This window comes from Hypomesus nipponensis, chromosome 18 (genome assembly GCF_054491055.1).
Source record: "Hypomesus nipponensis isolate SF chromosome 18, ASM5449105v1, whole genome shotgun sequence".
In the NCBI taxonomy this organism is placed as follows: domain Eukaryota; kingdom Metazoa; phylum Chordata; class Actinopteri; order Osmeriformes; family Osmeridae; genus Hypomesus; species Hypomesus nipponensis.
In genome coordinates this window covers 8,005,802-8,147,139 of record NC_140378.1, presented here as the reverse complement: position 1 = coordinate 8,147,139, position 141,338 = coordinate 8,005,802, and the positions used below count along the sequence as shown (strand labels likewise).

General features: G+C 44.9%; 10 protein-coding genes across 21 annotated transcripts; 3 read left to right on the top strand and 7 right to left on the bottom strand.

Annotated features, from left to right (window-relative positions):
• The first annotated feature begins 398 nt into the window (after positions 1-398).
• Positions 399-4,837, top strand: LOC146251873 (tyrosine-protein kinase STYK1). Of its 6 annotated transcripts, none has more exons than XM_084679918.1 (9): positions 399-1,520; positions 1,809-1,936; positions 2,113-2,268; positions 2,425-2,625; positions 2,765-2,946; positions 3,035-3,118; positions 3,220-3,437; positions 3,568-3,795; positions 3,889-4,837. In XM_084679918.1, exons 2-9 carry the CDS (start codon positions 1,888-1,890, stop codon positions 4,058-4,060), a joined length of 1,290 nt encoding a protein of 429 aa, XP_084536044.1. In that variant the 5' UTR covers positions 399-1,520; positions 1,809-1,887; the 3' UTR covers positions 4,061-4,837. The 6 variants fall into 6 exon arrangements, with proteins under 6 accessions (XP_084536044.1, XP_084536046.1, XP_084536043.1 ...); XM_084679920.1 differs by having other exon boundaries at positions 399-1,936; positions 3,568-3,608; positions 3,699-3,795; XM_084679919.1 differs by having other exon boundaries at positions 424-441; positions 1,860-1,936.
• Positions 4,779-15,310, bottom strand: tmem269 (transmembrane protein 269). 2 transcript variants are annotated; one of them, XM_084679924.1, is made up of 8 exons: positions 15,068-15,243; positions 14,423-14,479; positions 13,087-13,151; positions 11,537-11,684; positions 11,064-11,161; positions 7,420-7,563; positions 7,041-7,241; positions 4,779-6,884 (listed from the first exon to the last, which is right to left on the bottom strand). In XM_084679924.1, exons 4-8 carry the CDS (start codon positions 11,581-11,583, stop codon positions 6,775-6,777), a joined length of 600 nt encoding a protein of 199 aa, XP_084536050.1. In that variant the 5' UTR covers positions 11,584-11,684; positions 13,087-13,151; positions 14,423-14,479; positions 15,068-15,243; the 3' UTR covers positions 4,779-6,774. The 2 variants fall into 2 exon arrangements, with proteins under 2 accessions (XP_084536050.1, XP_084536049.1); XM_084679923.1 differs by lacking the exon at positions 13,087-13,151 and having other exon boundaries at positions 15,068-15,310.
• Positions 15,311-16,440: 1,130 nt separating this feature from the next.
• muc5.7 (mucin5.7) lies at positions 16,441-19,330 on the bottom strand. Its single transcript, XM_084681391.1, is given in 10 exon segments — positions 16,441-16,567; positions 16,743-16,836; positions 17,028-17,105; positions 17,364-17,467; positions 17,642-17,825; positions 18,071-18,352; positions 18,564-18,627; positions 18,629-18,670; positions 18,850-19,046; positions 19,288-19,330. Coding segments are annotated over 10 exon segments (1,215 nt in total).
• A 4,959-nt stretch (positions 19,331-24,289) lies between these two features.
• hspg2 (heparan sulfate proteoglycan 2) lies at positions 24,290-101,077 on the bottom strand. 6 transcript variants are annotated; one of them, XM_084681346.1, is made up of 90 exons: positions 100,651-101,077; positions 80,316-80,445; positions 79,884-79,946; positions 73,964-74,029; positions 70,916-71,025; positions 70,627-70,685; positions 70,347-70,519; positions 70,133-70,171; positions 69,452-69,577; positions 69,100-69,297; positions 68,803-68,922; positions 68,527-68,658; positions 67,886-68,030; positions 66,894-67,051; positions 66,439-66,579; positions 65,925-66,088; positions 65,086-65,265; positions 64,491-64,687; positions 64,160-64,307; positions 63,934-64,061; positions 63,584-63,670; positions 63,430-63,488; positions 63,077-63,138; positions 62,654-62,794; positions 62,290-62,463; positions 61,828-62,007; positions 61,471-61,589; positions 61,252-61,363; positions 60,976-61,089; positions 60,535-60,662; positions 60,327-60,413; positions 55,654-55,718; positions 55,203-55,270; positions 54,978-55,118; positions 54,623-54,814; positions 54,183-54,221; positions 53,532-53,627; positions 52,619-52,873; positions 52,433-52,501; positions 51,616-51,699; positions 50,879-50,977; positions 50,682-50,771; positions 50,333-50,563; positions 49,953-50,066; positions 49,669-49,796; positions 49,410-49,496; positions 49,229-49,290; positions 48,936-49,100; positions 48,681-48,791; positions 48,468-48,568; positions 47,979-48,159; positions 44,702-44,761; positions 42,739-42,861; positions 42,458-42,628; positions 42,231-42,373; positions 41,898-41,975; positions 40,025-40,160; positions 39,658-39,809; positions 39,326-39,470; positions 38,570-38,713; positions 38,213-38,347; positions 37,882-38,063; positions 37,370-37,565; positions 37,019-37,198; positions 36,562-36,822; positions 36,307-36,469; positions 36,121-36,218; positions 35,740-36,006; positions 35,493-35,605; positions 35,230-35,380; positions 35,002-35,118; positions 34,756-34,773; positions 33,409-33,493; positions 33,003-33,147; positions 32,678-32,780; positions 32,436-32,545; positions 32,144-32,252; positions 31,762-31,860; positions 31,347-31,568; positions 30,969-31,213; positions 30,695-30,866; positions 30,411-30,533; positions 29,919-29,975; positions 28,852-28,927; positions 28,646-28,724; positions 28,230-28,277; positions 27,620-27,690; positions 27,382-27,465; positions 27,192-27,295; positions 24,290-27,056 (listed from the first exon to the last, which is right to left on the bottom strand). In XM_084681346.1, exons 1-90 carry the CDS (start codon positions 100,717-100,719, stop codon positions 26,884-26,886), a joined length of 11,325 nt encoding a protein of 3,774 aa, XP_084537472.1. In that variant the 5' UTR covers positions 100,720-101,077; the 3' UTR covers positions 24,290-26,883. The 6 variants fall into 6 exon arrangements, with proteins under 6 accessions (XP_084537472.1, XP_084537470.1, XP_084537469.1 ...); XM_084681344.1 differs by lacking the exons at positions 70,133-70,171; positions 73,964-74,029 and having other exon boundaries at positions 100,651-101,076; XM_084681343.1 differs by lacking the exons at positions 53,532-53,627; positions 69,452-69,577 and having other exon boundaries at positions 100,651-101,075.
• A 712-nt stretch (positions 101,078-101,789) lies between these two features.
• casp9 (caspase 9, apoptosis-related cysteine peptidase) lies at positions 101,790-104,996 on the bottom strand. Its single transcript, XM_084679347.1, has 11 exons — positions 104,857-104,996; positions 104,526-104,672; positions 104,202-104,409; positions 104,001-104,087; positions 103,850-103,911; positions 103,536-103,712; positions 103,328-103,417; positions 103,086-103,233; positions 102,793-102,984; positions 102,542-102,651; positions 101,790-102,299 (listed from the first exon to the last, which is right to left on the bottom strand). Exons 2-11 carry the CDS (start codon positions 104,655-104,657, stop codon positions 102,183-102,185), a joined length of 1,323 nt encoding a protein of 440 aa, XP_084535473.1. The 5' UTR covers positions 104,658-104,672; positions 104,857-104,996; the 3' UTR covers positions 101,790-102,182.
• Positions 104,997-105,186: 190 nt separating this feature from the next.
• dnajc16 (DnaJ (Hsp40) homolog, subfamily C, member 16) lies at positions 105,187-111,121 on the top strand. Its single transcript, XM_084679345.1, has 15 exons — positions 105,187-105,584; positions 105,696-105,873; positions 105,989-106,055; positions 106,163-106,484; positions 106,629-106,813; positions 106,905-107,009; positions 107,108-107,266; positions 107,465-107,595; positions 107,714-107,891; positions 108,000-108,182; positions 108,414-108,490; positions 108,625-108,705; positions 108,815-108,895; positions 109,039-109,209; positions 109,377-111,121. The coding sequence occupies exons 2-15, from the start codon at positions 105,701-105,703 to the stop codon at positions 109,819-109,821; spliced, it is 2,358 nt and encodes a 785-aa protein (XP_084535471.1). The 5' UTR covers positions 105,187-105,584; positions 105,696-105,700; the 3' UTR covers positions 109,822-111,121.
• agmat (agmatinase (putative)) lies at positions 110,859-113,808 on the bottom strand. Its single transcript, XM_084679348.1, has 7 exons — positions 113,298-113,808; positions 112,675-112,877; positions 112,230-112,278; positions 111,946-112,141; positions 111,605-111,784; positions 111,373-111,457; positions 110,859-111,285 (listed from the first exon to the last, which is right to left on the bottom strand). The coding sequence occupies exons 1-7, from the start codon at positions 113,606-113,608 to the stop codon at positions 111,209-111,211; spliced, it is 1,101 nt and encodes a 366-aa protein (XP_084535474.1). The 5' UTR covers positions 113,609-113,808; the 3' UTR covers positions 110,859-111,208.
• A 65-nt stretch (positions 113,809-113,873) lies between these two features.
• pink1 (PTEN induced kinase 1) lies at positions 113,874-117,431 on the bottom strand. The gene is made up of 8 exons (XM_084679346.1): positions 116,963-117,431; positions 116,534-116,806; positions 116,276-116,379; positions 115,975-116,157; positions 115,699-115,862; positions 115,384-115,511; positions 114,925-115,155; positions 113,874-114,791 (listed from the first exon to the last, which is right to left on the bottom strand). The coding sequence occupies exons 1-8, from the start codon at positions 117,314-117,316 to the stop codon at positions 114,507-114,509; spliced, it is 1,722 nt and encodes a 573-aa protein (XP_084535472.1). The 5' UTR covers positions 117,317-117,431; the 3' UTR covers positions 113,874-114,506.
• Positions 117,432-118,441: 1,010 nt separating this feature from the next.
• LOC146251865 (trypsin) lies at positions 118,442-121,312 on the bottom strand. The gene is made up of 6 exons (XM_084680328.1): positions 121,277-121,312; positions 120,921-120,986; positions 120,242-120,395; positions 119,894-120,032; positions 119,414-119,671; positions 118,442-119,053 (listed from the first exon to the last, which is right to left on the bottom strand). The coding sequence occupies exons 2-6, from the start codon at positions 120,973-120,975 to the stop codon at positions 118,895-118,897; spliced, it is 765 nt and encodes a 254-aa protein (XP_084536454.1). The 5' UTR covers positions 120,976-120,986; positions 121,277-121,312; the 3' UTR covers positions 118,442-118,894.
• Positions 121,313-123,622: 2,310 nt separating this feature from the next.
• LOC146251864 (trypsin-3) lies at positions 123,623-127,768 on the top strand. Its single transcript, XM_084680329.1, has 5 exons — positions 123,623-123,677; positions 124,512-124,668; positions 126,403-126,544; positions 126,733-126,996; positions 127,284-127,768. The coding sequence occupies exons 1-5, from the start codon at positions 123,623-123,625 to the stop codon at positions 127,452-127,454; spliced, it is 789 nt and encodes a 262-aa protein (XP_084536455.1). The 3' UTR covers positions 127,455-127,768.
• The last annotated feature ends 13,570 nt before the right edge of the window (positions 127,769-141,338 follow it).

The window sequence follows — 141,338 nt, the reverse complement described above, 5'->3', positions numbered from 1 at the left end:
CGCAAACAAGCCTTTCCCGAATGTCGAATAGAAAACTAACTTCACCACGGTAAAAATGTCTGTACTTTGTGGTGAAGGACACTGGCGCATTGAAGTCTCGCTGACCAATTTGTCAAATACCTCCATGTGCTGTCAAAACATGTGGCTGTCCTGAGACAGAAATTTCACTGGCCTTGTTTTCCACTTTTATATCCCCCATGATAATGTAACGGGTTAAGATTTAGTTTACATTAAACAGACACCCCCTCCTATTTTTTTTATTCATAAAACTATTCTAATTTTCTATTATAGCGTGTTTGTACACGCCCTGCCGTTAGATGGCGCTGAAGCGCTCCGGTGAATCACGGGAGACCATAGCTTCCTCCGAGCCTGCTACGCAGTATTAAACTGGCGTGGGTCTGAGCAAGACGATAACTCTTGTGTGTCTACGTGTTTTCACAGGTATAATAAACCATATTCCAAATTAGTTTATGGCTATTAAAATATGAATATGATATCAATGTGATCTTCAATAGTGTGTTGGTAGCGTTGTGAGTTGTGTAGATATAAGTAATAGATTGTCTAACATTGTTGAGGATCGCCATTGACTGGCTAATAGTATGCTAGCTAACCCGTTCCAATACTGATGATAAACTACGTTTAACCTTAAGTACAGTACTGAAATGTTGGTAACATGCTGTATTGAAAATATGTTTAACGGATCAACAGTATTGAGTTATAATTAGCAGATGCTGTTCTGCACTGTTATGTTCTGCGTTTTTATGTATTTTGCTGCTGCAAGTTAACTTGCGCATGCGTGAGACTACGCATGTGAAATGAGCCTGTATAGCGCATAAAGGTTGTGTGGGTGAACAGACACTAGTGGTTGTTAAATCCCTGTTTCATGTGTGGAAATGCATTGATGTTAAATTCTTTTGGATGTTTATATGTTTTACTTTTGGATGATATGCGGGTATAGGTATCTACATGTAGATATAGAGATGCAAAGTATCATATATGTGACGTGTCAGTACTACACTATGCTATTATATATTCAAGTATATTTGATTGTTTGCATTTTCTCAAGATAATATGTATAATGTGATATATTGGTTCTATATTGCATTGCAAGATTATTATGTACGCAGTATTAAACTGGCGTGGGTCTGAGCAAGACGATAACTCTAGTGTGTCTCCGTGTTTTCACAGTTTAATCCAAGATACACAGTACTGTTCAGCCTGTGTGTCACTTGCTGCCGGTCCAGATATCCCCTAGGTCTGGAGCCGGTAACAATAACACGCGAGTCATATGCATGTACAATGTAGGCTAATGTCTCAAAATAATAAACAGTAAAAGACATTTGAAATGTTATGTAGCCTAACAAACTTCAAATGTCCCCCGTTGTTAATGATTAACTACTCTGTCAACTTGACAGCCTCCACACTCGCCCGTTCAGCCAGACATTTTTGCAAAGCAGTTGATTGCTCGATGTCACTGAAAGAAATATTGAAACTCTTTATTGACTTGTGACATCTGTCTGGTAAGGACACCCGTTTACCTTAACTTTTTTTCCGTGGTTGATAAGTAGGCTACCCTGAAGAGCATATAAGATGATTCAATAGATTAATTAGATAATCATTAACAGGTCAGCAGGTGTTTTTTCCAGGGTGACAACCTTTAATGCATTACGCATTGGAACTTCTACGAAGTTAGTTTAGCCTTCACATCAGATCAAATTTGAACTATAATTAAGGCTTATACTTGAATGTGAGACAAGGCCTAACTTTCCATGCTGTAAAAATGTTTCACCGTTCAATAAAATCTACAGATATCCAGTGGCATGATCCTCTGATAGCTTCCCTCTCCCTTTTTATGTGAGACATGCTGAGACGCAGCAGCTGTCTTCTATGGATGTGCAGATGGCTTCATGCAATAACACCTCAGATCCTCTCTGCTGTAAGTCTGTAAGTTTTAATATAGTCTTTGAGACAAAATAGTAACTAGGGCCTATATCCTGATTTCAAGAAATTATAGTCACAGTATGTAGCGTGTTCTTAGCCTGGTAAGCATGTGCCTGAATACATCAAAGTGAGTTGAATCTTTCTTCTCTTGACTCTGCATGTTTGTTCTAGATGCAGAGAGTTCAGGTCTGCTGGCTGTAATCGTCATACCAGCCCTGCTGTCTCTCAGCACTGTTGGAGTTGTTGTTCTGATCCTGATCAATCTCCTCCGGAAGACACCTTCACCAGGCAGTAGGCCGACTTCCAGCCCTGGCCATGATGTCAATAGTAAGAAATGTAACAATGTTGTCATCATTGTTTTAAATATCTCCAGGAAACACACTCGAGAGAGATGCCCCTGCTGTTGTTTTTTGATCAAATGAATTTATCTTTACATTAAACATTCTTTCCACATGCCAACTGATGGACTAGTGTGTTTTACAGATCAGGAATGTCTTTCTATAAACGGGACAATGGTGAGGCCTCCTCTGAGTTCTCAGGATGCAGTGTGTCTGTGGGAGATCCCTGGAGATAGTACTCTAGAGGGGCTGGAGTTCTGGCAGTCTGGCCGCTATGGACCCATCTGTCGAGCGTTCCTGAGGAGGGAAGCCATCTCCACCCCTGTGGTGGTGAAGACACTCAGAGGTGCATTACAGAACTCAATTTTTACTCACATACAGTTGCAGTTACAAGTTCCAGACTTTTCTCAGGTCTGGACACTCAAAGGCGTGACACAAATGAGGATATTTTTTTCTAAATCTATAATTCAAATCATGCTCTCTAGATGGTTCCAACCAGGGTGAAGCCAGACAGTTTGTGGAGTGGGTCCGGTTCCATGCCACAGTATGTAAGCATGACAACGTGGTCCGGATGCTGTTCTGCCAACGGCTTCGTCTGCCCATGTACATGGTCCTGGAGGCATGCAGTCCAGGAAACCTGCTGCACTTCCTCTGGGCGATTAGGAACGTAAGAGAGATACATGTACTGGATCAGATACAAAGATAGTGTCTGTTTTTTCTGTCTGATATGGAATTAACCATATCATGCTCTCCAGAGGGATTCTGAAGCGGGGGATAGCTTGCAACATTTCTCTGAGAAATCAGTGTTTCTGATCGCAAAACAAGTCGCAACTGGCCTGGTAGGTGATTACAATAGAGGCGTTTGGATTGATGATCTAATACATACAGTGGCAGAGTACAGTTAGGACAACCACATGTCTCACCCAATGTCATCTTCTAGGACTATCTGCTATCAGAGCATAGGCTGGTTCACGGTGATGTCGCTGCCAGAAACATTCTTATTGGCCCAGGGCTCTCTGCGAGGGTGTCTGGGTTGGGCTCGGCATTCAGCAGCCGTCAGAAGGACACCATGACAAAGCAGCAGGCAGAGAAGGTGCCTCTGAAGTGGCAAGCCCCTGAGAGGATTCTGAAGCTGCCCACCACCGACAGGAGTGACGTGTACGCTGGGATGTGAACTAGAAGCTAGAAATTGACTTAAAAAACATAAAGCTAATCAGACAAAGTATAAACCTCCTTTTTTGTCACATTTTGATCTGTCATTTTGTCATTTTTTTCTGCTTCTCTTCAGATGGTCCTTTGGAATTTTGCTGTATGAAATGATCACCTTGGGTACTGTATCGTCCCCAACTCATGTCAGTCACAACAGTCAGCATTTGCGTGACTATGACCAGAGCTGTGTTATTTCTCCTCCTCTGACAGGCTCTGCGCCCTTCGCTGAGCTGGAGCCTCTCGCCGTGCTCCCTCAGCTCCAGAAACACTACAGAATGAAAAGGCCAGAATCATGTGGAGTACCTCTGTAAGTACATGATAGACTTTACAACAATACAAAGCACATGCCCAAATGTGCAGTGTCCCAGTTCTATACACATCCTGTTAAAATGGATTTCAGGTATGACCTTATGAAGTACTGCTGGATGTGGAACTTCAAGGACCGCCCTGCATTCTCTGCCATCATAAAACTACTCGAGTCCTACACTTACCTGGCTGGGACCAAGGCCCTTCACTCAACAGAGGGCTTAGACATCTTTGAGTACAGGAAGAAGGCAGGCAATTTCTCATGAGTATCGAGCCCCTGGCAGCATGCAGTGTGATGATTTTTACAGTAGTAAACGGATACATGCTTGTAAACTGACTAAGTGTGACTGTCAGAAATATTAATCTATCAAGCATTGCACAGTCAGTCAATGAACAAGTTTAAGAAAGTTTATTGCTTGCGGCCGGCCCACAAGGAGACAAAAACATCACACGCCATTGTGCTACAAAGTTTGTCTGCTAGCATGTTGGGCTAGCTAGCTATTTAAGCAGAACCGCTCTTTACAGTCATTGGTTAAGACAAAGGCATGCAAATGTTCCATTGCTCTTCTTCATTGGCTCCTTGCAGACCTGGCGCGCGTGTGTGCGTGCGTGTTAGAGTGCGTGCGGGTTTACGACATCAACCCTGATTGAAACACAACAGGATCTCTTGATGTCGTAAAAGCTCCTTCACATAAGTGTCAACAAATGGTCTCCAGACCTTGCACCCCATCTTAGTCCTTGTCAAACAGCATCTCCTTAAAACAAACAAACCCCCAACATCTTCTAGTCTGAACAAATGCTCACCCTTCCCCCAGGGTGATAAGACAGCCTAGAATCTAGTTTGGGGGGCTCTGTTATCTGCTGACAAACTACTAAGCATCTGTGTTATTCAGTATAAAACATCACATTCTTAATTTCTCCGACAGTGACTAAATCAATTTAGTCAATGTAGTTCAAACAATGGAATCACACAATGGTACACAATTGTTTCACCTCTTTTTTAATGTCAAAACATTCAGAATAAAAAATACAGGTGGTCTTCAGACGTGTTTGATATTGGGTGTGTATAGTTCTGTTGCATTTCTAATACACCGACAATAGGCATGCATTACTGTGGCTATGATGGGGAATAGAAGAACCAGATGCAGAAACTCTGGAAAGCATTGCTTTAGTACAATATGCAAAACTGGCCTTTAGTCAGTGCCCAAACTTAACTGTTTTTTCTCATTACACTGGATGTGATGTCAACAAACCTTTATCTGGAAAGGTGAAGCCAGACACAGATACAGCCATACTGTTTGTCACCACAACTCACAGGTCCAGAGACATTCTTAGAAAAAGAAGAACACAAGTTCCTTGAAAGAATGTTTCATTAACTATCTAAATACCTAGAGGTGGAAGGGAGGTACCATCATTACTCTGAACATGCCCCTTCATGCTGAAGTGATGAAAGTTTGTTTAACCAAATTGGTCAAAAACAATCATTTCCTCAGACAAAGATGATGTTAAGGTTAGATGTCATGTACTGTTACACTTCTACCATTCAGATGTAAACTGCCCACACTGCATCACTTGAAACAAAATGGTCTTAGGATGTGAATATGACATACAAACATTTCTTAAGGAATGTGCAAAGTCTCTTAAAACAGAAGCAAAGTGCACACCGACAAAAATAAGATATCATGGACAGAAAATGCATCCAACCCCAGTCTCAATTGTTAGTCAAAATAAATGTTAGAAGAAGACCGTTAGATTCAAACCTGACCACGTTTTAGATGGAGTGGATGAGAATACTGAGAGACAGGTGTCCATGTCAGTTCCTCTGTGATCACTCACATTCATCTCTCAAACATCAATGCCCATGTTCTCATCCGCATGTTACCAACACACGTAGATACCAACCATAGTTCTGACTGATTTGAAAGCTCTTCCTTCTAAATAGGGATAGTGTTTCAATTAATGGTGCAATGCCAGATGCCAGTTACAATGCCATATTTAGGGGATACACAAACCTTTCAAATTTTGGAAAATACTCAAAAGTAGCTCAATCTAAAATCTTCCCACAAAATCATATCATATTTAGAATGACTGTGTAAGAGTTTTGTTTATATGGACTTTATATGAAAAACGTTGTCCAGTTATAAGATTCGGCTCACCATACCTTACAAATTCCAACATTGATATAAATGAGTCAAAAGAAATGCCAGCCAATTAAAGCATGAAAAAACAAAGGTTTCTGAAACCATGTGACTGTAGGTGCAGGAGAGCAGACGTGTCCTGTCCAGAACTGCCTTCATTTCAAAAACAAGGATCTGTTCTGTTCTACACAATGTATTTGTTCCCATATAAACATTGTGCTCTCTTGAGAAAGACCAGGTTTTGTGAGAGTGCCACTGATACACTGGAAAACTTGCCTATTTTTAGCTGTGGATACAGGTTTGAGTAGGTTTCTCAATGGCAATCTAATACTGGACACAAACCAATAAACCATAATCCAATCTCCAAAAAAATAAAACAAAACATTATGAAAAAAAAATATCAACCACAATCAGTAGACTGTTTAGGCACAGCCCGACTCCCAATGACAGTATTAGGTGTAGATTGGATGAAAATTAAAAACAGTACGCATTCATTACAAATACAGTTTTTGATGAACATTTACCAAATTTAAATTCGGTAGTAACCCATATAGCCCCAAAGAGTTCCTAAATCAACGTTTCATTAAGGTGAATAATGCTTACAAACATTAAAATAAAATGTATTAATGATCCTTCTCACTAACTAATCAATTCATACAGATTTTACTCATCACCTCAAAACAAACAAGGTGAAATACAGCAGTGGTCTGCTATTGGGGTGAGCTGAGCGCATTCGGTTTGGATCCTTCGTGGCAGTAGGCAGCCTGTCTGGAAGCTTTAGTTCACCCGGACGGGCCGTGAGGGAGCCTACTGTGAGTCTGGAATGTGTCCACACAATCCACCTACACCTTGTGGCTCCACAGAGATGTTGGAAACAAAATGTAGGACACTGACCACAGCAGGTAGTAGACACAGGCAGGGGGGAAGGAGGAGCAGAAAACCATGACAATCCCTACAAAGAAAGAAAACAAGATAAGAAAACCCTTTGAATCTTATATTCTTATGCATGGCTTTCAGAAACATTCATTTATAAAATGTAACTTCAAACATAGGAAACAATCTGGTTATAAACATATATTTCTAAACCACAGGTGCCAGTGCCAGTTACCTCCAGCATAGATGGCCTTCTTCCAGGCCTGGGATTCCAGCACCCTGTCATGAGGGTAGAAGTTCTGGCTGACCATGAAGATAATCATGGGAATTGCTGTTAGTCTGAGCACGGCCATGTTCCCTCCAGTCAGCAGGGAAAGGCAGGCCAACATGGCAGAGGAGTAGATACAGGGCAGGCCGCGGTACATGAAGGGAATCCCTGTACACCAACATGAACACACACACCCCACACACACAAACACACACACGTACACACACACACAACACACACACAGGGACGCTTAATAAGGGCTGTTAAATGAATCTCCAGCTAGGAAACCTTATTTTATGTATTTACAGCAAAAGCTATACGTAAATGCAGTATTCCCTGATCTTACCACTGCTGAAGAAGCAGATGCGGACAAACACAGACAAGACGTAGCACATAGACAGGATGTTGTCCATCAGGGCAGGGGTTCTCAGGAGCAATGAGGTGGCAATGCCAAACGTGGTGAAATCAGCAAAATCATCCAGTTTAGCACCTGAGCAAACAGGTAAAAACAGTGATTATACAGTATAGAAAAATGTGGGTCTGAATTACATTCAAATCAAGTTTTATATACTTATGACTAGGAATATCTGTGGTTGTCTTGAGCCAGAACGCAGGCAAAATGCCTTGAGTATTTTGCTCTTGATGCCATTTCCAATTGTTCAGGAATTTTTATAAAAGTACAAAAGCAAAACCTGAGATTGAACCCATATTCCATCTCATTCAGAATGTCCTGCAGATGAAAATAACGTTAGATGAGAATAACGTTAGATGAGAATAACGTCAGATGAGAATAACGTTAGATGAGAAAAACGTTAGATGAGAAAAACGTTAGATGAGAATAACGTTAGATGAGAATAACGTTAGAGGTCGAGTCTGATCTCCACACACTTAACTTTAGAAAAAAGCAGGATGCCAGGGGGTAAGCCAAACAATAAATGCACTGTTAATATTTGACATCTATTATTCCTAACCTTAACACTTATCCTCCATGAATTAGTCTTCTGTTTTTTTTTCTTGTTGAAACAGCCAAATATTTATCAACTGCATTTATGCTTCTCCTGCCTTGTTTAGCACATGCCTGTAGGCTTTAACGTTACAACAAATCAATGGATAAACAGTCAATTTGCAAGAGCTTCTCCTTTTGTTTTCTTACGCTCATATAAATTCATTTATGTTCCATGAATATACATGTATTATGAGTGTATAACTATATCATTTACATTTAGCAGACGCTCTTATCCAGAGTGACTTACAGTAAGTACAGGGACATTCCCCCGAGGCAAGTAAGGTAAAGTGCCTTGCCCAAGGACACAACGTCATTTGGCTCAGTCGGGAATTGAACTGGCGATCTTCTGACTACTAGCCCGATTCCCTAACCGCTCAGCCACCTGACTCCTCCTATATCATTGACATATTTTCATGCATAGAAAGAAGTCTATACAGCCTACACTTACATTCAAGTGAACCATTTGTATGATCTTTTTTATGTTTGTTTAGTATTCCTATGTTGGACAAAATTACACATTTTTGACCCAGTTTGCAGTTCAACAGTCATAAAAATTCTCTAGTATGATGACTTCAGGCCCAAGATTGTAGAGAAATGGCAAGTGCTCCACCCACATGTCCCAAACACATCCCTCTCAGAACGTGCTTGTCGCCTGGTCACTGATTCATTTCTGAAGTCCAGAAAGAAACAACTCTATGTATGCAAATTTACTTCCACTTGTTTCCAAACACTTTTCCCTTACAGGTGAGATCTTATCCATGGACTGTGGAATAAACAATTTGAATACTGCTGTAAGGTTTTAGCATGTGAAACTGCATATCTAGTGGGCCATGGGGTAGCTATCCTTTACCTGAACTGCATTCCCAATACGAATGAATTCTAGTTGAATTGCATTCTACCTGGACACTCTGAGGAAGAACACCGAGAGAATAGTGGCACAGAGACGTGCTGGTCCTTTCAACATATTCTGGGGTGTGGCGAGGCCTTTTCCGCTATATACTTGCAGCCAGCCATAGTCTCAACCAAGATTTTCAGGATTAATCTTCAGGGTACTGTTGTACAAACTGGTGACCTTTGGTCAGACTGATTTAGGCAAATTCATCCAATGTCATGCTCCAATTTTTGGGGGGCGTAATTTAATGTATTTAATGGTATTTCACAGCTGTCATGAGTGTTACATGATAGTGGTGTTAAAGAAGCTTCCCAGTCACATATGATGTTGTGTTTGTGGGTGGGTATGTGTGAGCTTACACCTAAATGGGATGTCTGCAGTAAAACATTTCTGTGTCAGCTTAACAGGTTGACAGTTTCCCCTGTAAACAACATTCCAAATAGCTGTGTTCTCTTTATCTCCCTAGAAAAGGGAGCATGTTTTCAGCCAGTCATGAGCATGAGGCCATTCTGACCACAGCTCAAATGAACAAGATGGAATTCCACCGCTCAGGGTCAACAATTTTAGAAATGTCAGATATGCTGGGACCCCAGAGCATCAGGATAAAACAGACAATTGGAGCCTGATCCCTGGAATTAGAATGCTTAATCAGAAAGTGTTCACAATTGACAAAAACGAGGGGGTACAACACCCTCCACCTGCAAAGTCATGCAGAAAAACCCTGTCGGAGCACAAAGCCCTGAAGCATCCGGGTGACAAGGCATTGTGGGGGAACCTAAAAGCTATTTCAGGCAGCTGAGCTTGATGGACTTTCTGCACGTACAGATAGTGCCACCTGTGCCTTTCTTCTGTCGAGGATGTCTTTTTGAAAACATGCTTTGGTGGCACACATTTTCCGTATCTGCTTCATGCACTCATTCTGTGTTGTACAGTATATAGAGTTCTGTGTTGTATACTGTACCACACCTTCTGTGTTGTATACTATATACTGTAGGTATACATTTTCCACATGATCACAAACCTGGTCCATGCAAGGCCCTCAGAGGAAGCACTTTTTACATTATTCTTTATATCGTACAAGTTTGTATATAGTATATACTGTATGTATATACATATATGTATATACTATACATACATATGTATAGTGAAGAGGTCTGTCATTAACCACAGAACAAGTAACAAATGAGAATAAAGTAAATAATTATTACTATATTACTTGTATACTGTTTTGAATGTTCTGAATATAATAAACAATGTTGGATCTACACCCTGTTATATTAATTCATTTAGGAGAGAAATGTGCCCATCTGTGAATTATGTTGCTTGTCATTGATGAACATTGATGTCATTATGCTGTCTGCTAAAGCTTGCTTATGGCTGCATAGCCATAAGTTAGTTCTTTGTAACATTTGACTAGGACATTTCTGTGACACTAGTGTAGGAAAAAGGTCAAAATGTTACCAAAGTGTATAATACCATGCAACTTTAAACAAGGAAAATAGGAGGAAGGTCAAAGCCATTTTCTAGGAGCTAGCACCTTAAATGCGTTGTCTTCTCCTTGTGCTAGCGAAGGTTATGTTGATTATCCCCCCCTTATGTTTCTAGTGAGAGAAGCACCTCCCATATTGTGATGCTATTTAACTGCCCTTCAGTCCTGTATTGTTTGTCCAGTCTTTAGAGAAGCTCAGTTTGAGTGTATCAGACACCTGCACCTTACAGATCTGTAATAAATACTTTGATTTTGTCTTGAACTTTTATTTGGCAACCGAGTTCATTGGTACTTCCACAGCAATATGGTACATAAGGGACTTCTTCAATATATATATATATATATATATATATATATATATATATATATATATATATATATATATATATATATATATATATATATATATATATATATACACATACATACATACATACATACATACATAATAAAATGCATATATACATATATACACACACAAAAATGCATATATAAGTATATACACACACACACACAGTCCATCTGACCACTCCACAGCTGGAGTTAGTATTGAGCAGTTTGCAGTACTATCATTAGTTTGTCTGGGGGCTCTGACACACTCACCCAGGGCAGAACATGCATCTAGTCGCCTGGCAACGGCTCCGTCTGCCAAATCCAGCAGGTAGCCAATCAGAACCAGCCAACATGCAGCGTAATGGTGGCTGGAAAAAACAAAGGCAATGTTTGTGCTTGTGGCAAATCATTTACTGTCAGCATTCAGAGAAAAAAAAACGTTTTCATAACAAATTCCTACATGGTCTACTGAATTTGAACTGTGATATACTAAGGACACGATTTGATGGCTGAGGAGTGGGGTTCAAAAGTTAAAATCGAGCATTATCCCTTTTTTCCTCGACCTAATCGATCTTTTTGGTAGAATGTCTGTGTACTGTATGTCAACTTGCAATATACCGCAAAAATGTATTGGCTTGAATGAATGCAACAAATCAGCCATCTGCAGGACACACAACTACAACTATGCAAAAATGGGATTTGCAACTACTTGCGCCTACATGCATGTGATTGAGTTCACTCACCCATTCAAACTGCAAAGGATAGAGCTCATGCCCATAAGCATGTTCATCACCGAAAGAGCATTGGCTGCATTTTTACGAGCAAACTCCTTGATCTTGATCCCTCTGGCCCGCTCAGTCAGGAAGAGCTTGTTGACACGCTGGGAAAAACCTGAGACCAGACGACGGGAGCTATTAGGTAGTGGTCTATGGTGGTCTTCTAACCTGCTGGTCTGAGGTGGTTTGCAGAAACACTAGGCCTAGGATCTGAGGGCCGAACTGGAGCTGGTCATCTGCAGCTTCACTGACTTCTTCAGCTGACTGTGCCGGAGTTACCATTGCTATGTATGTGTCTTCTCAAGATGCTTAAGTGATATGAACAGCAAAGCAAGTGAAAGACAGACAAAATGAAATAGAAGCCCTACTTTTTACAGTAACTGCTGCATTCAGTGTATATATAAGAGTAAAATGCTAAGCAACCAAATTGGTTCATTTAGCTGATAAAAAGTAGCAACACTTACCAACCAGTGTACTTGTGGACCCACCTTACGAAAAAGCTTATGATCCAAGTATCCGATTAAAACTGGGCAATTTAATATACATTTGTTACTATAAGTCATGAGTAATGGATAACGGTCGACCCTGGCATGATTCAATTCAGTTATCATGACCTTTGAAATGGACCAAACAGTAACGGATACAGATGTGTATTTATACAGTTCTATGGATGCTGTATATTTGGACATATATATCTAAATGGTGTGCTTTAAATCAATGTGTATTGATCAAATGTGCATTCATCAAGGGTCAACCATAGGCAACAAATTAATTATCTACAGGAAAAACTTAACTTTCAACATTGAATATGGGTATTGTTTGTCTAACACAAGCAGACAGTGTCATGCCGTAAACTACTAGGCTGTTGAACCATCTGGCCTTTGGGCTGACTTAACCCATTGGCCTGTAATAGAAATGAGGGACGTGACAGCAACCATCATGTCTTGTTGTTGAAAATAATAAATGAGACTTACTCTACCATCCTCCTTTACAACACAGATACTCAATTTCTGAACTATAACCAATATTTTTCAGAACTGTCTTGGCATGCTTGTTCAGTGTGAATTGTTAAGTGATGTTTCATGCAACTACATCCTAATTACATTCCTGTAATAAAAGAGTAACTAATATCCGTAAGAGAATAACAATTCGACATATCATATTGATTGAGATAGAGTTTGGATATCTGTGCCATAGAACCAAGGCCTCATAGCTTCATAGGGCATCTTACTCAGCAAGATTGAGTGTCTCATCAAAGCCCCTGCAAACCGTAAACCTGTAAGGGCTTCCAAAGATGAGAAATAAAGTCTTGTTTGTGTTTTGTGTCTCCTCTAGTAAGTGTAAAATGTATAAGTATAAAATACAATTAAAGTAACCAACAGTGTCACAGTGTCTCAGAAAACAACAGACACATACATCAAAGATAACATTTAAATCTGTTCTCCAATTCTACAATAGTAACCCCTTTTTAACTCACTAACACCTATGTGTGAAAAGGGTTAAAGTCATGTTCCTACTATTCTGTTTTGCACACTGAACTTCCTGTGAATCCAAAGCCAGGCGAGTTCAAGAGACTCTTCATCTGAAAGAAAACAGTGTATGAGACACAGCACAAAGCCAACAATAACTTATTGATATACTTTACTAGATAGCATGCTGTTAATTCTTGATTTACATTTTACATAAACTATGACCTGGACTTTGACAAGCTAACCTAAACAATCTCTTAAAAAAAACATGCGATTATCTCATTCTGTTCTCAACCTTGACTGTGTTTAGAAACACAGAGCCACTGCCTTACTGTCTAACCTCTATTGTCACATTACAAATGGTGGACACAAATTGATATTTTGGAGGCAGAATTTACCCAGATGTCAGCTGAATGGAATATTTCAATGATTTGGGGAAAGTGCACTGTTCCCATGATAAATCATTTTGCTAAATAACCAAGCGCAAAGAAATCTCATGTCGTAGCTTTCAATGATGCGGACTGTGGGAGACAAGAGCCTCAGCAAGACCAAGACGGAGCTGTCTGTAGTTTGCGATCAAAACATTTTAAAATACTAAGATTAAATCATTGACTTTCAAAGATTTATATTAAACACTAACAGTGGTGTGGCAGAAATAATCCTAAACAATCTATTGCTCCAGGCAATCCTGTCTTACTACACAACAAAGACAGGTGAGGGAGGAATCCTGACTCCTCATGATCCCATCTCTAAGCCTGTCTCATTCTCTAGACTACTGCGCACTGAGAGTGATGCATGATTGGAACCCTGCTTGTGTAACACTATTACATTGTAACAGTCTTGAAGATAAAAAAAAAAAAAACATTTCACAACTGCAAAGTTATGGGTAGTGGACTTTGGACCGTTACTATCAGAGCAGACTGAATGCAGGACTGTGTTCAGTTTCTGACTTCATTCTTTTTGGGGGTGGAATTGGGAGCAGGAAGTGGTGTGAAAGTTACTATGATGACAACATTTGAAGAAACATCAGAATAAAACATCTATTACACATGATGGCTGATAACCAGTTATATATTTTGGGGGGGATTAGTGATTGAATATATGTATGTGTGTTTTACAACAAGGTTGTCTATTAGTAACTTATGATGCTAGTGACTCAGAGCTGTCCTCAACACATGTTTCCCATTCCCTACTTCATAACTGCTACTTAAATAAATCCTAATGGTTGGCTTTGTCTGAAACTTCTGGATTGTCCCCCACCCCTACCTCCTAAACTGTGATGCACAGCCCAGACAACACAAATAGAATATGACTCTGATAAGCCACCGTTGTGTGTGAGCTTTTCTCAGCATCAGATACAGGGACAGAAGTAAGCAGGACCTACCAGAAGAGGGAGTCAGCATTATCATGATTGTCTTGGGTCTATCCACAGCACCAAAACCTGAAACACAACCAATGATTGCTTTATTTTAGTTTCACTTAAATTAAACATTTATCGTTACAATCGATTTAACTGAATTTCAAAAATGTTTTGGAATTATCATAAATGCAGTATAGTATGTCCACCATACTGGGATTTTGAATATTATAATTTAAATGCTTTCACTCACTAGTTGTCATCACTAATAACCCACTTATAACCCATCAAAACATCCAATGTAAGATGAATCTGTGTTTATTATGTGAATGGCGAATTTACGGTTCATCAAATGCGCACTATCAATTCCTTCGGAGTCATACGCGACTACGCACTGGATGTCAGACTTTAACAGCCTAAATGAGACACCCACAACTTCCACATTGTCATATAGCATTGCCAATTGTTGGAGCAAATCCACAGACTAACATTGTGACGATGTAAGACCATTTTACATAAGAAAATAAAAAATATTTTAAGTGCGTCACATGTGGTTTTTTTCTCAAGTGGATGCAAAACAAATATCACAATAGGAATGATCACGTTAGCACGACAAATTGTGATTTTCCGTCTTATTATAGGCATAGTAAATATCAACCTTGAGTGACTTACCTTGAAGGAACTGTTAAGTGATGCTGAATTGTGTGAATGATTGAAAGTTCTAGATTGCAACTTTGCAACAAACAAAGTGTATATGCCACTCCTTCTTTTAATTTAACTTTTTAAAATTAATGTACAATGTACCAATTCGCTTTTGTTTTGGTTACTTGTCAGTCAATTGGTCAGTTGAATGCCAAAACGATTCACCGCTTCGCTTTTTAAAGCCTGGGATAGATCCGCTGACTGGAACATTCCACCGGAAATGACGCTCTGACGAATGTTCGAGGTAATCGCATTTTTTTTGAAGAGGATGTAAATTATGAGAGTTAAGTATAATAGTAAGTAAAATACACTCAAAACTGCTGCATAATTGCTGCAGATTGATATGAACGTAACATTTGCATTTAAATTATTCAAACCGACGAACTGCTCAGTTAGGGACCTGGGTGAAACTGTTAATAGTGTCAGATTGTTTTGACATTTGCATTCATTGTTCTATGCAAATGTTACATCTTCAACCAAATATGGGCATTGCAGACCATAGTTCCACCTCTTACATCGCAAAGCACCTCTATTCTGCAAAGGAGTGATTCAAACCCATCACTTTTACTACTGTAAAAATAAATATACTATGTCTCGGCAAACTGTCACTTGGGTGAAATTGTTGGTAGTGTTAGATGTATTATTATTATTCTGTAATGGTAGAGACAAATTACCAAATGTAAAGAGTCTTTAAGCTTGTTGAAGCAACCCTTTTTAAATAAACAACTTAATGTTTGTTTTCCAAACTGCAGTTGTCTAGGAAAACATTGCTGCAGCACATTGTATGCTTATGCTGAAGGCTAATATAATTAATACAGAGTTATTCATGATTCAGAGTTAATTTATAAAATAAATCTAAGAAAGCTAGCCAAGACCCAGCAAGGTCTTTGTTAACCTCTTTGTGAAGTTGAGATCCTTAGAAAAGAGCAGTTTTTCAGCCTGTATTCGGCTAAATAGGAAAATCACTAACATAAGTGTTGTATTTTAAATAGTGAAGGCTAGACCAACACAGTTATAACCAATCACTTGAAATAGATGATTTGTACATAAATCATTGAGGTCTAACTATCCTAGTCAACAGGACATACATGTAGGTAGGCAACACATTGCCATGGGCCTCGTCTACCAAAGGGGCCTTGTGAATTTCTGTTTCCTTTATTAATGAATTCAAACATACAAATCATACATTAAACACAGAAAGTTGAATGTATCGAACTGGACACAAAATCTAGTAAATGTTTTTCACTTCACAAATCTAGGGTCCAGGTACATTTAGATCCTTTATGTACAAACTAACCACAGGGAATTCTGAATAAATGTGTGCTTCGATGCATAAACAGGCCTTATGTTGACGTGTTGTTTACTGAACAGAAGTTAAGAGGACAGGTAAAGCGGACCTTGTAGTCTTGACAGCGTCTGCCTCCTGGCTGCTCCGCATTGACACAGGCAAACCCATAGGTAGCGTCATACCTGAAAGAAACAGATGATTAAGTATTCATTTAGCAGATATTTGACTCCAAACCATTATGTTATTTCTGACACTTATTTCTACACATATTTTGAGCTGTTTCTCTGTCTGGGGTGCCAGCATTTCTGGGGAGTAGAGATTGTCAGTGAACATGGAACTCAGCCATGTTGGACTTACACTTGTAGTACGTCCCCGCTCTGCAGGGCAGGGGCACCCGACACGGTCAGGACCTCGATGGCCAGGGGCTGCGGACACACCTCTTAAGGGTACACCGCTCAGATGGCTGAGCGGTTAGGGAATCCGGCTGTTATTCAGAAGGTTGCTGGTTTGATTCCTGGCTGAGCCAAATGACGTTGTGTCCTTGGCCAGGGCTCTTCACCCTACCTCGGGCGGAATGTCCCTGTACTTACTGTATGTCGCTCTGGATAAGACCGTCATGTAAATGTAATGTAAATGTGTACAACAACTGCAGCTGGAGAAGGGATTCGTAATCCCCCCTCCGAGACGGTTCGTCCAGGACAAGCCAGGTGGTTAGGCATCCTGTCACAAAAATGTGGCCATCCCCCATACACTAAATACATATGGTGTGGAGGAATTGTAGCCAATATTTCAGAGGGGCTTTGTGGTGATCTGGAGATGTTTAATGACAGAAACTACTTTTAAATGTTCCTTAGAAAATTGTTTTAGTCTTATGAATGCATGTTTTGCAATATGCTATGTCAGGCATAACTCGTATGTAAGACTACAGCATACAAACCCATTTCTCCATGTGTGCATGTTTGTGAGATGCTACAGCACCTTGGCAAAACTCTGAGGGACAGGTCAGCGTCACACGATGGTCCTGGCACTGTCCAGTTCTCTGAGCAGAGTTGATTCAGACAAACCCAAATTCCACATTATAGCTAAGGGACATCAAAATAGACACATTTCTTTAAGAAAGGACCGTATGCCCCTCTGTTATTACCCAATTGAACTAATACATATTGCACTGCCAGATATGAAGTATATCTCTGTGTGATTACACTAGGTAACAGTCTGGGGCTGATTACTATCTAGTGTACACACCTTTACTGTACTTACAAGAGGAAGGTTCGCCAGTGTGCTTAGCAGAGATGCCATAGGTGGCCTGGGCCTAAAGACTGACGGGATTCTGACACACCTGTCCAGGGAAGGTCTTCAGCAGCTGGGGAATGGACTCCACATCGCCCTCTTTAGATGGGCCATCAGCGCTCAGCCACCTGGTCTTTCATTCCTGAGATACTGGTGAAACTATAAAGTAACCTGACCTTAGGGACAGTTGCTATCATCAACACCAGTGTATATTTATAGAAAACAACTTTGTTTTCAAAACAGTATCTTTAAGTCTTCAGAAGTGGGGCCATACAGTAATTGGGATTTTGATGTTGTCACAGATGTGAAAGTGTTAAAGCAGGTCTAAGTCAAGTATGTGTTTGCTATGCACATGAGGTCTGTTCAGGATGTTGAGGACACAGAAGTGGACACACCTTGGCAGAACTCTGTCAGGCATGTAAAACTAACAATATAGTCCTGGCAGTGTCTGTTTCCCTGGTCTGCATTTACATCGGCAAACCCATAGGTGGCATCCTAACTGCGGCAGAGTTAGCGGTCTGAAGTGCCGGAGGCTGGGTCTCCATACACTGTCTGGGCGTCAATGGCTATTGGACAATGACATATATCCCTGGGGTACATTCTGAGGAGCACACTCAGCCCCTCATAGTCTCCATTACCTGTGGGGTCATCGTGGTCAAACCAGCGCGTTCTACACTCTGTCCAAAACAAGACAGTCTGCCTGACATCATACACAATATATTATGTAATACCTCCCCTTGTGGCATTCTAATTCAATGGCAAAACCATTTAGCAAATTCTTATTACAACATGCAGGAAAATGGAAGTATCACTGTGAATGTCAATGACAGCCAGAACCCTCTGGTCCAGCAGTTCTCATGCATCTGGGTCATGTTTTTGGCTCCTTACCCGTACAGAACGATCCTGAGAAGGTGAACATGACTTTGTAATCCTCACATGACCACCGATTATATCTGTTCTGAGTTTAAACACGCAAAACCCTCTGAGGCACTGTACTTGCAATGGACCAACTCATAATGTTTCAAAGGTTGTTTTACACATGATTCGCCTGGCTAAGGCTGCTACATTTTTTGTGTGACTTTTGAGATAATATTACACAGACCCACATCAAGATTTGTATTTCAAGTTCACATTACTCTTTCTGTATGCTAATATTAAGTGAGAGTGTGATTGCTGTATAATATTGTCAGCTGTTACCTGTGGAAGAAGGTATTAAGGTGTATAGTAACTTACTGCCAGACACGGTTTGGGCCTCCATGTCAATGGGGCTGGCACACACTCCCTCCCAGTGCCTCCTTTTCAGGTCTGTGAACAGCTCAGAGTCCCCCTGGCTGGTCACGTTTCCGTCATCAAACCAGGCTGTCCTGCAGACTGACCAGGAGGAAGTAACAGGACAGCCCTGAGAGGAGCTGACAGCTAAGTCTTATGGAACCCTCTATCTTGAATGGCACATTCAATTATATTTACATAATAAGAGAGGACACTCACTCTCCAGTGCTGCAGTGAAGGTAAACACATCTTAAGGATGACATTTCAAAATGCATGAATGTTATTCATATATTTTTGGAAACTAATGTCTTTAAAAAATATATAGAATCTTAGTGGCCTTTACCTGCAGTTAGAACGGTGCTAATTGCAAAGATCTGAGTTAACATGATGATAAATGGTAATTTTGCAGCAAGAGAAAACTGCTATTAGGAAGGCACAGAGGTTATGTCATTAGGTTGAAAAGTCACAACAACAACAAAAATGGCAGATCATGAACGATAAGAATAAAACATCTGTCTATTACCATCTATCACGGCCTAAGTTCAACCATGACCCCTCAATGTGGTCTTCTCAGGAAGTTCAGGTTTCTTCACACTAATCCACACTCTTTTTCTCTCTCTGCACACCCTGAGTTGACATTTGACTGTTCTCCTTAAGAGTCCCGTCCAACAAAGGATTTGTTAGAACTAGATTGAAATAACAATGCTCTGCATTGTTTTGTCTCTGTTAGGATAGAAATCAGGTCATCTCTGCCCCATGCAAAATAGCTGACTTCTAGAAGATCAGTAGGATGAGTGGGTCTCATCCATTAGATGGGTTGGTGTGGTCATTTAAATTTCCTGTTTTTTGAGGATTTCACAAGCCATCTTACCACAATTATTTGTAATTACAATGTAGGGGGACAGTATTATTATATTCAGTAAAATCCTCTGATGTCCACCGATAGAAAAACAATAAGACTAGAGCGCTTGTATCCCATTTGGTGTCAAAATATCAACATAGTGAAATTATAATTAAAAGTATAAACACGTCTTTAAGGAGAACAGTCAAATGTCAACTCAGGGTGTGCAGAGAGAGAAAAAGGGTGTGGATTAGTGTGAAGAAACCTGATCTTCCTGAGAAGACCACATTGAGAGGGGTTAGGAACAGGATGGGAGGAGGATGGAATGAGACACACTCACACATAGGTACAGGTAATAGAAGGCATCTTCTACTTTGATGTTGTGATCTGAATGTACTATTGTAAAGGAACATCAGGCTGGTGTATTGGTTAAATTCACTCCTCAGTGGAAATGCTGGCACCCATGCCAAAGAAGAGCACGTTTTTTGGTGGTATAACCAGTTCACACATTTTTACAGAGGATGTAGTCGTGGTTGTAGTGTCACTACCAGAGGGCTGGAGTTTGTATCTGGGTCTAAGAGGAATCAGGAGGATGCAATGCTGACTGCCCTGTTACCCTGGTTATTCATTTAAAATACGTTCTTGGGTGGTGTGATGTGTGCATAATGACTGAATTACATAACAGGATGGTTAAAATATGCTCCACATTTTCAAATATTATGTATTTTAAGAGTCCCGTCCAACAAAGGATTTGTTATAACTAGATTGAAATAACAATGCTCTGCATTGTTTTATCTCTGTAAGGATAGAAATCAGGTAATCTCTGCCCCATGCAAAATAGCTGACTTCTAGAAGATCAGTAGGATGAGTGGGTCTCATCCATTAGATGGGTTGGTGTGGTCATTTAAATGTCCTGTTTTTTGAGGATTTCACAAGCCATCTTACCACAATTATTTGTAATTACAATGTAGGGGGACAGTATTATTATATTCAGTAAAATCCTCTGATGTCCACCAATAGGAAAACAATAAGACTAGAGAGCTTGTATCCCATTTGGTGTCAAAATATCAACATAGTGAAATTATAATTAAAAGTATAAACGCGTCTTTAAAATACAGAATATTTGAAAATGTGGAGCATATTTTAACCATCCTGTTATGTAATTCAGTCATTATGCACACATCACACCACCCAAGAACGTATTTTAAATGAATAACCAGGGTAACAGGGCAGTCAGCATTGCGTCCTCCTGATTCCTCTTAGACCCAGATACAAACTCCAGCCCTCTGGTAGTGACACTACAACCACGACTACATCCTCTGTAAAAATGTGTGAACTGGTTATACCACCAAAAAACGTGCTCTTCTTTGGCATGGGTGCCAGCATTTCCACTGAGGAGTGAATTTAACCAATACACCGGCCTGATGTTCCTTTACAATAGTAATAAATTGCACTTGTTCTGGGAGTACAACGGTACTTAGGAATGGTTTGCTGAACCCAATGCTAGTTTCCTTAAGGATCACAATACCTCTTGCTTAGAGACGTGTTGCTCTTGTTGGTTAGTGGCAACTGATTCAAACTGTTGTATTCGCTGCAAAATATTCTATTTTAGTTCATCTTATTTTTATTTTTACTGCTGCTGCTTTTTCTACAGGTACACTGGCACTTAGAGATTCATCTTGTTTAAATTGTAACTCGCTTAACTACATGCTCTTATGGTTCTTCCCTTTGGCACTTATTTTTTGGTTGTTAACAATGTGTGCTTCTTGTTTTGGCTACCCGCAATGCTTTGGGGCTATGTTGTTGTTATTATCAGTGACCTGAGCACTTTGTAAGTTCTCCCTCCCAAAAATCCCTCCACCTACTGTTTTGGGGTGGGAGAAGAACCTATCCTGATCACCAGATGGGTTTTTACACATAACCATCTAGGATGTCATCTTTAGAAACTGTTTGAAAGAGGGCAGGCGCTTTAGAAAAATGGCAGATCATGAATGATAAGAATGAACATCTGTCTATTACCATCTATCACGGCCTAAGTTCAACCATGCCCGCAGCTACCAGTAGTTTCTAATAGGACGTTGATTGGTCCGAAACACTGTGGTTTGGGCACAAACAAATAACTTAGAGATTGGCAATATGGATTCTTGCATGATTGGGCTCTTGCAAATCCAACTGTCTCGCAAGGTTAGGAAGAACCTGGCACCATGTTTCAATAATAATAATTTGTTATATATAATTGTATGTATATATTTATATATATATATATATATATATATATATATATATATATATATATATATAGCTACAAGTGTTAAACTATGTGGACTGCTTATGACTTGCATCCTGTGTAGTAACATGTCCATCCTGTGTAGGCCTATCCGACTTGTAGCAGGGAAGACTTCATATTGGACGAGGCAACTCACCTGTTGGCGTGACAACTGACATTTTCCAATGAAAACAATAAGGGTGGCTGACAATCTGAGGGTCCTAAGGGTTGTGGGGTGAATGCCTCTAACAACTATTTATTCTAAAATAACCAGCATAATATGGCTAGAGTAACTGTTATTTGCTTACACAGTGGAATTATACACAACAGCCTGAAAAAGACAATCTCAGTGTTACTGTGTGATTGATTTCCTGAAAGGAAATGGCCCCCCAGGCTCAGCTAAATGTCACCACTCAGTAGCAGACAGTTCCTCTTAAAGGCACAGGACGGTAACAGGTGAGTTATCCTGGCATAACTAATTTAACCCATTACTATTTTATAGAGATGTAATCCATATATCACTGGATTCAATACATATACTCTGCACAAATCTGTGCCACAAATATGGTAAGTGAATACAATTCTGTATCAACTGAGGGTTTAGTTTTTGTAACAATAAGAGGAATTAAATCATAGTGGCTCAGACATACAGTCCAACAGAGGAGGAACCAACAGCTGGAGCTCGTTTTACACTGATGTGAGTGTGTATGAGACCATGTGTCACACATTTCCTGTGTAGGAACAGAGTGATGATTCTGTTTCATAGAACAACTTCATTTTTGACTGTGAACAAACACCAGTGCATAATACTGTGTATGTCTCAATCAGGAATGCTTTTGTGTCTAAACCCAACAATAGGCAGTAGTGTGAAGTGATTGAGCCCAGATCTTGCAAATCACCCAATGGTTAGTTCTCTGTTTTTTTACTGTACTTTGAGGCCATGCAGTTATTACCATTGAATACAAAAGGCCAATGGATACAACTCCTTTCCATATGCTGAACATGGCAAATTAAACCCCTCCCAAAAAAATGACACCTTACCACAGGTATAATTTAACATATCCTCCACTTCCTGACCTTCCCTGCTTGGCTCGGTCTTATCTTGTCTGTCTCAAGATACTCTCTCATCATCACTCTCCGAAACTAGAAGCATGGATTTAATTAGCTGGTCTCTCAATGCAATTTACACCAGCTTCTCGAAGAGCAACTCGGGTTTGGGGGAACCCAACTGTCCTGACGGGACGTTCGCAGCTGGCTACACAGTGGGCGAATTGGCGTGTTGTGTGTCTTGCAGAGCTTTACGCGGAGGACGTTGAAGACATCTCCATATTCGGAACCGGGATGACAGGCTTTCTGCTGTTTGGCATAGGCGGTGGCTTTTTATATCCGAAAATCAAGGAAACGGCTGCGGCCATCAAAAGCCCTGTTGGGCTGCCCGATGATTGATGCGTTGGGCAGAGCTGTTGGAGCTCAGACTGTGAACTTACAACGCAGTATAGATTACAACAGGGAGAAGTTTGCGGCTCTGCAAAGGAATATGGAGGAGATAGACACCTTCCTGAAGGGTGGACGTGAAAATTGAGTCACGGCTACTCGACAAAACAACTACACCAATCTTATCTACTTTCGGCCCCGTAACCAGTACAAGCCTTGACCAAGGCCGTTGTTGAAAAACAATTCCCCTGGAGAGCGCTGAAGTGAGACTATCTTGCTCTTCCCTTCCCCCCCATCCGTCCTCATGTTATGCTGTAACTTTTCTAGTTGGCGCCAAAAATGTCTGCCTAGGTAGGCTCTCCTGCCAAAGTAAATTCCTTGTCTGTGCAAACTTTTATGGCGAATAAACACCAATTCTGATTCTGATTCTGATATTGTGAGATGAGATTAAAATAAACTCTGGACTCGTTCCAACAAAAATATGAGTCCCCATTCTACAGTCAGATAAAGATGATAGATAGTAGGTGTAGGACTTTGGTTTCGGGTCTGCACATTCAGAAATCGGATTAAGGTATAACTTCCACAGAGGGACAGTGGACCTTGACATTTTCAATTATCCCTGTAATAGAGGAATCTTCACATCACATTCTCTCATCCTTAGGGTCAAAAAGGCATAGGCCTGCCTGCCAAAGAGAATGAGGAGACAATGGGGACATTGAGTCAAAATGTTGGGTTATTCATTGGGACGTCCTGACAGCCTGTGTAGATAACAAAGTCAGCAAAATAACACAAGTCACAAAATAATAAATAGCACATGAATTTTGTTTTATTTAAGAAACACTGAGGGAGGGGGAGAGTTCACCCAACTCTGGAAATGGTACAGTCAAAAACAATAGTGGATCATCATTTCATTTAGTGTTGTAGCTAAGCATCACTGACTCAACTCTGACAGTCCATCTTTACATTTTGCCTTTTGTCATACATACACCATATTAACAATTTCAAAAATGTGTACTTTCCATCATTTATAAGATAGCTCCATAAACAAACTTGAATAACTCAGATTTTAGAGCATCTTAAATGCTTTCAGTATTTTGAACACTTTTTGATCATTTTTTTGTATTTCTACTTTCTCTAGCGTAGTTGTTGATGACTCCGAACTAGCTGGGCTATACACGTCGCAACAATCCCAGTGTTACCTGTCCTCATGAATAAGGTCAGTCAAAGCATTGTTTGTACAATCTAGGCCTTGGAAAATCTCCACTGTACAAGTCTACAGATGGAACCTTCCAGTCAGCTTGGGTACCACATTTGTCCCATAGACATTCCCCTGACATCAGGGAACATGGGAACTCCCAAAAGGCGTCTCAGAGGCTCTCTGGGGAGGGGGGGGGGGGGGGGGCAAGGGGGCGTTTTACTAATCCAACATAGGGGGATGAATTATACAGGCAGGGAGTATGGGAGGCAAAACACAATAACCAAAGATAAAAGGGAAGCTTTTAGGTAAGGTAAGCCTGAAAACAACTGCAGTGGAAAAAAAAAACTTTAAAAATAAATAAAAATGAAGCAACTTTAAGTGAAATGATAGTGCTCATTTTTAGAATATTAATAAACATACAGAATCTTAAGCGTACAAAAAGTGAAAAGGTTTGTGAGCCCCGTAGTGAACTTGCCATTATGGTTTTGTTGTGTGGTCAACCATCGTGGGCGAGCATGCTTATAGGAGTTACACTGCTGGTCACAGCACCTGCAGGAGGCTTCTACTGCACTCTACTGAACTCTTCTGAGGTCTACTGTGTGTCTAGTGTGTCTACTGCTTACTGCACATGCATCAACCTCAAGATATACTATTACAGCCATTTCCTCAGGTGGAAAACATATATCCGGAGGTTTCTATGGCTACAGAACCTGAAAATGAGGAACATTATGAGGCAGTTCTGCTGAGGATTTGGCTTGACCCTCCTTTAGGGCTTTTGATGACATACACACGATGAACACACATACTGTGTTTTAACACACTAACACAGACACATATAACACATAAACACTGCTACACACTTTCTGACTTCACTAAGAGTTTGAAAGAAAATCAAGAGTGGGGTTAGAGTCTAAAGGAGCAATACTGCACATACACAGCCTACCAACACATACCCTATACCAACACAAACACACAATGTGTCTGACTGGCAGATGTCTTGTATTTTGGGGAAACTCTTTTCCACAGTCGATCATAATAAAAACAGGAACTACACTTCCACCCATTATCGGCACCTCAGTAATGTCGCTTGAGATCTACTCAATCTAACTAGGAGGACTATGGAGGAGACAGGAGACAGAAAAAGACATCAAATTTGGAAGAAATATTTATGCTAAAACCTACGTCAAATCTCATGCGCAACAGAAATTGTTTTCCCCCTGGCAACACATATGTAACTTCTGTTTAAATGCCTTACAGCCACTTATCCTACTATATGTCTATCCCCAAAACCTTTCTGCTAAACATGAATAAAATGAGACAGACAAATGATCATGTGTTCATGTGATGTATTTGTGTGTCTGACATTAGCACCAATATTTTGTATAAAAACAAATACAGACATGAAACAGGCAACCATGCACGGAAGGCAAGTGATTTGAGCTTTAAAAATGGCTTGGAACAGAATAAAGAATCAGCAATCCTAACAGTTGCTGCTGTAGTTTAGTATTGTTTTGAATCCTGTCTTCACCTGAGCAGTGACTCGATGCTGCATGGCCATGACCTGGTGAACTCCCTCTCCCAAAGGTTTGCTAGACTGTGAGCATGCCCGCCCCTACGGCTACACAACAGAGGTGAAGAAAGAAGGCCTTCGCTTCTTCAAGTATCAACACAGTTAGGCTCAAAAGCCTGAGACACACAATATTAGAACCTAGAATCAACTCTAGGAAAATAGAAGAGCAGTTATGGTTAGTTCGCATGTTTTCCCCCACAAATATATAATATATATGTATATGTATATAAATTAAAATTCAGTGCTGTAAAAACATTTCCATCTCCATAGGATCTGACCCATCGTAGAAGGCCTAGCGTTTTACTCTCTTGTCAAAGCTAAATCTACTGCAGGGAGTATGTAAACTGTTGTGGATCTCCTGTGTTAATAGTCCTTCATCGAAAATACAACAGAGGAAGAGAAGACTTGTTAATATCAATTCATTTTTCTCTCTTTTTTTGGTTTAATGCACTCAGAGTATCCTTTTGTTTTGTGATTATCTTTTGGTAGCAGCAAAGCACCAATTTCAGTCAGGCCGCGTGTGTGTCGGAGAGTGGCTGGTTGGGTGTGTGAATGTGTCTGTGTGTGATGGTATCATATCTCCATAGTCACTGGGTAGGTGTATGTGTGTGTGTGTGTGAAGGCTGCTGTCTATGAGGAGCAGTGCTTGACGTTTTTGCCGGTGGTGGCGTGGAGCTGCAGGTCCACTGTCCTGCCGGGCTGCTGTCCTGGTTGTCCGTTCATCAGAGACAGGTTCCTCACACACCCTGACATCCCAAAGGAGAACTTTCCTCCTGTCAGAACTGCCATGTTTGGGGCTCCCCCTGTTACACACACACACACACACACACACACACACACACACAATCCAGGACCAATTGAAAAACAGCCTCATTTCCCAGCACTGAACATGTTTCCCTGTCCACCCAGTCTTTCACAGGTGCAGATGTGTCCCTTACCCAGGTATATGCTGCCTTTGGTGTTCACCATAAGGCTCCTGCCTTTTGACTGTCCGGGTCTAATGTCTCCTCCATCTACCCGGATGTAGCCATCTTTACCAGTTCTGTCAGAAGAGGAGAGAAAGCCCTTGTCACACATTCTGAGCTCTGCAGACAGGGGTGGTAGGTTGGTACTGGGGCTGTACTGTACCTGACTGCTGTGATCTTGTGCCACTTTCCATCGTTGATGACCTCCTTGGAGATGATCTCTGCCTCCCCACTGCCCAGCTGGTAGCTGTGGGCAGCACACACATTCACACAGCCTCTTTCAGACTAGGGCCTACCAGCAATGGTGCAGATACACACTGTATCTACGCAGCGGGCTTTATGGTGGCGGTATTACATTGTATAGATGCAAGCGTCACATAATGCTGACAGTGATGATTCACCTGAAGACGAGGTGTCCGTTCTGCAGACCGAGGCTAATGAAGTCCTTGCCCTTTCCTTGCTCTCCCAGTTCCTGGAAACAAAATTGTTTCGATGACAAAGCTGAGCAGAAGGTGCAGGATATCCCTGTACTATACAGGGCTATATCGGATTAGACATGGCTTAGTGAGCCTGTTGCCCCCTTCAAGCTGTGAACTATGATTATTTTACAACTTCTCACAGTCCGAGGCAGATGGCTCCAGGTTTGTAAATGCTTTCTAATGAGCATTTCACACAAATGGAACATATTCAAAATGCTCACTAATGAGCATATTACACATATTACACATATTCAAACTGTGAATTCTGACCTGATCCAAACGTTTCCGTGGAGACGTGTAGCACAAAACAGGCGATCACATAACCAGCGGTGGAGCCGTTATGTACACCATGCATTTCAAGATACCACATCTAACAAACACTTGTACATTTCAAAACAAGCTGTTCTCACTTACAGCAAAGTACGGTACAAAGTACCATTTCGAAGCACCATACAGCACAGTATCTAGTGAATGCAGGGAGCACACCGTTTTAAGAGGTTCGTTAGCACAGGTGTTTAGGGGTGGTGGATACCTTTTTACTAGCATGCATCCTGCGAACATGGCGAGGGCCATTGGTCTCCTGAGGAAGATGGAGGGGGAGTTAGGGTGACAAAGCACAACCAGGCAGCATGCAGTGGTGGAGTCAATACCATGCCTTATCAACACAGGGCTGGCAGTTAGACAACATGCTTAACAATCGCACAAGCTGCAGAGACGAAAGCTGAATATTAGGAGTCAGACAGGGTGTCCATGTGATACATGTGGGTGAATGTGAGAGCACGGATGAAATACAGTGTTTTACGAAACTTTACCAAGTTATTACACATGGATTAGGCAAAGAGCTGGTGGTGTGTGTTAGAGGGGCGGGGCAGGTGGGCTGGGGGCAGTGAAGGAAGTGAGACCAGATCCAAGACCTGGACCAGGACCCAGACTTGGACCAGGACCTACCACTCCATGCCACAGGATCAGGCCCTCTGGGGAGGTGGTGTGGACCTCCAGCTGAATAGTCTCTGGAGAGTCATGGGAGCTGGAACAGAGAGCAACGACGATCACATCGGAGACACTGACCGACTGGAGATCACACTCCCAGGTAGGGAGCCGTGGTACCTCCACTTCCAACAGCTATGGGAGTGGAGCCGGGAGAGATGACTTACCTTCTGGGGAAAACAGACCTAGGAAGATCCAGGTAGCCGTTGCCTTGGAAACCAGCTGCATACGGAGAGGGGGCATCTACCAAAACATAGTGATTGACATGTGATTGGTCTGTGAGCTGTGACCTGTTAGCTTCTGTGTTATAGCGCCCTCCGATGGCAGTGGACGTAGATGTCACCTTAGACAAACAATCTCAGTGAGATACGACAACATCAATGTTAAAAATAAATGACAAATGTCATAGTGCAATAAGGTAAGTAGATGTTATGTTACAAAATGCTCCTGTCAGACACATTTTCCTCAAAACTGGGAACTATTGTGATTCAAGATTCCATTGTTCCAACAAACAGAGCACAATCAGACCACATTCCCATCAGTCCAAGTCATTCCTCATTCCTCATACACTGTGTCTATCCCGCCACGAGACACAGGCATCTGAAAGCTGACCAAACCACGGCTCCATGCAAGTATCACCATGTACCCAGTACTGCAGACCAACTCATAAGAGAGTTCAACCCAGCTATCACATAACAAAGTACTTTCTGAAGAAACACTTGTACTGGTTAGTAACGGACAACATCCCTGCTCGTGTTCCCTTCGTCTCAGTTCATAGCCTAAACACAAGGCCAAAGACGCTATCTTTCTCTTTTTTGTGACAAGTAGATTCGAAGGCAAGAAATGAGAGTTTGTGTTGCAGTGAGTAAGTACGACAGAAACTGGACAAGACGCTGACGGATATTCAAAAAGGGGAATTCTACATTTATACTGTCACACAGAGCGACTGTACTGTATGTCCATGACCAGACCGGTGTCTGACCTGCAAGGCAGTAATATCTTAATCCATTCTACATTAGCCTGGAATATAGAATTCCCCTCTCCCAACATTCCACAGGATAGAGAACCCGTCACCAGTTAAATACAGGTGCAGCGTTTGATCTGTTTGTGTTAGGAGGACGGTGGGCGGCGGATAGGGGTGGGTCTGGGGGGGGGACGGGGGCCCCCGGGGGCAGACAGCCGGTCCTCTGTTAGTCACGGTGTGGTCAGGCATTCGGAGGTGATGATACTGTACCATTGGCCCCGCTACCCTCCAAACTCCACAGGGCCTCGGAGAAGCTGCCCACCTGCCCTGTGTGTGTGGGACACATCCATGGAGTGAGACACACTTCATCACATGCACGCTACACACAGCGCCCTGCTGGAGGCTCATTCTCTAGCTGTCTGATGCTGCTGGCTGGGGAGAATCCATCTGCTACGGATCAGTTCCAGGCCGCGGCAGGTCTGGAGAGGCTCCCGGCTGATGAAACGGCCCCCTGGGCCAAGCAGGCATGTCTACAGCTCTGTCAGCAAGACCCAGAAGGACCGTCCGGAGACTCTAACACATGTCTACTTCTGTCCAGAGCAAGACTGGGATCCTTCACAGAACATCTGTATCCCCCCGATTATGACGCAACACCACCATCAATACAATTCCTCAACCAACATGCCCCTACAAAAGACAAACGCTGTAGATGAGTTATTTGGATGGAAGTATGGCCACAGGAAGGAAGAGGACAGCACTTACTTTCCACACAGAGGGGTCCCTTGAAGTTGGTAGCACATTCACACTGGCCTCCGACACACTTGCCACCGTTCAGACACTGAGAGTCTCGCTGACACACGTCCCTGACTACCTCACAGCGCTCACCTGGAGCGGTACACACACACACACAGGTTCAGGGGTGAAAGGTGAGGGGTTATACATAGATCATATAGCAGGCTGGTGACCAGAAATAACAGCAATGACAACACTCATTCCAAAAATCCATCCCCATAGGATCCTTCCTCATGGGACAGTATGGTGCTCACCCTCAAAGCCGTCCCTACAGAGACACTGGTACTCGTACTCTTGGCTGGACAGGCAACTGCCTCCGTTCAGACATGGCCGCCGCTCACACGGGCTGGCGTCCACACACTGGCTGATGGCTTGGCTCTCTGTGAAGCTGTAGGACAGGTCCACCTTCTTACCATTGATAGACACCTGGACAGGGCAGAGGGGGTCAAAGTGTCAATGTGCTGGGGTGAGCAATATTTGACTTGTTATGAAGCAATTGTTGTGGTTTTCCTGCGTCCTTGCTCTGACCTCTCCTATGCAACCATCAAACAGCATGCTGACATTGGCCGGCTTGGGCAGGATGTCCATGCTGGGGACCCCTCCCAGGAACATGGGGGTGTGGACGTTGAGGCCCTGGGCCTTCCCTGGGGAGGTGCGTCTCTGCTCAGGACCCTGGTCCACCTTCAGGTAACCTTCCTTCTTAATACGCTCTGCTGTCACGCGGTGCCACTGGCCCAGGGAAACAGGCTCCAAGCTACGCATGATGGCTTGCCCTGGAGGACAAAACAAACCCACCACACGCCTTTAATGACAGGCCACATGTCTGATTCACTGCACATGATGATGGACTGATAAGGATAGTTTGTTAGCAGCACAGTATAGTTGACCAACGACAATGGGACCGACCTGTGCCCAGCTCGTAGCGGAACTCCACATGTCCGTCCACCATGGAAACAGCCACAAAGTCTTCCACCTTCATCTTCCTGTCTCCACTGAAGAACATCAGGCCGTCCAGGTCCAGGGGCTTGAACTCCAGCACGATGCGCAGGTCGTCGTGGACGTTGGTCAGGGGAGGATAGGCGATGTACGACTTATCACCGTCAAACAGAGGCGTTGTCACCAGCTCTCCTGCGGGACACCAGAGGGAACACCTACTGTGAGCAGATGAGCTGTGTTTGAGAGGCCATAGGTCTGTCTGCACTACCAGACCTGACAGGGCCGGCTCCAGGCCCAGACCTGTCTCTGGTCATCCATGAAGAACAGAGGCCACAGAAGAGGGTACATCTGGGGGGGGAGTACTAGAAACATGTATTTTTCTTACCATCCATGCATTTGTTCCCAGACTTGCCCAGGTGACAGCGGCAGTCATAGCCCATCCCAGAGGGCCGGGTGATGCAGGTGGCATCGGGTCCACAGGCCTCTGTAACAGTCACAGAACAGACACAAACACCATCAGTAACCCTCATGCTCCCACTGTCCTCAGGCTACCCCGACACTCGGTGGTTTGTGTGTATGGACTGGGTGAGCTGCAAATGAAATGCCCTTATTGTGATAAAACTGTCTGACCTGAACTGAACCACTCTGAAGTTAAAAAGGACATGCAGTCACCCTGACATTGGAGGAGACTAGCCCTGACAGAAATAGCAGCCTGGTTTACGGGTAAACAGGAGAAGCACCAGAGGAAGGACCCAGACCGTGTTTACCTGCGTGGCAGTGGACGGAGGTGTGGTGCTGGCAGTTGCTGCCTGTGAAGGATCTGGGACATTTACACTGGTACAGGCTGGCCTCTGAGTCCACACACACACCAGCGTTCTGGAGCAGCAAAAAGAAAATACTGCTTCAGTTCTGGGACCAGGAGCCACATCATATGAATTGACAAGGAAAACTTCAGAGCCCTAGTTCTACATTCAAAGCCTAGAGTTTCTCCAGGTCCTGTTTTGGATCGGAACAGCGTAGTGTCATGGTCGTGTAAACGTGGTCTCTGTGTGTGCTGACCTGACAGGGCCGGTCCTTGCAGGTGGGACAGTTGGACACGCCTGTGGAGCTTCGATCCAGGTCTTTGAAGATGACCTCCTCCCCCTGGATGATCAGCTGGCGAATACAGCCTGCACACCAGCACAGAACATCAGAGGGTTAGTCCACACCCACACATAGACAGACGGGGGCCTGGCCCAGTAGCAAAGCAGTGCAGTCCCAGTGCTTGAATGGTACTGTGGGAACATGGGCAGGTCTCTCACCAACGAAGCCAGTCTTGATGTCAGCAGTCTTGGCCAACTGGGTGTAGTTGGGGTACCCGCCCACATGCAGCTCCTCATTCAGGTCCAGACCCTGGAACTTGCCCTGCAGCATCACACAGGAAACAAGAGTGAATTCATCCAAAAACGGAAAAGAATGAATTTGATTGATTCACTCTGTATACCGTATTGTATTTTCGGGTGAGCGAGACAAATAATGCGCTATTCCTGTCTGCATGGGACACTTGCAAGACATGTTCAAAGATGTTATTTGAGTGAAATCTCAAATTTAACCAGGTGTGTGTGTGCGTGTGTGTGTGTGGGCTACCTGGGAGCTGCCGTTGACAGGTGTGCCTCCGTCCACTATGATGCTTCCCTGGGTAAGGTTCCGGTACAGCTCCACTGTGTGGAACTCTCCCAGCTTGATAGGGGTGGGGTAGCGGATAGTGGCCATGCCTGAGCCCACATCAAACCTGAGGACACATGTTCATGTTACACGATCGTCATCATCATACAGAACAGCCTACACCTTATCATTAGTATCCTTATCATCATCATCATCATTAGCATCATCATTAGCATCATCATTAGCATCACCATTAGCATCATCATTAGCAACATCCTCATCCTAATCATCAAAAGACATCATCATTTTCGTCCCCTTCCTAATCCTCAGTAACATCATCATCATCTGCCTCCTTTTCATCATCCTCGTCAAGGTGTCCTCAGCTCACCTGAACTCTGGCCGCCCTCCCACCAGACCCAGAGAGATGAAGTCTGCTCCTGTGGTCCTCCTCTGGCCGTTATAGATGATCATCCCTAGCAGAGTACAGGAGCCTTCGTTAGCATGGTGCACACACACTGCCGCACACGCTCAGAGGAATCACATGAGAATCAGATGTCATTCATTCTGAAAGCTAATATATGGTAAAGCAACATGCTACAGGCCAAGGCCAGGCCAAGCAGGGAGCAGCCAGGGTCCCTGTGCTGCCACCCCTGGACATGTCTGGGCGTGACACTGCATCTCACACTGCCACTGTCATAGGTCACCAACCTCACACACGCTGCATGCCAAGCACATGCTAACCGATCAAGCCACTCCGTATTATCATGTAGTCAACCATGCATCCTCTTATAGTTTGCACTGCATGTTTGTAAAGTATGTATTCTACACTGTCCTTTCATCTTTGATCCTGGAATTGAGGGGACCAGGAATAAGAGTTTAGGGGGCTAGAATGAGCCTCAAGTCTGGTTTGTTGAGAACAACCACAGATACAAACCTGGGAGTCAGTAATGTTTGATTTAGCAAAGGTCTCTAACTCTGTTTCTGGAGAGACACCTGCCTGTAGGGTTGTGTTCCAACCCCAGTTGGGAACTAACATAATTCAACAAATAAAAGCAAATTATTTGAATCCGTGTGCTAGATTTGTTTTGGGGTTGAAAACATACAGAAAGGTAGCTCTCCAGGAATGTGGTTGGAAACCCCTGTTAAAGATGTTATATAAACTAGTTTCATACTGAAGCAGCCCTATTCCTCCTTGGGATTTTTGGAACATTATAAATTATTATCATGCCCTTGCAAACGTAAAATAACGCTGCCAGCAAAATGATATTATTTAAAATTGTTCATGCCCAAGGAGGACCTGGTATGTGGTATCTGTCTACTGTAGACACACATCCCCCACATCAGAGCTGATACACTTCACAGTACGATCTCCAAACCAAGGCTAAGGACAGAGACATGGACATCACAGCAGTGTGATCATGTACTGTTGAGAGTAGCAACTGATGCAGTTGGAGGAAGCATTACTGTAGTTCATTCTGTCCATCAGTCACATTCAATAGCACATTCATATCCATATCATATCACCAACAAGCTAGAGACAGCATCAACCAGCCAGAACATCCATCATGCCTATACAGGCATCCTGTAGGCCATTCTCTCTGATAGCAGCCTATTGTTCCATCAGGATCCATTCTGAGTACGTAGGCTCTGTGATACTGGTAGCTTCGCTGGTTAGCCCAGGCAGCAACACCAGAGTCAGTGTTGAGTTAGCTCTCAAGCACTGGGACTCACTCACCCGCATACAGTATGAGACCTTCTCACCACATGAGGTGAGAGAGGGAGGGAGGGAGGGAGAGGGGGAGAAAAGAGCAAGACATCATTCACAGGGAAAACTTGATATCAAACAGAAGTCAAGAACACAGACATTACTAACTCAAACGGTTGAATTGTCCCGTGTCAGAGTGTACAAAGATCAGTTTAAACAACAAACAAAAGACATCAATTAGACAGAAGCCACAAAGCATTCGCAGGGAGTCCCCACCATCCACGTTGTCTGGTCTGAAGGTGATCTTGATGCTGAAGGCCTTGTAGGAGTTCTTGATGGTGGGCAGGGTGAGGTAGGACAGGGGCTCCTGGGTGAAGTAAGGCATCACTCTCTCTGGAGAGACAGCACACCGAGAGACAAGGGGTTAGACACACAACAGCCCTTACATGTCTGCGTGTGTTGTTTTGAGGGGTGGACATGAGTGTGTGCTCCTGGTGGACTGACCGTGCACCGTGAGGTTGGTGAAGGCCTCCACCCGGCCCTGCTTGTTGATGGCTGCGCACACGTACGTCCCAGAATCCTCGTGGGTTACCTTGGGAACCGTCAGGATGCTGCCGCTGCCGTTCCCACACTTGGGGGGGAGTTCTCCGTGCAGCTGGGAACATCAACCGAGCCGTCACGGCGACGATAACATCCCATAATGTGCAGATCAGTGTGTCTGGTTTGTTCAGTGGAGCAGTGTGGAGAGGGCGGTTGTCCGTGGTTACCTTGGACCATTTGATGTCTGGTTCGGGGTATCCTGTGGCCACACAGGGCAGAACAGCATCTGAGCCCACTGTCACCTCCTTGGTCTCTGGCAAGCCTGCAATCTGGGGTAGGGCTAGACCCAACGCATACACTTAGGTTATCATATGTGTGTGTGTGTATGTGTGTGTGCTTCCACAGACGGGTGTGTGTTTAGGAAGACAGTGAGTGTAGCCACAGAGGGACTAGTATCCTCCACAGTGCACTCACACTGAACACGCAGGTCCACCTGAGACTGGACAGAGCCCACATCGTTGGTGGCAGTGCAGCGGTACTGGCCGGCGTCCTCCTCCTTGACCAGCTCGATCCTCAGCATGCCCCCCTTCACCACCACGTGGGCGGGCAGGGCGCTGCCCACCTTGCTCCAGCGCACGGTGGGCTGGGGCTCGCCGATGGCCTGGCACTCAAACTCCACCGAGTTCCCCACCATCACCGTCTGGACCGACGTCCGCACGTTGATCATAACCTTGGGCAGGGCTGGAGCGCCGGGAGGGAGTTAACGTGATATCAGATCAAAGACCTTATATCAGAATAAACTTCCTTCCATCACAGCTAAGACAGTCAGACGGACAGACAGACAGACAGACAGACCTTGAATGGTGAGCTTGGCTGTATCCTGGGCCTGGCCATACACGCTGGTGGCTCTGCAGATGTACACGCCCTCGTTGCTCTGCTCCAGGTTCTCAATCCTTCAAGCAACACACACGAGATCAGGACATGATAGAACCACAAGCCCTCATATCAGTAGTGTGGGTGGGTCTCGTGGGTCAGGCTCACCTCAGGACCCCGTCTTTGACATGGTGGTTGGGGGGCAGGGCGCCGCCCTCCTTCAGCCACTCGACGGTGGTCTCCAAGCCGCCCGCAGCTGAGCAGGTGAACTCCACAGCACTGCCCCGAGCCTTAACCTCCACCTGGGGGGACACGCGTACTGCCAGGGGGGCTGGAGGGGAGGGAGGGGGATATGGGGAGAGTATTGAATCTGAAGCTGTCTAACCTTAATAAAACAGAGACTGAGGTGTCCACAATACTTACATCTGACAGTGACTTTAGCCACAGTCTCACTCCTGCCCACTTTGTTTGAGGCGACACACTTGTAGGAGCCAGCGTCCTCGGCGGTTGCCAGGTTGATCTGGAGATCCCCCCCCTGCAGCTCAGCCCTGCGGGGCATGGTGCCGTTCAGCTTGGACCACTGGTAGGACAGGGGTGGGGTGCCATGGGCCAGGCACTGCAGGCGGATCACCTCCCCCACACGCACAGCCACATCATCGGGCAGGGAGGTAGCATAGGGAGGGGCTGAGGGACAGACACATGAGTGGTTATGGTAAGGGGAGAGACTATGGTTGGTAGCACCATGGACCAACACAATTTGTTGCTGTTGCTTTGTCATTACTAGAGTTTGTGAAGAACTAACTCGTTTGTTTGCTTGTAAGCAATAAACAGTGGGCTGGATTGAGGGGTAGGAGGATGAAGGAGACGGAAGGACACTCACTGTCCACCTCCAGCATGATGGTGACCTGGCTGGTGCCCAGGCTGTTGGTGGCGTTGCAGATGTACTCCCCAGAGTCCTGCCGCATCACATTGGGGATGACCAGCTGGTTGTCCACTATCTGGTGGGTCCAGGGCAGTGGGGCTCGCAGCTTGGACCAGGTGATCTTGGGCTGGGGGAAACCTGCAGAGGGGAAGGCTGTTACTTATTTATCGACTAAGACGACTCGGATCGAAAACGTTTTCATCTCTAAAAGGTGTGTGTTGCTGAGTCATGCTGCAAACTACAGCTCCCTGTCCTCCTCAGTCTTCAGGAGTGTCTATCTCCCCTGGGGCTGGCATCAGGGAGAGTTACCGTGGGCATCGCAGCGCAGGGTGGCCGTCTGGTCAGCCACCACCACTATCAGGGGCTCGCGCACCGAGGCTCTGGGTGCCGAGGGCAGCAGGGGGCCCCCCTCCACCAGCACCTCCACTCTGGTCTCTGAGGTGCCCTCGTTGTTGCGTGCCGTGCACACGTAGGTGCCGCTGTCCTCTGGCCTGGCCACCAGGACCTGGGGGAGACCCACCCATCACAACGGAGCTCAGTGGATTTGCCTTGCAGACAGTTTCATTCCCATTTGATTCATTGAGCGGACAATTTCAGGTGACACAAACAATGCGCATATCGTACAGCAGAAGACCGAGGACCAGAAGTGCATAGTTCGAACAGCGCTTCAATGGTCAGAGTCAAGGACATGTCTCCGAGCCACACTGTCTCATTATAGTCAAATAAACAAATAAACAAATAGTCAGTGTAGAAGCCCGTGCCATGTGGGAGTTCTGAGGACCAGTGAGACATGACATGACAGCCCAGGGACAGCTGGTCACCTGCATGACGGCGTTGGACTCCATGGGGACAGGGCTGCTCAGCATGGTCTTCCGGTTGCTGTCCAGGCGGTGCCAGGTGACAGATGGGCGTGGCTCTCCGGAGGCCTGGCACTCCAGGTTGATGGGTTCCCCCAGTCGGACTCTCACAGGCCCCAGGGGAGTGACCGACGCCACTGGAGACTCTGGAACACACAACCCTGGATTCTCACAATCTACACTTCAGTACACACCCAGTGAGGGTCTATTGTATATAGTAAAAGCAGATGCACATATTGTAGGTTGTATTTGCGACGTTTGTTTGTATGTGTGTGTGTGTGTGTGTGTCAGGTACCTTTGACAATCAAGGACACTATGCTCTGAGTGATGCCAAACAGGTTGCTAGCCACACAGCGGTAGGTGCCCTTGTTGCTAGGGCGGGCATTGGCGATGGTGATGACTGAGCCGTCAGGGCCGACCTTGACATTGTCTGCAGGGATGGAGAGGCCAAAGGTCAAATCAACCAGTCTATCAGAGAAATCACCTCAGACTGAAAGAGTGTAATGTACACATTAGACTATCCTTTACAGTACATGTCTCTACATGTTCCTGCAACTATGTAATAGGTGGTTCATAGCTACTGGTGGGACCAGTACATATGCAGAGCAGGTGTACAGTATCCGAGAGTGTGTGTGTGTGTTCCTCTGCTCACCTGGCAGGGGCTGGTTGGTGGAGTGTTTCCACTCCAGCCGGACAGGCTGGGCTCCACTGTAGACCCTGCACCTGAAGCTGGCCGAGTCCCCCTGGCGCACAGCGGCACTGTGGGGCTCGATGGAGATGATGGGGGTCTGCAGACCTGCTCCACACCAGGAAGACAGGGGGAGAGAGGGGGAGACAGGGGAGACTCACAGCATTAGCCTCCCTGGAGAGACCCTGTCTCCTCATCATTAACACTAACTACGTTCCTGGTAGTGTGGGATCATAGTACGTCTACAGAAAATGTTTACATTGCATTTATTTGGCATACTCTTTCATCTAACCGACACTGTCACCTACAAATTCAGAAAATTAAGGTTTAGAAAGGCATCGTTTCTAACAGTATTTTGGTTTCTGGTGGGTTCAGGTTGTAACAGACAACGACAGCGTGTACTGTATGGCAAACAGAACACATTAGATGAGACCATGGGACAGTGTGATGAGGTCTGAGGTCACTGCAGGCAGGCAGGGCTGGAAACAGGAAGGCTCCACCATAGCAAGGCCTGGGAGACACACTCTGTCCACCCTCCTCTCAGGCCCTGTTGATTCCCTGCTGTGGATTCAGACTAACTCTATAAACTGCAGCCAACAGATTAGTCACAAGGCTTGTTGAAATGTCAAGTCTACTTAGCTAATAACTCCCCAAGACTCCCAACCCGCCCGACACGTTCCTGTCTATCCAGGCTCCATGGTTGCCTGGCAGCAGACTTACGTGAGGAGGAGGAGGTGACGGAGACAGAGACGGAGGCCTGGCGGACGGGAGAGAGAGGAGAGCCAGGGTTGCTGGACACCCTGCAGATGTACTCTCCAGAGTCCTCCACCCGGGCCTGCAGGATACGCAGCTGGCTGCCCAGGACCTGCTCACACACACGGGGAAGGACTCGAGGCTGAAACCACTCGACTGCTTCATCCACAACTGGCTTTAATAAACTAAACCTTAGCATATCGTGTACATTTACACGTCCAGTGTGTGTGTGTGTGTGTGTGTGTGTGTGTGTGTGTGTGTGTGTGTGTGTGTGTGTGTGAGGAATTCCATGTCCCCACCTGGTGATTGGAGGAGAGCAGGCCGCTGGCTCTCCTCCAGGTGACAGGCGGGGGAGGGTTTCCAGGGACAAAGCAGTTGAGGTCCAGACTGTGGCCCTCCTGCACGTCAGCAATGGAGGGCTGGATGGAGATGGGCGAGGAGATGCCGTCCGCTACAAGGGCCACAAACACTCAGGGCTTAGAGAAAGGGGGCCCATGTTTTCAGAGAGGGCCCCTCTCTGAAAACATCCATGTACCCACAGCTACCTACAGTACATCCATCCCTGTGGAATCCAGAATCCTCTTTCTTATCGAAAACACCAGAGTCATCCCCGAGAGAAGACACGGCCCCTACATCACCGGTCTGTAGCCGTGCCTGACCTCTCACCTTTGGTCACCGTCACCTCGATGCGAGCCTCAGACGAGCCGATGGAGTTGGTGCCGACGCAGAGGTAGGCACCGCTGTCGGCCATCTTGATGTCGGGGATGAGCAGTGTGCCGATGTCTGTGCGCTCCATACGGGTCTGGCGAGGGAGCGGGACAAAGATGAGGATGAAGAAGACCATGTTCCAACACTCAAGAACACTCAACACTAAATACAGTTCACCAGGTACAGTACGGAACACTAACAGTACATATTGTTGGAATATACCACCTTTATCACTACAGTGTACCCAGTCCATTCATACATACATGTACAATGTGCAATAAACCACTTGACTCACCTTTTAGTGCAGATAGAGCACAAGAGAAAGCAGGCATACCTGACAGCAGCACACACCAAATCAACACTAAGGCAATACCAACACAGAAGCACTGAGCGGTGACGCACGGACCTTCAGCTCACGGGACATTGTTATGCAGTGCTGTTTGTGCTCTGACTACATTATTAAGTGTTTTTTTTTAGGTATTGCGAAGATTTGAAATGATTCATCGCTGGAAGGGAGATCAATGTTGACTTGTTTCGTCAACATTACTACAGTGATTTATATGGTTAAGACTGTTAGACGTGAAAGCAAGTTAAGATCAATGGTGGATATTAACACTTCTAATAAACTAGCGACACTACAGACAATGTCTTGGAGAAGTACATAAATACTAGCTGATGAGGATTTTAAAATGACAAGACTGGGAACAGTTAGGGAGTTGAGACATATAAGACGTGGATCACATAGCAAGCAATGGGAAGCAGCTCTTTCTGCAGCAGTGAATGGATCCACTGCCAGCTAAGTTATCAGACTGGTACTTCTTGCTACCAGTCACAGCATCATCCCATCCCTAAACGGCTAGAACTGATTTCAGCTCATGTATGTGTGTGTGTGTTTCTATGTGTATGTGAGCGAGAGAGAGAGAGAGAGAGAGAGAGAGAGTCTGTTTGGGATGGTCTGCTGTGACACATGGTCAGCATGGTCTACAGTAGTACACACTTGGAGAGGGAGTGTAGGAGAGGCGTGGTCTCTGGTCAGGGATGACAGTATCCGGGGGGAGGGGGGAAGGCAGGGTGTGGCCTCCGTGGACAAAGCTGCTTAGCTGGGGCCCAGTCAACCGTGAGGGTGGGGGCTAAACTGCGGCGGACCCGGGCTCAATGTGTGTCTGAACCCTTTGACGAGTTTTCAAAGCAAACCCGTTTGCTAGAGCACACAGAATTTCTGCGTGGCCGCACGGCAGAGCCCAGCTCCCCCTGGGAAAAGCTGACACAACGCAGGAGCTCTCTGGGGCGGAACTAAAGAGCCCCCCCCCACCCCCCCGACACCCAGCACCCTCGGCCGTGGCGTAGAAGACACGCGGTGCCGAGGGACTGAGGCTAACCCCTAAGGGGGACAGAGGGCCGCACTGGCACAGGGCATGGGCAAAACTATGTCGGACATACCTTGGTTTAGTCGTGTCAATACAGTGAACAGAATAGAGAGTCAATTGTTGGTTTAAGGGGAAAACAAATATGTGAGGGATGGTTTGATGTGGACAGACCGATTAGAGAATGGAGGATGATGGAACATTTATAACATCAAAGGCAACTAGTCTAGACCATACCATAAGAAAACCAGCCTAATGGATACAGCAACAATAAGCTAGGTTCCTTAGGCCACGAACACCACACTAGTTCTAGTGGAACAGAGAAAGCAGCTATTTGCTTGTAGTTAATGACTTGGCGGTTACATGAGGGCATGCATTTAGTGTACAGTGTGTTGAGGCAAGGTCAGTAGAGGACAACAAGTGGGAAGTAGAGACTAGACATACAGACAGAGGACAGATGGACAGACCTGCAGCTCCTCAATACGTCTCTGTAACACATCGAGACTGTTGCTTTTAAACTGATGGAAACCGTGAGAAGGAATGGCCTGAGCAAAACGTCAAGGAAACAGGGTGGGATGAAAAAGGGAGGAAACAAAGGAAGAAAAACAAAATAAAGAGAGCATGATCAAAATACTGTTCAGCCATATTCCGTCACCAACACAACCCTCCAATTGTTCCGTTACCAACACAACCCTCCAATTGTTCCACAACGACTGTACAGTTCAATGTGAACCACAGGCTCCTCTGAGCTCCTTTGAAGCTATTCATTTTGTTCAGGCCATCACAGTGCCTCCTCTCACCTGCGGGGGGAGCGTTCCTCCCTGTTTCCTCCAGGTGAGGGCGGGGCTGGGTGCGCCAACTGCCCTGCAGTACAACCTCAGGGTCTCCCCTTCATGGATGTCCATCCTCTGGGGGCTCACCTGGACCTGGGGCAGACTGGCACCTGGAGACACCCACGTCCACACACATGCAGAGAGTCAGGGAGCGTACAGGGAAGCTGTCGGGGCCCAGGGGAGAGAGTGCTGACCTGTAGGAACAGATGTACTCTGCAGGTAGAGGAAGGCCCGGGCCGTGTGCTCTCCGAGCGTGTTCAGGGCCTTGCAGGTGTACTCGCCCTCGTCAGAGCGCTTCACGTTGGTGAAGGTGAGGACTCCTCCACGCACCACAGCGTTGGGGCTCAACCTGTTCCCGGGACCTCCTAGCACAAGTGTCTCTTTTCAGTAACTTATCAGGACTGGGATTTGACCACTGGAGCTACTCGTGTAGGCAGACTCTTTTTGGCCTCATGTTTTGTTGACAATCCCTTACCGATCCACTCAATGGCAGGAGTGGGGTTCCCTGTGACGGTACAGCGGAACACTGCTTGGCCACCAAGCTGAACGGTCAACACAGGTGGGGTGACTGTGGCCACTGGCTGAGCACCCTCTGACGCTGCAGGGAGAGAGACGGGGGTCAGCACGGCACACACAGGGGACCCTTGTGGGTGTTTGCCAAGGACAGAGTGGCACACTGCAGCCAGCAGAGGACATGGGACATCTGAGACCTTAGTTTGTAAACCCCTGGACTTACCTGAAAACTGCCATATATAACTATATAGGCAATTTGAAATGTATAGTTTTGTGGGAAGTGCAGTACAAATGACACTGCACAGAGTGTATGGAGGAGATCCTACACCGTCAATGCAATTTCCACTATTACTAAAGGTTTGTTCTGGCCTGAAGATTGATCATTCAAGGCCCCTGGTTCATCAGCAGTGTCGTTCCTCTGTCTCAAGGCAGACTAAGGGCAGGGTGTAGCAGGGGACAGCAGGGAGGCTCATGGGACTGTGGAGGGTGATGCGTCCTCACAGTCCACACAGCCCTTGGCAGCCTGGGTCCCTCACAGTCCACAGGCCAGATGAGAGGTGGCAGGCAGGCCTTGGCAAGGCCTCTGGCCACACTGCTCTCTGCCAGCTTGGTTAGCCGCTGAGCCCCACATTCAATCCCATCTGATCCCCAGGAGACAGAGCGAAATGAAAGCCCTCTTTCAGCGGCCAGGGAGGATGAGTAGACTATCTAAGCTGGGAGATAAGCTCCAGTCTGGGACTCACTGACCCTTAGATGGACTTCCTAGACTGGCCTGATAGATCTGGACTACGCTATAAAGCATTGTGTAAGATGCTGTACAGTATGTGTAAGATGTTACCACATGGAAATATATTTTGCAAGTTCAGTTTTCTAAATATAAGTATGTCTTTGGGCTTGAGCTTAGTCACTCTTTGGAAAACCCCATGCTATTCAAGGTAACAGGATCAACCCTAGAGGTTATCATGATATAGTGACTTGGCTCAGTTGAACAGTAAAATCCAGGCACTTTCCTCAACAACACACTAGTTTGTCAATATACACCAGCTAGTACTACCGCTTCTACATTCGAACCCATTCACTACATGAGCTGTTTGGTTCAGGGTGAAGGTGAACAAGATGATGGAGATGGTCTGCCAGCCATCTGGAGTTGTGGCATGCAGCCATGGAGGTGGTGATGGATGGATGAACCACAGTATGATGTTTGAAGCACCCAGAGACATAACCTTTGTCTGGGAGGACCAAGCAGAAGCAGGTGAAGGAAAGTGTGGGGTCTCCTCTCTCTGGGTGTTGAGAACCTCCAGGAGCACCATGGGTGTGGTGACGTCCATGGTGTTATGTGTGAGTGAAGACCTAGTTGGCCTGAGGGTTTTTGAGGGACTGATGTTGGAGTGGGCTGGTACTGAACTCAACATCGGAGAGGAGTCTTCCACGTGAAGGAGCATGCACTGCTGCAGGACCCTGAGAACCAGGAGAACCAGGAGATGCTCGTGTACACCTGGACACTCTGACAGGCTAGTGGGGGAATCACAACCAGGGTTGTGCATCATATCATGTGGTCTTATTTAAATGCTCTGTGCCTTAACAAATACTATGAAAACTAATTTACCAACATATTACTTAGCTACAAGAAGAATAGTAGCAGAAGTCTACAGTAAATTTGAAGATACCTTCTAACAAAATGTATGGATTATTATACATATAATAACATGATATGTTTGTATCCAATCCAGTATTTCAGTAGTGTTTGGTGTGTACTGAGTGTATACGTGTGTTGCTGTGTGTGTGTAGCTGCTGGGCAGGGAAATGTACATAGGCATCTCCAGGCTTCTGAGTCCATGCCAAGGAAGAAGAGGTCATGCGTGAGTGACAGAGAGGAGAGGGAGGGGCCTCCAGGGTCCCAGGGAGAGGTGGCCATGCGGACTTACGCGTTCTATGTCCTTCAAACATTTCATAGGCTGTGTAAAACATCTGAGTCTGTGAGGCCTCTGGAGATGGGAGAGGGGTGGGAGGGGAGGAGGGGACAGGCAAACTGACAGGTGAGTTTCCAGGGAAACGGTGGGATTCTGGGATTGGCTCCCCCGGTATTCCTTCCAGAGGGTTTGCCCGACCACACCTCCCTCCAGAGTACCGTCTCTGTCATCCATCCTTGTTGGGACTGACTTGGTGCAACCAATGGCCCACAATGCACCAAACACAACATACCACAACAGAATCATCTACAAGGTGCTAAACTGGAATTCAATTTGTACTGGATTCCCATAATGAATGCATACAGATTTGAAGTTATAAGCCTAATGAGGAGAACAAACTGTAAGTTTTATGATTTATATTGCCCCCCCCCTTTCTGTAAATTTCTCCAAAACCCCCCTCTACATGTCACTGGGGGTAAGTGTCAGCTAAAAAGAATCTATTATATGTAGATACTGTAGGATCCCCCTCTTTTACAGGTATAGCCTGCTGTTCAAGGTTTTATTTTCTTTCTCATTATGGGAGGGTACCATCAGATTCAGAGTTTCTAAATTCACACACACACACACACACACACACACACACACACACACACACACACACACACACACACACACACACACACACACACACACACACACACACACACACACACACACACTTACTATACCTGTGGATGCATAAATAGAAATATACCTCAATAACTGTGTTAAGAGTTAAGTAGTCTAATGTATGGGACAATACTGTTAGGTATTTGGGGGTGGGGGTGTGACATATGGCCTTTGGGTGTGTGACTTTGTGCTTCCATAGCCAGTACAGGGTTAGGACTCATGACGATCTACAATAACACATATCGCCATGTTGTCGATCCACACAATAAGTAGACACTAGATTGAATAGTGATTGTGATCAGATACATGTGTTGGCAGAATATATAATGTCCAACAGTTTTCTGTGTTAGTGATCCTGTGGATTTAAAGTCAGGTTATTTCAGATTACAAGAACAGAGACAAGAACACAATGACACAAGCATGGGGAGACATGGTAGAGATCACAGGACATGAAGCCAAAAAACTGAGAGTCAGAGACATGCATGTTAGTAGCACAAACCAGCCGTAAAAACTTTACTTCCATTGAACCATTCTACTTGTTTTCAACCGTATACAGCTTGTGGTTTCGACATTGGTGGTTTGAATAATATGTAGGCTTTGGCAGAAGGAGATTTATCATTAGGTTGACCAATATTACAGTATTTCCCCCCAGACAAATCTGTTAAATGTTTCCAAAAACACTCTCTAATTGAATTACCTCACGACTTTGTTTCACTCCAGTTAGATTCCCATCAATTGTATCCATCATCATCAGCTTTAATTAAATGTCTCTTTAGCATCACACATTTCACAGTTAGGATAAATACAATACATATTGATATTTGTATATTACATCTGTTTCTTATTCTTAAAAAAGTAATTGAAATGAACCAAGTAAGAACAACTTTACAATAGCACCTTTGACATAATTCGGTTCTGTGGTTAGGACAGTGTTTCAGCAAGTATAAAATGACTAGCTAGAATGATCAAAAACAAATGTTAAAGAGAAAACGTTGAATCGTGTATTTTTCTCCTAAAGCAAAATGTTTTTTTCCAGTTTTATTCCACGTTAAAAAACAACAACTGCTTAACAAGACTTTTTAAACATTAAAAGGCACTGACAAAAAACATTAAAATGACTACATAGAAATGTGATTCTGCAGTCAACTGCAATAGTATTCTGGTGCCATTTCTTTTACATCAATCACTATCTAACTACAGTTTAAAAAAAATGTATTTGTACATTTGAACAACACATGTTGATGAGATTATATATTAGCAAAGAAGTGATCTCGATTTCAAAAAGTTTGCCAACTAACAAGTAAATGCAACAGGTAACCTATAACAGACAGTATACTTAATATGACCGATATTTAATTTCATATCCAGATTTCAAGTCAAATTTGAAATATGTTAAAGTCTAATCACTAACCAGAAAGCAAACAAAAGCTTTGCTACCCATGCTGTGGACCCATCAAGTCCAAAGCTAGAAGCAGTAATAACAGACTAACTTCACTAAGTTCAACCACAGGCTCACCCTGCTGCATGGCTGGTAGCACCATTTAACATGTTAACAGAAACATTCATGAGAACAGTAGTTTGTACAGGTTGTCTGACAGGTTGCCTGTCTGTCCCTGTGTGATGATGTCACAGCAGAAGAGAAAGCTTGAGGGGGGACATAACACCAGCAGACTCTACGGTTCCAGCACCAGTTTTACCTCACTGTGGTGCAACACAGACACTAAGTCTTCTTTAATTGTCAGTCAGTCCCAGAGTGAATAGGCAGCCACAGTGTCACCCATGGACCCCATCCCCCTCTCCTGCTCAGTGGGAAACCCCAGGGTTCAAGACACCACTCCCACACCCTGCTAGCAGAACACCTGGTAGTGCCAGTACCATTGATTAAGAAGAAACCAAACCACCACCGATGAATGCCCAGGTGAGCATAGCAACAGCTAGAGATTAGACAGAATGTCAGCAGGAAATCCCAGACAGCTACAGTACAGGTAGCTCACTGATCAGTTCTGTGAATGGGCTACCTGTACTGTAGCTTGGTTGGTTGGTTCCTATGTGCAGCTGTCTCTAAACTGCCATGTATCAAAATATAACAGACAGTATTTGTGTACAATCTTTTTATGTTCTTTTTTGTAACTGATTGGTATTCAACAAAATCACCATGGTTGTTGCAGTGCACACCTAGCCCTGACACCAAAGCCCTGTTTAATCACTAGAAAAGTTATATTCCAGCAGTGATCATAACACCCACAAGCTGTATATTATTCCAGGAAAAGTAAAGATTTTACACAGAGTGAGCATTAAGCGTTAGAAGGACGGCATCACTGACATAATAGATGGAAGAAGCAAGCTTGGGTGAGAAGGTAAGCAAGCACGTTTAGGTAGGAGGGTGAGGGATCATGATTGAGACAGAGGAGGGGGATGGAAGGCTGGAGGACAGAGCAAGATCAAATCATGCAGCTAAACCAGGTTAAACAGACCAATACAGACAAACATCCCAGCAGTGCCTGATGGGAGATGTAGGAAAGGCCACTCAAAGTGAGGGAGGGGAGTTGGAGGAGGAATGACAGGAGCTTGGGGGGGGCTGGTGGAGGATGATGGGCGACAGCCTGGGCCTGGGATCACCAACCTGGCACGTAGAGGACGGCCGTGCCCTCGTCCATGGCGAACATGTTGGAGCCCGTGCACATGTAGATGCCCGCGTCCTCAGGCTGCACGTTCTGAATGGTGAGGATGCCGTTGAAGTCCATGGCCCGGTTGGGCAGCTTGCCATTGCCCTGGCGAGTCCAGACCAGGGTGTAGGCTGGGGACTGCAGGAAGACGAACACAAAGTTAGGAAGAAGCCACATGGACTACATCAATTGCGTAAACAACTTGAATGGAAACACAAAGAGATGGAACAATACTTTCATTGTGAAGTCATTAAGTCACAGAATAAACAAAGGAGTAGTCCGTTAAAATGGGATTTGGGCAAAGTTTGAACAGAACTCGGTTTTGGGGCCCTTCCAAGGCTTTCACTGTGTTCGGTTCTGCAGCTACTGGGTTCAAAACGTGCATTTCTGAAGCTCCCGACCTCTTCCAGGCTCTGGCCAGACCAGCAGGGAGAAGACCCAGTTACCTTGCTCTTGGCTGTGCAGATGAAGCTGACTGTTGAGCCCACGGTCACACTCTGGGCTTTAGGTTCCTCGATGAACACCTCGATGGGTTTGGACGACGCAGCTGGAGAAACACAGGGGCATGTTTACCTTTGACCCCACAGCCGTTCTGCATAGTGAGGTTCTAGTTGTCGAGGGTTACATGACGGGTGAACACAGCGGTTCTGAGGGCGTACTTGTGACAATGATCTCAGCGTGGCTCGTGTTTGTGTACCGCTGGTCCCTGCAGATACAGATGTAGACGCCTGCATCGCTGGGCTGGACACTGGGGAAGTACAGCTCCTCTCCTGTATGACGCATGCACACACACACACACGTCAGTATGGACACACATACGCACACAAAACACACATAGCCAAAGACATGCACGTTAAACACACACACACCATGTATCCAGGACCTGTATGAGTTTATCTTCAGCATTACAGTACCATGTCTGTGTGTGTCCGCGCTGTGGGACACAGGGCGCCCATCCTCTCTGGTCCACTGGTAGTAATGAGGAGGGGAGCCAGACACCTGGCACCTGAGGGTGACGGAGCCTCCCTGGGCCACCTGGACCTTCTCGGGGTACACCTTCACCACCAATGATGCCGCAGCTGGAAAAGCAGCCCTCGTCAATAATACAATTGTGTGTGTGACGTCACCAGACGAGGCATCGCGATTAGCTACAGGGATGAGCGGTATTGCTAGCTCTTTGATGTGTTTTAGCCACGTGTTGACTTACTGTCGCTAACTGGACGACACTTCACCCTCTCCTGTGGGTTGCCAACGTATCCAGCAGCACAGCTGTTGGCATTAAACAGAGTCTCGTGTGAAGAACAGGTGTACCTGGGGTGGGCTGGCAGACGAGCTAACCCTGCTGTGTGTGTGGGTGTGCGCTTCAAGGTAGGGGTGTGTTAGCTTACCGCTCACAATACTGGCCTGTGTAGCCAGGCTGACAGGCTGTGCACTGGTAGCCCCCGTTACCCAGACTCTCACAGGTGGGAGAGAACCTGGCAAGGGAACGACACCACCGTCACTAATAAGGCAGCAGTAACTAACAAACCAAACACACAATGGTCTGATTCAAGTAATTTGAGCACTGACCAGAAGACCAACAGTACAGTGGTGTGTGTACAGTATGTGTGTGTGTGTGGTCTTTGTTGTGGTCCTGTCACCACTCACTGGTTGTCGGGGTCGGTGTGTGGGCACGCGCAAGGCTGGCAGTCCTCGGGGGTGCCGGCGGTGGGGTCGCCAAAGAAGCCGGGAGCACACTGCTCACAGAGCTCTCCCCTGGTGTTGTGTAAGCAGCTCTGGAGGGAGAGCAGGGGCAGCGTTTACTGAGCCCATTCTCTACTCAGAACAACTTACTCATACTTTTACGCCAAAAGTGTCAAAGTATGATGTTTATTTTTCTTCTAGACTGAAAGACTACTAAATGTTTTCCCAGTCCTGGTCGAGTTCCCTACCGTGCAGATCCCAGACTCAGGGTGGCAGGAGTCGGAGTGACCGTTGCATTCGCACAGCTCACAGTGTCCCAGGTACAGGCCACCTCCTGTGCGGGTGTACCCAGGGGCACAGTCCTGGCAGAGAGAGAGAGAGAGAGAGGATCATCACTCACTAGTCAGTCACCCCCAGTTACCACCAGACTCTCCTTTATCAGTAAACCACAGCTGAGTTAGTCCTTACCTGCTGTGCTACTGGATACGATCATGTAAACAAATCAAATAGAACTGTGAAACGTGATGGGACTGTGAAAGTGAACGACTATGAAAGGTAGGACTCATCCACACAGTGCCAGGGCGTGACCCCCCCCACCACCACCACCACTACCACGGTGCCCCCCTACCTGGCAGGAGAGCCCCTGGTACCCGGGCAGGCAGCGACACTGCTCCACCTCCAGGGCCTGTGCCAGGCCGGTGTAGTTGGGCACCGCCACCTCCATGCTGACGTCAGAGATGGAGGAGGAGCGCATGTCTGTGTAGTAGGAGGCTGAGATCAGGATGTCGTCCAGGTCGGCGAGGACCATCATCAGGTGCTCCCGTGTGGCAGGCATGCCGTCAGGACGACTCCAGCGTTCCTGCAGGACAGGGGCAGCAGGGTTATTGCTAGTGTTGTCACAAAAAGGTTACTGGTCTCTATGGTAGTAGTCAGCGAGGGCTTCTAGGTTTTTCCCTGAATATCTGGAGATCTCTTACCTCTCTGAAGATCACCTCAAACGAATTAGACTGCCTGGTGCCCAGTGTCCTGGGCCACGGTAGATTGGCGACCAGCGTGATGTCATTTCCCTAGAGCAAGCGATGACGACAACAAACCATCCCTTGTGAGCGGACTGGAAACATGATACACGAATGACGCTAAGCCGGAGGGGGTGACTGTGTTCCAGAGCGCTTACGATGATCTGCACGTTGGCATCGTCCACGGTGGATCCTCGTGCGCCCGGCGTAGGAACGTAGGAGATGGTGTACTGGAGCTTCCCACCGTACGAGCCCACCTGGGGCACGGGGAGAGGGAGGCGGGGTCAGACCACAGGAGAACTCTGACACCGCCGAGACGAGACACATGGCACTCTCAACACACACAACATCTAGCGTCAGACTGGCACCTTCACGGAAGGAAGTACAGGCACAGAAGAACATGTACTGCAAATAGTGGACTTCATTCTAGCTTTAGAGATTTATCCTGATTCATGAGGGGATTACAGAAGAGGTTAGGGTCAGGTCCCAGTCCCAGTCCTGCGAGTCATGCTTGACCTTCAACCACGGGCATGAATGACTCCTAAATACACAGAACTTCCAGACTTCAGATGACTGAGATATCCCCCTGTTCTGTTAGCTTGGGGGGGATGCCTGAAGAGTGGACGACTGGAGGGATAGTGTGATGGAGTGGTAATATGGAGAGAGGGCTAGTGGAGTGAGGGGGTGGATGGGGAGTGTGATGAAGGGGAGGGGGAGTGGGATAAAAATATGGATATGTGTGACGTTTTTGGAGAGGGGGGAGTGTTGGACCAGGGTGTATGAAGGGGCTGAAGGATGGAAGGGTGAGGGGAGAGGAGGAGTGAATGAAAACACCACAGGTTAGGGTGAACGCCCCACAACCAGCAGGAGGCTGGGCCTGGGTCGGCATGGTTACCTTATCCCCTGTAAACTGCGCTGGGAGCTGCCAGTAGAGAACATCGTCCGGCTGTGAGCTGAAACCTTTGTAGACCAGAGCGTACTGGGCAGAAGGGAAAAGAGACAGCAGAGAGCGAGCCAGAGAGATATGAGAAGAGATAAGCAGAGAGAGCAAAGTATAGCAAGCATGCAAGCATGGCAGAGTCGACTAGAGCAGAGAAAGGCTTTACATATCTGATAGTTTGGCAATAAATATTCTTTCTCAACATGCTTTGTCACACAGTAAAACTACTGTACACTTTCCAGTGAGGATAATGACAAACTTTTAGGGTGATCGTGTTAGAGAATTTGTTTTAGAGTCATCAGTAAAATTATAGCCTACATGATTAACATGCTGGTTGTCTAAGTAGACATTTACTTTAGAGTACGACTTTGAGTACAGTGATTAGTGTACGGTCCTGGTAAACTGTGTTCACTGAAGAAAAATGCCACCCTGTGTTATATATGTGCTACTGTAAGTGCTCATACTACTATTAACACTCCAACCCAATCTCCTCTCATTCTTTCCAATAAAAAAGGCCACCAACATACAGCACTGTATGCATACCTAAGCTCCAGAACAGTCTAATGCTGTCAAACTTTAACTGACCTGTATGGATCACTTCAGTTGCCCATTAACCTCTTTACTGTTATCACAAAAAAAGGATGGCAGTTTCCTGTGTGTGTGTGTGTACCAAGGGTGGGAACATGCAGTCGTGCCATTCAGTCGGAGTCAGAAGTCAGTCAGTCCGTTGTACAGGCAGTCAGCAAACCAGTCGGTCAGTCATCCAGTCTACCTTGCTGTTATCTGCAGGTCTGGGGCCCCTAGGGGGGCTCACTGTGTTCTTGGTGTGCCTCTGCTGACTCTGTCACAATCAGCAGGACCAGGCCAGACAGAGAGAACACGAGTGAGAAACAATACCAAGATAACAGTCTACAACCATACCTAAAGGAGTTATGCTGGCAGAGTACTGATTGGGTACCTGCTGGAGGGGGGCAGGGCCCAGGGAGGGGGGGCGGGGCCTGGTTGTCTTAACAGAGGATAAGATAGCAGACGGAGGGGAGGGAGGGGTCAGATTGCGCAGATTCCATCTGGAGGACGGATTGGGCACCCCAGAGGAGGAGGAGGAAGAGGAGGAGGATGAGGATGAGGAGGAAGAAAGGGTGAAGGGGCCATGGCCATCGGAAAAGTTGGAGATGATGGCCCAGACTTCATCATCCAGCTTTCTGACTTGAGCCTGGGGAGAGGATGGAGGGAGGGAGGGGATGAGGAAGGAGGATGATGATGGGGGGAGGAGGGTGGGGTGGGGTGGGAAAGAAACAGTGGTCGTGGGAGTAATTATCGAGGTGCTCAATGTTAGGGGATGACTCCTCAAGGAGACCTCCCACCGTGCAAGGCCCTTTGGGAGATTAGGGAGATCTGCTGTGTCATGCTACTGCAGGTCTATAAACCTCCTCGTGTCCTCATTCACTTTACTGGAATAGGATCTCTCTATGATGCAAAACAGACAAAGTCATCGCCACATGTCTGCCATTAGACAAAACCGGGGCCCTCTCCTCAGACTCCAGAGTTCTCGCATGCTTGCTCCCGTCTGCTGCTCATAATCCTCAGGCATGCCTGCTCTGACATGCATCTGGTAGGAGGGGCTCTCTCGGTGCAGCTCCCATGCTCACATTCTCCATGCTCCCGCAAACACGGCAGGCCGCTGGGACGGGCCGCTAGGAATGTCACGCCGCTCGGCAAGGCGGGGGTTAATCGTGTGTTAGGTGAAGGGGGGGGGGGGGGGGCACACTGTGTAAGGGGTGTGGTAGGGGCAGTGGTCTTCTCATCCACATGCTGTGTGGGTCAGTTTGCTAGTCCGTGGCTAGTATGGGTTAGGTCCAGTGGGGCAGTACCTGGCTAGCTCTCTTAGCCCTGGTGTTCTGACTCATGAGGCTCCAGACGGAGGCATCCTTCCTCAGCTGCTCCTCTGGCATGGAGGACGATGGCCTCTAGTTATGTAAACAAAGCAAGCTCTCGTGACCTGTCTCCTACCTGTGGGTGGTTTCCACAGCTAAACAGCCCCAGGACTAAGTTCAGAGATGACAGATTTCAGCATGACCCTTGAAAGTCCTTTATCTAGATTTATGCGTTAGCAGAGACAGTGAACGACCACAGTTGCTCCTTACTGTGCAGTACGGATTAATTGTTCTAATGTTTCATGTGATGTGGAATATATATTTTTCTGTGCAAATGCAAGTACGGTAATATAATTGAATATTATTATGACTTAAAATTATGCTAGATTTAAGTCCAACTACAGTATACAGCGGTTAAACTCATGTTCGTCTGTAATAGGGGCACCATGCTTTGCATGCACAAAGCAGAACACTCCAAATGCACTGGGCATGTATTCAATGGACGTTAACACATGACTGTATGCAACATCTCATTGACCACACCAGGCTTTGATGGTTGCAGGTTGTTTAAAACACACACTAGTCATTATTGTATGATGCCTAACCTCCCCAATCCAAACCAGCAAGACAAGCAGTCTTCAGTTTTACCTGGGGAGCCCTTCTCATTCGAGCATAGAAAGGCTCTTTCTGTGGAGAGCAGACAGAAAGGGTTCAACTACTGCTAGCCATTCATGTAACATCTGCTTCGTCGTGATATTCCGCCTTTCTCGTCCAGTCTAAACTAATCGTAGTTAAAACCCTCCACCAGTGAGAGAGGATCAGCCTGTCTCAGACTGCTCGACTCCCTAAGAATGCGATACTGCTGCTTGAGGGGAAAGGAATGCCAGAGATGTCAGAGCAAAAAGAAGCAGCTTAGCACCAGAAAACAGCAGCAGGAGAAGAGGCTGGAGCAGAGGCCTACAGAGGAAGGGGGGGAAATGATGGTTCAGCGTCTCAGGGACTGAGCCCTGAGGCTCCCGTGATCCTGTCTCTGTGAGCCCGAGACACACAGGCCGGAGGAAGGCTCGCAGCAACACAGTGCTACTGACCTTGTCTCCCTGGTAGGCCCCAGGCAGCTGCCAATAGTGGGGCTCCTGGCCCAGGTAGTCAAAGTTGCTGTAGGAGAGCTGGGTGCCGTCGGTGGACACCTCCACAGTAAAGCCAGTGGTGATGCGGTTGGTGCGCTGGCGGTTCACCAGGGCAAAGCCCTGGAAGTTCCCTGGAGCAAAGGCTGAGGACACCTGGAGAACAAGACACCGGGCAGCACGTATCAGACACCCCCTGAAAAAATCTCAACTTCCATTGAAGTTATTGGCAGCCTCTGGAGAGGCCTTGTACAGTTAGTAACCGAGGCCGGATAGAAGAGGTATTGGTATGACTGGTAAGTGTGCATCCAGCCCATACCAGGTCTCTGTAGTAGGTGGAGCTGGAGCACTGCTGGGTGACGCCCATGCAGAAGCAGGACAGGCAGCCCTCTCTGTTGGCAGAGCTCAGGTTGAAGAAGCCGGACTTGCAGTTGGAACAAGTCGAGCCTTCCACGTTCATCTGGAAAACAATCGTGTCATGATGTGCAAATATACAAGGATCCTTCTTTTGTTCCTGGGAATGACTGAGGTGTTTGTTGTTTACCTTGCAGCGACACTGTCCTGAAACACACGCTCCGCTATGGGCTCCCCTCTCGTCACACGTGTCGCAGTCTGTAAACCATGTCAACATGCCATATCACTGCATGTGCCTTCACTCTACCAAACACAGACCTCATCCACTCTACCAAACGCAGACCTCATCCACTCTACCAAACACAGACCTCATCCACTCTACCAAACACAGACCTCATCCACTCTACCAAACACAGACCTCATCCACTCTACCAAACACAGACCTCATCCACTCTACCAAACACAGACCTCATCCACTCTACCAAACACAGACCTCATCCACTCTACCAAACACAGACCTCATCCAAATGCCAACTTAGAGGCCTACACATTGTTGAAATGGACTGTGCGTTAGAGAATGTTTTTGGATGTCAAGAAATCGACAGCAACTTCAACTGTGGATGCTTAGTTCTCATACATACCATCAACCTTGTTGTTGGAACACCTCTGTCCTAGTTGGGGGTTGCCAGTGTAACCTGGTGCACATCTGAAATACCAAAAATGGCGCAATTGACATTGAGGTAAAAATGTGTATTTGCAAAGGACACATGGAACAACAGAGTGATAGGGCAGAAAACGGGGAGAGTGGTGTGTGCTGGTCCAGATAAGACTGCACCCACACTCAGGCCTCCACAAGACATTTCTACATGAGGACCCCCACTGATACTACACATCAAGAACTCACAATACACTTCAAACACTATCTGCTTCCTAAATCCCATGCATTGGAATGGACTACTCACTCATCAAAGAGGGATACATGCTTGAACATCTTTTCCAACTTTCAACAACAAATCCACTGACTGTGTCCCAGATGCAGAAGTATAATATATTGCCACCGTTGGAGATGGACAAAGCACAGCCAGCGCTAAACCACTCAACATGTGTCAGATGTTGAAACCATCTCTCTCCAAGTTTGACAGATGTGGAACTGAGGAATCCCTTCTGCACAGACACGCATTAGAGCTTGAACACATCCAAACACCAAAGTCAAAATGAATCAAGAGAGCGTAGCAGAGAAAGAGCCAACAGTGGACCCGTGTGCTGGAGTAGGCCTCATATCCTTAATGATATGACATGTAAAAAGATGAATGCCCATTGCCCCAGCAAGCGCACCACCTTCCAGAGCTGAAGCTGAAGAGCCCAGCGGATCACTGGAGTCTCAGTCTTACCTGACCATCGGGGTTCCACAGCCGAGCCAACACACAGCTTCAATGGGACATCAATGCTTTGAACTGTCTTTGGGAAAACCTCTCCTGTCTTATCTCTTAGAATGTTATGTTGTGAAGTGGTCAAATTCAAATATATGTTTAGAGAATGGTTCAGAGACTAATATGCTCACACATCGTTTATCAGGTTACAGACATTCTGGCAATGCACAGTACATGTGGTGTGAGCTTCCGTTTTTTAAATAATGTATATACCTGTGGTCAAACATTTTGAAACCACAACTGCCACATGACATGACAAGCGCAAATCCAATTTATCTACATCATTCTGGCACACATTTGATTTACACAGAAAGTGATACACACATTCAGTCTGAAAACAAACTTCAATTGTAATTTAACCCTTGTGCTGCCTTCGGGTCACATGACCCAAAGGTTCATAACAAACCATTGTTGCGTTTGCCCAATTTTACCCAATACAAAAACGAATAAAATAATTTTATTTTAACTTTTGCAATGTGGGGGGTCTGAAACAGCCCAAAAGTTAAAATAAAATGCTTCACTTTGTTTTTTGTATGCGGTAAAGTTGTCGCAATACAATGGTGGGTCAGAATGACTGATGGGTCAGAATGACCCGAAGAGAACACAAGGGTTAAAGAGTAGACGGTCAACGTCTTGGCACCCTCTCTTCAAATACTGTTCTCCACACATCATATGGCTGTATTACCTAACCCTATAATGAGAGTTTTGTCCAAACTTGATTATTCCATCAATGTCACCTTATCATAAAACAGATGCTGACCGTACAATACATGGTTGTTTGCGTGAGTTTGAGTTTGCATTCTAGGTTAAGTCTGATGTAGGGAAGTTTTAGAAATGACCCCAGAAAGGTTCTGATCATGGAAACATAATGTAGCCTAATGCGGAAGTCTGAGTTTAATACTTGAGGTAGTTTATCCAGTGTATAAGCAGCACTAAAAAATAAGCACCCAAAAATTTTACAAAATGTAAAAAAAAAAAAGTAGTTTCAAGGAAACCCAATTTTGTGCAATTATTTTGATAGTTACATAACATCAGCAAAACACAATCTTATCCAGTCTGTATCAACAGGCCAACTACCGTATCAGTATTCAACAGTCCCTTCATACATTTTAGAGTAGATTACAGGCATAAATATCAGGACAATAGGTCACTAAGATTATATGAATATATATACATAGAAATGTGTTGGTCCACATATTAGCTAATAATTGGGGATGATCTTGATAGGAATAGCCATCCTTCCAAGCATTATGTGAAGACCACCATCTGATTTATTTTTCGTCTTCTTAGATGGTTGGTGTCCTCGAAGCAGTTTGAGAATGTCAGACACAACTGAATCAGACTGGAGGCGGGGCTTATTTCTCTGCTCTGGCTTCTTTGTTGTAGTCGTCATGTACTTGGCTGTAGTCTTGGACTTTGTTTTAGAAGCAGTAATCTTAATGGGCAGAGTGGAGGTGGAGGAGGGCCCCTTCTTCACGGTCTTGACCTTGGGTTTAGAGGCTGTATTCACTTTGTGAGAGGGTGGGACCAGCTGGTATACTGTTGGAGCTGGAGTTCTGCTTTGGGGCTGGCCCTTGACCTTGGTTGACGGATACATTGGTTTGAGCCCTTTTGGATTGGGCTGTTTCTTGGCCGTTCGTTCAGTGGTTTTCACATGTGTTGGAATCTTCTTTGAATCAGGTGCATCTGCCCTAAATGAAGAGTCTTTCTTACCTTTGCTCTTTGGTTGAGGCATCTTTTTAGTGGCATGAGTACCCAACTTAGATGATGGAAGACCCTTGGCTACCTCTGTTGATGGCCTGGACTTGTGAGAAGGTGGTGACAGTTGATATTTTGTGGTTGCCGCATTTTTGGTTTGTCTTGATTTTCCTGGACTGGTTTTAGAAAGGCTTTTCGCAGTCTTAGCAGGCCTCTTCTTATCCACTATCATCTCTGGTTTAGGCATTGCTGTAATCTTTGGTTTAGAATTAGTCCTGTTTTTACTAAGGGTTGTCTTTTGTTTTGAAATTAAACTCACAATAACATGACCCTTGGTGGACCTAGTCAATGGTTTAGGTTTAGTAGTCAATGGTTTAGGTTTAGTAGTCAATGGTTTAGGTTTAGTAGTCAATGGTTTAGGTTTAAGAGTGTGTCTGACTGTAGACGTAGTGACTGTTGGTTTCTGCTTACGCGGGGCCTGGTGAGAAGCTTTATCAGTGTTAGCAGTGAGCTGGGGCACGGGTAAGCTTTTAGGGACTGTGGCCCTGGTCTGTGGCCTCTCAGTGGGGCTCGTCCTGCCCGCGGGCCTTCTGGTGGTGTACACGGCGGCTCCCAGGGAGACGGAGAGCTCTGGCAGAGCCCTCCTCTCCTGAGGGGAGCGGGCCACGTGTCGGCCGCGTCTCAGCTTGTCCATCTCCTGGGCCAGCGCCGTGAAGCCGTCTATGAGGATCTCCAAGCGCCCTTCCAGCCTGCTTAACCGGGCCTCCATGTCATTGTAGCCTTTCTCCAGCTCACCCATCCTCTGCGTCTTGTCCACAGCCGACTGCAGGGCCAGGAGTCGCTCCAGCTGGCTGTTGAGGTTGCTCTGCTGGCCCCTCATGTACTGGAGGCTGTCCTTCATGTCCAGGGTGTTGCTCTCTAGCATGCTCAGACGCTTGTTGAAGCGGTTCATGTGAAGCCGGAGCAGGAAGTGGAAACTGCTTTGCCTAGACTCAGGGCTGGCTGTGAAGGGAGGTGGGACTCGAGGGGCGTTTTGGTCCAAAGTGACCCTCATAATGTCAGTCCTGGGGAGGGTGGGAGGACGGGTGGTGGAGCGTGCGGTCAGGCGGGTGCGGAGGACAGAGGTGGACAATAAGCTTCTGGTGGTGAAGCTGGAAGGTCCTATATCCCTGGGGTGAAAGGTGGTCACTGTCCTGTAGATGTAGTCCTCTTTGGTGTCCTCCCACTCAGGCTCACCTCCACTCCCATCTGGGTGGACACTTTTCTCCAGACTGAAGTTGAACACAGCTTCTCCACAGCCCAATGGGAGGAACTGCTCTTGTGAAATTGGTTCCCCACAACTGTTTGCTGGGGATGTTCTTAACATCAAAACATCAAAATCAGACATGGCACTGACAGGCAAATCAAAGCAAAACATACAAAGAAGGAACATGATTCCCTTGACATCTTTGCATTTATAGTTGCAAAGATATGTAAAGATGCTGACAGACAAAGTCCTCATAATGCCATCTTGTTTATGCCTCTGACAGAATACATAAACACTGAAGTCCAGGAAGCCCACAGATGGTGACCCGGAGAAGTTCAGCTTAAGCAGAAAGCAGGTTGTGAAAAAGGTTCTGGCACAGAAGCTAGAGCAAGCAGTGGCAAAAGATTTCCTCAGGACACGAGTACAACTTCGAACCACCAAAGATCACAACAAGTTCTTTCTCACACTGGATTTTCAGTTCAGTTCCTTTGTCACACTTTAACTGTGACCCATTACATATGAAATCCATATACTTCTAAGATAAGAAGTCGATTGTCAATTACTAAAATCTTTTTCGTTTACACGACAACACACGCTGACAAGTTGTCAGCTGTGAAACTCAAGGAAAAAGCACCACATAGAGTAAAATCCAACAGATATGTCTCCCCTACTAAATCACTGGAATGGGTGGCAATGCTGGAGGTTTGCATCTCCCATCCCTGTCCACTAACACCACTCAATCACGACTGGTTGGAAAAACAGACAGACATGCTTCAGCCCTTTCTCTGCATGACACCTGGCAGTGCCAGCCAACCCCCTGAGTCACCTTTGCCCACCTCGCAGTCCAGCGCAGCCCAGCACCCACCAACGACTGAGCAATGACCAGCTAACACTGCGGGCCGGAGGGGCAAGGGCAGGAGGGGATGGGTGGAAATCTTACCTCTCACAGCGCCGCCCTGAGAATCCAGTGGGACAGTTATCACAGGTGGGCTGTCCATCTGAGCCGACGTGGCAGGACTGAGAGAACCTGCAGGAAGAGGCTTCTGTCAGACCTCATATGAACGGGTGTGCATCACACAGTACAGGGACGTTCACTATCTGTTCAAGATAAAAGAACGCTGTAGGCTGAGTGTGAGGAGGAAACTGACTGGTTGCTGGGCGAGGTCCCGGGACAGGGGCACGGCTGGCAGGTCTGAGAATCTCCCCTGGCAAGGCTGCCATAGTAACCAGGCAGACAGCGGTCACACCTGGGCCCGGCAGTGTTATGGAGACATTGCTATGAGAGAAAAAAAGACACACACACACATCCATAAATACCCAGGGAGAAACCCAGTAAGGATCCATGGAAGAGTGAGATCTTATGCCTGTGGGAGCTACATTAGAGTCTCTTTCCACATCAAGATGTACTGAGGAGGTGCATTCCATAGCAAAGATCAAAGCAGGTGCTGTCCGGGAGGAGTGAGGGGGAGGTGGGGGGAGGCAAGACCACAGAGAGGGAGGATGAAAGGAAAGGAAGAACACAATGGGGGGCGGGAGAAGACAGAGGCAGTGAGGTGGGATGGGTAAAAAAAAAAGGAGGTAGGGTTTACCAGACAGTCTCCAGTCTCTGGGTCACAGCCAGTGGCATGTCCGTTACAGTCACACCTCTCACACGTGCCCAGGTAGAGACCTGACCCTGTGCGGGTGAATCCCACATCACACTCCTGCAGACGACAAGACGTCACACAACAGGCTTCTTTACCAAACCCTTTAATAGTAACACACTTCCCGTGTGCGTGTGTATGTGTGACCGTGCGTGTCTGAGTGAGAGATAGTGTATGCATGTGTGTGCATGTGTGTGCGTGTGCGTGTGTGTGTACCAGTACCTGACAGGACGGCCCTCTGTAGCCCTGAGGACAGGCACAGTCCTCCACAGCCAGAGCTCTCTCGTTACCGGTGGAGTGAGGCACTGCGATGTCCATCCTGATGTCTGACAGACTGCGCCCAGCAGGAAGGAGGAATACACTTACAAGGTCTGTTCTGTCCAGGTATCATGCGCTGTGGTGTCACTTTAGATTGGCAATAGAAACTCTGGTGCTTCTCACCTGCTCTCAGCCATGCTGTCTGCATAGGTGGCTCTGATCATGAACACTGTTATATCCGCCAAGGCCATGAGAAGGTGCTCACGAGTAGCGGGCTGTCCGTCGGCGCGCCGCCACGCCGACTGGCACAGATGAAGAGAGGGAGAGGAATGAGGCCGATGAAGTCATCTCAGGATTAGATCAGGAGATTTAACGGAAGATTACTGTGTGCATTTGAGTTGGGGTTAATGGTAATCCAATTACACAATTCAAACAAACCACTAAAACATCAACAGGGCAGAGTAGGACCCAGTGGTGAACGGTACACACACACACACACACACACACACACACGCACACACACACGCCACAGGCACACACCTCTCTGAAGGAGACCATGATGGTGGCCGGGACACGGGGGAGGGGCTTGGTCTGAGAGAAGTGCTCCAGGGAGATGCCGTTGCCTTGGAGAACCACATCTGGCTGTCCGTCAATCACCAGCGAGCGTTGCCGTGGCTCGTATTTCACGGTGTAGCGTAGCTCGCCGCCGTACGCAGTCACCTGAAAGCAACACGCAAGGAGGAGTTCAACAACAGGCCCGTGGGATGATGGTGGAAAGGTATTTCACTCTAGAACTCTGGGGGATAAGTCACAGTTCAACTCTCACACACGTTGTGCATGAATGCAAAATGCAGAGATTAAGTGATTGAGCAGTTCTGAATCTCTTAACATGAGTGAAACCTGTTGAGACATGACTGAGTGAGACTAATCTAGCTTTCATCCTAGCTTTTAAGGAGAATCATCTATCCCCCCCCCAATCCCCCTCTCCTCCCCTCCCCTCACCTTGTCTCCTCTGAAGTTCTCAGGCAGGACCCAGTAGTAGATGTCACTGGGGACTGAAGTGAAGGAGCGGTAGAGCACCTCCAGGGTGCCCCTCTGGGAGATGCCCTCTGTGATGGTCCTGGTGTTGGCACTGTTGGACAGGGTGAACAGCTGCCCGTTCACTCCACCACGGACCTGAAACACACACACACACACACACACACACACACACAAACACACACACACACACAAACACAACTCAGCATAGTTAAACCTCATTCCCAGTCAGCCTCTGTCATTCTCCTTGGGTATTATCGTGACACTGAATAGTGAGGCTCAGAGCATGAGGCTGAGAGCATGAGGCTGAGAGCATGAGGCTGTTTACCTGGTCCCTGCTCCAGGACGAGCTGGCACACTGCTTGGTGACGCCCATGCAGAAACACTGGAGACAGCCGTCTGGGTTGGCCTGGGACAGGTGGAAGGAGCCACTCCTACACTCATCACACTGAGCCCCCACCACGTTGGCCTGTCAGACACACACACACGCACACACACACACGCACACACACACTGTGAGTCCGCACATATGTCCTGCAGAAGCCTGTCAAGCTCATCATTGATGTCATAAAAGATGATCCCATATCAGCAGAATGGTCAAAACAGGCCTGGGATACCGATGCCAGAGAGTATAAAGTCCTCCGTCAGATAAAAGATTTAGAGTATGATGTACAATGATAAACAGATTTCCTACTGATTACAACAATAGACAGACTTCTTTCCTATGACTGCTTGAATTGTGTTGCATTACCTTGCAGCTGCAAGGCCTGCTGTTGGAGTTGATGGTGCCTTTGTTATCACACTGTCCATTCTCTGAGAGTGGACAGGAGGAGAGATGAGGGGAGGAGAGAGCATGCTGTTTGGATCAGAGCAAGGTGCACCTGGGAGGCTTTCAGCCCGTCCACATACTTGGTCAGTGACAGCATACCCTACTGTCAATCATCCAGCACCAATGTTATTCATTACACTGGCTCAAGCTTTCTTTTAAAGTCCAGCCGCATAATATGAAAGACTTCAGAATAGGTGAAAGCAGCCAGGCCATACCTGTTCCTATTGAATCCGATTATAGAATGTTTGGCCTTCTGGTGGAAATAATTTACTCACGGATTACAACACATTTGCCGTTGGGCTGCAGGGGGTTGCCCTGGTAACCAGAGGCACACCTGGGGGAAGCAGGAGAGATCATGAATCAACCTTCACGTGTTAACACCACATCCTGACAGTACTCCAGAGCTAGGTTTGGAGGTCACATCCGTACTTTTCACAGCGGCGTCCTGTGTAGCCTGGTTTACAGGCGTCGCATGTAGCCTGAGAGTCATGGTCCAGGAAGCAGGTGTCAGAGAACCTTTAAACAAACACACACAACCCCAGCTCAACTTCATTATTAACTGCATGAGGCAGTGAGTTAATGGGTGGTGGACAGGTCAGAGGATGACCTAGCCAATGAATGAACCAGTGTTCCTTTCCTTTCCCCAGAGACACATAAACCTACTAGACGGAAAAAGGGTTTTCCAGTCCCCTGATGCTCTCCCTGTTTGTTTGTGTGGGTGTGTGTGTATATGAGTGTGCTGGGTGGTCACATGGGTGGTCACATGGGTGACCTCTTACCGGCGGGACGTCTCAGTGTATGGGCAGGGGCAGGGCTTGCAGTCGTCAGGACGACCTCGTCTGGGGTCACCAAAATAGCCAGGTCGACATTTGTCACACTGAGGCCCTTCTGTGTTGTGCTGGCAACTCTGAGGGAGGGGAAAACCATTTAAAACGAGGACCAGTTTGAAATGTGTTCAAATCCGGAGATTGACAGGCCTGCTGACTAATCAGGAACTGTGCTCACCAAACAGTGTCCGCTGATTGGGTCACAGGCGCTGGCGTGTCCGTTACAGTTACAGCCGGCACACGTGCCCAGGTAGGCTCCGCCCGGTACGCGTTCAAACCCAGAGGTACACATCTCACAGGACAGGCCAGAGTAGCCAGCTGGGCACCTGGGACAGACAGACAGACAGACGAGGTGAACTTTCAAAAGCTCAGGTCAATCACTGCACAATCACTATCCCTGGACATTTACTCCAGGGATAGTTTAACCTTTTCAAAACCCCCATAGTCATTGGTAGATGGAAATCCCATCTCCAGCTTTTCTCCGCCCTCCTGTGGTTAGGACCTCTCACCTGCACTCCTCCACGTCCTTGGCAGGCCCCTGGATACTGTACTCAACGGTGGTGGTGTCCATGACGACGTCGCTGAGCGCCACGCTGACCATGTGACTGTCGTAGACGGTGCGGATGCTGATGCTCTCCAGGTTGGCCAGGGTCATCATGAGCTCCTCGCGGCTCACCTGCTGCCCGTTAGAGTGCTGCCAGTTCTCCTACAGCAGCAGCCAGGATCAGTCACCACAACACATGAGTCTTTCATCAGACAGGTATATGCAAGTCGACCCTTCCCTGCTCCAGTACTAGACAACTCTGGAGGGTGGTTTATTGTTATAATCACATTCATATTACGATTTATCATATGAGTTATTATTATTATGATTTATCATATGAGTTATTGCCAATGGAATGTTTGATTTTCAGGCTTTCACAAATTCTAGTTATAGTATTATAACTAGAATAGATAAGATATCAAGATAAAACTATTTAACCTACAGTAATAAACAAGGTACAGTATTTAGCTAACATAAAGTAGACTCATGTCAAATGAACATAGTAAGTAAAAAAAAGAACCTAGCAAAGCTGGTGTAGATGTTTGGAGAGCTTCACCCACCTCAGTGAACTTGATGTCCTTCTGGTTGACCAGCCTGGCGGGGGTGGGCCTGCCCCGGCGATAAACCAGCCTGCGCCCGCTCCCCACCAGCACCACGTCAGGCTTCTCCTCAGGCTCAGACAGGCCCCGCGCCAGCGTGTAGCGCACCTTGAACTTCAACGAGCCTCCGTAGGAGTCAATCTAAACACAGAACAGTTCAGTGTCCTTACAACATGGTAAAGGTTGTAGTTTGGGACTGTGTGATATACAATTATTATGTGCATTGATCTTCTGAAAAGAGTGTAAATCTCTATGGCTAAACGCTTTACATTAATGTTACATTCCATGCAGCTAAATAGCAATAGCTAAACTTACAACATTGTACTTAAAGAGGATTTGCTTTGACTTGCTTCATTACTGTTTACACAAGAGAAATGTTGTGTGGGGGAGGTTGGGCTTTCCAGGTTACACAACCTTCAACTTTTTTTTCTGATTCTGAAAAAAAACTGCCCCATTACAGTATGAAGATTTAATGCCTCATCGTTATTTATTTATATGTGCATTCCTTGTGGAAAAGTATTAATAAGTAATCAAATAAAATTACCACTACTACTGATATAACATCCACTTACCTCTTACACACTTTTGAATTCTACTAATAATAAAAGTAAAACTCTATAGCGAACTCTGAAAACTACAAATTGATACAAATGTACCTGCACTGTTAATACTTTTTGTATGTAGTTACCTGGTTGCATTAAAGTAAAGTGTTGCCAAAAGTTCAAATGGATTGTTCATTGGATAACTGCTATCTTAAGTGTAGTGAGGTGGTTGAGGTACAGTGTGGGTTGGATCATCACCTTGTTGCCCAGGAACTGTCGGGGCAGCATCCAGTAGGAGTCCAGGATGAGGAAGCGACGTGATAGGTCGACCAGCTGGAACTCCTCCATTTCTGTGTTGATAAGGAGCTGAGTGGAGGAGAGAGGAGGAGTGCCCGGTCTGGAGGGATATGTTACATTCACCCCTGGATGAGAGAGAGAAAGAGAGACAGAGAGAAAGATAATTATTTTTAAGACTTCACAAAGCCTCACTTAAGACTTTCCTCAGATCAGTACCATGAAAACAGACAATGACTACATAAAATAAACTCCACAGTAAAAAACAGGAAGGAAAGAAAAATATAGAGGGGGGGGGATTCAGTGTACAAGCAACGATCTCCAAATCAGATATGTGATTCATCTGCAATCCGTTCACTTCAGTGTTAAAGCTCAAGAGGTCATTAGGTGGGTAAACCCTCTTCAAAGAGCTTTGTTTAGCCAAAGTGGTCCTTCCTCATAATCCTATCAGGGGCTCAGGCCTCAGTGGCCTCCCTACCTTTGAAGTCGTCCTCGTCAGTGAAGCGCAGGTGGATCTGGTTGCGGTAGCGGCCCGTGCTCTGGCAGGTCCTGGTGGTCCCGGCGCAGAAGCAGGACATGCAGCGGCCCTCCGCTCTGAAGTGGCCCGCTGGACAGTTGTCTGGCAACGAGTACAGAGAAGAGGACGAAACTGAGGACATAGGACAACGGGACACGTGCACAATGAACAGAGAGACACACATTTAGGGGATCTCGACGACGCACTCTGGCTCATTGCTGGGCCAGATGTCTTTCCTGTCGACGTCGGCTCAACAGAAAAAAAAAAAGAAACAACCTCCTGGCCATATGTTCTCCTCTACTGTGGAATGTATACACATGAGGCAGCAAGACAGTGTAAAGAACGAGTCAGTGACTCGTCATTGATGACAGCTGTGAGGCGTGGTGCCCATGCGGCACGTGGCAGGGCTACAGTACCTCCGCTGGGGACCTGGGTGAGGCTCAGCACGCCGTCAGGGATGCCAAACACGAGGCCCTTGGCGTTGATGGCCTCGCAGGTGTACGCCCCCTGGTCCGCCTCCTTCACGTCACGAATGATCAGGGTGCCACGGCCGTTCTCACTGACCATGGTGATCCTGGGGGACACAGATGAGGGGCTGTGGGCTTGCGTCGACAGAGAGACCGGAAAAAGCTGGCCAGTGGCTGGATCGCTTCAAAACATTGGTTTCGGTGGACTAGTACAGCATATCCCACTGTACATAAGGGGGGCTGCACAGCTCTTCTGTCATCTGCCCCAGTCCTACTGAGTTGCTGTCTACTCTGCTTACTCATGGAGGCCTTCTATGAGAGGCAGTATGGAAAGTACACATTTATCAGAAGGGTGCTTACTGAATGGGATTCTACTTAGTTTTTACTGTCATTTTTCAGTGAAACATAACTTTTCAATGTGGCAACCTGTCCAAATCAATTATAAAAGGCAGAGGTCAGGCCCCATTAACAATGACTGTCACACAGCACTGCAAACAAGGCTAAGTCAAGTTTGCAGAGCTATTCTGAATAATTAAAGTCAGACCTGATTGAAACATGACATATTTCCAAAGCAGCTCAGCTATCTGGGCTCACTAAGAAAATCTGAAACTACTACGCATGACGATTTCATTTTGAGGGACGCCAAGATTGGAAAGCAGACAAATCCACACAAGTTTCGAAATCTTCAGGGTCTGTTTCCAATCAATGACCTGCAAGACTCCTTTTCACACAATGGAAAAGTCAAATCCACTTTCCAGAACAATCCATGCAGTTTAACAATTTGTTCCAAAAAGGACATACAGTACTGCCACTTTCAACCATGCTTGGATGCTCCTTTAAGAGGCATCACAACATGAATTCCACGCTTTAGAAATGAGAAATGAGCCTGGGGTTGTGGGTGATGATGGAAGGGGGGGGGGGTCACATAGAAGAGAATCTACCTGCCACTGACGGGGATATGCCCCCAGTTGAGTCTCCAGGTGATAATGGGAGTGGGCACACCCACAGCTGCGCAGGTGAAGGTCACTGTCTTCCCCCGCACTGCCTGAATGGACTCTTCCGGAGGGCTGGTCACTGTGGGAGGAGCTTGAAAGGAAAGAAGAAAACATGTGAAAGCCATGAACCTTACCCACGTGAAATAATGAGCAGTGTGACACATGACACACACACTGTACACAGACAAACACACACTCTAAAAACAAGTTTCCACATTTGAAAAGGGCAGTATGTGACTGGTATTTAGTGTCTCAATGCAAGTCAAAGAGTCCCATAGTTAAAGGGAATGGGAGTCTTTGCCATGGATGGACAATCCTTCAGTTCTCTGGACTTGGACCCACCACAAAAGCTCTGTGTCTCCCACTCAGCCAGTGTGAAAGGAGGCCAGAGTAACTGCAAATTAGTCACACGGTTTGAAGGGACTTTAAGGGTGACTATTCAGGAGAGGCACAGAAGCAGATAGAGCCAAGCAGGAACAGATGATGTGCATGTGTGTGTGTGTGTGTGAGTGGGTGGGTGGGTGGGAATGTGTCCGTGTAGAGGAGAAGGTCATGGTTGTGTCACGGTCCGCATGGCAGGGACTTACTGCAGCCATACTCGTCCGAGCGGTCGGGGCAGTCCGGCTCCTCGTCACACTGGTAGCTGGCAGGGATGCAGGTACGGTCACTGATGCACACAAACTGCTCTGGGGCACACGTGTCACCAGGACCCTTGGTGGCTGCACAGTCCAGAGGGAGAGGCACATGTAGGGTTACTGACAACATCCGACTTCCATGTTCAAAAAAAGGTTTTCTCCAGTCTATTTGGGCTGGTGTGATTGGACGACGGTTGGGAAAAAGCGATGGAGTAGTGTGGGACTCACGGCAGTCTGTCTCGTCGGAGTTGTCCTCGCAGTCGTTGTCTCCGTCACAGCGCCACAGCTTCAGGGCACAGCGGCCGTTCTTACACTTAAACTCATTGGGCTCACAGGGAGAGGGGGTTCCTGTAGAGACAGAGGCTCCATTCTCAGATGAGGTGTGTGTGTGTGTGTGTGTGTGTGTGTGTGTGTGTGTGTGTGTGTGTGTGTGTGTGAAAGTGTGTGCGCGCGCGGGCGCGTCTTTTTGCATGTGCATTTTTGTATGTGCGCCTGTGGGTGAGTGTGCGTGCGTGCGCTGCTCACCACATCGGATCTCATCGCTGCCGTCGGAGCAGTCCCTCTCTCCGTCACAAAGGTAGTCTCTCGGGATGCACTCGCCGTTCTGGCAGGTGGCCTGGTCCGCCCTGCAGGGGCCGGGCGGGGAGGGGGGGCGGGGGCTCTTCTTGATGGTGGTGGTGACGGCGGGAGGGGTGGGCGTGGGCGCACCGGGGCGTTTATTATCTAGAAACACAGTGGACCTTAGACGTCTCACACACACACACACCGCGTATCTCCACACGCACACATACACACACACCTCACAGCACCCGGGACGTGCTCGACGGCGTGCTCGAGCAGAGCCGGGCGTGTCGCCGGGCTGCTGTGTGACACTCACCGCACTCTAGCTCATCACTCAGGTCTCTGCAGTCGGGCCTGTTGTCACACAGGTATTCCAGACGGATGCACTCTCCGCTACGGCAGGCGTGCTCGTCCGACGTGCAGGGTCTGGGGTCGGGGGGCACTGGGGGAGATGCGGGGGAGGGGGAGGGGGAGGGGGGGGGTCAGGGGTCATGCAAGGCTACAGCCACTAAGGGACACTGCTGGAGCCTGGTTGCTTTGGGATGACTGTGTTGGGAGTATTGTTACTAACCCTGGGAACAGCTTACTGTTTAGCAGCCTGCCTTTGAAGATTCCTATTGTATGCTATCGGCACTTATGCTTCAACATCCCTCGACACCCCCTGACCATTGGACACATACATGTCGATTTCTTTGACTGAAGCTACTTCTTGCATCGCCGACATGTATAAAAGAGCGCCGACATCCCAAGCTGGCTATGGGAGCAGACTGCAGTGTACCATGCCATGCAAAGACCTTGCCATTCCTACAGGTGCCCGAATGCCACGTCCACTCTTCCATGCATTGACATTCCTCAGACTGCATGAACCAGCTAACACATGGCCATAGAGGTCATCATCATCGTCATCATCCTCAGTGGCATTCTACAGGCAGTGACGTCTACGGCAGTCTGATAGTCTCCATGCAACAGGCATGGCATGACATGGCCCAGTACAAACCTGGCACTGCTAAGGGCTCCACTGGGGGCAGAGCTTGGGCTAAAAAACCAGAGAGACACGTTAAGAGCAGCACCTGAGCCTTCTTCCCTCTCCCATTCCAGCCTTTCAGGCGGCCCCACAACTCCCCTGTCGAGCCCCTAGCCTCCCTGGAAACCTCCGTCAGAGCATGGGCAAAGGGCCAATGGGCAAAGGGGTCAGGTGACCGTCCCGTTACCTTCTCCGAGACGTCTGAATTGGAAGCCCTGGACGGAGGTGACGTAGGAGGCGATGGCGCCCTCCTTGACGGTGGAGTAGAGCACGGTGCGGATTTGCTCGGGGTTGAGGTTGTGTTCGGAGCCCACGTCCATCTCCACGAACACGTCCACACCATCCTCACGCACCATCTTCCTGTTTACACCACAGAACCACGTGGGCAGGTTATGGAGGGAAGGCCCTGAAGGCAACTGTTACTAACTCGTCATCACTAACTAGGAGAACACAAGTTAAGAGCTTACTTGATGAGGACCACACTGACTGTCTGGATGCCATCGATCTTGTTGTACTCTGACTCCAACTGTAGGGAAAACACACGAGTATAAACATACGGCAGGTTATTCATTCCTGTCCAGTCTTCTGGACTACCTGTCTGACTTCAACTATACACTGTGTCGACCACCTGAGTGCTGTCTTCCATGTGAACTGCAGTACCACTGCTGACAGGGATGTGGAGAGACAGAGAGCAGACTGTGCAGGTTACCTGCCTGGGGTGTGTCCAGGTAGGACACCCCGCTGAGGTAAACCTACCGTGTCCACCACCGCATCCGCGATCTCCAGGAAAGCTGCTGAGTAGATGTCATCCAACTCAGGACCGTACACTATGGAGTCAGTGAAGTTCACCAGAGCTCTGTAGTAAACTGGAATCCCAGAGAGATGGAGAGAGCGGGAGGGGAGAAAGATACAGAGAGAGAGTTAACTTGAGCATAACTGTTTCAGAATGACAGAGAACCACAACATCAACATGCATTGGTCTCTGTGCTAAGGATATTGTTATTTGAAAGGTACTTTCTGTATTCCTTTGTGGTCAACTTGTTAAAAATGAATTGAGCTAAGGATAATGTTTTGAGAATAATTCCCCTCAGGCAAGCTTTTGGTTTGAATGTTTGGGAAAGAGAATCAATGTGCATTACTGTGGTCCAAATTGGAGCCACATCCAAATGACAGGGTCTATTTCCATATCACACTTGTGGTGAGGTCTGAACTCAAAGTGAAGTGTACCAAGCCTCACCACAGACACACTGCTAACAAGAGACACACACATATATAATGTAAGTTGCTTACTCATCCCCCTGTACACACACACACACACACACACACACACAGACACACTAAGGCTACAACTGTAGACTGAATAGCCTGACCTGGAAATCGGTTGGTGTTAGTATGCAGTTATGGATGCTGTACAAACATGCATGTTCACAGAAACAAATCCAAAATGTATGTTATCATAATAATATTGATCCCAGGTCATTTGATTTCATTTGAAAGGCAGCAGCCTTTAAATAGACCTGGCCCTGAGGGAGCCCCATGTCACCCTGCTGCCAACACCTTGTTGAGAGGGGTTTGCCAGCCTCAGATTGAGAGTCTGGGCTCAGGAAGGAAGTCAATATTTGTTCTTTTTCTTGCAGTCAGTTGCCACTTGCCATGACTATCCTGAGGAGTTTTATGTAGGCATACCCTGGGGCCTCTGGGTCACACCAATGCACACACACACACACACACACACACACAATGTACACACAAAAACACATTTTCCTCGGCTCCTTCATGTTCCCTTTCTCTCCCTCGATAATTACATATCAGCAGACGTGAACGATGACAGCGTGCATTTATCATGCAGCCATGGGAGTCCAGCTTCATTAAAAGCTAGAGTAGAGTGTGCTTCACACACAAGCTGCTGTGTGCTCATTGTGTTGGGAACTTGCGGGGGTCATGAGGGGGTGGGTCAAACTGTACAATTGGCAGCAATACTTAGCCTGGTGGGCAGCTGCCTTCACAAGCAGTTTCCACTTTACCAACCAGATTGGACCAAGGTCCTGGTGCCTCCAGGACACTCATGCACTCCTTTCTGCTGGGGGAAAGCTTCATTTGTTGCAGATTAAACTGAATATCGGGTAAAACCAGCACCCTGAGCAGGGTGTGTACACCAACAGGACTGGATAGTCACAGAGTCCAGAATACCCTGGCTGTCTGTTTCTCTGCAGGCTGCGTCAGGCTCTGCAGGGGTGCCGTACAGCCCTGCCGGGAAAAACAGGCAGGCAGCCGAGGACAGCCAAGATCAAAGAGGCTCATCAAAGCGCCTCATTTGACCCGTGGCTAATCAAATCACTTCAGAGGGCGCTTGCCGCCGAGAGGGCGAGGAGCGGCCAGCGACCTAGTCTCCTCTGAGCTTCTCTGCTCTGACAGCGCAGCAGGGCGGGCGCAGGCCCAACACTGTTATTCGGGATCCTTTGATTACTGCGCCGGGTTGTGGCCCGCTGCTAACGAGGGCCGACCTGCATTCTGCTGAACGTCACTCACTCCCTCTGTTGCCATGAGGGGAAATCCCCGCCAGGCACCGCCAAGGGTGATGAAACAGTGAGAGTGGGGAGACAGAGAAAAATGGAAGCCTGGAAAACACAGCATTCCAAACTCTTAATTCACAAACTTATTTAGCTATTAAAGCTACGCGGCAGAACTATGGTGGCTTTGTAAGCCGGGCCCCCTCTGAACACACAGAGGCCTGTGCAGGAAACAAAGAGCTGATTGAGCCGGGGGAAGCAGAGCAGGGTAGAGCAGAGAGTGGGCTAGGGCAGAGCAGCCCTGACCCAGCCTGGTCTTTACAGCTCAGTCGATTCTGCCTTGACCTTCAACCCCAGACCGGCGCCTTTGGCACCAAATCAGCACAGCTTGAGGGCGTGGTAGAGGGAAGGAAAGAGGGAGACGGAGGGGTGACCGAGCGAGAGAGAGGGAGGGAGGGAGGGAGGGAAAGAGAGGGAGGGAAGGATGGAACAAGGTAACACTCATACCCATCCCACCAGGGAGCCTCCTGATATGAGAGCCTCTCTCTCCTCCTGGCACCCCGCTCTCTCTCCCTCTCAGGCTGAGAGGGTGAAGGGTGTGGGGGCCCGCTTTCTCAGCTTAGGCTTTTATAGAACGGGACCCCTGCTACTTAACCCTGCTGCTGGTGGCCAGCCAATATAGTCTGCCTCTCACTGTTGAGCCCCTGGGAAAGACTTCTGGCCCCTATATTAATGGAGCCTCTTTTGTGTTCTCTGCAAGCACATAAAGTAAATGTCAAAGTGACATGAGTGTGTGTCAGAACACTTCGACTCTGTTATGGCCATGATTGTGATGGCAGTTATCCTTTCCTACAGTTATTCCTAGTCTCTGGGTAGGCCCAGAACATGAAAATTACCACAAGCTTGTAAGGTGTGATGGGAAATAAAAAGTATATGTTGCTAGATATTCCTCAAGGAAGATTCCACATAAACATCTACAGCAAAGACGGCAAATGCATGTTCTGTTTAGCCGTTATTAGATGGAAATGCTAGTGTTGTCTTGAGGGAAGGAATTAAATCTATTACACCATGGAACAAGCCCATCATTTTCCATTGGCATTAAAAAAAAAACACTGCTGCCTGCAGGCCACAAGGGAAAAGCTGACTCGCTGACTAACTCAAACACTTCACGCCCCGCTGCAGTCTAAGGAGGTCTGTCAGAGTGAATGAGCAGAGTGCCTGACTGCAGAGTCTGCCAGGGTGTTGGATGAGCAAGAAGACCAGCATGAATAGCGGGGTGGAGCAGAGGACTTACTGTAGTCTGGCTGGTCTGAGCTCTGTATCTCCCCCAGATATGGAGGTCCCAGCAGGTCAGCTATGGCTAGAGGAAGAGGCAGGGGCAGGGGCAGGGGCAGGAGCAGGGGCAGGAGCAGGGGCAGGGGCAGGGGCAGGGGCAGGGGCAGGGAAGGAGGTGGGGGCGGTGTGGAGGCCAGGAGGGTAAATGTAGGGGCCAAGGGTCGGGGGTCAAACAAGAAAAGTGCGACACATTTGGGTTGAAGGAATAAGTTAGCCAGGGCAGGTGCAGAGCAGTTAAAGACCCAGGAGAGCAGGAGGAAGCAGGAAGGAGAAAGAGAAAAGAGAAAGTGACGATTAGAAAGACAAGTAGGTAAAGAGTACGTAAAAAGAAACAGGTCCATGGAGAAAGGAAAAGGTCCGCTAGTTCAGTAAAACCACTTCAGCCATAAAAAAAACAGTAAAAACATGGCTGCAATATACAGTAGGTACCAATATCATATATCTGTTATTTAACACTGATGACCAGAAGTCCATCCAAGGAACTTGCAAAGTGCCTGGGCCAGTATCCGATAACTAATTGGGTCTGACAGGCACACATGACAGTCTCACTGCCTGGCTCTGACGCTCCACAGTGGAAGAAGAGTCAGGAGTAATCTCTTAGGATTTATCTCATTATGTGAGGGGGACAAGGAGGATATCCTTCAGACCCAGCACATTTCTCTCTGCTCTCCACAGAATTTCTGGGAGAGATCCACCCTTTACAAGCAGCGGCATAGGAGCGTCATCTGGGAGGAGGAACTTCCTGTTTTGCCAAAAGAATGGAAAATCTTAAGAGGAGAGTTCCACTATGTGTCACAGAAGCATTAATACTGTAGCGTTTTGTATTGGCAGAGCAATCAATGGTCTGTTTCTCTAGTCAGATGAGTCATTTTTTTCCCCCATTTCCTTGGTTACAGTATTGAGCATGAAATGTAGGGTTACGTGCTCATAAGACACTATTTCAGGTCACACATTTCACAGCACCATGCCTTTTCTGCTCTGTATGAGTTACTAAGTTTAAGCTGTTTACGGTCTCCAGTGTTGGAACAAACAAAAAAGCTGTAGTCTCCAGTGCTAGTCCATGCCAGAACACGAAACAGCCAACAACTCCTATATAATCAAGAGTGTGCAGGCTCCAGCTGTTTTCCAGCTGCACACACAGAGACATGGACACATCTCAGCTGACACTGCAGCGTGGCTTGAGCACGTCTGTCCAGCACAGACTGCTTCATGCTCCCCTCTCGGCATCGGGGCAAGGAAGAAGACTCCGTTTACATGGGTGTTTAAACAGCCAGTAAACTGAACTTTTGGGGTCTTCGGAAGTGATTACTGCAGCTCCTCCCAACAATAAAAAGGTCCCTGACGGAACACTGAAGTTGAACATTTCCGGTCAGAAAACTGAAAACAGGGACACAAAAAAACAGGCCTTCTCCCTGGCCAATCTGTGGGTCCTTCAAGAATGGTAACCCAACCTAATTAGCGTTAATGAAGCATCCACAGCTTCAAAGGCTTCGGGATGTTGTGATCCTTGTCAGCATCAAACTGCCCTTAAAGAGAGAGAAAGAAGTTGCTCAGCTCTCGTTTGAGGTCCTTGGAGTTCACAGGCCATGGACAGGGACAAAGTATTTACGAACCCCCTGTTTCAGAAGCTGACCAGATACAGTAACTGTCCTCTTACTGTGACGGCCCAAAAGTTGTGACTGTATTATTTTGGGAGTCTATTCTTTCAGAAAATCAAGCTGTTAACTTTTGAAACGTCATGAGAGAGATTGGAATCTTGATGCACCCTCCCAAGTGTGCAATAGGAAGCCCTATAGGCACAATCAAAACAAGCTCTGAACCGGTGTGGGACATGTATACATGTGCAAAAATGAACAATACATGTGAATTTACACGCTAGCATGTCGACCTAGTCATTCTTGCTGACTAACAGGTCATCTTGAGCATTTAGTCATTGAACCCTGTTTTTGGACCATTCCAAATGAAAAGAGTCCTTTGAAACATTAGCTTTCTCTGTTTAGTGTGACTAGGCTCTTTTGCCTGAAGAAAAGGGGGATGATTAATTTCTCCAAGGCAACGACTTTGTTATTGGCATAACAGAGAGTAACAACACGGAGCCAGGGAGAAAAGCTGAAATCAACGAGGAAGACCATGAACCATGGTCTTCAATTTTGTAGAGTGGCCCGTGAACTATATTCTGTTTAACCTTACCTTAGCCCATGTCCTTTCTTTAATAAAAATGTTTGTTTTCTCCTTATGTAGTTCTCTGAGGTATTTTTCCTCATCTCATAACCTCCCTCTCCTCCCTTCCTTCATCATACACCGTCTTCTACCCTGTCGTTACCCTAGAGTTTTGGGCCGCTGACATCTCAATGTACGACCACCTCCGAGAAGACTGGCGTACAACAACAACAGAGGCAAACCAAAATAACTGCAGCTGTTGCCACTTGTCCCTTTGCCCCAGTGGAACTATCTAAGAGTCTTCTGACTGACACCCACTAACACTGACACACAGATCCCACCAACTGTCTTCCCTAGGAGAAAGGCAGCAGTCCTGGGTGGCCTGGCCCCTTACTCCAAGCCTGCTCCAAACCCCCCCCAATTCCCCCCACAAACACAGCCCCTCCACCCCCTGCATCAACCTCCCCCTCACCTCCCGAGAGTTCCTAGGGTCTATTACACTGATGTATCATCGGCATCTGTTTCAACATCCGTTCTGACAAGCTGGTGGAAGATCCAGAATCGGAATTGTTCATTGCAATAGAGACCCCAAATAATTCACCTGATCCAGGGCAGTTATGGCATGCACACGTTATGGGTTTGTAACGGCCTTGTACTTGTCAGGTCAGACACTGATAAGAGTCTGAAAATAGGAGTTATGTTTCATGAAAGATACGAGATGAGGTTAACACAAGCAGTTCTTTTCATCCTAAACAACAATGACCCTGGTGTTTAAACAAACTGCACAGAGACTAAACAACGCGAGCAATCCTCAGGACGAAGATCAGCGTCTAGACTGCTCATTCTGTATTCTAAGACCGATAATTGAATTGTCAAATACAATTCCAACCCATATGTGATCAAACTTCAATCAAAGTAGACCAACATCTTCAATAAAAAGCCTTCAACTAAGGAACAACGTATCTGTAGACATTGATTCTCAAGCCTCACATCCTAAATTAGAACTGAGAAAAGGACCACATGACCAGAAGGAGCAGGATGATAACCTTTGTTTCTGTGGTTTCTAAACAAGTGTCCAATACCCATGGTGCTCTGGGAATGTCTGCAAAGGGGCCTGTGAAATAGGGGAATTCTGAGAGATGAGAGGCCGGCTGGAAGACGTCTCCCACACAGATCTTGGAGGTCAAGAGAGGAGGTGAAGGGGACATGGGAGGGTCCTGTTGGACACAGCCTACCACTCTGCAAGGAAGATGACAGCCTGTGATTGCATGGCCCTTCAAACAATGGACAAGAAAGGATGAAAATAGACTCCCCTTTCAAAAACATTTACGACTCATCAACGTCTAATGTTTTTCACAGCTTCAAATGTCAGTCCCATGGACCGGGGGAAATCTTTAACCTGCGGCACGTAGCATCACAACAGGATATGAGTCATAGTGCAGCCGTGGTTCCTACTTTCATCCAAGGGGGATTTGCAGGGAAGGAAGGCGAGAGAGCCTGTCTGGGAAACCCTAAAGATGGACAACCTCAGCAATGTTCAGTCTCCTCCAAGTCAGGAAACCAGGGTTCCTTCCCAAGCTATGTGGGAAATCTAAATATGGGAATCTTAGTCCACTCCACCCCAGCAAGTGTCAAGCATACAGCTTCAAACTTTTACATGTTTACAGATTACATTTGCTGTATACGAGACAAATGGGCATTTAATCACAAAGTTGACTTTGTAACTCTGGATGAATCAACTTGTAATGGTTATATTTGAACGCTATTTCAGCCAATTCAAGAAAATCTGCAAGTTTGTAGATTATTTTGTAACTGGCATGAGGAACCCTGGCTACAATGTATCTTTCAAATCTGTGCTGACCTTCAGGTTGTCGAACCTGGATGATCCAAACCTCTCAGCAGGACTTGGCTAAGTCCAACAAACATGAGACTAGCACCATGCCGAGTTTTCTACATTGTTGTTGGAGGTTCAAAAACAGCACCATAGCACTATCTGGAAACCACAGTACTCTCATGGCTTCATTTGATTTCATGGCGTTGTTCTTGTGCAGTAAAGTTAACTTGGGTTAACTAAAACAACTTAGTCGTGGTTATTTGCAGCAGTTCAATCCTGACGTCCTTCAGTAAAGACTTTAGCTGTACATATTCACACAGGTCTCAGCTGTACATATCCACACAGGTCTCAGCTGGGCTATTTCTGTAGGAAGAGCACATGCTATGCCCGTGGTCCAGCTCTGATGTCAGCCTGCAATGTTTCTACAAAAACAATTATTCCCCAATGATGTAATGAGCTACACTCGCCCGCTCGTCTGCACTCCTCTGATACTAAGGACAAAGCAGGAGGCAGTGACTCAACAGACGAAACAGTTTGTTGAGACCTAGTAGTTCCCATTGACCTCGGCTATGGATTGTTCAGTGGTGTGGATAAGGTTTACATGGGGATGTTTTTTGTATTGCCTGAATCCAGAAGGAACATGAGAACACCATGCTCATCTCTGAATCCAGAAGGAACATGAGAACACCATGCTCATCTCTGAATCCAGAAGGAACATGAGAACACCATGCTCATCTCTGAATCCATGTGCCACAAGCATCAGATGTGCACTGTGGAAGCCACTGGAATGACCTTAGCAATCAGATACACGGAAACATTCACACAGCTCCAAACTACCGCAAGAGGCTTGCCTCAGCCCCGGTGATATCTCGACATCATTTTGTAATGATCCGATCCTAGTCAAGTTGAAAACAAAGACGCTTCTGATCGTTTGGAAGCCTGGTTGGATACAGCCCTTAATGCCTTGGTTCAGGAGCATACACAAGCACATGACTAACAAAGAGCTCCCATATCCAGCCGTCCATGGCTGAAAAGGGAGCTCTGTAAAGGGTGGAGGAACAGGCTATAACAGGAGAGGTTCAGGGCCAGGTATAGTGGCATGACTAACACATAGGAGACAGGCTCAGTTACACCACTTAAAGCTTAGCCAGACATTCTCACCTCTTCTATAAAAGTTTGTGGCACATATTTCACAGATAGCGTGGTGTCCTTACGTATTAACCCAGTGAAGAGGTACCTCTTTTGTATCTAAAAGTAATTGCATGTACAACATCTCAAAGAGGCTGGCATTAAATGATCAGGACGGGACATTGGACCATGGAATGCAAAACGAAGGGGTTTTTGGCATGTCTGTTGCAGCTTTTATTGTGTATCTTCTATTTCATGCGTGATATTGTGTTTTCACCTCTACCCCTGAATGAAAGGAAGAAAGATGATGTTTACATCTAGCAGACAAATCTGAGAGGCTGTTATGACCAGCTTCAGCACTGGGACGAGAGGGAGCCAGGATGTGAGGGCGACATCATTCAAAGTCAGACAGACATCAAACCCAGTCTACATTCATCAACTCACACACACACTGGAAGTCAGGATCAAAGTTGGAGAAGATAAAGAGTGCCTCAGAGAGACTTGAGTGATCTCTCCTCCAGATCAACAAAATGGTGCCCTCATAAAGTGGTCTCAACAGGCAAGCAATGAAATCCCAATTTAAAGTGGTTTGGCAGAATACAGAGCTGAGGGGGTTTAACGTGTCTTATTTCTATAAATAGCTTACATATGATATTTGAATCGTCCCATTTACAGGTCAAGTCGAGGCTGAAACAAAGCCAGGCAGGCAGTGTGCTAGACAGGGACTGAGAATTGGAATGTCAGTCATTGGTCTTACCCGTCGTATCTGAGACCAGCGTGGGCCATGGCGTGCTTCCATCCTCCTCTCCACTGGGCAGATCTAGGAACAGCAGACATGCAGAGGTGTGGTCAGTCTGTTGCCTGGTGCAAGCCTCACTGACTCACTCATCACTCATTTGCACAACAGGTGTGACATCCGTCTGGAGTTTTCCAGAGAGGTGAATGGGTTCGGTGACATGGGAACCTTTGGACTCATTGTATGATGATGGTTGAAAAAAAATAGGTAAAACCTTTTGTTGGGCACCAGTCACACCCAAGCAATGTTTACATTTTTCACATACCTAATGTGGGGAGCTGTTCAGGGGCAGCATGTATAGATACAGACATTTAACAACCAGCCCTGTGTACTGCTCTGAATAACTGTCTTACTGTATTTGTATTGTGCCTCTATCGAGATGGTCCTTCCTACCTCCAGAAGCTTCGTCGGCAGCAAAGTCCTCATCATCGTCCAGGAAGCGCTTTGACCTCTGGACTGTCTTCTCTGCCTCCAGGTCCTCGGGAAGAGGCACCTCCCCCCATACCTTCGAGCCCTGGGCCACCTGCAAACAACACACGCACAGCAAGATTTATAGGTGTTGACTTGTCTCCTAAGCAAGGCTACACCTAGTCCAATGGGGCCCCAAAGAGCAAAGCAAAACAAAACCTGAAACTGGCCCCTGCTTCACACAGGAAATGAGGCCTTGTGATTTGTTTACTTGGACATGAATTATCTATGCAGCCTGTCACCAGGCAGAAGTGCATATGTCTGAGCTTGTTTAAAACACCACCAGGGCCAACTCTAACATGAGAGGGTGCAACAGATGGAGGTTACAGATTTAGGTCATTTAACAATAAATCATGCATGCACGTGTGTATGAAGAAGTATGTTCTCATATTATTTTACAAAGTAAATGAAAAATCCCTCTTGTCATAGAACAACACGACCTTGATGCATTCCAGCCCACCCAGCCATAGCGAGTATGTGAAGACAATGCAGTGTGCATTTGCGGTTAACACCAGAACGTTTAGATGACACAAATCTGTATAAGTATGCTCAAACCCCTGTCCCTCCAGGCAAGCGGGGGTCGACAGAATACCACAATTACAGTCCAGCTCCTTGCAGAGGGATAAACGAACACGTTATCATGGAAAGATTAGGTCACCTCCTGAGGTAATAAAAACATCCGCACAGCAGCCACACAAAAGGCTTATGTCAAAAAATCAGGTGCTGATCATGTCAATCCTCACGTGAAATGAAGAAAGGAGCAGAGTAACTGCAGTATGTACGGACCCCAGGCACTGTTAGATTCCTGTGTTTAGGTTTACTTGACCAGGTAGGGGAAGAGATGGGAGCGCACTCCTTTTTACATCATTTTCATTTTTGTTTCTCTTCCTGCACCTGACAATCTTATATGACAAAGATCAGATGGAGTGTGTGTGTGTACGTGGGGGTGGGGCGGGATTATGGCTCTTCTCAAATCAATAACCCGGTTAGAGAGTCCCGTAAAATCATTCTTTGTAGATAATTCCTAACCACTCTTCACATCACATGATGGGGGACTGCAGCCTCTCATCGAGGTGGAAGAACAGTGTTAACCCGTGCATTAAATAATCTCACGCAAGACAGAAGAGGATTGCCACCTGGTCTGATATCTGATCATCTTGATAACGTCTGCAGTACCACCCAAAGCACTCATCCCTCCTCCCACATCCTCTACTCCCATCTGTGTTAGAATACTCCCCCTTGAGGGGCTAACCTCTGTCTGGTCCTCAACCACCTGGTCCTCCCCTACTCCCTGCCCAAACTACTGCTTTTTGTCTGCATTTTTCCCTGGTAGCATGCCAACCTTGGCCTTTCCAGTCGGGCATGGCATGCCAGTTCCCATTTCCACCCAACTCCATCATGGCAGAGAATCCCATTTAAATGGCTCCAGCTAATAAATAACTTGATCTCTCCCCCAAATCCTCTCTCCCCTGACTGAACACCACTAGAACAACAATCCCGGGCCTTTTTCAAAAGGAAAACGCTGACTTGCCAAATTGTTTTGACTGGAGTCAACCAGCCAACTGTTGGTGTGATCATCTCCTGCTTCCCACTCCCTTGGGATGGGCTCCTCTTCTCTGGACACAACTTTGCCATCCTGGCAAAAACATTACCCATTGAGCCCACAGGCTTGAGATGCCCATGGTGAGAAACATGTCTATAAAACGTTCTAATAAAAGGTTCTACATCAGACCACGACGAGCCTGAGGTCGCAATCTAGGAGACAGTTATTGACCAGATACGATTTTTTTCCTATTTTCATTAGTGTGGAAAATAGCTAAAGTGACCTTTGTATGGCGATCTAGAAGTTGGGGCATGTCCACTATTTCAGCTATGCCTTGCCTGACATTGAGTTCTCGGCAATTCCTTACTGCTCCCTCAACACCCTAGGGACAGGTCTGGGATGCTCACCTTGCCGCCCCACCCCCCCACACACACACACACACACGCACACCCAAACACACACACAATGGGAGGGCCAAAATGCATTCTATCCTGGTGAAAACCCAGTTTTGAATTAATTTGCTCACAATGTCAATTACCTTGCTAGAATGTTAAGAGGAAATCAGACAAAAAAGGGTTAGGGTATCATCCAACAGGTGACACCACACAAAAGCTGCAGGACATCCTTCAAGTTTATCCAGCTGCTGTTTTTCCTGGGTCAGGGAGAGATTCCAACACTATCCTCCGTGGGTAACCAATGAGCAGCAGGGCCTGAAGGAAGAGGAAAGGCTGACCCCACCCAGCCACAGTCCCTGGAGGGGACAGTCTGACAACCATCAGCTGTCCTCCATGTCTGCTGCCAAAAGACCTGCATCACAGCCCCCCCCCCCCCCCCCCCCCATCCACACAGATGTGTGCCCATGAGAGAGATCATAGACACACACACACACACACAAACACACACTTAAACACAGCACTCTGATATTCCTATTCCATCCCACAGTGACAGCCGGGGTCTGTCAGGAAACCGTGAGAAGACTTTCTCAAGGATTCATTCCACCCCCCACCCCCCCCACCCCCAATAAACCCGGCCATGCAGCTGCCTGACAATCTGTGAGAAATGTCTTCAAGACCCGGCGAACATATCACTGAAATACACACTGTACTACATGCAATATCTTGCAGGGCATCTTGTTCATGTAAATAATTCCTCAACAAACTGTTTCACTTGAACGCCCTCCTGACTGAGCCCATCCGTGATGTGTCCAGATGGTGGAGAGGGCGTGATAGCACACACAAACGCCCAACACTGTCTGCATTCAGAAATTCTCAGTCTTTATGTGAACAATATTTCCTTAGTCTTTAGGCTGCACATAGTTCTGAACGGTACCGGAATGTAAACTGTAGAGCATTAAGTGGGTACAAGCTTGGTAAATACTCTTTCCTGCCAATAGCCTTCAGAACCACCAGTACCAGGCACTGGAGACTCCCTGACCTCTGCCGCACTCCTATCTGTGGGGCACAGCTTGGAGTGTAAGCAGGCCTGCTTTAGCCCAGCTCAATTAAAATAGATAATCACACACACACACACACACCAGAACATCCCAACAGCACCAACCTCTTTACGACATCTCGAGAGGATATATCGTATGTCTAGGTGATGACAGATGTTAAAAATTGAGAAAAAAAAGAGAATGGCTATTTTTCCACACCTCATTGTCACACGTCATGTGTAGGAGACAGAGACGTCCTCCTGAGTTTGAAATAAATGGCATGACAACAGTACTGGATTAGCGCTGGCGTGTGTGCGCACGTGCATGTGAGTTTCCTGTGTTTGTTTAACCCCTTGAACGAAGTGGTGGGGGAATTGACAAACTGCCACTTCTGACACTAACCCTTCATTTGAGCCCCTGTTGGATAAAGAGTGTGATGAGTGAGGCCCTCCTGCTCACAGTGGTTCCCTGCCGTTTACACAGTATAATCCTGGGTGACGGGTCCGAAGGAAGCAAGCATGCACTCGTCACTCAGCAGCAACACAGACTCCAGGACTCGTAGGACACCCTGAACCCGAAACGTTCCATTTTGGAACCGCGGAAAGAACTCGAGGGGGCTGAGGGAAAAAGGGAGGAGCGAGAGCCTGGCCCCTCTGACCGCATCCTCCCCGCGTCTGCTCTGCCGTCCTCCCCCCCCCCCCCCCCCCCCAGATCAGCCATTCTCTCCCTCCCACATGTGGATCATGCCAGGCATTTTACAATAAGTTCGGACTCCCACAGGCATTCCACAGTGGACCCAGCGCTTCCCAGAACACACGCTGACTTACTGCCTGTGTCCCACAGCCGCTGTGTTTCCTGCCGGAGCCCCGTCCTCGTGAGCTGCCTGTGCAAGGTGGTGCAGCCACGTCCAGCCACAGGGCTGAAGTCCACAATGTGCTTCCCACTACTTAACGAGCAATTGCGAGAGCGAGAAGGAAGGCTCTGAAACACAACTCATCTCACTCTCCGTCTGACAAACACCCTTCAAACAATGTGTTTGAATGAGTTAAATGAGCCAATCCTATGTAAAGTGGCAATATATGCCCAGAGAACAGCTTTCAAAACGTAAGCACACTATTAGCTTTCCATGGCCACTGTTTAATATGCTGGTCTGCTGGTTACATTTTGCATTAATATGCAGCATTTTCATATCCACAAGCTGAGAGGAGAAGTGAATTAAATCACTGTTGTGCTCTCGCATGGCAGGGCCGGACATCCTCGGTCTTCTTTCTTTTCACATCACCTCCCCTTGCCTCTCTCCAGCTCCCTCCCTCTGAGGCAGGCCGGCACCTCTCCACCAGGCAGTGCCTCCGACCTCACAAAGAAAAGCCTGCTGAGCCCAGCACAACATAATACATCCCAGTACACCCTAACACAGCCCAGTACATACTAAAACAGGCCAACACAACATAACACAGACCAGTACAGTACAGACAAATCTAACTCTGCACAGGACAAACTTACACAACTCAGCACAATCAAGCCTAGCACAGTACAATACCCACAGTCCATTATAACTTCAAACTGCTCAGCACAGATTACCAAAGCCCAGAACAGACCCACACAGACTAGCATAGCTTTACACAGACCAGTACAGCACACCCTCCTCAAACACTCCTCTCCTTTTACACCATGCTTCTTGTTTAGCAAAGCATGTCAAAAGAAACGTCTAACTTGTGTGGACTTGCATGTGGGGCAGCTAGGTGAGGAGAGAAAGGAGATGTCCAAAACCCACAATTAGAGAGAGGGCGTGATTACAAAGAAAGAAAAAATGTAGGTTGCCTTTGGTGAGCTTTTCTCCTTTTCCCCAGAGACAAAAGGAACAGTGGAACTAACTGATAGGAGAGGATGAGATATGAACATGTACCCACATGTATGTAGCCTCAGACACATCCACCAGCTCCCCATACCATACAGAAAACAGATGCAAGAGGTACCCTACATATGACATGAAGCACCATATGTAGGGTAGTAATTGTACTGTAACTTTTTTAGTCATTTTTTTATTAATCCCAAGAAACGTTGTGAAATAAACAGTTGAGCTTTTGCAGCAATATTTGTTGTGAATCCAAATTAAGTTGTAAGACAATTTGCTTTTTTCATTTTAATAGTAAATGTCCCTGTCTTGTATTCTGGCTTGCTAGTGTGAGGAAGTCACAGGGGACTATTTGCAGTCAAAGGTTAGCAAGCCTGGCGACAGGGGGCCCAGACAGCGGTGAGCTCTGCTGAATATAAGGCTGTGAAACCAGACACCCCTGGCTGACACCACCCAAAATAAAATATCTAAATCAAAGGAGGAGGCCATTCAACACAAGGTGGGTTGAAGAATGTGAGTGGCAAATGTAAACAATGCAAAGAACTTTACCTATCCATACCTTAAGACGCTTGAAAAGTTTGATAGGTTTCAACACTTGCACGGTTCTCTCTCTCTTTCTCACACCTCAACAACTCCACTCCCTTCAACCATCACCACAGCAGGACTCCCCCTCAGCCCCCACCCCTCCCTCTCCATGGACCACCTAGGTCTGCCTGGTACATCTACCCCATGCTGCCACCCCCCACCAACACACACACACTCTTGTTTACACATGTACACTGTCAAAACAAGCAATTAGAAGACACACAAATCAGTCCTATGTTGCAGTCTGGAAGGAAGCCTTCGGTTTGAACAAGACTCGTCTGTGGCCAATATAACTAGAGCAGTCCAATGTCCACAAGGTAGGCTAAAGAGAAGACAGGCCGTAACAAATTCACTCTACCTGACCAACAACAAAACACAAAACATGTAAATAAGGGCCTCACATTCAGTCGCAGAGATGCATCAAATAAACAAACAAACCTGCTGCTTTATACTGCTATAAATAGCCCTCCGTTTCCGGTGATTACAGTTGCAACGTGGGAGAGTGACCTGCCCTGAGGAGAAGACTGCAGGCAGCTCCAGTTCCCCCAGCTGACAGCTGAGCAGCAAGGTGCTGAGACTGGTGGCAGCTCCCAGTGGAAGAGCCACGCATGTGTATTTATAACAGACAGGGCCCCCGGACCGCGGTATGGAGTCATTTAAGAAGCCCCCTTTCCTTCCCCTGGATAACTCGGCCTGTCTGCCGGGGATTGGTGGCTCCATGATGTACGAGACCTGACGCTGTGAGGTACAGGAACACTTTATGTGACAGGCTGACAGTAACGGGGGATCTAAGGGATCCAAGTTATCAAAATAACTTCCAGGGTTAGACATCCTTTTACAGCAAAGGCAGAACCATTGAAAGTCCTTCAAATACATAACTATAACTGACATTCAGAGTCAAAACCATAATAAAATTATGGCTTATTTGTTTTAATGCTGACTGAATTACACTAAACTGAAGTTCAGTAACATCCCAGTGGGACACTGAGAGTTACAGGAGTTGTACAGCTGAGACTAAAGAAGCCAGGAGTTAGGAGGGAAGCACCAGCAGCTATCGGATGCCTCTGACAAAGCTCTGGTTTCCCACAGCGGCCCAGGCAGCAGCAAAATTACCTTTAACCTCCACCCTGACTCTCATTCTCGCCTCAGGACCAGATAATCTGACACCACCTGTTCCGTTGGCCCCAGACCACAATGTCAGTCCCACCAACAGGCAAGTTAAAGCACAGCTCACTGACATCCCCCTCAGTATTATGCTGGATTAACGTCACATTCCACTCTGCAGAAGGCATAAAAAAGGAGGAAGAGGGAAAAGACAAGCCTATGACATCAGTGGGAAAATAAGCAGCAGTGTTGTTTGGAAGAGCAGGGGCCCTATCTGCCTAAAACTATGAGATCACGACTCTTGAAAACAGCAAGTGTGAACGCCTTCCAGAGAACAGGCCTCCGAGCCATGGTCATTTGGTGTTTTGAAGCTTTCGACCAATTCCCAAGGTCATGCTAGTTGGGAAGGCAATCTCATAATTAACAGGGATTTGGCCGGGGACCATGGTGAGGTTTTTGGAACGCCAAACAGCTTCAATATGCCGAGCATCTCAGACCACTAGATAAAGCTCTATGTTTGGTAACCTGAGATGTTTTCTTTCAGCATGGAATACCCCAACAAAACCTCCTGCTAACAAAGATGCAGCCTTTGTAGGCCTGCCATCTGCACTTCACAGACCATCTTTACACTGTGCCAAGTTCATTTAAGTGCAGAATAAATAAAGTCAAATCTAAACACTGTATCTTTTTATTGTCGTAAGGACAGCTGTCACTGTCAATTTCCTACTCCAAGACTTTGTAGTATAACATATGACCAGGTTAAACAAATAAGTTATTGACCAGATGTTTCAATGTAACAAAGTTGTAAAGTAATATAGGGCCTATGGTCTATAATACGTGGACAGGATCATCAAAGTGAGGTAGCAAGGGATTAAGTTGAATTCACTTTTCAAAGTTCTGTACCTCCCCCCACAATGGAAATGACCTGACAGCTGTTTTCTTTACCCTGCACACCATGGGAAAGACTTAACTGCAAGGAGGGAGACAAGATGACTGGGGAGGGAAATGAGACCTGGCCAGACTTTACACACACACCAAATAACCCTGACATGGGGGTAAGGTCATCTTTTATTACAAACCCCAGAGAGGTTTTAGAGAGTCTGGGCCTCAATCCTGAATAACTATAGCACAGATTAGGTCTAGTTCAATTAAAGAAAATTATCCTCAAATAACTATACCCATCCACATTTATGTGAATTAGCAGTCATAAGTGACTAGACAGTTATTCAGTTTGGTGGTCGAGTTCAGAGACTCCCTACTGATGTCATCTGAGACTTCTGTGTTGGTTCAGTGTTGGTGATAGAGGCACCTCTTTGGCAAAGGGCCTACATAGGGTCACCAGATGCCAAAGGTGTCATTTGATTATTTCCTTTCACTTGTGATTCGTAGTCCTGCTGTTAAGTACTCAAATTTCAGCCCTGTAATCAAATTATAGAGATTTCACAGGTCAGGGCCACCTTCATCTCTTTCAATTGGAAACTGTAGTAAGGTCTTTAAATAGTCATGCTATCTCAAGTAAGAAACACCAAGAGTTCCTGAGGGTCAACACAAGAGATTGCTAAGGGACTGGTTTTGAACAACATTGTAGGTACATAGGAATAGCTCTGCAATTAAAGAGTATTAAGTCTTAGCGGAATAGGTGACTACAAAAGTGTAATACAGTATGGGGGTGAGGAGTCTGAGGTGAGTGGATATTGTAAAGGGGCAGCTTAAGGTTGTGTTACAAAAACAAGATCAACAAACATTTTCTTACCCTTTAAAACCCCCCATCTACCCCAGACAATAACTTGTCCCACTAAACCATAATAAAGTCTAACCCCAGTTCCTATGTAATTACAATGATGTTTATCTAAGTATTGCTATATAGTTACATGTTATTTAATGTAACCTTAACTTTGCCTGAAATACAAAGGATATATTGATCTGAAGTAGGCTCAATTTCCCTGAAATATGTCAAAACCTTTCAGACTTAATAACAGAAGGCTATCTATGCTTATCCAAATGAAAACACACACAAATCTTGAAAAAGTCAGTCCCAGGCCTAATTCCAAGGGTCCATTCAGGAAGAATGAAAGGTAGTGCGGGTAGCGCAGGTGAACTTTAAAACCCTGATGGTGCCCAGCCCTGCTGACCTTCTCTCAGGCAGACAGGCCACGAGAGCTACGGGGAGGACTGAGATGGAATTCTTGGGGGAGATAAAAATACCTCTGAGGCTGTGCAGCTGCAGGTGTTATTACACCCAACTTCAGAGCCCCTTGGGCAAGAATGGGAGGCAACTTAGGGGTTAAAGACCCCAGGGGGCCCTGCAGACCTCCGCAGCAGTTCAAGTACCTTTTAAGAATAGTAGGAGTGGTTTGCTTACTTTCACTAAGAATTTCTGAAATTCTAAAGGCATGGCCTAAAAGACTTCAGTATTTTCAGAGGTATTTTGATTGTTAGAGGATCGAGGTTGTTTCATCCATACTTCTGTATTTCTAACAACTATAAAATGGGTATATCTGTGCACGGCAAATCTTATAGTCCACAATCAAACTGGACAGGTTAAAAACTTGAGAACATGTTAAAGTATGTTTGCTTTCTCACATGCCAGTGTGGGTGTCTATATACCTGTCTTTACAGGTGCTTCAATTCAGTTACAAATTCAGAGATGCTCTTATTAAAACCTCACTGCAGCCTGCTCCTTCTAGATTTAGAGTGATACGTGCAGAATACAGGACACAGTGAGCACAGTGAGCACAGTGAGCACAGTGAACACAGTGAGCACAGTGAGCACAGTGAACACAGTGAGCACAGTGAGCACAGTGAACACAGTGAACACAGTGAGCACAGTGAGCACAGTGAACACAGTGAGCACAGTGAACACAGTGAACACAGTGAACACAGTGAGCACAGTGCTCAGCGTCTCCTCACGCCTCACCATGAGGTCACCTCTGGCTGAAGATCTAAAAACACCGCAGAAAGACAGGGTTCAGCATTAGGGTTCTGGTGAGAAGTGGCAGACACAGCGAACCGTAGCACCACACTTTAACACACTCTCACCCAGTGAACAAACACTCAAATGGACTGCAGGAGTTTTGAAATAGGTCAGTTTTGTAACACTAAAAAGCTGTTCCTCAGAGCCGGTACTGTAACAATATGAGATCAAAAGGGTATATCTAAAAAGGCCCTTATAAGACATGGACTCTGCTTTTGAAGGGGAGATTATACTCCCTCTTGATATCATTCACATCCAAAAATAAATCTTTCCATTCTTTTTCCCCCCATTAGTTACAGTATTAGTGCAAGTTAACATTGTTGATGCCAAGGAGCTCACAGGTCATGAAGCAAATCCACCCACACTAACAGTGTGACCTCAGCTTAAGCGAACAAGGAACTTTCCAGGTTTTAGACCGTGTTTTGCAAAGGAAGTGATTTATTTTCCCCGATCGAAGGATCATGGCAAAATTAAACTCCAAGCCAAAAAGTCTGCATCAGCTCTTAACAGCCAACCTCAGGCAAGAAAACGTGAACATTCCTGCAGCCAATTATTTGGGTTCAGCATGTGAGACGGGATCAGGTGCCCACTTTGTCTGCATGAAATGCTTTGTCTCTGATTGGCTGTTCCAAGCTCCATTCACTGGTTTAAATCCTTGGATTTAGACTCCCCCTGTCACCCAATGACAAAGGATCAAGGAGCCGGGCACTCGCAGACCACAGGATTATCTCCTCTGGGTCATGGAGGAGAGGTTGAAGATGGAGAATCCCAGGGAAGCAGAGGTTACATTTCAGGCCCTTTGTTGGACATCTCAAATTCAGTATACTGTAGTTCAACCCAGCGGAGGTATTTAGAACCGTAGCTACTCAAGTTATCAACACTGACCTGCATTCATGAGTTAAGACTTAAGACTTAAGTTTCACCGACGTACATTGGTTCTTGATTTGATTACATATAGAGTCATTTTTCTGTCTCAGAATGTTCCTAAATTAAACTGTAAAATGCGCTAAGAGAAGTCAGGTCCAAAAGAAACTCACTGTTTCAGCTACTCCTACAGTGTAACAATAAAAATAACTTGGCTAAAAGTAGTGTAAACTTTAAATGTTTTGGTAGCTGTTGTTTCAACAGTGGGATTTTGTGCAAGGACCATATCATGCTGTTGCCTCTCCAGCTCTGGAAACAAGTAGGAGAATCCCAGCCAAGTGTTGAGTGGTGTTGAAGGAGACGTTGATACAGTCTGTGACTGCAGGATAAAGATATGGATTTGAATGAGAGCTGTGGAGAAGGCAGAGACAGCAGACTTCCAGTGATTCAGGCACTGCTCCTGTCCAAGGTCAACAGGCACTGTGCCCCGGGCTGTTTCTGCATCAAACAGGATTTATAATGGTGTTAGTTCAGTTTCACGTTACTGTGTGTGAGTATACTTGACGACATCGTTTTTATAAATGTCTTCTTCAAATTACAGTGTTCATGTTGTCACATTGAGATGACTTGAAGTCCATGTCTGGACCATGGCAGTGGCCACTCATTACACCTCATGTCCACCATCCCACCTTACAACCAGTCGATTAACTCTCTTGTTACAAAAAAGACTCAACTTTTCAGGTACTCATCCTTGATGGTAAAGAGAACATACATGAATGTGGCTGTTTAACTCATAGTCACAATATTTAGTGCATGTGAATACTCATATTACAATCTATTGGACTTATCAAGGCTGCACTTTTATTTCAAATGTAATCATTAGTATACCTGGAAAAGTGGATTTCAAATGATACCAATCCTGAAATATTGAGAAATGTGTTCCTGTAGGAGGCTCACTTCCCAATTGTTTAAGCATGCCATACTTCTACATTACTAGAGATAGTGGTAGATAGCTTCTCTTAAAGGTGTAAAATGTGATAAAACACCTTGACACCCATGTTTAGACAGGGGTGACTATGTTAACAGAACTCCTCTATAATGACATGACAACCATCCCATTGTTCTTTAAGAGCCTGGAGGGAGGATTTCCCCCAGACTGAGGCCCGCCTGTTTCATTTAATAATAAGCAAAGCAGATGCAATTCTGACCAAATTAAACATTTCCTTCCCTTAACTCAGCTTTCCTTCCCTAGATAATCCTAAAATAAACACATTCATCGATACAATGCAGAACAATAGCCAACTCAAAATGAAGTTATAAACATGTAATAAAGCATGGATAGGTAAATGGTAGTATAATTGTTTTAGTAAATGATGGATCAAAAACAAACTGCTTGTGACTTATGATCTTACTGAGTGCAGCCTGATCATGAAAATGATTCCACATCCATATTTAGTATACAGCAGGGCCTCAACCCTTCAGTTTCCTTTAGGGTGTCTCAGACAGTCTATCCATTTATCTTAACCCCAAGTGACAGAAGCGGAAACACCCCATTATTTCCCCTATAACTGTGACTGAACTAATGAGCAAAAACGCCACCCTCAGGTAATTGGAACCACAAACGATGCAAGGTTGGTCATTTCAGATGGGAGACTTGAAACCTCTACATGACTGTGCTTGTTCCTGTGCTCATTACAATGAGCTGGCCCATGTAGGAGGTGGACATGAAAGAAAGCAATTAATGTGAATGTTTGTTCCATTTAACAAGAAACCACACCCATGGTCTCGGGGGCAATGAACCCCCAATGACCCATTCATATCATAATCATAATGGTATCCTATTTGTTTCTTTCATTTAAAACGATTTTAAAAGTCTATGAGCCTATTAAAGTCAACAGAACACAATTGCAAGGCTTGCAGTCTTCGTTAAGAGTGTGCAACATGAATAACTTACTGAGTAAGTAAGATTCAGTCAAACGAAACAAGTAGGATTGTTATTGGGTTTATAGAATCCACATAATTGAAGAGGCCGCTGCCATCTGCCTAACACAAACACCATCAGAGCCGTCAGCTAGACTCCCCACCAGTTGACAGATTAATCTCACCTGTCTTTATGATTCAAAGACTGGGGTAATTTGAAGGTGCGCTCACACACACACCAACTACTTTGCCCCAACCAAGACATCTGTTTGCCAGAGGTTTATGCAACAATACAAGAAAGCAGGAGGCCAATCCAGCCCATTCATTGGGAGCAGATGTGAGGCATCCATTTCCTACAATAATAGGAGGTAATTACAGACATGGAGGGGGGTTCCACATGTCCATGTGAAAATACACGATGGCTCTGGTCAATAATCAAGGCGGCAGGCAGTAACACCAGTAACGCGTACAAGCAGTGAAACTAAACTACAGTCCACAATCTGACTCTCTGGCTCAGACACATCGTATGAGTCAGGTCATGACCTTTGGAAAAGTGAGACTCTAAAGAGGTTGGTTTCAGCCTCATCATAGCGTCCCAGCTACTTGTTTTTGGACATATTTTAACATGCTTCAAACAGTCCAACATTCCTAGCCTCACTGGTAGGCAGCCCCCTTCTAACTCCAACATCTACTCCAAACTATATACGTGAGCAACCATGCTCCTGGAATGGCTCCAACAGGGGGAAACAGAAGGTTGAAGTTTGACATGTGCACACTGGAAGAGCTTGAGTCTGTGCCATGGAATCTGACTAGCAGTCTCACCTCAATGCCAAATCTGCCGTCTGGTGTTCCCGACTCTGCCCTCTGTGCCTGTGACAGAGCCAAAACAGAACCCCTGCAGTGTTGAGCGGGAGAGAGACTGGGCCCCTTCTGGTCTGGGCCCTGGCACAGCTGAAATTACCAATACAGCTAAAGGGAAAACTATTTAATTAGCCCTTTAGAAAGCAATTATTGCAAGACTTGGGCAAATAATGGCTGCCTGGGTGAGTCTGACCTGTACACTGAGGTCTGACCTGGAAACTGAGGTCTTCACTGCCCTGGATGGTTGAATGGGGGCTTATTAAGGAGATCTTCCGAAAAGGTCATCCTGTAGAGATTAAGCACTTAAAACACATTTTTGTCAAGCAAACTTTGTGATAAAAAAGTTCTGAAACCCATAAAACTGGCAAGCGCACAATCATTCATTTAGTAAAAAAAAATAATAGAGCATAATGAGCACCAGCTGGAAAACACAACCCAATCATCAGCAGGGGTGAGGGGAGTTTAGGTAGACAGTAATCTCCAAAAGACTTATTACCAGAAACTGTGTTTAAGAGACCAGACAACCCATGTGCTTGCAATAAACCCACCCTTGAGACTGCAAACAAAAGAGCATTTTTATTGTTTACCTTTCACTGGGGGGAATGGGTCTTATCATTACGAACAAGGACGGCAATTCAAAACAACTCTTACAAAGTTAGGAGAACATCAGCAACATAAAAAAAGTTAGGTCTTGGACACAGTCTTCTCAACACTTTTTTTTTAACTGCTCCTGAGACTGTGCAGACACAGCCTGTGAGCTGTGTGTTTGGGTGAGGACTCAGCTCCCAGGAATCAAAAGATGGTTTGGGAGGAGGCTAAATTATACACAGCCACTTTAGGCTGGAAACCACAGAAATTCCCTCTCTGTTCCCAAAACCATTACAAGGCAAACATTCAACTGCAGCTTCCCTGCCAGGTACTATTGGGTAGACCCTAGAAGAGTTCAACTGAGCTTATGATAGATAACAAACGTCCTGTTGGTTAGTCCAGACACTAGTCTATACACAGTACTATAATTGTTTTTTGTTTTGACTTTTAAATACAGTACACTCCACGCATGAACCCTTTCAGGTGAAACATTATTCTGCCAACCTCACCACAGCAATGACCTTGAACGATTTTCAAAAGGGATGCACTTGACAAGGTGTCTGTAAAATATTTGAAAGGAACAATGTCTAATGTAGATGGCATGCTCCACAGAGCCATGATATGGATCTAGGGAAGCAGTCAGCCTCACACGGATCCACATTCCATCCTTATCAAACAAGAGTTAGACTCTCATTCCCACAACTTCTCCCATCATGCTCACACACACACATACTGTACATCTGTCCAACCTCACAGCTATTTCTTCAACAGGACCACCACTAAACACACCCACATCACTTGAGCCACACTCATAACCACCCTCCTCGGGAGAAAAAGCCTTGACCCTCAAAGATGTGGGCTGACGTCTGCTTGGTGGAAAAGAAAACCACAGAGGAGTGGAAAGGTTACATTTTAAGTGCTTGATTTAAAAGGTCACCAGTAACACTTTGCAGTAGATTAGGTCAGATTTGGTATTAATAATGTAGGATGGATGTATTATAGACAGATTGACATAACTCGACATGAGCAGATACAATACAGGTTTCATTATGCATTGGTAAAATGACATTATAAAAACGTTTTGAACCACTACAGAGGAAAACTGACATCCTCCACAGAACACCCTTGCTACTTATGCACCATTACTTTATCCTTCATTGACCTTACAATTCTTCATCTCTGGCCAACAGGTGAAGGAGAAAAGCCAAGGCCTCTGGAATTTTCTCTCATTGTTAACTGCACACTGTGAGCGCTATTACTTCGGTTTGAATCAAGAGTTTTTCCATGACAGATCACTGGTTGGGTTTATAAATTACACTTGAGTTTGTAACGGAAACAAACCAAGATGAAACAGATCTCCATTGACAACAAAATCATTTTTGCCGTGATGATCTGCCAAGCAGTCAAAGGCAGTGTATTCATTTCTAGTTCCAACATGTGAAGTTCCAGGTTATTATGTCTTATGAGATCAAACATGCAGCGTTACCACTATGACTTCTAAGAGGAGGAGGACTTGAACCATCTGCTGTCTATTTGATACCACCTGAGAGGTGGATTGGTTTTCCCTGACAGAGAATACTTGAAAGAGAAGTGGTCCCTGAATGTTTATTCCTTGCAAGGGGGTTATTGAAGGTGGTGCGTTGAGAGATAAGGATGCCAGGGAAGAAGGTAGACGTGCTTAAAGATTCAGGATTTTTAAATGCCCAAATTCTTCAGATAGTAGATCTGAAGAGGGAGGGGATACCACAAATAATGACGGGGGTTTTCTGTGGGTATGTATAGAACAGGACATGCTCTGAATTGTGCACAGGAAAGCCTGAATAAACTTTGCTCCGGGGAAGTGAGGCAGTACTTGTCCTGCAGATAATTCCAGGTTTCATTTCCACAACAGGATGATGATTCAGCACAACTAGAGGTTGCAGACCATCACAAACCACAGCTTCAAACAATAGATCGTTGGCATCCCCTAAATCATGACCCTGTGACCTCTTTTTCTAGACATATCTTGTGATGAAACGGATGACTTGGCCAGATTTCCTCTCCCATTGCTCAGGATATGTGTGTTGAGTGGTGGTCACACAGCACGGAAAATGAACCGTTAGTCCATTAAAAAAAGGTGCGAGGTAGGCAACCTACAGGGGAGCAGAAAGAGAGATGGAGGCTCTCTTTCTGCCATGGAACAGCTGCTGACGTGCTGACACAGAGCAGACTGCTGCTGGACTCTCATGAGTTTATCTCCGCCCTCTCCAGTGGGCCTCTGCCTACTGTCGGATGGCCAGAGAGGTGGAGAGCTGAACGAGACGTAAAGAGGGGCAGAGGAGTTGAGAGGGGGCAAGGAGAGAAGGCACAGAGTGCTGACTTGAGAGCTGAACACTTCCAGAAGTAGGGCAACACAGAGGCAAACTGAGACATATTTTGGCAGCGGCTTCAAAAGAGGCCGATTTGCCAACTGCGCTCTATGTTATAGTTACAGTGTTCTGGATCCATCACGTCAGAGGTACAGTACTGGACTGCAAGGCCTGGTGCTTGCTCAGATTTTGCAATGCAGACAAGGTAAAAGTGTTACATCTTTTTCTGCCAAATTGAAATGGGAAGGATGGTAGAGTTTGCCCAGATTTAAAGAAAAAAATACATTAGTACTAGTTTAAAGGAGAAAAAGCTCAACAGTTGGCCATATAATCTTAGGGCAGGGAAATTCCTTGTGCCTGCTTCCCTTGCTGAACGTCAACGATTTATTAATGGCCTCTGAGAGTGGCATCTTCTGAGGGGAGGAAAAGCTTTGAGAAAACCGAGCTTCTCTTTTTTAGGGACAGGCAGGGGCTTGTCTTCCTCCAAAGGAAGGAAAGGCATGGGCCCTCTAGTTTCAGCTCAGGGCCTTGGGAGGCACTAGCTTCGGCCATAGGAAAGAAGGAGAGAGATTTTTTCACAAGATGGCAAGGTCAGTCAGGGTGTTCAAACCAGGAAGGGAGGGAAAAGAATAATAACGTGAAAACTACAGTCTACCCCAAAAGCCTTTCTGTACTAGCCCAAGAGCCCTTGGTGAAGAGACCAACCCCCATCACTGCAACTCCTGAGTGCAACCAGGGAGTGGCTATACATGACAATACATGAACTCCTCTCAACAATAAGGAACCCATCAAGCGTCAACGCCCGCCAATAGACAATGTGCAGTACAGTTAACTTAGCATTTCAATCAATCTCAAGTGAGAGCCAAGGCAAAAGACTGCTGGGGAATAAAGCCCTTCAACACAGTACCAATAGTTTCTTCAATGCCTCTGGTGACCTCATCATGAACTATATTGGCTCTTTGAAAGACCCCCATAAAAGAGGAGAGAGGAATATTCCTAATTCCTGCAGAACTGAACAGTTCTTAGAAAACAGGCATCCACACTTCTTAGATCTTCATTTATACTGTATGGATTTTGTGAGTCATCACGGACATATTTAGACAATGTTGACTTAAATTCAGCTTGCTGCCTCCTAATAATACTGTACAGCCACTAAGAACTTTTCTCTGAAGGTTCTAGACCTAGCATAACTCAACCAGTGACGAGAAGATTACATACAAAGCGATGACATAATGAGGTTGATGTGTGTTTCCTTAAAGAGCCGTGTGAGGATTTGGGGTTGGGAGAGGCAAAGGAGAAACAGAGAGGCAGTGGATGTAAAAGGTTCCCCTGTAGCGTCGGGCACCACAGAGAGTATGCATGCTCATGTTAGCACATGCACAATGCAGCGATCTGTACCAGCTGAGTTGCAGCTGTGTTTAGAGTCTGCTTCCCTGTCCGACACGGACGCAACGTACATGAAAGCAGAGCAACGCTAAACCACATGGCACACTGCTTTGTAAGAAGATATATTCAAGGCGTTTGTTTGTAAAGCTGAGTGTGAATGACTGCCTGTTTTCTGAAACTTCCCCCTTGTGGATACTATTGTTTTACTGGTAGACAATCATTACAGAACTGTATGAATTACTTCTCATGACTTCAACTCCAATATCTCCAAAGTCTTTCAACTTCTTACAAAGACCAAAACTGCCTTTGACATGATGAGAATGTTATCTCCCATAGGATAGATAGATAGTCTGACTTGTGAATTAATTACAAGGAGGTGAACTGATGAACTGTGAAAGTGTCAGGTTCAGAATCCTGACCTCTGACCTCCACACAGGCCCCAGTCACACCTCACTGCAGAGTAAATACATGAAGCGCTGCCAGCTCCCCATATGTGTCAATGTGTTTGAAGAGGGGAAAGTCCTATCAAACAAGATGGCCTCTCTTCTGAGGCTGGTTCAACAATGCAATGTTTGTTCCTGCAAATTAACTGAACAGTTCTTAGGGGACCACATTTTCAACACTATTCAAACTTTGGACTCTAACTATGTCAATTAAATAACAGGGACTAGATCTGATGAGGTAGAAAAGCAATAGACAGAGTTTTACTACGTTTAATTACAAACAGTCTGGATCAACACACTGTTTAAGAGGATGTTGCATCCCAGAATCATGGGGATAGAAGGGAAGAGATTTACAACATGTATAAAGATAGGGACTGTCCATGGTCACAGGAATCCAGGCCACCCTTCCCTCCTTCAGTTCACCCCCAGTGAGGTCAGCGGACACTTGTGGCACTCTATACAGCGAGGGATCTGAGCCAAAAGTCAACACAGGTCACTGTTCTGATGTCGGGAAACAAAGAAGCTTGCACTCTTTGTCCTTCATATGGTAAAAAGTCAGACAGCCACACAGACAATATGCAACCACTACCAACTTTGGCTTTGACCAGCCTACACTCAACAGGTTGCTTGTCTATGGAGAAAAGAATGTTTCTCCGAGTACAAAAATCCAATTGTGAAAGAAATACAATACTTGAAAATAGGTTACCTCAACAATAAATTAAATTTCTTGCAAGATCTTTAAAGAAAGGTAAGAGTGGTCAACATAGGGATGAGGGCACTTGACTGTGTTGCAGCGCTGCCTCTCACCAAATTAAGAGGCTTTATTGACGTTCATTGTTAAAGTTGATTGATGCAAATGGCCATCACATTCCGCCTGAATGGAGCAAGCCCCCATAGCAACACCAGTACATGTGCTTATGGAGCAAGCCCCCATAGCAACACCAGTACATGTGCTTAATTGAATCAAAGAGTCCAGCCTGCCGCAGTTCAAACTCATAATGCAAGAAACAGATGCTCCTGGTTCCGGATAATTCAATTATGTTTCTATCGTCATACTTGGCCGTCTGCAAGCCTGTGGTAGAACCAGTGGGGTGGACCTTCTCAGATTACTATCAGCAGTTAAGTCAACACGCAAAATGTTATGACCCTTGACGGAATCCTAAAATATGCTTAATTACTTTAAATTCAGGATTTGTATTAATGACAATGTAGCATGGCAGAACCAATGGTCATGTTCTAGTATTAAGGGCCTCTCTTCTCAAACTCAAAGTTCTGCAAACTTGATGCTTCATGGTTGCCCCATGGTCTGTTTACTTTCAGTGTGTATCAAGCAAGCGTCAGACTTACTGTATGTCTGAGGCTTTCGTAAGAATGTGCTCTCTCTCCAAGAGGGATTGCCTCTGATCAAAGTAAGACAGAAGGGTTGCAGGTACTGGGACCATGACAGCATTTTGTGTCAGAGGGCAGAGAGGTGAAAACTCAGACATGATCTCAGAGGGGCTTGTGTTTATTCTCAGAACCAGACATGAATGACTCGCTCTTATTTTATCCACACCAGATATGGCAGGAACAACCAATGTATTACTTCACAGCCTAGAACACCTTTAATAATAGTGTAAATACTAAATGTATTTCAAAACGGATGGAAGACTCAATATTTAAATGATTAATTCAAGACAAATATTGAAGATGCTCCCATTGCTGTAGCTTTCACAACTTATTAGCCTATTTTACCACACACACATTTTTTTCCCGAATAGCCTAAATTCTGTTCAAATTTAGTCTAGTAATTGTGTATGTTGAATGTGTGTACCAGTTATGGTAGTAGAGAGACCTGCTACACAGTAACTGTACAAACGGTGGGTTTTCAATATTCATACCAGATCTGATCAGTTCCATGTCAGCCATGTGTCTCGTAAAAGGTACCTCAATGTATACATTACAAAGAAGCAGCGACGTGTTGCCTGCTTTTTACTCTGCTTAACATGTTAAAAACGTCATTAACGTAAGTTAAAGAAAGTTTTAAGGCATGTAGATGCCACTGAGACTATGAATAGCTTGTTTCTATGGACCGAATTAGATCAGCTTCTCGCTACTCGAGGTTCCAGTTTGTAAGATTAAAAGTGTCGTTATGAAAAGCATAAAAATCGCATGACTGTTCAGACTGGAATCCCAACTACTAAATAGGATAGCCCATTCACCACACACATCTTTACTTAGAATAGACAACCGGTGTAAGTAGGCTATATGCCTTTATTAGGACATAGAAGCTGCTGCTTTTCAATGAGAATATGGCATAAGGTCAAACATACATTTATACACGAGTAACTCTAAAAAGTATTTGAAAAGTGACTTACATTAATCAGATGACATGTAAATATCAAAGAGACGATAAGTCCAGTCACGGAGTCGATCCGCGTGCCCATTTTCCACCAACCCAGCACAGGCTGCAAATGCTGGGGAAAGGAAAACCAGGCTCCTTCACTTCTTACCACTGCTTTAACGTTTTGCGTGCGTCTTTTCACACTTTCTATGAAAGTCAAAGTTATCTAATGCGTCCCACTCCCGTTGGGACTTCATTAACAGGTAATGATTTTTTTATGCGCTTTCTATCTGTAAACGGATAAGCGAAATGCGTTCTAAATAAGAGAAATGCGCTTCGCCTCTTCGGCCCCACTTTCACTCGCGAATCCAATCTCGCTCCGAAACTTCGACTTGTGCACAATGCCAGTCAAGTCACTGAGAAGTCCTACGTTGTGGGCATACACGAACCACAGGCCTGAGTAAAAGGCGGAATGGAATTCAGGGAGTGCTTATAGGAAGCTAATCCCACGGTGGAGAGACGCCACCTAGACCTGGTCCAAACAGTAGCCTGCTATAAAATCAATTATTTACAAAACCTTTACATTTTTGTTATGAAACCAACATTTCAACAAGCAGAAGAAAAGAATCACTCAGCATATTCGTCATCAAGTCAGGCTTAGGGGTTTTACCACAAGCCTATGGTCAGGTCTATTTTGTCTAAGATGTTTGTTAAGTATTAAAGAATGCATAGCCTACTCTCGAGTATAGTCTCTCAAGATATGCGCAGCGCAATTGTTCCATCGCAAGTATGTGAAGTACTCTGTTTTGGGTTCATCTCAAAACACCAATACAATTGTCAATCAATCAATTGCCTTAATGACATTTAGTGCTTTATGTTAGACCATTATCCACTTATCCTCCCCCAACCTTCATTAGACAAGGTGTTGACTTGTTGGAAGGAACTTTTTGAGCTTGATTTACTTACCCTAAGCATTAGCGCCATCTGTTGATACAGAAGGTGTAACAATAACTTTATTAGTGAACTAGATTACTCTGACTCAACTCTTTCGAAGTGGTAGAGATGGGCTTGGCACACATACTGTCAGAGGGGACAGTAGGACAAGATGAGGAGGTAAGATCAGTTGCTTTCTCATTGTTTTCAGGTTGCCCCCAAAAAATTACTTTACAAAAATAACATTTTACTAACATTTTTAATAAAGTATTGTAATCTTAAGATTGATTGTACAAAGGAGTTTAAAACTGTAAAATTTGAACAAATAAAAGGAGTGAGGATTGGATTTCGACATTAATAATCATTATAGACATCTTGGTAAAACATCCATAAAACTGAAAAAGTATTGATGAATAAGAAAAGAGTTGGCATAAGTGATTGTAATTGTATGAATTTCTCTCCATGGTCAGAACATTATTCATAGGTTCATTAAGAGTCTAAGTTTAATACTTTTTTGACAAAAAGTCCCATAATACAGGCCATTTCTCATAAAGTCACTTCTGTGTATAAATTAGTTTAGACAAACTAAACTACTCTCACTCAAATCTCATAAGAAGAAACTATTCCAGACATTTATGTCTGACTTTGTCTCTGGGCTTGAAAATAGAAAAGTTTGCGAAGGAAGTTAAAGGAACCAGGCATCTGTTTATAGAGGCCTTTGGCAGAATTCAGGGAGACTTCATTATTCACCTGTAAACAAACAAACAAACAAGTTTGCTCAATGCCTACTGTGGGGTTATCTGTTGTTAAGTAACAGAAAGTCTATTTTGTGATAATAAAGATGTGTGTCTTGGGAAAATAAGCCAAAGGAATAATGTGACCTTCACTTTCACACTTGTGCAATAATACTAAATAAAACATGAACAAGTATGTATACAGTTTAACCAAGTATATGAAATGTATACAGTCTGACTTTTTAGGGGAAATCTCACCATCATTAATATGGTGACCAAGTCATTTTCAGGAGCAGTTTCCTCCAGGATCCGATCTAAGGTCTCTACATACCAGGAGCCAGCCTGGGGATCTCTCCAAGAAACGTAGCCTGTGAAATTCACAGACAAACAGCGACTAGGATGCATTCATTCCCATTTATAACTGTCTTTATACAGATTTGGAAAAAAGCACACACACACAACCATCTAGATAGACACACACAGGAACACGTGCACACACACACACACACCTGGAAAGGTTGAGTAGGACACCAGGATGTCACTGGGTGTGGGCAGTGAGACCCTGGCATCCGGTTCATCAGATGTGCTCAGAGAGTCACTGCTGGAGGACGTTGGAATGGCATCTGTCTGGTCGTCTGCTCCTCCAATTCCAGGCATGACATCATCATCTGGGGACACCTCAAAGCCAATGTCTCGCTCACCTACCAAGACACGAGAACTCAGATCCTTCTGTCCAGTGTGATTATCTTTCAAATATGGCTGTTATAGCATCCCACAATATTTCAGCTGGTTGACTGATTACCTCCCCCACAGGCCTGGATGAAGAACAGTTTAGGCTTCCCTTGCAGAGATGGGCAGTTCTGGCCATTGAGGTAGTTGGTAATGATCTGGACTGGAACCGAGGGCCCATCTATCCCATGCACTGCACCAGGGAAACGGTTGTGACTTACCTACAACATGGATGGGAATGCCATTCAATTTCAGTTTAATGAAAATAATCCAACATTTGTTTCAATGTAAACAAATAGAAAATACAGGTCTAACCTCAGTCCCATGTGATAGAATGATCACCACACAGCAGTCATATTGGGAATGGTCCATCTTGGACAAAGCTGAAAGCTCCTGTCTTATATGCTGAGAACATTTAATATGCTGTATGTTAGTAGTAGTACCCCAATATACTGTATATTTACATCAAATCAGCTGAAGAGTTATTATCATGAAAGGTAAAGCAGGGGGAAATGGCACTAACCTTTTGTCTCAGGTTCCTCTTTACTACAACAACAAAGTTGAGGGATCTGAAACGTCGCTCCAGTTTATCACAGTCTATATCTGACCCTTTACGGTTACTCAGCTCAGACTTTGGATCAAAGTCTACATTGTTTATGATGAGACACTGTCCACAGGGACTAGCATCCAGCTTGTAGGTCTGGAGAACCATAACAGAAAAATACACCGAAATGATTTGAGAAGAAGTTAGAACAGAACGTATACAGCAGATGGTCTAGCACTCATAAATACCACAATGAGGAACGGAGTTCTCGTAAAAAAAAAAGGATGTACTACCTGAATACTGTCACGTCTAAGTCTTCCAGTTGAGTGTGGTTTTAAGTGCTCTCTTTCCGGTGCTGTAACATATATAGTTACACAGGTAATAGTTTTAATTGTAGACATCAATCACTTAAAATTCCTGTAGACATGTATGTATCTGACTCACATGGACTTGGAGTGGTAGGCTTTACAGGTGTAGTTGGATAGATAGGGGTGGGGGTTCTGACTTCCACATCATTATCCATGGGAGAATCTGTCAGAGACAAAAGCAAATGACACAATTAATTGATATAGGTGGAACCATTTTTTTAAATATTTTTTTTTACAAATCAAGCCACCATACTGTACCAAGGTAAATAGTACTTACAGACAGGTAGTGGCTGTACAACTGGGCGAACATGTACAGGAGGGAGAGGGAGAGTCTGGCTTGGTGGTCTATCATTCTGTAAAATCTCTGCCAGGCTTTGCTGTCCTGTCTCACAAAGGCACTCCAGAAATGCAGAGAAAGCCTGGCTCCCTCGGGTCTCCAGGTCCCTGACCAGCTGCCTAGCTTGGTCCCTCCGTGGTCCTGAGCTCTGGGACAAGGTAGGAAGACTTACTGAGCTTATTCTGATCAATAAAACATGTCACAGCATGTTGGGCACGGAGAAAGTCAAAGCTTTTGGGAATCTCTTGAAATCGTTTGGTCTACCTTGATTTCATCAATCATGTCCTGAGTGAAGATTCCTCTTGATAGAAGTCCATCATAAATATCTGAAGGGTCCAGAGCTCTCACGAGATTCATTCTATTGCGCTGAAGAATCTTTTTATCGCGTTCTTCCATCCTAGAATTGATGATCTGAAACAGAACAACGAGAGGAAAATGAAAGAAATAGAATAGACGTACTTAGCGCGTAGGCCTGCGCGGTATTTATATTATATAGCCTGTGTTAAATAAATACCACAGTAATGCATGACAATCCATGTAAAACACATAAATAACAGTTAAATTGTTTCTTTGGTGAGTAAAACGGCAATCTTACCAGTTTCCTGTTCACTCACTTCCCTGCTGTTCGGGTGTGACACTTTCGTCTTCCTTGTTTACATCAGTCTCAAATGTGATTGGAGGATTGTAAAACTACACAGGGAACCCATACCCTTGATTTATAAAACTCCGCACGCCGGATGAAAGGTGTTGACCAGCGTTGTAAAAAACGAAATAAACCTAATGGAGTACAAATCAAGTGTACTGATACGCACATGTACACGGAATACTCAAACTCCCGAACTGCCTTTCGGCATGAAGCGTCTGTTCGTGGTCGTCCCACAACGTCCTCTTTTTTCAGATTGCAGATAGAAAGCGCATCCCTGCAGGATGTCTTGTGCGACGGGGTAGCAAGTTAGCTGCGTGTGCTAGGATGCTCCAAACAGACGTTTTGATTTGCAGATTAACAATGACATAAATAATGTATAAGAATTGACATGCTGTCAATATGTGACGTTGGAATGGGCGATCTGATCATATTCTAGAGAGGTGCTTGTTGGCTTGAGTTGATGCTATTATTTTCTGATTTGGTATGCTAGCTACACGCTAAGACTGTATCTATACTTCTTCAGCTTCGTAGCTAACGAGACACTGTAGGTCTGTGGTACTCTTTTAGCATCTTATTTTTCGGCTAAGCAGTTGTGTAATACAACTTGCTAGTTGTATTACACCATAATAGGCTAGCTGGCATATTTTTGTGTTTTGCCGCAGATGACTTTTGTTCAGGTCTGTTGATATTTTGACAAAATATTTGGTTACAAACTCAGTTCTTAAAACGTTACAATACACGCTTCAATAAGCTTTTACCACTGATCGTAATTTGTATTTCTCGTGCAGAGAAAATGCCAACAGCAAGGATGACTTTGATGTTGGCTGGTACAGTGACTGTTTGCATACTTTTGGTTGGCTCAGTGGAGAGCGCCCCTGAGGCAGACCCATACAAAATCCTTGGAGTGACTAGGACTGCAAGCCAAGCTGAAATCAAGAAAGTGTACAAGCGCCTTGCGAAAGAATGGTAAGATTGCTTGCATGCAGTCAAAACAAAACCCTCGTGGGTTGTACAATAAATATTAGCATTCATTACCGTATTCATTACTCATGAATACGGCTCTCTTTTCTTTGTCTGCAAGGCATCCAGATAAAAACAAAAACCCTGATGCAGAGGATATGTTCATCAAGATCACCAAATCTTATGAGGTTAGATATCTCAGTATTTTCAACATCTGGACACATTTGGTTAGTTTAAGTCTGTCATTGGGAAAATCACCACACTGCCACTTATTGTACTCTCTTCCCTAATCTAGATATTATCCAATGAGGAAAAGAGGGCAAACTATGACCGCTATGGTCAGACTGACGACACTCAGCCCTATGGTCATGGTCACTACGGAAACCGCCCCGACCACTTTTACTTTGACGAGAATTTCTTCAACTTCCCTTTCAACAAAGGCAGTAGGGACTTTGCAGATAGCAAGTATGCACTGCACTTCAACCAATATGTCAACGATGTGGTACCTAACAGCTTTAAACGGCCATACCTGATCAAGATCACCTCTGATTGGTGCTTCAGCTGCATCCATATTGAGCCAGTATGGAAGGAGGTTGTGCAAGAATTGGAAACACTGGGTATGAAATAGATGAGGACGTCCATACCAATTTAATAAAACGGAGAACTCAACACTAGTGTCCTAATGGACTGTATTGTGTATATGATCCAAAAAAGTAATTGTGTGTGTGCGTGTGTGATTTGTGGTTTTGAAATCTTTACAGGTGTGGGTATTGGGGTGGTGGACGTGGGCTATGAGAGGCGCCTGGCTAATCATCTTGGTGCTCATCGTACCCCATCTATACTGGGGCTCATCAATGGCAAAGTGACATTCTTCCACTATGCAGTTGCCAAGGAACATTTGAGACAGTTTGTTGAGGACCTCCTCCCTCAGAGACTGGTTGAGAAGGTAATCATTGTTTGCCATACCCGTCTTTCATCCTCACACTATATTGGACTCAACAACTGTGTGTGCTAATAAAGTGTAAACTATGTTTCAGGTAACAGACAGGAATGACCTACAGTTCTTGAACAGCTGGCATGAGCTCAATAAACCTCATGTGCTGCTGTTTGACCAAGTACCTGTGGTTCCTCTATTGTACAAGGTAGAACACCAAGGAGTTTAGCATCAGCATCAACTGTGTTATATATATCTATACAATTTGAGTCAATGTTGATTGGTTACATTTTCATTTTTCTTCAGCTGACTGCATTTGCCTATAAGGATTATATGCAGTTTGGATATGTGGATCAGGGCCTGTCAGAGACTGCTAACCTGCTGAAGCAGTTCAACATCAATACATACGCTCCCACCATCTTGGTTTTCAAGGAGAGTACAGACAAGCCAGCAGACATTATACAGGTACAGTGGATCCAGGAAGTTATAATGTTAATTAGTATGTTATTTCTTTCCTCTGTGAGTAAAACGTACCAATGACATGACTACAGTGCAACAGACAACTCAAACAGTTTATTGAATGCGTAAATAGTATCTCTTTTAATAATGAGTATCAGAGTTTCTTTTAGGTGTCCTCATGTTGCTGTTTTTACCTGTCCCTAGGCTAAAGGGATGAAAAAGCAGATTATTGATGAGTTCATGTCAAACAACAAGTTTCTTCTCGTCCCTCGATTGGTCAACCAGAAGCTCTTTGATGAGCTATGTCCTGTCAAACAGTTCCACAGACGGCGGAAGTAATATACCCCTAACTTCTTTATTTCTTTCGTCTGTACTCCCGAAATACGTTTATTTCTCTATAAATTACAAAATCCAGTTACATATGATTAATCTTATCCTTCTCAATGTCATTAGATACTGTGTCCTGTTGATCACTGGTGAGGAGGAGAGTTTTGCTGCTGGCCACCAGGCCTTCCTCTCCTTCGCCTCTGCCAACAACAGGGAGGTGGTGAGGTTTGCCTACGTTTACCAGCAGCTACAGCAACCACTGTGCGATATCCTCCTCAAGAAAGATGGCACACCACCTCCACAGGTGCAGACATGTGCCCACTGCAAAGTTCAAGTGCTATATGATTTGAGTTGTCTCGTCCAAAATGTTTGTGTATTGAGTTCTTGCTGGTTTATGTGTTTGTTTTTACAGGTCCTGATACTGGAGAGGCGCAACGCTGCAGGGAAGGTGTTGTATAAGCCAGTCTCTGGCGGGTGGAACGGCAGTGAGGAGGACAAGCAGCGTCTACTAGACGAGTTGGAGCGCCTGCAGAAGGACCCGTCCATCCTCAACTACGACGCCATGCTGCCCGAGCTCAACAACGAGTTTGCCTCGGTAACTTACTAATCCTAAAACAGACTGTTGGCGTATTTAATGATCTCCAGGGAAGCTGCCATGAGGATGAATTATGCAATAGATTTATTTGCTCATTTTCAGTCAGCTCGTTTTTTTTTTCCCCAATCATATATATATTTTCTCTCACATTTACATTGAGTCTATGAGGATTCAGGACATGGGTTGTGTGGGATCAGCAGACAGACGGCAGTCTATGTTTTCATATTTCAGATGTTTCTGATCCGATGGATATATGCATCCTATGATTACCTCTCTGAAATCATAGATGATATTCTTCACAATAATTGGTAAGTGCCCTATCCATTCTTTTTGCCAATATATACTTCCAAACAACAAAGAGCGTTATTTCAATGATACTGTAGTCAAATATGACCATCAGAATAGTGCAAATAAAGTAACAGAATCCATTATTATTTTACAGGCGTGAGATGATGCCCCTTTTGTCTCTTATCTTTTCTGCTTTATTCATCCTGTTTGGTACTGTGGTCATCCAGGCCTTCAGGTAGGATGATTTGCTCTTCACAGTCGTTTTTCCACTTCCCGTTAATCAGAAACGAAACCCAGCTCAACATGAAAAATTGCAACTATGTCTGTGTCTTGTCTGATATCAGTGACTCGAGTGAAGACAAACCAAAGACAAAAGACGCAACAAAGTCAGAAAATGGGTCACCGGGAAGCAACAGTACCTCAAGGCAAGACTTAATCTGTCATTCAGGAAACATCCCCTAAGATTCAGTATTTGATTAGCCTACATTGGACTTGAACGTCAATCTCCCGTATTTTGACTTCACAATTAAAACATCAACTGTAGCTAATTGTATCCTGTGGTTCACAGCCGACCTCCCAAGAAGAACTTTGTGGAGGTGACTGAGCTGACGGACATTACGTACACCAGTAACCTGGTAAAGCTGAGGCCAGGACACATCAACGTGGTGCTGGTCCTCACAGACACCACCAAGAACATCCTGCTCAGCAAGTTTGCCAAAGAGGTCTACTCCTTCACAGGGTCAGTTTAACCTCATGTGGTCTAGAGCTGAGAGTGGAAAAGCACGCTATAAAAACAATTACTCAGGCCTTTTACTGACTGTGTTGGAAATATCGGGTGCATAAAGACCTACCCTATCATTCTTGTGAAAGCTGATCATACCCTTCTCCCCCCCCCCCCCTGACTAGGAGCCTGACTCTGCACTTCTCCTTCCTGAATGTGGACAAGCACAGCGAGTGGATGGCAACACTGCTGGAATACGCCCAGGACACGATGCAGATCGACGAGGACGACAGCGCCAGCCACAAGGTCGACTACACAGGCTACGTACTTGCCCTGAACGGCCACAAGAAGTACCTCTGCCTCTTCAAGCCCGTCTACACTGGGGAGGACCTGGACGGGAAGTCCTCCGAGGACGAAGGGGGCTCCACGGGGCGGAGGTCTCGACCCGGCTCCCGGGAAGACCACCCACCACGAAGGTCTGCTGCCCGGTCGCGCTCCACCTCCACGCTGCAGATCCACCACAAGCTGGACCGGCTAGGTCTGTGGATGGAGAGGCTGATGGAAGGCACCTTGCCACGCTACTACATCCCTGCATGGCCGGGACTGGACAAGATTACAGCAAACAAGTAGAGGGTCACATGACTTTGGCCGTTGAACATTCTAAAATATGAATGAAGAGACATACTTGTACACATTTGAACGAGATACCAATATGTCCTCATAGCAGTGTTTCTGCTGTGAGAGTGTGATACTTGGGACATTTTGAATCCAGTACGCATGTATGTTATTTTCGATGGAGACCACCAATCAGTCTTCATACGCTGACTTGTCTCATATTCTGCTGGAGCTATAACTGCCTTTTTGCACTGGGATAGGCTATTTATTGGTTGCATATGCTTGGAAAGTAAAGTAAGTTCAATTGGAACAGATACCAGATACCATGACTGTTTGACAGTAAATCAGTGTCTCCGGATTGCATTCTCAGCATGTTAATGTTACTTTAAATTGCTGCTGTGACAACCTGTAGATGAATCTGAATCACTGTGGTCACCTGTAAACTTCTGCCTTGACAACCATACCATTTGCGCTCACAACCATCAGATCCTGCTCTGATGACACTGTCTTCACTAGCTTACTGGCAATCGATTGATACTGTGAATAGATTATAGATGCATGTGTCCAGGTCCTCATGATTTTGTTTACCTTTTAGCCTGAATTTTAACTTCCTACATGTTAATGTTTTATGCCTGTGCAATATACTGTAACAACAATGCCTTCTTTTATCCCATGGCTGCTAGAATTCCTTATTTTTACTTGATCTCATGTAGGTATGTTGCAACAACAAACAAGAACTTTGTAACTCTTTTGTAAATCTGAGTATAACTTGGTTATACTATCCATGGTTAGTCCTAAACAAACCAAATCTTGCCTGCAGCTTTATGTAGCAATGCTTTACTTTGGAGGAGCAGGTCTCATCAAATGTGTCCAGCTGTAAATGTCTTCCAAATGGTTATGGTTGTTTAATACAATATCTGTCTCAAAGGAATAAGGGCAGTGACATTCAATATTCATAACAATTGAATTGTGCTTATTACTTTAGTTTCAAAACATTAACATTTATATTTGATCAAGACATGTAAATATTGTAGATAATATACCATATTAACTACATATTACTTGTATTTTATTATACTATCATACTGCTGTCCAATGTGATCCTGTCATACCAACAATGTCATTTTGTTCCGTTACAGACATGTGTTTTGGTATCAGTAGAATAAATTGAGAAGACATTTGTTTTACAAAAACACTAGACTAGGACCATATTTGCAGGTGTGTGATTGTTACTGCAACAGTGCATTATCCTCTTGCTGTGTGAAATAAATGCTTTGTTCATATATAAACAAGTGATAATACATTTCCCTTCAAATACATAGCCAATTTCATTGAAACTGTCATGTAAAATCAATTTCTGTATTGATTTGCGTTTTGGTGTTTTTACACAGGCCTGTTTTGATTAGTCGTAGTACTTTATCTTTGGGAGCACGCACATCATTTCAAAGAGGAGGTTGGCACCAGCCAGTGCTGTATTACCTGTGTAAAAAGAAAAGTACAAGTTGATTCATATTTTTTTCACTGATGTTTTTGATATTTCAGATTTTGTATAATTTGTCCTCATACCTGTGGTATCATAGGGTGGCGACACCTCAACCAGATCACACCCCACAAGATTTAAACCGCGGCACCCCCGGATAATTTCTACTCCCTGGATAGAACCATACATTCAAAATCTTGATTATACACTACGGTAGTTACACAGACCAAGTCAACAGTACCAGTCCTGGTGCATGGTGATTAACACATCTCCAAGTCAGTGTGTGTACTAGTGACCCCAGGCTGATTGAAAGCATACCTGTATGGGTGTGAGACCTGCTATTTCTGGTGTACCCGTGCCAGGGGCAAAGCCGGGGTCTAGAGCATCGATGTCGAAGCTGAGGTACACAGGACCACTGCCCATCTGGGATCTGACCTCAGCCATGAGGGGGGTGAGGGACTTGAACCAACATTCCTCTACCTGGACTACGCGGAAGCCCTGGAGGCCACACAAACACACACAAGACACAGGCTTGAGGAGAATCTTGTATTTTTGTTATTTTAAAAACTGCCTGTGTTAGCTGACAGAGCTAAAAACCCATTCAAAGTAACTTTTTAACCGTACTTTCAGTGTACCAGTCACCTCCACAACATAAGTACCTGAGCCCGACTCCACTCATAAGAATCAGGGGAGTAGCCAGTGCCACGTAGGCCGATTTGGACAACCCTCTTGCAGTCCAGCAGTCCCTCCTCCACACAGCGTCTGAAGGGAGTGCCATGGCCAATCTTTTCTCCCAGAACCACATCACTGGTGTCAGCATGGGCATCAACATGGATCAAACCCACAGGGCCATGCCTAACAAACAGAAGGAAGTACAGAGCTAGTACACCAGACTCTCTTTTGTTGTCAAGTTGTTGGTTTTGCAAAATGCAAGACTACTCACTTCTCAGCGACTGCTTGGAGGATTGGGTATGCAATGGTGTGATCACCACCTGTTGAGAGCAAAGTACAGACATTTGACCCAAAGAGTTTTTTATGAGGTTATCCAAAGTGGTTAATAATTAAAATAAACTTGAAGAAAAACTGTCAAACATCCATAACCTTTTGGCACTTTATATTGAAACAACTAAAGCCAACTTACAAACCAAATATATATTACAGATAGTTTAAATTTACAATGTCAGTCTTGCCATTTGATTGAACCTGACAATTCTGCATGTAGCCACCTTTTATCAATACCTACATTTTGAGATGGGAGGTGATGATTAATTGTTCTTTCTCAAGATAACATTAAAATGTGTGATAATAATAGTAAACACTTAAGGTCTTCATTTAGCAGATGCCAGAATGCAGAGTTGCACAATTGGAGATGTCCCAAAGATTCTCACCCATGGTCAGAGGGATGCAGCCAGTGGCCAGGACTGTGCGGTAGTGCTCCCTGATCCTTCTACAGGTGTCCTTCAGATCATACACATTGACATTGACGTCCCCAATATCAGCCACCATTAGGGACTCATACGGGGCAGCCCTGGTGCCACTGTTATAGGCCCGCAGCAAGGCAGACTCTGCTCTGATCTGACGGGGGCCAAACCTGCATAGAAGGACAGACATTGCATATATATGGAGTTGTCAAATCATGATTTTACAGAATGCCAACAGGTGTTTTGTTCATCGAGGGTGAATTTGGGTGATCTGGGAAATTTCTTGGCATGCATTTTCTCATGTGAGCTTCTTGATTGAAAATGTCCCTGCCTCTGTCTTACACCACACCAGTCAAGTTTTGTGATTTCAGTCACTTAACATCCATGATAAACCAAGAGTAAAAATTATGTGGACTGCACATTGTCAAAGCAGGAAAAACACACTGGAATTTAGGAGTCCCATATTACCCAATGTCCCGGATTATTAAATTCACCCTACCCTAAATTATGAACAATGGTTAGGCTTGTTTTTTAGGTTCATAACAAAAAAGTGCCGAAATTAAGTGGTACTGTAGCGTATTGTAGGTTACCTTGCTCCAGGTCGGTTGGACGTTCCAGTGTCAATAGGTATGCCAATAAATGCTGCATCAAGTCCGTCGGCCGTTTCTTGATAAGGTAGCTTGCCCAGTGTTGCGATTCCCGAAACCCTTGCAACAAATTCGGCACTTGGTGGGACATTGAATGGCTTGCCTGAGCATTTTCTTATGAAAGTAATAATGCCTGACTTTGGTCTGTTCAACCATTCGCTGTACGCCACAGTAGTTCGATTTACAACTCTAGAGAAGTTGTTGACATTGTTGTATAATAACATTTTCCTTACAAAAATCCAACTTGAATTCATGTTTTTGAAAGCTGGCAGGATACCACTAAGCGTTTAACAAGACTGCATATAAACTCGATTGTCTTAGGTTGCAGGATAAACTGATTTCTAATACTTGGACTAACTTTACGTTGTTCGTGTGTGTTGACTTCTGCCTTTTCCATAAAGATTGCAGGCTGTGCTACAGTGCAACTGGGTCACGGAAAACGTTAGTCGTGTATCTGTGCTTCTAACCCTAGTGGCGGACATTGGAAAGGGCGGAAGGAACCCTCATACGTAGCCAAAGTTTATTAGCCTATGGCACAATTTTTTATTGATAGTAAATATTTCTCAAAAACAATTCCTTAGAGGTGCATGGTATGGCAATTTACGTTACATTCTCAAGTTGCATTGTTTAAAGTGGTAGCCAATTTGTCTAAAACCAACATTTCCAGGATCGTGCACTTTCAATCATGGTGAACCAAAAGGACACACATTTTGAATGACAAAAATGTCCACACTAGATTACAAACAAATGTCCTATGAATATAAAAAAAGTAGCAATGCACTTTTACTACTAGCCTACAAGTATTGTTAAAAGTTGCCATGATGATCATATGACAAACCAGTTTTGGATAATTAACACATTAGTAATAGTGGTCCACGCAATGAACCATAAAGCATGAACCTCGCACTGTCAATGTGCAAATTGGCATAAAGTGCAAAGCATTGAGAGGTCAAATTCAACTCAATATGAACTGAGAGTAGACAGCCACACGTAAGTGCTTAGCTTTTCAAAAGCTTTGAAGTGCTCAATATATTCACCACAAAAGGGTTTAAAGTGTGACCATGAGTAGGGCTAGACATTTTATCTTGAACACATGATCAGGAAAAGCTCTGAGCTCTATCTACATGTTGTGGTGTTGGCGATGGGAGGATTCTAGCGAGCCAGGATGCAGTCTTGGTGCTGCTCTCGTCCATACACCAGGAAGCCCACAGCCATTCGCAGGTCCTCCAGATCCAGGTTCGACAGGAAACACCTTTGTAGCTCCGCCTCCACCGAGCTCCCACTGGGGCCGCTGCAGCCCCTGAGGAGCACCACAGCAGACTGGCACAGCAGCCAATCAGCCAGCCTCTTCATGCCAGCGCTGTCCTGATTGGCTAAGGCCTTCCGTCCCCAGAGACTGAGGTGCAACATGTTAGCAGCCACGCGAGCACTGGGGCGCTGGAGGAGACACAATCATTGCATGTATGTGAGCTACAGCATACAGAGAAACATTTCTGAGTAAACCCATCAGAACTCTGATTAAACCCTAGGGTCACACAATCAAACATGGCCAACCATCTGGACTTGCTACCTTGTTGGGGTTCCTCCGTAGAAGCAGTCTCACCACCAGCTGTATGTCAGCTGGCACACTGGCAGACAGAGGAGGAAGCTGGTTCTCCTTGAAACTCCTGCTCTCCAATCCCCCCACCCTGTAGAAAGGGTTGGCCTGGCCAAATATCTCATAGGAGATGGCCCCCACAGCCCAGGCATCTGCCTTGCTGTAGTCGATAACCACACCCTGCCCTGGGACAGCAGTGGCCACCTGGAGGTCAAGAGACGGCATAGTAAACGGTGCTGTCTCATCCTTAATTGTTCATGTGTCGATCAGCAACACTTTTATGGGGTGATTATCACAAACAGGCTTGTAGTTTAAGCAAGTTTCCTCATCCCACTGAGAGCCGTGTGAGGAACGTGTGAGGAACGTGTGAGGAACATGTGAGGAACATGTTAGGAACGTGTAAGGAACGTGTGAGGAACGTGTTCCACCTACCTCAGGCGCCATCAGACAGGCGTTGCCTCCTCTGTTGACCCACACACTGTTGAAGGGCAGCTGCAGACTGGAGTCATCCTGGGCCAAGCAGCAGCCAAAATCAGTGATCACTAAACGAGGGCATTCATCTGCAAAACCGAGGCAGCACATTATAATTTCCTTATTGTAAAACACACAGAGCTTGTTAAAACTGAGTCGGATGTGATAAGGTTATCATAAGACTACTTACAGTACTTACTACTAATTATTAGTATAATAACTCCCGACCTTAATAGAATATTTAAACCCAGTTCTTCTGTTCAGTGCTGTTCTGACCTGAGTCAAACTCCAGAAGCACGTTGTCTGACTTGAGGTCTCTGTGAGCGATGCCCTGCCTACACAGGTGGTCCACCCCCTCAAGCAGCTGCAGCAGCATCAGAGAGCCCTCCCTCCTGCTGGGGCTAGACACAGCCAGGTACTGACGCAGGGTGCAGGGGTAGCTACGACACAGAGGCAGAGGTCAGGGAACACATTCCACAAATACCAAAACCATTCATGGGTTCCTTCATCTACAATCATACAATCAATAAGCAGAAGAGTGAGGAAGTTTACTTTTTCATCACCAGGAACAGGGTGCGGTTGTTGCCCAGGCCATTGGGGTTGAGTCTGGCTGGCAGCACATCAGGATATTCCTCCTGGGCACCAGGCAACAGTGGCACGTCCGCTGTGAATGCCCGGTACACTCGGATGACATTGGGGTGAGCAGACACCCTCTTGGGAACGTCCCCAAAGTGGCTACATAAAGAGTAAAACAAGTCATTCATGTCAGTCTAGGACCTACATTAGCCTGCACACAGGCATTTTGCGACTGTGGAAAGTAAGCCTCTGATATAGCTGCCACAGTTTCACTCACCCTTCCAGAGCAATCTGGTCTTTTTCCTTGTTTAAGGCAAGCGGGCCAGCAGGGACCAGCTCCTGAGACATGGATCTCAGAATAGACTCACTGGAGGAACCTGCCTACAGGGGTAGAAAACAGTCTCAATGCCATGCTCATGGCACTAGTGTAGACCTTTATGGTAGGTGCGTATAGACCTGGCTACGTTCTTCTCAAGGAAGAAAAGGGTATGCCCCTTTACAGCTTTAGCATGCTACTTTCTTTTTTTACACGTACCCCAAAGTTCCACATCATCTTGACAGCCAGAGGATAGATTCCCACTGAGGACTTGCCCAGAGAGTTGGCTTTTTCTTCTTCATCTCTCCCAGAATTAAGCTCTACAATGGAATACTTGCCACTCTCCTTTGGAATAGCGAAGGGAGCCGCAGCTTCATATACGGCTGCATTGGAGCCTTTGCCAATTTGCTTCCCAATAACATAGTCTTCCAGTTTGTATCCTGAGGTAAAAGGCTTGAGAGGGCTCTGGAATTTCTTCTTCCTGAACATAGCCTTTAGACAGAGAGGTAATATTGACAATGCGTTGTATGGCTTGTACATGTAATAATAACAGTGGTCATGTGTCAGTAAATATTACCATACAAACTGTTACAACTGTGATATGTACTATGTGGCGCTTAGGGAAACACTGAAAAAGCATATGTTTACCTGAATTTCCTGACATGTCGCAGCACTGTTCCTGTCATCCTCGAACTGTTGCTCGATCAGTCCCACACCAAAACCAAAAGCCAGAAATACAGCCCTGTTTCGTGGTGAGCCGAACCCATATCTCCTAAAACCACCAGATGCGAGCTGTGCGGCGAGACCTCTCAGCGACATACGGTAATATCTGTACCGCGCTGGCAGGAAAGTCTGAGGCTGAACGGTACGGACCGGTTGGCCTACCCGAAAACGTTCACCTCGGAACTTTGCGGCGAGTCGGCCAGCAGGTTTTAGGAGACCAAATTGCAAAGCCGATCGCCCTAACTCAAACCCCCGGCTGATGGCATGTTTCACAGACATCTTTTACCAATAAATGGCAAATAAGGTGCTGTTTAAGTTCCCCTACACAGCTATTTCAGACTGTAACCATGCAAGGACAAACACCGATTATGTAAACAAAATAGATCTGGAGGTCACGTGATTCGCCATTTATAAATGAAGTACAGATTTAAAGGAGAACTACCAATTATAAATAACGTGCAAAGAATCTTTTGCGTTTGAAAATTGTGGTTGGCCCCTCAAAATACATAAATCTCACACCAAGGTCATTGGAAAAGTCGGCAGCCCTGACATACTTGTCGGTGGCTTTTTTTTTTCATTCTAATTTGGATGCGTAGTAAATAACACATTCGTCTGTGGTGTGATGAACTTAAAACTCATTTTCAATTCCACTTGACAGGATCTTTAAGACACAATCAAACCTTTAATTCACAATTCAAGTCAAATTTAGCTGTGTGAGTTTGGCACGCAGAGCTTGTTAAAACTGAGTCGGATGTGATGAGGTTATCATAAGACTACTTATAGAACGTACTACTCATTAATAATAACTCGACCTTTATAGAATATTTAAACCCAGTTCTTCTGTTCAGTGCTGTTCTGACCTGAATCAAACTCCAGAAGCACGTTGTCTGACTTGAGGTCTCTGTGAGCGATGCCCTGCCTACACAGGTGGTCCACCCCCTCAAGCAGCTGCAGCAGCATCAGAGAGCCCTCCCTCCTGCTGGGGCTAGACACAGCCAGGTACTGACGCAGGGTGCAGGGGTAGCTACAGCATAGCTTTTGGCTGTGTGAGTGTTTTTAGAGAAGACAAGAGAGGACAGGAGAGAAAGGCCTGTGTGAGAAAGGCCTGTGTGTGTTTGTTTGTGAGGGTATCAAAGAAAGAAGGAGACAGAGGGAGAGAGGCAGAGACTGCAGCCGACACAAGTGCTGTTTGGCTCATGCCTCTAACAGCTGTGTCTCACAAGCTTAGAGTGGGAGGGGTAGTAGGTTGGGAAGGGTAGTGTACTGTATTTAATCATACAGCAAGGGTACAATTTCAGAGTTATGCAGACTGTGCCATTATAAAGGATCGTTAGAAAACATCATGGAGAAACAACAACCCTTACTATCTTTTTCACTATCCAAGAAGAAGCCCAGAGAAATATCAACATTAGAACATCAAATCTTCTTTATTATTAAAACATTTTCATCTGATAAAAATAGTTTTACTTCATGATCTGTATATCTCTTATGTTTCAAACTTTTGTTTAATTATGTCATAATTCTAACATGAGACACATTCCATGAAATACTTTTTCAAAATCACAGCCCCCCACTTCCATCTGACTATTTGATTTGATTAGTAAATTAGGGTACAGAAGTATGTCATATGTTGAACATATGGTTGCTCATTTGTGCATCGCATTGATAATTAGTCACGCTGCTTGCCTGCCTTCTCTCTATGTCTCTGGTAAATTTACTGAGAATTCTGTGTACAAACAGGAATTACTTTTTGAAGACATAATGTGTTTGTCTATGTAAACTCCTTTGGCCATTAATATTCACTCAATTCAAAGCAGAACTACATCCTCCTCAGTCAGCTATGCCCCCAGGATCTCGTTAGGGGCTATCATCGTTGTTGAGGATCCAGTTTATCCAAGGGACGTAGTTCCTCACCTTGGTGTAGACCCCAGGGAAGTACGGATTGGCACAACTGATACCCCATGAGACGATACCTTCAAACTTGTTGTTACAGATAAGAGGACCACCCGAATCACCCTGTTGAATAGCAACACAATAGTTACAGCACCTGGTAAACAAATACTGCCTCGCCCTCGTGTGAGAGCTGTCAACACACCCTTCTCACTTGCCTATATGGTGTTGTGGTCCTGCAAGTCTGACAAAGATATTTGAAATTGATATTTTATGTCACAATAATTCCAAACAATGTTCGTGTCACTTGCTTACTGCGTTGAAAGGTTTGTGTAATACTAGACCTGAGAGATACGGGCCTCACGCAGTGAGAGAGAAAATCTTGTGCTCTGGTTCACGGCCGCCTGCTCTCTGACTACATTACCCCTTTCTACAAAGCCCCCATATCTAGAAATCAGTTGTTGATTTTTTACTGTGTTTTTTTACCTGGCAAGAGTCCTTGCCGCCATAGCGTGAACCAGCACACAGCATGTTGTCAGTGACCCTCCAGTAGTAATAGTACTGGCAATACGGGATGATTTGGACGTCCACAGCTCGCAATACAGGGGACAGGTAGTAGTCATAGATTCGGGTCACGCCCCAGCCGCTAACGGTACAGGTGGTGCTCCCGATGAGAGGTGAGGTGTTGTCGTCGGGGAGCTCGGCTGGCTGCACGTTGGCAGTGATCTGAGCTGGCTCACTGAGCTGGGAAGGAACCATAGCACAGGGTCTGAATGTAAACCAATCACAAAGCAGGCTTCACAGAGGGGGTACCATTAAAGGAGGATCATCTTGGTTTTTAGTCATGGAGTCATTTTGTCTTGTTGGTTTTGTTTCAATAAAACGTGATTGGTTTAGCCCTTTACACAAGCAATGATTTTGTTTTTGGCCTTGGCAACTTCTCGTGTTTAATGTAACCATGTCTACCTTGATGAGCATGATGTCATTGTTGAATGTCCGGTAGTTGTAGTTGTTCACTAAAATCTTGGAGACGTTGAACACCTGCTCAAAGCCCTCTTCTACGACCAGGCTGTGTTCACTCAGTACCACCTTCATCAGAGAGGGCCTAGGGGACACATGGAGGTAGGGTAGTCAGAACGTGCAGCAACATAGCATTAGATCAGGGTTAGATCAGTGATCAACATAACTCTACTTACAGTAAAACCACATTCTCTGATCTATGACATGCTGTCATATCTGGTCTGGTTGTCAAGACACTAGACTGTTCTTTTTGTTCTCCTCCTACCATCAGCTGTTACTGTGGTGGATACTCACGGCCTCCAGCAGTGGGCAGCACACACCACCCACTGGGGGTGAATGAGGGTGCCTCCGCAGTAGTGCTGTCTGTCGCTCGACTGGATAGACGCCTGGTACTTGATGGAGTATGGCATCACCTCCTGACCACCTATAATTCTCTGTTGGAATGTGTCTGTTGGCCATGATCACAATAAATCAACTTCTGTTTTAACATAGCAAATAATGACGCCAAGTGTGTGGCGTACCTGTGATGTGGTCTATGGATGAAGCAACAGCTGTTAAACAGTGAAGCTTTGTAACTGAACCTGCAGTATCACACATATCTTATGACTTTTAACATACATGTTTGTATGCATTATTCCATAGTCTATTATTCCTTGAAAGACTCTAACCATGTTGGTCTGGTCTGTTGTAACATTATAGTACAAAGTGCCCACAGCAGGGCTCAAAACCATACTGATTGCTATGATATCCCAACAATGTGGATACTTGAATACTGCTTTAAAACTGTAGTTTTACCTGTACCCTACATAACTTGTTTTACACAGAAAATGTAATTGTTACATTTCTTTATTGTTAAGGTATGATACCAAATCTGAACTAAATTAGTGCAAAGTGTTTTCAGCAATACATTTCTGTCACTATTTAATCCATGATCAGTGGTGGAGGTGATGTGGGTGGGAAATGAAGAACATACCTCTGATGGATACAACTAAAAGCAGCACCACTGCTGCCCTTGCCAAATGTGCCATGTTGCCGACACCTGAAACACAGAATGATAGATTGCTTTCCATCAAAGAAAACTGAAATAAATCCACTATATCTGCTTTACATTAGATATTTAATCATCATCTTTTTTTTTATGTTACCTTTGTATGTGTGTGTGTATTACATCTAGTATTATATCTAGCAAATATGCAAAAAGCATCTTCTTTCCATTCATTCTATTACCAACTACTTCATATATTTTCAATTAAATGTAATGTATTGATCCTGAAGGGTTGATTATGAAAGATGAAAAATCATTAAATTAATTAAACTTGTATTACTCACCTACAAGCAGAAGTTGTCACCTCACCACCTTTTGGGTATATACAACTTGTGGTTTTAAAATGATGAATTCCTTTTATACTGTAACCATGCCCATGTCTGCTGCTCTTTTGAACTGTTATGGATTCATTATATGTGTCAGAGCCATCCCACAACATGACAAAAGAAGCTGACCTAGTCATTGACAAAGTCTTTGTGTTGTTGTGCATTATTCCTGTTTCATAGCCTGTCTTGCTTTGCACCTTGGGAATTACCGCTGACAATAAGGTAACTGGAAATCAACACCTCTCCTAAGTAATTTCTAAGATTTATCAGGGTAAAAGTGCATGGCTTTATTGTGGGGATGAAATTGTATTCTATGAAGACAATGTAGGATCAGTTACATACGGCAAATATTAAAAGTATAGCATTGTCAAAAAATGTTTTGTGACGTAAATGATGTAAAAGGAGTGTGTCTGTGTGTGTGTGTTTGTGTGTGGAGGGGTGTGGAGGGGTGTGTTAACTGTGGTTACTTTAGACTCAGATGAAAATCAGGCTGCGATCAGTGTTAGGAGTTACTTGTATTTGTGAACATGCAAGAAACTTTTTAAAATACCTTGTGCTGCACTACAGAATGCATCTTGGCTAGCAAGTTGAAACATATAGTATTATGTTTAGCTGTAGTTCCAGTAATATAGTCAATTATCAAATCACATGCCATTTTGATTTTGGAATGCATTTCCATGTCTTCAATATTGTGTGTTTATGGATACTACAGTTGTTCCACTGAAGCATGCATGGTGTGATTGCATGCCTTATGATGGATGTTCCACTAGTGGCCAGTGTTAATGACCGGTAAACAGTTTATGTAGGTAAACTATTAGGAGAGTGAAGAATGTTTTTGTTACTGTGGTTGATTTACTGGCAGAGATTTTTTTCCTTTCTTTATTTTCAGTAAATGGATGCTTTTTGCCTATTTGACTTAAATGTATCCAACATCTGCATAGATTCAGGTCATTTCGATGTTTTCTTGTCTATGAAAGCAAACCCAGGCAGGGTCACATTACTTGGTGTCAAATAAATGGGTTGAATTGTTTATTCTCAAGTGATATTTTCATGTATAGATGCTACAATAGGTCCACAATTAGGTCATTTGTTGCTTCAACCATGTTTGCAATATTCTGAAAGATTACAAACACTTTGACCACAGCTCATCATTGTTCTTACGAATGTGCTTTGCCTCCACAATTTGATAGTTTTATACATTAATCATGTACTGCTAAAACTCCCAACTTCCTTTCTGAACAAGAGCAGCATTATTCAATATCAAGTCTTTCACATGTCTTGGAAGTGCTTCGGTTACATTTTTCCTATTATGTTACATACAATAATTACATTTCTAAAAACAGTTTTTTTTGTTCATGTTTGTGTTGTCGGCAAAATAGGAATAATAAACAGCCTGCTGTACATATCTTCACTAACCTGGGCGCTGTTCACTGCCTATGACACAAAGATATCAAGTTTCACCATAGTTCAGGTGAAGGGTCCGACCACTGAGGCGCTTAAACTGTATATTGGTTGATCCAGTAGATTGTAGAGGAGTGTGAGGGGAAGGCAGTATCAGTGTGGTGCGGTGCTGTGGTGACAGTGTTCAATAAGAGGAGTGGGTCATGTGGAAAAAGGCAGTGGTCAGCACCCAGGGGATGAGCTGCAGGGCTGGAGGAGGGAGGAGGCCATGGTGGCAGGCACAGGGAGGGCCGTTAGCCAGGAGAGGTCAGGATGTCTACTAGTGGTAGGTGGCACTAAGGACTGTCACAGGACTGCAGCATTTTTAATGATGCCCTTGCAGAGCGAGATGTGGGCCAGATGTAGGCTAACACTGCTCGTCCCTCTAACACTCATGTATCCCCTTGGTTGGAATTGATACAGAAAGACGCTGTCATGATCAAGCTCTAGGAACCTTCTCAATTCTCCTTTGGCTCTTTGTATTAAGTATTGAATGAAGCTGGGCCATTCATTACTCATGCTGGTAGGGCATCAGCCAGAAATGTTGACCTGTGGCATGTGAAGTGTGACATATGTCATTTAAAAAAGTGTACTCGATGTATATTTGTAATCTCGCATTGCTGTGCAACATGTATGTAAACACTGTGACACTGTACATTCGTAAGGTCACTGAAGGGGTGAGGTAAAAGGGTGTGCTGTTCTGCTTCAATTATATATTGTTCCCGGACGACAAGGTGACCATGGAAACTGAAATCGGAACTTAGAAACCTGAGAGTGCTGGTGAGATCCCTACCCCTTTAAAATTAGAGTTCTGTGGCACAGGTAAATTCTCTCAGTGCTGCCTGGCCTCCCAATTGTCTCATCATGTACCTGGCCTATGTCTTAATATGCATGCTCTTGGATCTCTTAGCTGTAAGATGTAAGTAAAGTTTATTTCTATAATTTATGCAGCCATACATGACATCCCACTGGTTTTGTGAGTGAAATATTTAATGTTTTGATTTGTTGTCAGTGGTTGACAGTGCACAGGCAACGTGTCCAAAGTAATTTGGTACATTTTTTGTTGACTGAGTCTGAAATTATGATCAGATCCTTGTCACAGGTTATCTTCTTTCTGGTAGTATTCTGAAGTAAGTTGGTGCAGTTGTAGTTTAATGACTGCTTTGCAGTTTAAACGTTCTTGAATATCACAGATTATGAATTTAGGAGAATTGAACATGGATCATTAAGGAGCAATACTGTCAGTAAAGTTGCTTAACCTAGAAATCTTGTTGTTTGCTGTAGCTGATGAGCTGCATCGTACAGGCTAATCCCTTGAGACGGTCTCCCTGGTTGTCACTCTGACGCTGTCTTTCTTTCTTAACTAAATCATGTTTGTCACTATTGTTGCATTTCATTACTTTGAATATATTGAGGAATGGGAATAAACTCATGGCTAGGTTCTGAATACATCCGGCTTATATGTTAAGACAAATTCAGATGGATTGAAACGAGGCATCTGCACCATTAAATCCTTTCAGTATTTCCTTTTTAAGTTGTGTGCTACAGTAGTGCTTGTTGACTGTGTGATTGTCCAATGATTTCTTGTGACATTGATTTCTTGTGACATTCATTCAAAAGGATTTTCAAATTAAATGTGATTAAATCTGATTTGATGGACATGTTCGCAGTCATGTACTATCCTCATTCTTTATCACTCACTTTTTTCCCTCCCCACTTCTCCCCCTACCCTCTCTCACTCTGTCTGCAACAGGCCAGCTGATGCAAGGACGTATAGTGGGTGGTTATGCACCTGCACCCAATTCTATCAAATACATAGTCTCAATACAAACAACCAGAGGACAGCACTTCTGTGGAGGCTCCTTGATCAGTAAATACTGGGTGCTCACAGCGGCGCATTGTAACCAAGGGTAAGACAACCTCAACTTCTACTGCTGATTATTTCCTTTTTTTCTGTACAGTAAAGTACATACAACCTCCAATCTGGTTAAAACGGCTAAATGGAAACGCATTAGGTGGTGGGTTTACAGGTGAACTTGTCTGGGACTTTACTTTGATGGGAAGCTTTCTGGCCAAGTTGCTCTCAAAACTTGAATTGGGTTAAACAGAAATGACTCTTTGACATAAGGTGACCTCCACTCAACCTGCACACAATGAAGATCAGATTATCAATGCTGAAACCTACCAAGGTCTGGAGCAAGTGCATGAAAGAGACACCGGCATCAGTTGGACAGTAAATGTCATTGTGGTGGTGATTCTGTAGCATAGGCATCTGACTGAAGCATCTAAGAACTCATTGTTGTTCTTACATGCAGACAGACACAAGCAACTTCCAAGAAGTGCAGAGTACAGTATTAGAGGACAATCACCTTGTCGTGTTAGTCCTAAATGACAAACGTGAGTCAACTGTTATCTTCAAACGTGACTTTATTGTAAGCCTGGAACATTGGCCTCAAGCCTTTAACCCCCGCCCCAGTGTCACTGTAATCTGACTCCCCCTATACACAAAAAACATCCTACAGATTCCTATCCATTGGGTTCCTATTTATATCTACATCTAAATACATATGTAATTAGAGATGACCACATATTTTAAACATTAATGTCCCCCTTTCTCCCCTTTCTAGAGAACAAAGGTTAGGCCGCCTTTGTCTCACCAGACCTTAGAGGATTATTTGTTGAAAGGCTGTCCCTACCTAAATCCCAAAAGTCCCAACAGTGTAACTTCAGGCACTAAAGTAATTATTTCACCAAACACTGTGAAATTCTGTATTACTCTTAAAGTGCTCAAAACTGAATTTCCTAAAAAAGAACATAAGTAAACCGATTTTTCTTTCACTTTCTTTCTTACTCCCCCCCTACCCCCAGTGTCACAGTCTGAATCTCCCTGGTGGAACTACAGCCCGACCTGATCTAGTTCTGAGAGTAGGAGTCTCTGCCTGTGAAAGTTGAGGTGTCACAGCAGGTGTCAGAAGAACCTGCTCAGGAGTTGGCTCTGACATTTGCTGTGTCAGAGACCCTCTGTTGCTTGCAGGTGTATGTAAAGGTGTCAGGTGATGACGGTCACGTCTCACCACTCCCTGCGATAGATCCACCAGGTAGGACCTTGGAGATGGGTGTTTCTAAAGCACAGATCCAGGTGTCCTTGAGTCCGCTACCCATACACGTTCTCGAGGCGACAGGGCACTATAGTGCTTTGACACGATGACGCCTGTTGTAGCTGACACCATGTTATTCTTAAATAACAAGTGTGAGTCAACTGTTATCTTCAACCGTGACTTTATTGTAAGCCTGGAACATTGGCCATAAGCCTCTGACTCCCGCCCCAGTGTCACTGTAATCTGACTCCCCCTATACACAAAAAACATCCTACAGATTCCTATCCATTGGGTTCCTATTTATATCTACATCTAAATACATATTTTATTTGAGGTGACCACATTTTATATACAATAAAACCATATACATAAAGGGATTTTAATTAAAGGAATCTAGGACATAATTCATAGAGATGTAGGTTGTATCAAAAGGACCCGTGTGAATTAATTGCTGATCATACACACTCATCAACACTGACAGGGTCTTCCTTCGAGAGGACTCTGCAGAGATAGGATCTTAACAACAACTTGTGTTTTGTGTTGTAGGCTAGACAACATGTTGATTGTGGCCGGGGACTACTCCCTGAGCATGTATGAGGGCACAGAGCAGTTCTTTATTCCGCACCTGCTGATACCACATCCTCAGTACAGCAGCAAGACAAACAACGCAGACATCATGCTGATCAAGGTACTCTTTCAGAGAACATGAGAGTGTGTTGTAGCCACAAGTGGTCATAAGAGATCCAAATAACATGGAATCTCCTTGGTTGTATTCAGTCCCGTCGTTTACTTTGTATTTCAGACAGTAGTTTTCCATACCGCTGTTGGACTGTGATTGCTTAGCCTGTTGTCCCTGTTGTCCCTGTGTCCCTCCAGCTGAAGTCCCCAGTGTACCTGAACAGCTATGTGTCCACCGTCCCGCTGCCCCGTCAGGGTGCGTCGGTGGCGGAGGGCAGGGTGTGCCGGGTGTCTGGCTGGGGATTCACCAGCACCAACGGTGGCATGCCCTCCACCCTGCGCACGGTCCAGCTGCCCATCGTTTCCACAGCCAAATGCAACAGCAGTGACTCTTTCAATGGCAGCATCACCTCCGACATGCTGTGTGCTGGCTACAGCGATGGAGGGAAAGATGCCTGCAAGGTCAGAGAAATAAGTCAGTGTGTGATTACTAGATTTCAAACACCAGAAGGATAGTGATGGACAGTGACGTGTCTGTGAATGTACTGATATGACTTGAGGTCTGGTAATTTCCCTGTAAACCCACCCTCTGGATGACTTATTAATGCCTATGGAAAGCCAACCTATCAGGCTAGAGTTGTAACAGGTTGGGTCAATGTACCATCAGGTTACTATCAGGGTGTACTCACTGTATGATCTATTGGGGATAACGTTCCTGAGTCTGAACTCCTGAACTCTTTTTGTTACAGGGGGATTCTGGGGGTCCTCTGGTGTGTGAGGGGCGTGTCTATGGCCTGGTCTCCTGGGGGAGAGGTTGTGCTGACGCCCAGTACCCTGGGGTGTACACCACTGTGTCAAATTTCCGTAGCTGGATTGACCGGACCATATTCAGCTACTACAGCAGGTGCATCATGTATTAACACAGTGTTTCTGAAACATTACACAGGTCTTGAACTTGAAACACATGTTCCTAACACACAACTTCCCAAATTCCCAGTTTGATGTAGCTTGTAACTTGTTCTAATATATTTCACCATTTCAGAATTGTGCACAATAATCGACCTGGGTTCATTCTCAAGCTTGAATATTTATAATTTCATGTTAGATAGGTTTTCTTTTTAACTTTTATACGACAATAGGTCAGCATACAGTACTTCCTTATGCTGTGGAAGCAACTGAGTACATGTAGACCATCCACCCAAGGTGCCATATTGTTATTTGTAGTGCCCAGTAAAACCTAGTATGTATAGTAGATCCACTACTAAGAACCTAGTATGTATAGTAGATCCACTACTAAGAACCTAGTATGTATAGTAGATCTACTACTAAGAACTTAGTATGTATAGTAGATCCACTACTAAGAACCTAGTATGTATAGTAGATCCACTACTAAGAACCTAGTACGTATAGTAGATCCACTACTAAGAACCTAGTATGTATAGTAGATCTACTACTAAGAACCTAGTATGTATAGTAGATCCACTACTAAGAACCTAGTATGTATAGTAGATCCACTATTAAGAACCTAGTATGTATAGTAGATAGTAACTATGACGACCATACAAACACCTAGCATTTGACCTGTGACATCACTTTTGGTGACAAAATATAAAAATGCCAAGCCTGGTTCATTGAACTACTACTGTAGTGTTCAGCCAGCCTCACATAGTCCACACTTAAAGCACCTTTCAGTTTTGGAGTTGAGTGAATGTACTGTATAGAGCTATAATGTACTGCCTATGGACTGAAAAGGCTGAAACTGTTAGACTTTCAAACAATAAAGTAAACTTTGTGTTGTCATGTTTTATAAAATAAAAAACTACCATTTCAACAGGATTACTGTTTGCATTTTTCAACGGTTCCTTTTTCATAATTACAATAAACGGGATTCAAATAACAAAAAGCTATTCTGTAGTCTCTGTGCTGAGAGATTGCAGAATGTTTGTGTACTCTGTCTAACCAATTAATTTGCTCAACATTGGAATACCTTTATGAAATATGCATGGAGCCAGCCCTCCCATCTTTCCTTGCTATGGTGGAAGAGTTCACAGCCAGTACCACTGCTGTGATTCTAGTAAGGCTGAGCTTAGCACTGAAGACACCAGCTGGCTAGTCAGCTGGACAGGAGAAATCTGGACATAATTGAACAACCCGTACATCTGATAGTCATATCAGGCGTGTCACAGCATAATGAATAGTTTATGGCCTACTTTGTGACAGTCTCTGGTTTCTATTGTCACTAACCCAGTGCTGTGTGACGATGGGTGAGCTGGGCTTTGTGTGATTGATGTGCTTCCTGGTCTTCATGTCTCTCATCTTACAGAAATGTCTACACAAAAAGGCAAACCGTGTTTACTCTGTCCACAGGTTGCTGGCTACCTATACGCCGCAAAACCTCAGAGGAACATTTTGTTTATGGTTATGTGTGGAGGCTGTAATATGGATTCTGCGGTAGTCAAACGAGTTCCATGGGCGATGTTTCTCCACGGACTTGGGCTTTGTGCATGGATAAGACAATCTTTTACAACTTTTTAAACAGACAATGGACACCTCCCTGAAAGTAGGGCAGCAGCATCCATTATCTCCATAACTGTTTTTTTTTTAGAATGAATAGGTCCACATTGGAGCGATATGGCACGATTTGATATATGATTCCAGAATGGTGCAAGATAAAACGTCTGATCATTGAAATTGGACTTAGACAGTACTATTGTATGTTACTGGTTGCATTAAAATGATGAGAATGAGGCTGATGGATATGTAGGCATGAAATAAGGGATCAGTGAAGCTGATACTGATGTTTATTATGTGCATACTTGGATGGAGGAAGAGTTTTGCTTATTTTAAAATCGCCCACTGTATACCTGATCACAACCACTAGGGGGCATGGGATCATCACTGCATGTATACAGACATTTTCCTGTCACATCCTTCTTCACGCTCAACTCACAAAGAAAGAAAGAAAGAAAGAAAGAAAGAAAGAAAGAAAGAAAGAAAGAAAGAAAGAAAGAAAGAAAGAAAGAAAGAAAGAAAGAAAGAAAGAAAGAAAGAAAAAAAGAAAGAAAGAAAGAATGAGAGACAGATAGAGAATTGACATGAGTTGTAAAGACTGCATTTTATTTTGCTCGGCCCATAACAGCCCGTCTCCTAACAGCTGAGGTCCTGACCCCTCACTGTCAGGTCAGGTGATTCAGTGTTAAGTTGAATGGAGTGGCTGAGACTTTGCTGGCATGATCGGAAGTTATAGAAAACAAGACTCTGCACGGAACCAGAAGGCCATTCAGCCACGCTAATGGACTCCAGATCCTCTCAATCTCTTTCTTTCTGCTGCTCCTCTTTCCCAGCCCTGTGGGAATATGCACTTAATTTTTTTCTCAATTTCATCCCAGATTCTCTCAAATGGTATTAGCCAGGGGGTTGTGTAGAATATCACTGTGAGATGCAGAGGCAGACACTAACACAGAGCAATATGTGCAACGTCTCCAAAGAAAGACCTTGCTATGGCCCACGTTGTCACAAGGTGAACTGGAGGGGCGCAGATCAAGTCCAAACCTGAAGGATATTAACTGCATGCTTTTAAATTATACAAAAAAAACGTGATCAATATGACTCACTTTGCATTATCCGTTTTACAGCTTAACTGATGATGCCACTGGGCACCCAAACATAAGACTTCCATCTGCTTCAGACAGCAGGTGGGACTTTACACTGAGTAATGGATCAGGTGAATAATTAGGTTGGGGTGATGTAGTTCAGCCCACCTCCATTAGATAAAACATACCACTCAGAGCCCCTTTCTCCTACCAAGGTTCAAACTGAGACAAAGCGAGCCGTTAGCTAGTGTAGATCCCGTTCGGATGTTTTATAGTTGTCTTATCTCATAATTCGGATGACAGTCTCAAATGTTTACAGCCAGTCAGCATTGAAAGCCATTACTACTAAAAAGGGTCCATTTATTTCTCCTGCTCATTGAGAGAGCTAGCTACGTGGCTAAATTGAGATGAATAGCTCAAACTGCTAGTCTTGTCAGTTTTGTCAGTGCACACCTGGGATGGGAGTGTGCAGATGTACATTAAAATCCACTGACATTTATACGGCTGGTAAAAGGCAACCGACTGACAAGATGGAAGAAACAACATGTCCTCCTCAGGGGCAGGAACACACATTCACTGATACTGATGGAATACATCCCCACTCTGTATAATTGGCTATACAATAATAACCCCTCTCTCTCTCTCTCTCTCTAGTCCATACTATCTCACAGATTAACTACTTTGAAGGGAACTATAGATGTGTATTTCCATAATGTAACAACTGTGATGTGCAGGCGCATGCTGGGTCTGCAGGGAGTTCAGTATTAGTCCAGATGTACTGTTTAAAAATGTACAGGTAGGAAGTGTTATTCTTAAACAACCACAACCCCAATCCTGTAACAAAGGACGTCTGCATGACAACAACACAAGTAATTACCTGTTTCAAAAGCAAGTAGACGAAGTATTACAATAGGCTTTGGATTACTTAGAACAAATTGCAAAGTGTCATGCCGAGGAGCAATGAGCATGACCATTGTGGGGGATGTCCTGTAGACAAGATGATAATTACCCCCCAATGTCCCTGAATCTTCCTGAATAAGCCAGAGTGCAGTGATTCCATTCACGAAGAGCCTAAACTACCATTGAGGCAGTAAGGTACACATGGCACACCACATACACACAAAAGACTTAATTCGATGATTCATTTCTTTTCTCCCTCACTTTCCCCCAAACAGGGTGAATGAAAGGATGTTGACAAAGGAATCATGTAATTTGGCTAAACTCACTCATGTTTGTAATACACCTGTTGTATTCCTTTAGTAATGTCAACCTTGTATATGTTACAGTAAGAAAGAGATAAGTAACAGAATATCACTTCTTCTGGCACATTTGCCCTATCTTTTTCATGTTTGACTGTGTCTCATGTCTCCTTCAGAGCACTGTAGATTCATCAACTCTCCCCTCAGAGGATTAGCAGAAACTAGAGCACTGTAATCATGTTACCAAACTTAGGTCTGCCATCAAAGGGAAGGTCTACTTTGTTCTCTGGTGGTTCTATTGCTAATAAGCCATCCCCTCTTCTTATCAGAGATCTCCTCAGTGCCTTCTGACACACACCGACACTGTCCCCGCCCCCTGGAGCCATCAACAACATGCCCTGAAACACAAACATCTGACAACAACCTCCCAATTACGTCAAGATCTGAACTCACACTTCTAATTGTGTTAAGTCAAACGCATTAGTCAGTAGAAGCTGTGATAATGTATAACTAAATCAGATCTGTGTTTAATGTGATAGCCAGCCCTGGCCTGGGTTATAGTGTACTGTGGGCTAATTAGGAGTGGTGGTACTTCATGTACAACCTGATAGAACCGAGGCGATACTCACAACAAGCTGGTGTCAGCTGGGCGGTGGGAGTACGGAGAGAAAAAGACAGAGAGAAAGAAAGACAGACAGGAAGAAAGAGAGAGAGAGACAGAGAGAGAGAGAGAGAGAGAGAGAGACAAAGACAGAGACAGAGACAGAGACAGAGGCAGCGTGAGAGCATCACTCAAAGTAAACCACTGGTCTGGAATCCTAGCCCATATGATGTAATTAATGGCAGATTTGTCCTGGTTGGGTTGAATAGTGTAGCTGTCATTCCAACATTTCAAATATTTATAGTCTCCAGTCTTTATAGATTGACATCTTTCAGAGTCATTTGATGCAGTCTTGTGTAATTTGAAAAACAGTATCATTGAGGACTTTGGCATGATTGAATTAAAGATGACTGAGATGCCTGACTGATGGAAGAGGGCTGCGGTCTTCCACTTGTCCATTTACCCTGGGAACAGCATAACAAGGCTTCATGGCACTGGAAAAAGGACAACATATCAAAAAGGATCAAACAGGATGTTGGAGTAAACATAGGTCACATAACAAACTTTACCCACATAAATATGTTCTGGGGCACCCAAGAGATTTGATGAAGCTTAAACTGTTTGAGAAATCTTGCATAATCAGCAATAACGACTACTACATGTCCATCCACTCTGAATGTGAACTGTTTAACATTGATGATGCCACTCAGAATAGACCATCATCACACTTCCAAACGAATGAGGAAGGGAGACAGAAGAGATATCTCTCCCAAGCTGTCACAACAGGAGTGTGAGAGGCTGTGACACTGACTTGTGGGTGTGCAGTAAATTGGCTCTCAAACTTCTTTTTGAAGTTGACTCGCACAGACAGAATCTTAACTAGATCCGGCAAACAGTCTCAATAGATAGCGTTGCATAAATCCCAAAGGAAATAACCCTGCATGTTTGTACCCCTGCACACAAAGTTGTGACATGACTGTAAAAGACACATTTGTACATTGATTATCCCGTCACATTAATCGTGGCTTTCTGAACATGCTATGCATTTCAATTACTCTTGAAATTATGCTGAACATGGACATGTTTCTAGATCAGGGGAAAGTTACATTGTTGTCTATGTCAGTCCTCATTGAAACCAAATGTTGTAGATTCTGTTGACCACAAGGAAATGGTCCTTTGCTGCTCTGAGCAATCTTTAAGTTCCTGTTCCTCTCCCACTGACTGTCCCAGTGTTGCTGGTGATTGGACAGGGCAGAGTTATTTCCCTTCGGCCCTCGGCAGCAGGGAGAGAGCACTTCCAGCTGGAGATGGCTGACAGATTGCACCTAATTGGTATGCAGTGTACAGCCAGCACAGTGTTGTCACTCCCCCTCATTGCCAGACAGTGATTACCGATAGACGAGGGAAGGGCCTTGATCAATATGGAGGGAAAAAATACCTGATGGGATATCGGAGGGCAGAAGTCAGATCAGAGCAGCTCTAGTTGACCTCCCATCCAATTCCAAACAGGAAGGCTTGATGGCCTCTGGGCGAGGCACACCGTTTGTTTGATGGACTTTGAAAAAGAGCCGTAGCAGGAAGAGAGCTGGCTGTGTGCTGAGACGTCACGTGACTCCCCAGGGGATGTGAGCACAGAGCACTCAGACTGAGAGGGGCTGCTGTTGAACACGGTGCTTGACGGGGCTGATCTATGATCAACAGACCCTTGAACACTCCTGAACTCTGATCACTACTTGCAGTCAGGTTGTAGCTGGTGTAGCAACAGTATTTTATATCCCCCAGCAGATTAAATTGGCAATGGAAGCGATGCCCTGAAAAGATGGACTTGAGATTGATAGTAAATCATATCAATTTAAACTGTTTAAACCTGTTGTTCAGTTCAGAATATATCTTGTATTTTGACAAGGTTAAATAAAGACAATGAGAGTCAAGGATAAATTATTCATCTTAATGTTTCTCAGCCTTTTTACATTTAGCGGAACACTTCTCCACTTCACGTTAAGTCTTGTTTGCCAACTATTCCCTCACATGACTTTCATCGTCTCCCAGTGGGCAGTATGAACACATCCATTGCCAAACATATTTTATTCATCATTGCTTTGGGGCTTCATAGATTAATATTCAGCCATCATCCCAACTGTCAACCACAAACAGAATGATGCTATGCAGATTCACTCAGTCCACTGAAGAAACAATTTTGACTGGAAATAATATGGGTTTCATCATTGAAGCAGCACTGATGGGGGTGTTTGTGAGAGGGGTCTTGAGAGGGGGGGGGGGGATTTGATGAAGATAATCAGTGAAAGTAGAGAGAGGGTTAGGATTATTGGCATGGAACCATCCCCAAGCACAGAATCCTAATATATATTGAACAACTCAAGCCCTGCCAATGTATGTTATGTGTGATATCGAGCTATTGTCAGTCAGAGACAATGCTTCAGTTAAAAGGGTCAGGAGAAGGATGTGGAATACAACAAGTGTAGCAGCAGCGGCAGCACCATGGCCCAGAGGTCTCCGGCACCACAGGCATAATGACATCATTAGTACTGGACACTAATTAGGATTAATGGCCGTCCTCATCAGGTCCACCAGCACATCTTTTATAAATCTGCCTCTCTGTCAGCTCACACTATTCACAGGGTCGTTCCTGACTGCCTTTACAGAGGCTCTTATGAGTTATTGACCTGCGATATATACGTTATAATACACACCATGGGGGTGTGAGTCACTTCATTCTGTTCAGAAATCCAAGAGTTATGAGTCTGCATGCTACATAGAAACGGATGTGACCCTACATTGACCCCCCCTCTTACTAGTACAGAGCTGGTGCTGTGTCTGCACACACCTTGTGACAACCCAGGCCCATGCTGAAAGATCTAACATGAGCCCATTGCTCTGCAGTCAGGAATAAACAATGCTCCCTCCAAGGTTCAGTTCACCTGAATTACATCTAGAACAGCCTTGAAACAGACAGCATGGGCTACACACACCAAAGGAATATATGGCTGTTCTGAGAAACAACAAGTGGTCAGCAAACCAGTGAATCACCCAGCTTGACAAATGGCAGGTTGATTGATCTAGGCCCCTAGGAAACCCAGCCATACTTTCTCTCCATCTCTTTTTTTTTATCGGGAAACTGTCGGTAGACCATGGCAAGGCTTTTTAAATGGCATGCAGTGTGCTGACAAATATGAACTCGGAGGAACTCTGATGGTTCAGCGCAGAGCCCCTGGTGGGAACACTTTTAATGCCAAGACATTCTCTTTCACATTCCACTAACCTGCTTAAACCAGTTATAATATGAGAGGATGCAGTGACTGTGGAATGGTTGGAAACAGTCACATAAAACACATCATTGGCTCATTGGTTTTCAAGGTTAACAAAATAAAATGTCCTGAAAGCTTCCCTTAGCACAACACCTGTGTGTCTGTCCAACCCTGCAGTGTTCAGAAGTGCATTTCGCAGATGAACCTGTTGTTTCTTTAAACAGAAGGTAAATCAATGGATCAATTGCCCATCAAAATGTACATTATTGAGATGCCACTATTAACAGAACTCTCCACATCAAGTATTGTGAATGACAGCAAAAGGTCACAGATTAGATGAGTCTGTTGTGGTCACTCATACTCCACATAGATCTACACCATTGACCTTCAACGTTTTGCTTTGATATCAAGTGCTGATTGTACAGTTTATTTGAATGTTATTTTACGTATGGTCTACATAGTGCAGTAAGGTAATTGTTCTCTGATGCCATCTATAAGTAGTGTCATTTTCAGGACAAAGAATGAGGGGTGCTTCATGTTGACAGTAGATAAACTAATGAATACTTGTTTGACGGATCCAATTTCATTTACGGTAATATGTCTTTTGTGACAACACTGGCAGTGATACATTGTTCCCCTTTGCTTGTCATCTAGCTGGAAAGAGCACTGATCCTGTCTTTTAATGGTTCTCTTTGGGATTTCACCAATTGTACAATCTCACAGGACAGCCTCCCATTAAAAAGCAGCAGCTGGAAAATGAGCAATCTGAATGGAGGAGCCCAAGTGAGACATTACTGTAGGATGTCTGAAAGAAAAATGGTTTGCAGTCTTCACCTCCCACATGCACTCAGACACACACACACTCAGACTCGCACACATGGACACGCATGCATACACATAATCGCACACATACATGTATACTGCTCCAACACGTCTTGCCCAAAAATGTTCATTTGTGTTTCAGTTTAAATGACCTAAAGGGACCCTCAAAAGTATTCCCACAAATGTCTGCCAAAGATTCCCAGTGAAGATTCCATTTACTCCAAATAAATTACCCAAGATATTTAGTCAACATTCTAGACTACAAAGTCAGCAGAGGTTAGCTTCCACTTAAAAAAATTGTTATAGCTCATTTGTTTACCTTTTTTTTTTCTTGTTGTGAACGTATCCTGGCAAACAGCCATTTCTTAATTTATAACCTTATGAATAATATAAAAATACAATTATAGTAGCGAGACAGGAATACATTCTGATAGAGTTTCTGGTGCCTTTGAAATGGACTTCTTCTTGTTGTGATGATGTATGGTCTTTCTCATCCACATGATAAAGCATAATTATAATGGAAAATGGGAACATGGCCAGAGGAACATTGTTGCTTTATCTTTTGGAGGGCAGTTTTTGTGGGTGTGTCTGAAATAAAGGTCATATCGAAGAGAACAGTAAAAAGAAAGCAGAGAGGGTTGAGAGAAAGAGAGGGAGGGAGGAAGGAAAGAGAGAGTGAGAGAAAGAGATATGTGTGTGTGAGAGAGGGAAGATCAATCTACACAATGGGATAAAAGAGGTAGACAAATCTTTCTTGGCTTTGTGAAAATGTGGCTTGGAGATATTTCCTTGCAAGATAACATGCAGTGGATGAAATGTGACATATTGATCTGGCCCCATGGGACATCACATTTACGCTCATCCCGGCCTCACACAAAAGGCCTTTTGTGTTTTAGAAGTCTGGGAACTGTCCTCTATATTTAAGTGATGGTTAATTTGTGCAAAAGCAACTTTAGCGAAGGCACGGCATGGGGAGGGGTGTGAGGGATAAGTGGATGTTGTAAAGGGGCAGGTGAAGGTTGTGTTACCAAAACAAGGTCAATGTTAACACCACCTTACTACTGAAAAGCCCAACCTACCCCATATAAGTTTCACTTGGGCAGTAACTTGTACTGCCAAACCATACTGTCTAATTATAACTACATAGTTCCTATGTAACTACAATATTGTCACTAGTGTTGCAATATTGTTACATTGGTAGTTAATGTCACATTCATGTGAAGTTTTTCTATAAAAGTTTAGATTTATGTTGTGATTGGTGGGCTGATTTATCATTTTCATCAGGTACTGTAGAGGATTGTTGACCAAAACATTCCAAAGTGAACTTTTATGTTGATAATGCTGTGTATGTAGTATCAGCTATGAAACTGTTTTGAATTATTTGAATATAGGAGAGTAATATCACAGTAACAGCAAAGAATAGGAGAGCATAATACAGTCCGGCAAGCCTCAGTGTGAACTAATTCCTACTATAAACTGTCTTCAACACTTAATCTGTGAGATGAGGTTATTTCAGGATGTCCGGTTCTTTTCATCAGCTACAGTAATAATCGAGTAAGAAAAGAGTGGTTTTCTCCAGATACTGTAGAAAGCTTAAATCCCCAATTAAGTTAAGGAAGACTGTACACACCCGATCAGTCTGTATTTAAATTACTAGCTGCCAAATTGAAATGGTACATTTCTCCTTTATTTTACAGCTGAGGGGAAACTCTCAAGTGTGCTGTGTAAAACTCCAAGACAAAAAGACCAAGAAAAGAAAGATTTACAGCTGAATCATCTGAAAATGAGTATGGGCCATATGTAATGACTTATTCAAAACAGATTTCAGGCACACTGCAAACGACAGCAGTGTTATGAAGCAGTACAATATTTCAGCTCCAATGTCATGGTCTCTAAAACACATAACAAGGTTGATCACAAATCTCACCAATGAGGTGATTTGTCAGCATGGGGTTTCCAGTGGGAGAGGAAACTGCTCGCTGGCAAAAACATGAGGAGTAATCTAGGTTACTTTGGGTGAAGACTGTCGCTGTTGTTGCTGCTTAATTTGAATATTTCATGCAATTAAAGGGTTGGGCTGTGCTTCCAGCTGTGCTCTTGTTATGAACGCCTTTATTGGCTGTGTAAATGACATTAGTTTAGTCACAGATTGTGCACAGAGGCTCAGTCAAGAAGAGTTCCCTCGCTCTATCTTTCTAAGCTGTTTATTCTGCTTTGTGAAAACAAGCCATGGCTCATGAATTCGTAATTCTGCTTTGGGAGCCATCTTTAATGTTGCTTGATTCTGAGAGAGACTGATAGAATAGCTATTCACCTGTCCCCTCTTCCAATTCTGCAACTGACTGTTAAACCTGCCTCTCTCTGTCTCATCTTGCTGTCCTCTTCTCTCCTAGACGGACTATAATATTCAGACAGCATATTTAAATTGGGTGATACTGTGACGTATTTCCAACCCAGTAATTGAGATCTAATACACCCAATTCAATCAAAGCCCAGAGAATATAAAGGTGCTAAACATTACGTTCGTTTTGCATTTGAACCAGATTCCAGATGGGTGTCTGCTTGATATTTGTTACTTAAATATTCAAGTCTCTGAATTAATCGTATGCTGTGCATCTCTACCGGGAGTGTGCATGAGTTAATTCAGCTCATTATATTTTTTCATTAGGGATGATCATCATTTGGAAGCCCCAGCGAGGCTGGAGAGAAACATGAACTCTAATGATGAAATATTTGCATGGATACAGGGATTATCATCGTGCGTGCAGACAATACTTTGACATTGTCTAGCACATGTGTGATGATGTGTCCTTGTACTCAAACACAGTCAGCTCTGTAAATTTGTCTCACAGATTGACAACATTGAACCTTGGCTGTTGACACAGACATTAAAACGTATTTAATATTCATAACCCTGTCAAAAGGACCGTTTTGGACACGCTGCAAATGTGCATTGAGCCTGCATGGTAATGTGTTCACATCAGTATCATAAAGTACAGAACCAGAGTGAAACAACCCAGCAGACAGGCAGTGCATTCTCTTCTAAGGTCGTTTGCTCTTCCCCCATGTCATAATGATATCTGTTCCCTTTGGAACATTCTTCGTATGAGGCAGAAAAGTATATTAGGGGTTCTCTCCTTTGACTTTGTTTTGACAGCAAACAGAAATTGTTCTTTGAACAACTCTCTCCATCTCTTAGGTTCCTCATGAGGTTTGGTGCCCCCAGCACACATACACTTTTATTATCAGGCAGAAAGTTAAATGTAACCCTCATTTGTGATTTAGACAAGAGCAAAAGTACTTGCTTTAGGCTTGACATTTTTTTCGCCATGAATGTTGTCTGGTTAAACCCTGTTGTGAACACCTCTAGCATGCTAGCATTTCATTTGTTCCATAATGGACCAAATGTAATGCTAGCATGCTAGAGGTGTTCTGGTATACGAATAGAAAGAAAAGATGTGAGGAACAGAGTATTCAAGCTCAAAGGACAAACTAAAGAATAGATTGCTGTAGGGAAATGGTCCTGATCTGGGCAGGCATACTGTAGCGCTGCCAGTAGAACCTCTCTCTGAGAAGTAGAACGCTGGCCCATATCCTTTGACTGGTCAGATAGTTCTTTTTCTGTTTGTTTGTTGTATGTGAAAGCAGCAACAAATGTAATTAATTAAAAAAGAGAATATACCAATTAGATGTATACAAGGTGGTGTGCATCCATGATAGCTTGTGACCTTATCCTCAACATGACCATGATATATTTTTGGCAAGGTACAGACATTTCATGCAATCCACAGCCAAGCCGCATGTCTTTTGAATAATACAGTGACTATTTATGGGTGTCACTGACAGGTGTCTAACTGTTGCCACCAAGGATGGAAACCTGTAAAATTGCATAAGTGAAAACAAATGTTCTCCTCCCTTGACATAATCTATGCTACTTTATATGGGGACCTGTCATAGCAGTAATGATCATGAATATCAGATTTCTACTATGCTTTATGATACTGATTAGATCAGCTAATTACTGCAGTTTCCGCTTCTCATTTTACTCCCTGCATCAAAAAAAAAGAACTTCAAAAATAAAGTTCAACAATCCAATAGTTATCAATAAGTATTTACCATCCCTATGTTACGGTTGAGTGGTGGGGTAGGACCCAAACACAGGAGACCGCCAGGCAGAGTTCCAAATAAGGGCTTTATTTGTGAATAAGGGGACAGGCAGAATCCTCAAAGTAACAGAGGCAAAGACTGGACCGTGTACACAGAACCAAACAAGACACAGGTGGACACGTTAACACTAAGGAGAACAGAAAATCACAGCAATCGACAAGACAGGAGAAGAAAGTGACACAGGGACACAGGGAAGCACCAGGGCAGGGCTGTGGCCGTGGCACCATGTGTGTGAATCATACATTCGATTGAAGGCTATTTGATTGAGAACAAAGGCCAGATGCAATTAGTGTCATTTCAACTTTATGCACTGCTGTGCAGAGCCAGTTCTGCCAAAGTGAGTTTATGTTTGACCAACGCTGTGCAGAAACAGGCTAGTGAGCTGGGCTGGGATCAAGTAGAGTGGGGATCAATGGCTGATGTGAGAGACAGAGAAGAGAGAGAGAGAGACAGAGAAGAGAGAGAGAGAAAGAGAGAGAAAGAGACAGAAGAGAGAGACAGAGAAGAGAGAGAGAGAAAAGAGAGAGAAAGAGAGAGAAGAGAGAGAGACAGACAGAAAAGAGAGAGAGAGACAGACAGAGAGAGAAGAGAGAGAGAGAAAGAAAAGAGAGAGAAAGAGACAGAGAAGAGAGAGAGAGAAAGAAAAGATAGAGAAAGAGACAGAGAAGAGAGAGACAGAAAAGAGAGAGAGAGTAAGACAGAGAGAGAGACAGACAGACAGACAGAGAAATGAAGAGATGGCTTAGCTCTGAGGGCCTGGCAGCCTGGCCCTGCCCTGACAGCCGCATTGTTTAGAGCTCCAGGATTAGCCCAGCCATAACCACTGTGTGGCCCTGATATGCACCACTGCTGCGGGGCTCTGGATTTAATGCAACTGAGCTGACGCAGGTCTGCTTCTGCCTCTCCAGGGGCCCATGCTGCACTTGACGGACAGGTAGGCAGCCGAGCAGAGGGAATATGAGCCAGGACGCTGGTGTTTACTTCTGCCGAGGACGTCTGCAGTGCTATTAAAGCTGAGTGGTGGTACAGCAGAGGTTAAAGCCTTGCAGTGAGGCCCCTTCACCAGCCAATCTCATTTTAAAAGGTTCTTATTACACCAGGGCTGTTGCAATCAGGGAGGTTGTAAATCCTCTGATTTCAATTTGTTTGGAGTGGT

Excerpts from the sequence above, each read along its gene's own strand:
- LOC146251873 (XM_084679918.1), top strand. The coding sequence starts at position 1,888 with ATGGATGTGCAGATGGCTTCATGCAATAACACCTCAGATCCTCTCTGC. Across the intron at positions 2,626-2,764 it reads GGTGGTGAAGACACTCAGAG|ATGGTTCCAACCAGGGTGAA; the intron begins GTGCATTACAGA and ends CATGCTCTCTAG. Across the intron at positions 2,947-3,034 it reads TCCTCTGGGCGATTAGGAAC|AGGGATTCTGAAGCGGGGGA; the intron begins GTAAGAGAGATA and ends CATGCTCTCCAG.
- tmem269 (XM_084679923.1), bottom strand. The coding sequence starts at position 14,447 with ATGATAATGCTGACTCCCTCTTCTG. Across the intron at positions 11,162-11,536 it reads ATCCTTTGCAGTTTGAATGG|CCACCATTACGCTGCATGTT; the intron begins GTGAGTGAACTC and ends TGTTTTTTCCAG. Across the intron at positions 7,564-11,063 it reads AGATGCATGTTCTGCCCTGG|GTGCTAAACTGGATGATTTT; the intron begins GTGAGTGTGTCA and ends CTGTTTGCTCAG.
- hspg2 (XM_084681346.1), bottom strand. The coding sequence starts at position 100,719 with ATGGGCACGCGGATCGACTCCGTGACTGGACTTATCGTCTCTTTGATA. Across the intron at positions 49,797-49,952 it reads CTGAGTCTGGGATCTGCACG|AGCTGCTTACACAACACCAG; the intron begins GTAGGGAACTCG and ends CTCTCCCTCCAG. Across the intron at positions 37,566-37,881 it reads AGTCCAACGCCGTCATGCAG|GTCCTGGTGGCCAGGCCAGA; the intron begins GTGACCAGCTGT and ends GGTCTCCCCCAG.
- casp9 (XM_084679347.1), bottom strand. The coding sequence starts at position 104,657 with ATGGAAGAACGCGATAAAAAGATTCTTCAGCGCAATAGAATGAATCTC. Across the intron at positions 103,418-103,535 it reads AGAGGAACCTGAGACAAAAG|CATATAAGACAGGAGCTTTC; the intron begins GTTAGTGCCATT and ends AAATGTTCTCAG. Across the intron at positions 103,234-103,327 it reads TTCTATCACATGGGACTGAG|GTAAGTCACAACCGTTTCCC; the intron begins GTTAGACCTGTA and ends TCCATGTTGTAG.
- dnajc16 (XM_084679345.1), top strand. The coding sequence starts at position 105,701 with ATGCCAACAGCAAGGATGACTTTGATGTTGGCTGGTACAGTGACTGTT. Across the intron at positions 106,056-106,162 it reads AGATCACCAAATCTTATGAG|ATATTATCCAATGAGGAAAA; the intron begins GTTAGATATCTC and ends TCCCTAATCTAG. Across the intron at positions 109,210-109,376 it reads GAGGTCTACTCCTTCACAGG|GAGCCTGACTCTGCACTTCT; the intron begins GTCAGTTTAACC and ends CCCCCTGACTAG.
- agmat (XM_084679348.1), bottom strand. The coding sequence starts at position 113,608 with ATGAATTCAAGTTGGATTTTTGTAAGGAAAATGTTATTATACAACAAT. Across the intron at positions 112,279-112,674 it reads CTGCATCCCTCTGACCATGG|GTGGTGATCACACCATTGCA; the intron begins GTGAGAATCTTT and ends TGCTCTCAACAG. Across the intron at positions 111,785-111,945 it reads ATGAGTGGAGTCGGGCTCAG|GGCTTCCGCGTAGTCCAGGT; the intron begins GTACTTATGTTG and ends TGTGGCCTCCAG.
- pink1 (XM_084679346.1), bottom strand. The coding sequence starts at position 117,316 with ATGTCTGTGAAACATGCCATCAGCCGGGGGTTTGAGTTAGGGCGATCG. Across the intron at positions 115,156-115,383 it reads CCTGTCTGATGGCGCCTGAG|GTGGCCACTGCTGTCCCAGG; the intron begins GTAGGTGGAACA and ends CTTGACCTCCAG. Across the intron at positions 114,792-114,924 it reads TACGGAGGAACCCCAACAAG|CGCCCCAGTGCTCGCGTGGC; the intron begins GTAGCAAGTCCA and ends TGTCTCCTCCAG.
- LOC146251865 (XM_084680328.1), bottom strand. The coding sequence starts at position 120,975 with ATGGCACATTTGGCAAGGGCAGCAGTGGTGCTGCTTTTAGTTGTATCC. Across the intron at positions 120,396-120,920 it reads TTTAGTTGTATCCATCAGAG|ACACATTCCAACAGAGAATT; the intron begins GTATGTTCTTCA and ends CATGGCCAACAG. Across the intron at positions 119,054-119,413 it reads GCGGCAAGGACTCTTGCCAG|GGTGATTCGGGTGGTCCTCT; the intron begins GTAAAAAAACAC and ends GCTATTCAACAG.
- LOC146251864 (XM_084680329.1), top strand. The coding sequence starts at position 123,623 with ATGTACCTGGCCTATGTCTTAATATGCATGCTCTTGGATCTCTTAGCT. Across the intron at positions 123,678-124,511 it reads GGATCTCTTAGCTGTAAGAT|GCCAGCTGATGCAAGGACGT; the intron begins GTAAGTAAAGTT and ends TGTCTGCAACAG. Across the intron at positions 124,669-126,402 it reads GCGGCGCATTGTAACCAAGG|GCTAGACAACATGTTGATTG; the intron begins GTAAGACAACCT and ends TTTGTGTTGTAG.